At 36.1% G+C, this 109,173-nt stretch overlaps 1 protein-coding gene across 1 annotated transcript; it reads left to right on the top strand.

Annotated features, from left to right (window-relative positions):
• Positions 1-403: 403 nt before the first annotated feature.
• On the top strand, positions 404-106,965 carry LOC100544134 (thrombospondin type-1 domain-containing protein 7A). Its single transcript, XM_019616756.2, has 14 exons — positions 404-629; positions 24,339-25,170; positions 42,236-42,484; positions 44,055-44,236; positions 45,995-46,063; positions 49,500-49,655; positions 52,558-52,761; positions 77,395-77,586; positions 86,523-86,757; positions 89,765-89,880; positions 92,408-92,540; positions 93,655-93,758; positions 103,307-103,501; positions 106,668-106,965. The coding sequence occupies exons 1-14, from the start codon at positions 404-406 to the stop codon at positions 106,937-106,939; spliced, it is 3,165 nt and encodes a 1,054-aa protein (XP_019472301.1). The 3' UTR covers positions 106,940-106,965.
• The last annotated feature ends 2,208 nt before the right edge of the window (positions 106,966-109,173 follow it).

The following is a 109,173-nucleotide window of genomic DNA, read 5'->3' as shown; positions in this document are numbered from 1 at the left end:
AAAAAGAGAAAATTGCAGTTGTATAATATTGCTGTTCAAACTGTTCTGGATAAAAAAATAAAAAATTCTGCTTATGCTATCTGCTTGACTTGAATGTTCAGGGGCAATGTGTTCTGTTCTTTGGACCAAACAGATTCAACTGCATTTTTGTCCACACTGCATGTGCAGCCTCTTGGTCCTTGCCAGGCCACCGAGCCCTTGTGTGTGAAGTATGTGCATGGTAGTAATATCTGTGCTGATTACAAAAAGGAAGAAGCAAAAGTTATAGTTAAAATCATGGCACAAGTAGGCTTGGTTTCATATCTTGTTGCAGATACTCAACATGGGGTTTCATGCAAATTTTTTCTTATTTTAGAAATGATGAATGGTGACAAAAAATGCTTAAATACATTTTTTGTTGAATATGGGGAGATTGGCAAGAGAGGCAGGCTCTGATCTTCTAGGACTGCTAAGACTGAAGCTGGATTTCCCACTATGTCTTCTGATGCTGATTTCTACCATACCCACTCAGACATTATCAGAATCCAGATCCATCTATCTGGATCTTGAAGAAATTTGCTTCTTGAAGAAATTTGGACGCCATAGAGTCTCTGCGCATCAGAAAATCGTGGCCCAGGTGACCCCACGAGGCAACTCTTCCTGAAAGGAAGATTACATTGAGAATTACAGAGGGTACTGAAGGAGCTGATTCAATGCCATGGATTTGTTGCAAAGCCGTTCTCTGGCACATTTCCTCTTCTCTGTTCCCTCTGTGATCTCATCTGCTCAGTGACTTCAGTTGTCATGCACCATAGCTCTGCTGGATGCTGCCTCTCACTTCTGACCCTTCTCACTCAGTCCTGGTGTTTTCTGCATTTGTTCAGTTTTCTGAGAACAATTTAAGCTCATCCATTCACTGGCAAGCTGAGCCAGACACTACTCTGCCAACTGCAGGTTCTGATCCTTTCCTTGATCTTTGTATTGGTGCTTCATTACTTATCCACTTTCTCCATGCTGCCTCCTTGCTGGGTTGTATTTAAATTTATTGAATTGCATACAATAATTAAATTTTACACAAATTTACACTGCATAGGCAAAGAGTCATGAATGACTGAGAGGTCTTACTTGCCATGAAGAATGTTTTTGCCTTCACTTGTTTTTAAGGAGTACCTGCACTGATAATGTGTGAATGCTCCCTGAGCTGATGCATTCCAGTACCTCATTGGCTTGCCCTCTGGAATTTTATTTTTTTTTTTAGAATCTAAACTGTGTGATGCTGCACTTTGACCACACTCCCTCTGTTAATCACATAGCTTCTTTGCATTTAAGATAGCCTGCAAAGGTACTTTTTGCCTCCTATGTGGTCTGAAAACACCCTCTTAAAGCTGCAATAGCATAAGCAGTAAGTTAAGTGATTCTCTAAACCATTCCTTAATGTCAAGAAATAAAATTTATGTGGAATTATGTAGAAAAGGTTTATTTTTAATCCATTTTCATAATCAGAAATGTTACCATGAATGTTTTCTGTTGTGGTATTTCCTCATTATGTTTCATATGTTTAAAATGCTTAGTGTTTATATTTTAAGTATGCATAAGGGATATGGAAAAAATCACGTGTTTCTATATGTTTTTGTGGTTTCTGCAGTACAAAATTTTTGTGTAAATAGGCTTAAGTAATATAATGAAGAAACAGATTCAGCCAGGCTTAGCCTTTAAATTCTTCTTGCATAGATTAAATATCAAGATTTCTTTATGTTTGTGGCAAGCTGCTAATTAAGTAATAACCTAATAACTTCAAAAATCAGTTTTGTTGTTCCAACATTCTCTGACTGTTGCTAATTATAGTCCAATTAGTTCTTGTTTTACTGTCAAAACAAGTTCATGAAGTGTTTCTCCTTAATGCTGCTAATGTTTCTTAGTCATAGAGTGGAATTATGCTTTTCTTTCAGAAATCAAGTATATATTTTGCTCTATATTCTTAAGTGGAGTACAGAGGAACAGAGCTGTAATTCTTGGGTAGCAAACCTAGTATTGCAAAATAGTAAATGAACAAATATAAAGACAAAAGTGTTAATTACAAACAAAACCACTTCTTCAGATGCAATAATCTGCTAATTTATCCAACCTTCTTAATTTATTTAGAGACCAGTTTATTTTGTTCTCACAATTTTAAGCTTTTGTGTTTCCAACTTCACTTACTAACAAAAAGAAACACTGGGTAAATGAAATAGCCTTCTTATATGCAGAATGAAAATGGCATAGAAAAATGGCTGATCTGGGATTTACAAATACTTTTATTCATGTTTTTAAATAGAAGCTATATGCAAAAATCAGTATAAATTTGATGAGATCATAAAAGATCAAATGCAGTTACAGGCTTGCTGGCAAGTCAGGCAAATAATCATTATTCTGAGAAGGGAAACATGCATCAATCTAATCCCTTAAAATAATCTCCAAAATAACTCTAATCCCGAAAATAACTTTTTTTGAATTTGTACAAGAATAATAAAAAAACAAAAAAAAAACAAAAAACAAAACAAAAAAGAGGTATTATGTTAAATGCTTATAATACAAAATCAGAGCAGATAAAATACCCTAAAGCAGTGGGAGCAATACAATTTTGATTCTAAAACTGTGTTGGTGACTGATAAATATGCATATATATGTATATACGCATTGTTCTGTCTACCTAAATACCATAAACTGCTTGAAGCATTAAAAGCTTCTCTCCTTATAGAATGAAAAGGTAGTTAAAAAAATAAAATCTAAAATCCTTCTATAGCCGCCTTTCTTTTTATAGCCAATGCACTGACTGGGAGTTTCCCTGAATGCCATCCATACGGTGGCAGCGCCCAAGCAATGGACAGAGTATTTTAGTGGGACACATATTTTGAGTCTTAGTGAGTAATAATGAATAATTCATAAATTGAAAGATTCTATAAGCATTTTAGTAATGCCAAAAACTTATATATTTTTTTTCACTCCAGTTGCATAACTTTACTTTGCTAAGATTCATAGCACAAGTTTCATTCTGTGCCATATTTCAAGATTCTGAAGTTTGGGAAGCCTCTGAAATAGGAAGCAGGACCTAGAGTGGCTGCTAATGCTGATTTTTGAAATTTTAATTTCAGTTTCCTGAAATGGGGAGAGTCAATAAAAATATGGGTTATTTTATACTAAGTTAGCTGAACTGACTTAAAAAATAAACAATTAGGGACAAATTTAGATATAGTCATTTTGATTGTGGGATTTTGTTTGTGGTTTCATTTTTATTTAAAATGTATAGCTCATACTACTAGCTAGATTGACTATTAACAAAATTAGAATTTGTTCCCAAATATTTTTTGCCTGTTTGACAGAATGGGAATGTTGTGCGTGTTAGGCTGCATAGCTAGAGAAACAATGAATATTTCAGTATTTAACAAAACCGTTTTCTAGTATATGTTTTTCAGGAAGGTTGTATATAATGTATGTATTTTTGATTTCTGAGATGACTCTCAGTCAAAGAACGGTTAGCTCATTGCATTAGCTGAGTGATTCAATGCGTACAGACCTGATGCTATTTAAGTTGTGCTCAGGCTTCACATGAGTAGTTAGTCTAGCATTCCATGTTCTAAGGGACTTGGGACTGCGGCTTTTAGTTCTTTAGGGATTGGGAAGTGTTGTAATTAGTTATTTTTGATTAACATATTACAGTGGATACAGTCTAGCTCTATTATATTCCATTGGTGGTTCTGCAGTAGTTAGTAGATTGACAACACAATTGTGTCCATCCTGATTTTCTTCAGCTAGCTCCCTTTGCATCTTTCATGAGGACAGCTTGTGCAGCCTCTGTTAGCATATGAATATCTCTAAAATGTGCATTATATCCATGTTACTTTATTTATATATGGCGGGATAAACCTCTGCAAAAGCTATGACCTGTCGTAGGTGGTTTTTGCATTCCTAAAGCTTAAAAAGAATTCTCCATCATGAACAAATGAAAAGTGGGTTTCTTCTTCCTTTCTTTTAAAAGGCAGTAACTTTTTAATATGAAAGATGTAGCAAAAGGCATTCGTAAAGTGACAGTGACATTCAAACTGAAAAGTTTTGGTATTTCTACAGTATCTATCACCATTTTATATGAGGTGAATAATGACACTTTAGTGCATCACATTTGCTCAGTAGCATATGACAGGAATTTTGTGCTAATGCTGCTTATCAGAATGGATCTCAGTCACTTTGTGCTCATGCTGTAGTCGCTCATACAGAAATTCACAACAGGAACTGAATAATGTGATAACCTCACGCTACGGTGCAGTGCCAGGATTGAACTAAAAGGTGGAGAGCACTAAGCTTCCAGAGGGAGCAGCCAATTAGCACATTTTGCAATGTGGTTTTGCTGTCATAGGATGAGAGGTTTATTTTCACTAAATGGAAAATATTCAGGCTCCTTAAAGGCTTGGGTCTTCTGTGCTGCTCCATATTTCCTGAGAGGGGAACAATTAGGCAAAATGCTTGTCATTCTCTGGAGTCTTAAAATATTCCAATTCTAGGTAACGCCATGTGTTTTACTTTCCTATTCATCAATTAGAATGGTAATGGATAGAAAATTATTTTGTTATTTAGATCTGAGAGAGTTCTGCTTTCCTCCTACCTAATATTTGATTTTTTTGGGGGGGACATAAAATTAATAGAGCATATTAGAGCACTTTGTGTATTGTTTACATAATACTGAAATTTGTATGGTGTATGGGGCTGCTGAATCATGGCCTGAACCTCTGATTAACCACCTGAGGCGAGCAATGAGTCAGCCACAGGAGCACAGTTGAAGGCAATTCACCTGTGCTACTGGAAGGGCTGGAGCCTGGTTCCACCTCTCCTAGACCCATTTAAGAGCTGACTGCCAGTTGGAAAGCATTTCTCTAGAGATCCGCTCCACTGGAGTTCATCTTGCGAGCCCAGGATAGGGTGAGTGACTTTCTTTCCTTACTCCAATATAACAATTACATTAGCCAAGCTCCTGGATATACCATACCATCTGTATATATCCATTGATTATACAGTATGGTGAGAATTTTTTTTTTTTTTCCTTTAAAGACTTTCTCTGGACACTCAATAAGCAATTCCTTTCCATCTGATGTATCACCTTCCTTATACGACATGTCCTTTCCCTGTGTTAAGCCTAGTAGATCTGGTACGCAGTGGACATAATGGATTTTCCAGTATCTTATGAAAATATACAAGATGATTTGCAGAGAGAGGTAGAATTTTATTAATACACTATTTGAAAAGTAAATAATGGTTTTTAAAACTTTATGTAATACTGACTATTTTGAAATAGAAAGTGTTTAAAGTGGGAAAGTTGTTGACAATAAGAGCTTAGGAGATTTTCGAGAAGGAGGTATTTATATAGCTCATGAGACTGGCCACAGTTAGGCTGGTTATACCATGCCAACCTGACCAGTAATCCAGATTTTCCAGGAATGAAATAGCACCCTGACAGTGTCAGTTTAAGTACATGGGTTGTCCCTTTGCTTCTCCCTTCCCAAGTTACCTTCTTGTTTTTCTACAGCTTTAATATGTATTTGGCAGCCAATTTTTAGGATAATGATACAGTTTCACAGTTATGGAACAGATCGATTTACTGACTACTGTGTTGTTAGAGGCTTTCTCTAGGTGAAATTGCTGACCTTGTCCAGAGCATTGGAGCAGGCTTGAAATAACAAGGCTGCACAGCAGGAAGTCAAAGAACGGCCTGGGTTGAAAAAGGACCATAATGACCATCTAGTTTCAACACCCCTGCTATGTGCAGGGTCTTCAACCACCAGACCAGGCTGCCCAGAGCCTCATCCAGCCTGGCCTTGAATGCCTCCAGGGATGGGGTATCCACAACCTCCTTGGGCAACCTGTTCCAGTATATCACCACCCTCTGTGTGGAAAACTTCGTCCTAATATCTAACCTAAACCTCTCCTGTTTCAGTTTAAAACCATTCGTACTTGTTCCATCACTGTCCACTCTCGTAAACAGCTGTTCCATTTCCTGTTTATATGCTCCCTTCAAATACTGGAAGACCACAAAGGGATCTCCCCAGAGCCTTCTCTTCCCCAAGCTAAACAATCCCAGTTCCCTCAAACTTTCCTCATAGGAGAGGTGCCCCAGCCCTCTGATCATCTTAGTGGCTTTCCTTTGGACCTGCTCCAAGAGCTCTATGTCCTTCCCGTACTGGCAGCCCCAGTCCTTCTGGTGTCTTTGAAGAAGAACATCAGCAGGACAGATAGGGAAGCCTTACTGTCTGCACTGTTGTTTTTTTTTCGTTTTTTTTTTTTTAGGAAGACCTCTCATTATTGTTAGGTCATCAGCCTCTCATAGATCCTTGTCTGACAGGAGCAGTGTCTTTATCAGAAGATGCTCTTTAACTGTAGTTGTAGTCATCCAGCACTCCCTTAGGGACCTGGCCACCCTGCCTGCTCTAAGTAATAAAAGTGACAACATAATCTTGCAATTTTGGCTTGTAAGTTTCCCAAGTACTAGCTTATTATGTAGGTGCGGGCTGGAGATCTGCCTGTTTTGGGCCGAACTCTTCACGTGCAATGTGAAAGTGGACACTCAAAGATCTAAAGAGTGCAGGGGAGGACTGGGAAGGAAAAAGCACAGCTGCTTGCTTTACTTTGCACTGGGGACTGAAGATAGCTGTTTGCAGAGCTGTTTTTAATTCATTCCAAGAACTGTAATAAATAGTTGACTAGTGAAAGACTGTTTTCCAGGATGTTAAGAGATAAAGGAAAGTTTTCTTAATGAGACTGTATGTATGAGAGCAGAGAGCATGGCCTAACACCTCCTCTGTAATGGTAAGTTTTGAAGTGCATACTCTGTGTAGTGGTTTAAAGAAGGCATACAGCCCCTGGCTTTGAACAAGTTATTTCCACAGGATATACTTGTCAAATGATGGTACTGCGCACTTCCAATGAATCAAAAAATGCATAATGGTGGAATGAATTGGTTTTGTCCTTGATTCTTTGAATTTTGTGTGTGTTTAAGCAAATTTTCAGATACTTAGTTCAACACTGTTGAAAAGGGAATGGCCTTGATTCAAGTCCTAGTAATTAGGTTTATATGGGATGAAAATGAGTAAGTTTATCATACCTAAGTGTTTCAAACTAAAATCTGGACACTGGTCTTGGTTCTTGTAGCATTGCTGAAATACCACCATTCTCTGTTGGAGAAAGTGACATTTATACGCTGTTGTTTTCAAAACCCTATGTTTCATAGAAACAAAGAACAGTTGAAGAATAATACACTATCTTAATTAAGCCAGCTCAGATAATATCTATTATGTAAAGAAAGTGTAAGGTTCTTTTATAGAAAATCTCTTGCATTTCCATCCAGATTTGTTCTTATTTCTGCTCTGTAAGTTATGCAATATGGTTGACATTTTTAGTTGCTGACAGTGAAAAGCCTATTGATGGTAAAAACTATTTGAAGTGAAACATGCAATTAATATTGAATTTGCACAGATAATGTTCTATTTCTTACAGAAAAATTATGAAAGCTTCTGATATTATTCCCAGTAATAGAGGAAGGATTGTTAGCATTGGGATTGGTGACTGAAACCAAGATCTTAAAGGTCACCAAGGAAGTAGTAGAATCACTGTCTGAACTTCTGCTGTTAGATGTTAGCTATTAGTGTTTGAATTATTGAAAAAAGAGAACAGTAAAATAACAGATTTTTTTTCAAAGCTCTCACTGTAATGTGTGCATTTTATCTGCTTATTTAAAAAACTAAAACATACTTTTCAGTAAATGCTATTGCTTTAAATATTCAAATCTATTAATACGTGTAAGTATATTTAGTTCATAAAATAATGCACTCTGCAATTTTGAATTAGTAGTGATTTGTCAACACCACATATTTCATTTTTCTTGCCCTCAGAAGACAAGAAGACAAACATTCCCAGTAACATCTTTCACTAAGTTTTTCTGTGTCATATTTTACTGTTAGCATATATCGTGACAGGTTAGTTGGTAATAGTGAAACAATGCTCCAAAGGAAATCATGTTAGCCTAAAGTTTTCTGGCCCACTATCAGTGTTTTTACTTCTGCTTTAACACCTAACTTAAATGTAAGTGTAGATTTTCAGCTGTGTTTAATTTTTAATATATGGTTAGGTGCAAAAACAAACAAAAAACAACAACAAAAAAAACCCAAACTTGTGTGAATATCTTTGTGTGCTCTAAAACAAAGCATTGCATTAAAATTGTGTAAGTCATGCAGCTACTGCCCGTTTTGAAAATTATTTAGCATTCTTGCTCAACAGAGGTAAGATAACTTCAGTTTTGGAAACAACTGAAGACTCCCATCTCTGATATCAGTTGCAGTACTAGCTGAAGTAGGAGAATTTGTAGGCAAAATCCACTACTTTGAACTTTTATCCTTTTCTAATTGACTAGTTCAAACCTCTCTTCCTACGTTCCTCACGATCATTATACTTCAGCTGCACTCACACTTCTCATTGACTGAGTGGTTAAGAAAGGAGAAAGATGATCTTCTTGCTAATTTGAGTCCTTTTGTCTCTCACCCTCTTTAAGTTTTGGCTGTTTGAGTTACAGGAATGAGAATTTTTAGATATTCTGTAATAAACTGCTTTGATAAGACTAACGTGGACCTGTGATATTCTAAGGAAATTCTGTTTAACTGTCACGAGCACCCGGACACCTGAAGCTGGTAAAGAAGGAGAGGAAGAAAAAGGAACCCAAACTTCCCTCCTTTACGTTATCTTCCTCATAAAACTAACTTTTTTTTTCTAACTTTGGAGCCCTGATAAGCTTTTTGGTGAATAGTACTTATCCTAAACCAAGTGTCTGACATGCAAGCCCAGCCCACCTAAGAATGAAAACAAAGTCTCTCATCAGGTTACAAGTTTGTATTTATAGGATGCAAACAGCACTCTAAATAACCAGGCAAGAAAGAATTTACTGTAGTAAAACTAGTGCTGTAGTGATTACTGCACGTTTTTTATAATTTTTGACATTTACAATTTAAATGGTTAAAAAGCAGAGCCTCATTTACTGGATTTCATTGAAAAAAATCAAGTGATCTGAACATAGGGGAAATACTAGTCAATTGTTTATGGATCGCTAGCATTTTTTTTCCGATTTTGTCTGTACAATTTTTACATCATTTTGTGAAGCCTTCTGGGTTTCACTGAAAAAATTTGTGTCTTTCCACCGATAACTGAAAACCAGATAAGGTTGCCACTGTTACATATAATAACAGATATAATGTTATTTACTGATGTCTGACCAATATCCGTTCCAGTCTCAGAAATCAGATAAATATGGACTGAGCATAGGCCTGAGAGAGCTAGGGCTGTTCAGTCTGGGGAAGAGAAGTCTCTGGGGAAACCTGAGAGTGACCTTTCAGCATGTATAGGGGGCTGTAAAAAAGAACAGGAGAGACTCTCTAGCAGGGTCAGTTGTGACAGGAGAAGGGGAAAAGGTTTCAAATTTAAAGTGGAGAAATTTTGAATGAATATAAGGAAGAAATTTTTTACAATGGTGAGGCAGTGGAATAGGTTGCTTAGAGAAGTGATGGATGCTCTGCCCCTGGAGACAATCAAGGTCAGACTGTATAGGGCTCTGAGCACCTCATCTAGCTGTAGGTGTCCCTGTTACAGGGAAATTACAGGGGACTTGAATTTGAGTTCCAACTCAAACCATGTTGTGATTCTGTGAAATAAGGTTTCCTCCCGCTATAAATTCCTACTCTGGAATAAGTTCATTGCCTTTAAAAATCAGAGCTGGAAAGGAAAATGCAGAGTTCAGTAATTACTGATTAGTTATTTGCATATAATAAGCAGATGCACGTGATTTAAGAGAATATTTTATTCTCTTTGCTACCCAGATGATTTTTTTAGTTGTGCCGTACTGGGTTGGGATTTTTCTTACCTATGTTAACTTGCTGCCATACAAACACCTGAGCTCATTTTCTAGATGACTGTGACTGTTTTTCTCTCCAAGCAAGAGTTAGCTTAAATATTATCATAAAAGGGAGGGGGGAGGGGAAGACAATGGTATCAAGGATAAAGTAATGAAGATCAAATTACGTAAGATAAATTTAGCTCCTGCATTTAATTTATCATTAGTTTATGGAAAACAGTTTCTCCTTGAGATAAACCATAAATCTTATGTCTTAAGATGGAACAAGAGCTTCTTCGTTTCTCAAGTAAAATTGGAATTGAATCAAATTTTACATTATAATGGAGACGTAAGCCAAATCAATGTGTGTCCCCGCTTGGACAAAATTTGATCTTTCGTTGTGCATCTGAGAAGGATAAGAGACATTTTTATGGCTGCAGCCTGGATGGTTAATTACCTCTTACATATCCTCCAGGAAACAAAACAGAACAGTGGCCACAAGATCACTACAAACATCTTTTGAAACATTGAAATTCCCACAATAATTTTGGGGGTTTTTGTATTTATTTTTTTTTTCTTACCGAGCTCAGAGAACGTTTTCATGCTAATGAGTTTTTTAAAAATATTAGGGAAAACTTTTCAGTCGTTCTCACCTTTTTGTTGCCCTTTTGTAGGGAGTCTCCTTGAAACAAAATGACCTTTCTGTTTTTGTTGGAATTTTATTCAAAGCCTTTTCAAGATTTTTTTTTCCAGAGTAATTGAGGCTGATAGGGATCTTTACATCACCTATTTGGCAATAGGGTGACGGTTTCTTTGTCCAACACTAACTCTCCTTCTCTGTTCCTTATCTCTGGTGAGCGCTGCTTAATTCAAGTCATCCCTTCTGAAAGATATCTATAGCCCAGTTCTTTATTGATTTTTTTGAAAGGTTTGACCTGTTAAAATTTCCCTGCCAATGAGTTAACCTTCTTCCCTGAAGGTGAATTAGAATGGAAACTGACATTTCTAATTTCTTGAGTGATGTAGCCAAAGGAGCTGTGCTAAAGTGCTATGATGTTAAGTCAGTCTTTTAAGTTGATAAGATTTGTTATTTAGCACGATGAGCCTCCTTGGACTGTGTAGCAATAGATCTTTGTTCACTTGCAGTTGCTTTCTCAAACTGTTTTAAAGTGAATACTGTCATATCACACTGTCAGATTCGTCACTTTTTCTTGAAGTTCTCTTGTAAAGTTGCACCCATGTGAATCAAACAAACTGAGGCAAAGAGATTTAATAGCAGAAGTTTTATTACCATTAAGCAGGTGTTCTTATTGGCAGTGTTGAGGTAGCATTGGGATAACTCCAAAAATGTTCTACCAGTTGATTGTTCATGAACAAATTATATTTTTACATATGTTACATATTCATTACATTCCCCAAAACATTATCCTATGGTTGCCCAACAGATAGAGCCTTATTTAGTGGACACCGAGGCCATCTCATGATGGTCCGTTCATTGTTTCTTCAGTGTCACCTTCAACACAATGGTCTTCATCTTTAATCTGCTGACTCACCTTCCACATCTGGCTTATTTCCATGTGAGACACCATGCAAAGACTTCATTTGTCCCAAAGATTGCTGTGAAGTGGAGGGACAACCAGAGAAGTCTCTTCCTTATCTGTGTGTGCAGACAAAGGGGAAAGCCTTGACACCTGTCTCACATTCTAGGCATTTTCGGCCCTGCGTGAGGTCATGCAGGTCTTCAATTGTTCTGTATTTCATTTGTTAAAGTAGAACAGCCTTATAAGATGCCTCCCCATCTACAATACTACATTGGAGTTATTATCCACAATATCCAGTGGCTACTATAGTGTTGCAAGCAAGTATTACTCATATTATACAACAATTCAGTGGCTATCCTTATAAGGCTATATTAATAGAATATTTTGTGTAATTACATCTTCAAATCACAAGAATTCACGTCCAATCAATAAAAACAAAACTGATGGAAATGAAGTAAATTATTCAGTTACCTAAATGTTTGACCTAATATGACAGTATAATTTCAGTAGACTTGACAAATTAACCTGAGTTGTATTGCAAACAGCATTTTCCAAATACAATTTTGCTAATTCTGTCTGCATTGGTTTCTTAATAAGTGCTCAGTGTCCTAAAAGTTCTACTAAGGTGACTGATCAGATAACCATATCTCTCCCTATGTATGTCTTGTCCTTTAAATCAAACTTGTACATGGTCTATGTATATGTTCTAATGCCTTCTCTATCTTTCACCATCTCTTAACTGGGAGGTTTTTCTCCAAAACAGTTGACAAAATGTTTCCAAATCTACATAATATATAGAGTGGTAGTTTAAAAAATAAATAATGTATAAAAACATTTCTACCTACTATTTGGAGATGAGTCTGTCAAGATTTAAAAAAAAAGGTATTATTTCCTAGAAACATCTACTAAAATTCTGGTGTTAATTCTTATAAAATGACCTCAGTAATATATCTTCAGAAATCAAAGGTAGTTCTAGCAATGCAAACATAAGCATTTTTTGTGCTAGAACAGAATACAACAGCAGAGGTCAGCCCCTTTGTCCCTGTCTTCTGTTTCTTCAGTGTATGAGTGGAATTTTAAGAAATCCCCAGAAATTACTGACATTCTTGTCATACACTTATACAAATACCTGTATAATTTAAATTTTTTGCACTAGTGATCTGCTTCATTTTTAATAGCACATGTTGGATTCTTGTAATAGATCAGTGTGATAATGCCAGGTTACATCATGTATTTTTAAGCAGATGTCCCTGCTGTGATTAACAGGGAGTTCTCTTTAAAAGCCATAGTTATATCATGGTCTGAGATTCTAAAGTGACACATTAATATTTCATAGAAATTATTCTTTATTTCTAAAGCAAAAATTTTGACAAAAAATATATTTACATAGAAGAGTTTATTAGATATTGTCAACATCATAAAAATAGACAAAAGCTCTTTCTTTAATACTTTTGTGCAACACATTTGCCAGATGGAAATAAGTAATATTCACTTTTTAAAATTAATTATTTATCTCAGTTGTCTCTGGAATTAAAATGATCAGTTGTAAAGTGCTCAAATTGAAGCCATTATTTATTTTGCTTATGATGCAGTGACTATTTTCATACTGTCCTGACAAGACTTCCTTGAAACAAATATAAATCTACCCCCTCTCTGATCTGCACTGGCATCTGAACTTTGAATATATACTCATAGCTTAGTTGGTTTTCATTATATGGACCTATGGGAAGGAAAACACCACAATTTTAGGGGAAGGTTGCCGCTGAAAATGGGTTTCACAGGAATTCGGCAAACTGCAGATGATAATGAATAATAAATGAAGAAAGAATATGCTTGAGAGAATGTGTCTCAGCAAGACATAAAGTCTTAGTGCACTTCAAAAGATTTATGACTTGATTATTATTTCAGTCCAATACATAGGTAATTTAATAATGAAATATTAAGTTTATATATATATATATATATATATATAATTAAAATATTGTGTAATGTTCCGTACTTAGAAAAGGCAGTTTCATTAAACTGCTTTACTTGAATGAATTAGAAAAAAAACAACAATGAAGACAGATCAGAACGTTTTCTAAGCTGTATTCGTGAAGTTCAGGTCTTCTATTTTCTTTCATTACTAACAAAGAAAACAACTGTAAAGAATCTAGAGATATGAAAAATCTTTCTATATGATCTTTGAGTGTCTCTTAGCTCTCTTATGACCAGGGAGGTAGAGTGAAGATGCAGAGAAGTATGTACACTGTTCTCTATGAATAAGACTTCTGTGAAGAGCAAGAGAAAGGAGCAGTTCCCATCTGGAATTTTTGCTTTCTTACGAAAACCCAATCTGAACAGAACTAGGATTTAGAGTGAAATGCAAGGGAAAGATATTAAGTAAACCATGTGCCTGCAGAAAGAAAATGATGGAAAGTGTATTTACCTCATGCTTTACTGCTGCTTCATACTTTATGGCTATTTACTTCATGCACACTATATTTCATTGATATATCTAAATGAGTTCTAAAACTTGATATTGTTGTCCTTGCTTTATGCAGGGGAAAGTGTAGTACAATGAGACAAAAAAAATGGTGCATGTAGATCACCCAGCAGGCTCTGAGTTCAACCTAAATTTTTAGTTGACTTTATGCAACTCAATTAGAAACTGCCAGCTAGCTTTTCTAACGTTATATCACACAGCAAGTCTGGCCCTTTAAAGCAGTCAGTGCCTACAGATATTACATGTAATTTCTGATGTCTGTCTGTAGCATCCTAGTTGAATGCTCTGTGAAAAGCTGTTGCAGTACATTTCTTCATATCTCAGGGAGGTTTTTGGTTTGTTTGCCCTTGGCAGATGCAGGCAGAGTAGAACTGCACACTGAGTTCTGGCACCAGTGCCATGGCCTGTGCTGATGGATGTGCCCCGTGGTAGCAGCAGTCCTGCAACCAGCACTTCTGGCTATCAGCAGCACAGCAGGCGGTTGTGATGAGCAAGGGAAGGTAATAAAAGGACAGAAAATGAGACACTGGCATAAAAACAATGTTACTCGCTTGGTCTTGATGCAAACTGAAACAGAAATATTTGATCTTCACTTTTTAATGCATCAGCCTGCGTGTACTGAAGAAAATCACATTTAACAACCGAAATGGCAACATTATTCATGGACTGATTTAAAGTCCCTGTAAACTGTTCAATATACTAGATTGTCATGAGATTGCGTAGATCTCTGTATAAAAGTAAACTGCCCAATATTACCCAGCAATTAGTGCTACAACCTGGGCTGATGCATAAATGTCATCAAAGGGAGTATTGGTGGTTTTGCAGCTGATCTAATTGGGGTTCACTGTCATTGAAAGTGAGGAGGAAGGCTCAGTCTGAAGTAGTGTAAGAAATCTCAATTTCCGTGTATACTCACAATGACCATTACAGTATCAGTTAAATACACTGAATTTGCTTTGCAATTTGTGGCTGACTTGAAGGTAAAATGCTGACAGGGAAAACAGGGAGCCTTGGTTCGAAACAAAAGGGAAAACCTCAAATTAGTCTACACAAATTAAATTTTTATTATGCAGTGGAACCTGAATTGGTTTTCTCATTAATAATGTGTCCCTTTCAGGTAGATTGTAAGGCAGGGACACATGTAAGAATAATTTGTGGTGATAATTATAAAACTTTTGCTGTAAGATACTAATATTTACTCCTGACTGTAGTCTCTGTTAGTAAAGCTAACCTGTCTCACGACATTCTAAACCCAGCTCACATTCCCTACTAGTGGGTGAACAATCCAATGCTTGGTGAATTCTGCTTTACAATGATAGGAAGAGGATCAAAAAGCAACGTCTCTGTGAACGGAACGTCTACTCCTGGTTTACTCCTGATTGTAGACTCTACAACTGATTTCACAGGTTTTCTCATAATTGCCTTGGTGTTCATTGTTCATGGCATTGAATTGTTTTTTTGTTTTTTGGGTTTTTTTTGCCCAGTACGTAAGAAAGAATTAGGTGAATGTGGTGTATTTCCTAGTAGCTTTGTACAGGGGGAAAAAAAGGAACAACAACTGTAAGTTTCAATTATTTCTAAAATTTGTATCAATGTTTCTGTAGTGATGTGTGTGCTGAAAATGCTGGGAAGCTGTGTGAGTGCCAGGGAATACATCATATTCACCTATGCATTCTTCAGCCTTCTGCCCTTCATATCCATAGGACACAGGCACAGGGCTAGGAAGGTCTTTGGTCTGATCATGTATAGGCCTGTTACATCCTAGAGGAGATGCAGAGCAGCTTTCAAGTGTTAGTAATCAGAAAACAAACCAAAACAAAACAGACGTGAGAAAAATGCAAGCAAAGGTTAATGAAGCCTTTCATCTAATTTATGAAGCCTATGAGAGTGTTACTGTGTTTACTAATTGTGTTGCCAGAAGAGCATTATCTGGCATTTTAGCCAGCACTGAAACTAGACAGAAAACATGAAGAATACACTGGTCTGGTTTAACGCCACTTATAATGAATCTAAGAAATGTTCATGAATAAGCTTTATGTGTAAACAGTCTAAAAGAAACTTGGTGTTGGTATCTTACAGTATCAGAAGCATTTATTGCACTATGACTAGAGGCTCACAGCAATGTAATTGCTTTGTAGAACATAGCAGCTCTGTTTCTCCTTAGAGCATGCTGCTTCAATTAAATATTCCTTTCGTGTGTTCATTCAATATTCATTTTGTCTGCTACTGCTATACTATGTAAATGAGAAACGAATAGTTAGAAGAACTGATGATAAAAAGCTAAAAAATAAAAAAAAGTTTGGAGGAAGAACTGATTTCAAATCTGAATATTTTGAGAACTAGCTTAAGTTTACGGTAAGCGTAAAGAAAAGATTTTATTACAGGTTATGGCAGTAACAGAAAGCCAGATAGTTCTGCATTGTGAGCTGTAAGTCTTTCATATTTGCATGTATGCTAGAATATACTTCAGGTTATCATATTGCACCACTGCTGCAAGCTGGATGCTCTCAATACCTTTGATGCACATAATTATTTTCACGGTGCTAGGCTTGCATCCATTCACATTACTTTGAGAAAAACTGTGGTATGTGCTATGCAAAGTATGAGCTCCGTTGCAGTTTATTTAAAGATTCAAATTTGTACAGACTGAGCAAGAGAATAAATATTAAAGAGTGACAAACAGAAGGAAGTTTGTTTGTTCAAAGTGCTGAATTAAGTTTTCAGACCTGACTGTATAGTGAAGAAGAACAAACAAAGAAAATTACTGAAACTGTTTTGTTTCTTTATGTATTTGTTGTAGGAACTTTATTCTTTCCATCTTTATAACAGATGAAAAAATATTTCCTATCAGTGCTGAGAAAGCAATTTGAAACATAATTTATTTTTTTTCTTACGGAGAATATGACTTTGTTTTAGAGACACTAGTTTTCCTAATATACAAAAGGAGTACTTGCTGGATTAAAACAAGGAAAATTTCGTACGTAGAATCATAGAGATTGTAAGGCATATCTGGAGATCATTGAGTCCAACCCTCTTCTAAAGCAGGTTCTCTAGAGAAGCTTGAGAAGTAAAGCGTCCAGATGGATCTTGAATATTGCCAGAGAAGGAGACTTCTGCGCCTCTCTGGGCAGCCTGTTCCAGTGCATTGTCACCCTTAAAGAAGTTCTTTTGCATGTTCATATGGAATTTTCTGTATTCCATTTTTTCCCATTGCTCCTTGTCCTGTTTTGCACACCACTGAAATGAGCCTGGCCACGTCCATTTGACTCTCACTCTTTAGATGTTTATAGACATTGATGAGACCCCTTCTCAGTGTTCTCCAAGCTGAATAATCCCAGATCTCTCAGCCTACCCTCATACAGGCCCTGTAACAACTTTGTCGCTCTTCACCGGACACTCTCTAGGAGAACTCTGTCTGTTTTGAATAGGAGAGCCCAGAACTGAACACAGTAGTCCGGATGTGACCTCACCAAGACACAGTAGAAGGGGAGGATCACCTCCTTTGACCTGCTAGCCATACTCTTTTTAACGCACCCCAGGATACCATTGGCTTTCTTGGCAATAAGGGCATCCTGCTTGCTCATAGCTAACCTGTTGTCCACCAGGACACCCAGATTCTTCTCCTCCTTTCCAGCAGGTCAGCCCTAACCTGTACTGGTGCATGTGTTTCTTCATCCCCAGGTGCAAGATTTTTTACTTGCTCTTAATGAACCTCATCAGGTTCCTCTCTGCCCAGTTGTTCCAGGAATTTGTGAGGTTATAATACTAAACTGTCCAGTTAGGGAAACAGTAAGCGTAACACTTTTTGTGATTTTCGATGTCAGAATTTTGACTGGTATGGTTTCTCTTTAAGCTTATTTCTTATGTTCCGCATTCATGATTTTAAGTGACATTTCAAAACAAGGTTATGAATTATGTTATTTACTGTACTATTAATAGTCTCAGGAACATCATGTCTAGCTTCCTAATGGATTTTAATAGGAAAAAAACAAAAGTGCATAGACTTATAAAATACCTTAATAATTATATGAAAATGTGCACAGTTAGAAAGATTTCTAAATAGCTGATTTTTCAGACTTTGAAGTTTGCCTTTATCCCATTGTTTGAAAGTGTGCCTGGAAGGTTGGGGGAACAAAGAGAAATTTGCATTTTAGATTCATATATATTGCTGTATTTTTAATGTTAGTTTTTGTATTTTCTTGTTAACGTAGAGAATGGAAAGAACTTGCCCTTCAGATTCTGAAATTGAACTGCAGTGTCTTATACTCTCAGGAAATAAAAAATTTGACCTAGGTGTCATATCATTTGTAGGCATATTTGATTCTCCATTATCTTCCTCTGAATCTCAGACATTGCTGTGTTTTATTCTGTTAACCTCCTTTCCATTTTTATCTCCCCTCTATATTCTGAATCCATTTTCTTTGATGCAAACACTGCCTTGTGTGTTCTTTTCAACCTCAGACACATCTGGGAAAGACAAAAGCATTGGATAGAAACAACAGTCAAGGTGATCCATAGCACTCCAGTATGGGAGTTGCTGGCATGTGGAGCGTGCAGCAAGTCCTACAGATCCCAGGGAGCTCCCTGTGGGTGGGAATGATGTGAAAATAAAGGTTTTGTCTGTCAGTGTTCTGCTGCCTTGGTACTCCCGATAGTATAAGTTATCAAATCTGTGTTTGGAAACACTAACAGCTTGTCATGTTAGCAGCATCTCAGATTCTATATTAAAAAAAAAGTGTATCAGTAATTTATCTAGAATTACAGCATTTTGCTGTATTACCTGTCATTGTAATAGGCAGCGTATCTGTATTAGTGAGACCGACTTTCCTGTTTAGACTTGCATGATTAGCTACTGTTTGTGACAAAAATACCTTTTGCAGCAGTAGTTCTTTTTCCTATGTCGCCACAACTTCATAAAGCAAATGCAGATAATATAGGTGTGCTGTGTCAACTTGCACACGATTCTTGCATTTCTGTGTAACAGAGCAGATCTGCCAAGTGATTCTGGCTGCTATTCTGATCCGGTTCTATTCTCAGTGGCCTGCTGCTGTTCGTTCTGCTCCTTGATGGTTCTGCTATCAGTAGCTGCAGTTTGCATTTGTGGTCGTCTCCTGAGTCCTTCAAAGTCTCTTTGATCTGTGTCTTTCTGCTGCTTGCTCTTGAGCTGGATCTTGTAATACTTGTGTCCTTCTCCCTACCAGCCCTGTATCATCCACTTAACCTTCCTGACCCTCTTCACAGCCTTCTCATAATACAAAGAAAATTTGAGGTTTCTACTACTGTGTACTAGCTTGTTTCTAAACTTAAGGAAAGTAGATTTCTGCTAATCAGTCTCCCAGTAGTCTCTCTAAATACAATCCTCTCAAAATACTAAAAACTAATCTGCTCGTTGTCTTGTGCAGTCAGAGTCTCTCTGGCATTAAACTATTAATGCTACTTACAGACACCAAACTAGTAATACAAATGGGTCAAAACCAGTTCTTGCTAAAAGTACAGCAAAATTCAGCTGAAATCACATTTGTTAATAGTGAGAGTAACATCTTGTTTGATGCTTTTAAGACTTTCATCGTTGCAACTTTGGTGTCTTCGGGGCTTTATATTTTTATACTTGTATGGGGAAAAAAGCTTAAGGGATTTTCATATAGCCTTATTTGCCCAGGCTCAAAGCTCAAAATAATTTTTTTTTTCTTTCGTTCAAATAGTGATAATTTTAATATCTGAAATAATATATAAGATAACAAATACTATAATAGCTTTATTTCAACTCACTTAGCTGCAAGGTTATTGCTGTTTTAGTGAGATATTTGTCTTGATTTTTTGACTCCATCATGATCACTTCAAGAAATTTCAGTATAAACTTGTAGCAGTGGCTAATTCACTCCCTTCCCTGCTCCCTAACAAAAATAAATGTTAATCCTTCAGAAGCTTAGGAGGAATCTTAATATTGTATTCTACAGTAATCTCTTTAGAAGACAAAGAATTACAAATGGCATCTTAAACTCACTATGACTTCAGTGTCAACTCCCAACAGCAGAAAGGACACAAGCTTCCGATTTACTTCTGTATTTACCACTTGTCAAATGCCAGTTAAGCAACATGCAGATACATTGTGGTATTTTCTGGAGATGAGTGCAGCCTAGTCCAGGTAAAGTGTGACACATCCATCTAAATCTGTTTAAAACAAAATCCCAAGAAAGACTACTTCGTGTTCACAGCAGCAGTTATCTCCCTAGTGCCAAACATGTATCACATTGTCTGCTTGCAACTGGATCAGCGCACAGCAGGGAGAGCAAGTGTATGTGACGACTGCTGCTGTGGGAAGTAGAGAACCTAAGGAATATTCATATAGCAAATTAAAACATTATATGAGGCTTTGATTAAGCTCGACAGCTTTCCTAAAGAGTTTCTATTGTTGTTACTAGTGCTTAGCATCAGCTGAGGCTTTGTGAAAGAGCAGCTGCCCCCACCCGCCTGCAGCCTTCACGAGATGCTGGTGGTTGAAATCTATGTGGGATGTTTTGCTGTTCTTTCTCTTTCTTTGCAGAATTGCATATCTACGCTATAGGAGTTTCTGCTAGATTATTTTTTCCCAAAAATTCACGTATAAAAATGTCTGCAGCCCATGTTGACAAATTGACTTGCTCCTGGCTGTAAATCTGTACTCCTGTTCTCTTCAGTCTCGTGTATCAATTTCAATCTGCAGATCAGTTGTATACATAGGAAAGTGTGTAAGTACTGCCTATAGTAATCATTTATTACAAAAATATGATGCGGGTGTTCTGTACTTGATTATCTCATACCTCAAAATAATTTTGATCGTTCAAAATCTCTCTTTGCTATTTTTTTTCATCATATCTTGAGAATCTTCTGTGCTGTCTTGACCAGCAGCCAAAGGAATAGTGGAAGCGTGTGCTGGGTTTCTCTTCAGTCTATGGCAATGAAAACAAAAATGACAGTGGATTAGGATTACTTTGCAATGCATTTTTTTTTTTTGTTATTTGGATCAAATTGCAAAGCCACTTTACTCAGTTCAGAGACATTTATTTGCCTGCTTTTCTGTGATTATTTTCAAATGAGCTGTGTTTGGCATTGGCCCTAGCGATGTCTTTGAGCACACTTAAGATATGAATGAGTTTTGTAGGCTGTTTTTTTCATCAGGAGAGAGAAATGGGTATCTGTAAAGGGAACTGCAGATGATCCTATCTCTTTTTGCATGGTCCATATTGCAAATGTATGGCAACGTGAATCCTCTGGTAGTTGTGGTTAAGAAAAGTGACTCCTAGTTCTATAATCAGATGTGGAATAACTTAATGGAAGATTTTAAAGTTGTGTGCAGATGAAAGCTGACAGAACTTTTGATTAATTTGTGTTTCAGAAATTGCTTTCTAAAGGAAACGAAAAAGGATTTGCTATTTATCAGAATAATTTTGAGCAAAGTTTCTGTTCATATTGTTAGAAATGTTCACCTCCATTTGATTTTCCCTTTTTTAGAGAAAGTAACAAAATTGGAATTTCTCTTCCTGTCTCTTCCTTCCTTCCCCTCCTTCATTCATCGTTAAGACAACTAGGTATTCTGAAATGAATTCGCTGAAGGTTAGCTTAAAACTTGCTCTTATTTTGAATAAGCGCTAAATACGAAAGTGTTTCTTCTTCTTCTTATTATTATTATTATTTTATAAATATTTTCCAGAACCCCAAGGAGAATTGTGGCTAGTTGTGAAGAAGAGTACCTCTTTCAATTTTTTTTTGCTCCTTGGTGTGATATTCCTCAAAGAACTAGTTGGTAAAAACCATCTACGTAGGTAGGGGAACAGTGATCATACAAAGAAAAGGAAAGTTTGAGAGAGTGAGGGGTATGTCAGGGGGTAGATGGCCGAACTGTGGGAGAAGAGAGATTTCTGGGGACTGGAGGCCACAGGACAGAGTTTAATGCCTTTGGTCACTGTATAGGTTAGAAACATTGAGTCGCCTCTGAGGTTCAGCAAGCAGGAGAATTGTGTACAAGTCTTTCTTGCTTTTGCTTTCAGCTTTCTTTCCCTCCTCAAATTTACTTTTCTGCCCAAATGAAAATTGATTTGGTTTAGTGTGGAAACCATTTAGACCAGAAAGCTGACGAGAGAGATCCTAACCAAGTGGACCCAAAAAAGAAGGGCGTAGTAAAGTGAAAATTTAAGGTGCTAGAATATTTATAGCCTTATAGTCTAAACAGATTATTTTGAATGTAAAATTAGGTATCAATTTCTATGTAGATAAAGAGCAGGATCCAATACAATACTAATATAAGCGATGTGTTTATAAACCTACATAAACTTAGAGGTACTCCTTAGTTGTTTTCTCAGAGGACTGCATCAATGTTGTTAGCTGGTGCTCATTGACATGCTTTTATAAATTTGCATACTACTTCGTAACAAAAGCAGAATACAGACATTTAATCTGACATGCATCTCATTGTTATTTTGGATGGAAAAGCCTATTCTAAAAAGAACATTCTTTTATTTCTTTCCCAATTTCCACACTTGCAGTTTTTGATATTTATTTATTTTAAATATATTTACATCGCCAAAGGTAGTGAGTGGTTTGTGCATTAATGCTGATGTTTTTAGCATTTGTGTAAAAATAAGCATAGAATCATAGAATCACAAGGTTGGAAAGGACCTATAAAATCATTTCATCCAACTGTCCTCCCATTACCATTGCTACCACAAGCTGCTAAACCATATAGCTCCCTCTTTTAGTTTAAAGCCGTTACTCCTTGTCCTGTCGCTACACTGCCTGAGTCGCTCCCTATCTTTTCTGTAGGCTCCTTTAGGTTCTTGAGGATATCTTTAAGATCTCTCTGAAGCCTTTTCTTCTCCAGGCTGAACAGCTCTTTGTAGAAGAGGCGTTCCAGACCTTTGCTCATCATCATTGCCCCTCCTCTGGAGTCACTATGTCAGGCGCATGTACTTTGTATATTGAAGGTCCCAGAGCTGAACACAGTGCTCCACTTGGTGTCTTAGAACAGCAGAGGAGAAAGGGACGATCATCTCCTATGACCTGCTATCTGCACTTCTTTATATTCAGTCCAGGCTGTAATTGTCTTTTGGAGCTCCAATTGCTGATATCTGCATTAAAACTGGTGAGAGTTTTAAAGTTGATGTGAATCAGTACTAAGGCAGGACATCATATTTCCTTTCAGTAATTCAAAGACAAACTGCTTTAAATAATTTTTATCAGACATAATTAATTTAACTTACTGGTGTGCCGCACCAGAATTCTTCTGTTAGCCTGCTTTGAAAATAATGAAGTCTCCACTCTGCAATTCCCACAACTTTACTCACAAGTAGTCTTGGTACAGTCTCTGGGGTCATCTAGATGAATAAAGATTGAATGTCCTGACCTAGATTTTTCATGGAACAGTAGCACTCCGTACTCAGAGAAAATGTATTTGGGGCGGCCAGCTGTCTGCAAGTGGATGTTTTTCTTTGTCAAATTGTTTTGTTTTTTTTTTTCTCAACTACTCGTGCTTTTCTTTTTTTACAGTAAGTCAATGCACAATGTATAAATACCACTTTCCAGATTAGAACTTTATGAGGGGGACCTTAAAAAAAAAAAAAAAGAAAGATACAGTTATTTGTCATATGATTTGTGCATTTTTTGAGTAGAGCCTGGTGAATATTGCTGTTTTCAATAAAAGAAAAAGCAGTCTTGTGAGCTTTCAAGGATATAGATTTTTATTGATCTGGCTGTCACTAATTATAGAAATGTGTGGGGTATTTATCATAGACCTTAGAGATTTTAAAAAAAGCAATAACTTCTGTTCTTTGGAGAGTTGGTATGTCTCTGTCTTAAGCATTTCTTCCACATAACCATTTCAGAGCTTAACTTTCCTTTTTCTTTTCCTTTTATAATTATAATTCCTTTTATAATTATAATAGAGGAAAAATAGACATGGCCTACCTGAAATTATCTTTATTTTTTTTCCAAAATGTTTAGTTTTGTTCTAATTATTTAACACAGTACAGCAGAAGGAGAAACGCACAAAGAGTACGTTTCTATTTCTACAAAATAGAAACGTGAAGCAAAAGCTAAGACAGTCCAAAAAAGAGTTTTCATGTAAGTGAGAGAAAGTATTAAACTCATGCCTTGCAGGCAAAGACTTTGCCTCCTGTTTTCTCAGTCAAAGACACGCTTTGTGAGCTCAGTTCTTAGTTTTCTAATGAGATTAATTCCTTTGTATATTCTTGAAATTAAATGTTCAGTTTGGCTAGGATAAAAATTGAAATCTATCCATAATCATAAGAGATGAAGAATAACCCAGTATTTGTATTGTGTTTCTCCAAGCCTGAAATTCTTAGACATACTGGAAATACAAAACTGATTCTCTCAACTTGGCTTCGCACCTAGTCAAAGAACAACTAGGCATGCAACATCAGTGTCTTCTCTTCTTTTCCAGGTCCGTGGGGGAGATGCATGGGAGATGAATGTGGCCCAGGTGGCATCCAGACTCGAGCAGTGTGGTGTGCCCATGTGGAGGGCTGGACAACACTGCCCACCAACTGCAAGCAGCCAGAGCGGCCGGACAACCAGCAGAGCTGCTTCCGTGTCTGTGACTGGCACAAGGAGCTGTATGACTGGCAGATTGGCACGTGGGATCAGTGCCGGCCCGTCCTCTCCCGCAGCCATGAGAAGCCCCAGGAGTGCCTCAGAGGGGAGGATGGCATTCAGACTAGAGACATCACCTGCATCCAGAAGTCCAATGGGGTGCCTGCTGAGGATGTCATCTGCGAGTACTTCGAGCCCAAGCCCCGCCAGGAGCAGGCATGCCTCATCCCGTGCCGGCAGGACTGCATTGTGGCTGAGTTTGCCCCTTGGACAGAGTGCTCCAAGACCTGTGGCAGTGGGCTTCAGCACCGAACTCGGCACGTGGTGGCCCCACCACAGTTTGGTGGGTCTGCTTGCCCAAATCTCACTGAATTTCAGGTCTGTCAGTCTAGCCCATGTGCTGCTGAAGAAAGCCTGTATAGCCTAAGTGTGGGACCGTGGAGCGTGTGCTCAGTGCCCCATTCAAGACAAATACGGCAAGCAAGAAAACGAGGGAAGAGCAAGGACAGAGAAAAGGACAGAGAAAAGGCAGTTCGGGATCCGGAGGCTCGTGAATTAATTAAGAAGAAGAGGAATCGAAACAGACAAAATAGACAGGACAACAAATACTGGGACATACAAATTGGGTATCAAACCAGGCAGGTTACATGTACTCACAGAAATGGGAAAACTGCTGCTCTGAGGTAATCACTGTTTCTTCATTTGCAAATCATTATTTGTCTCTATTAACTCTAAGATAAAGCACATAAACATAAGTGCATGCTGATATTAGTTCACACAAGCCCAAGTCTCAATTTACCACATGCGCTATTTCCAGTATGAACATCCCTCATCAAGATCAAAACATTTCTGTGACAAGAAATGTTCAAGCTGTGCTGAGGATCATAGTAAGCATCGCATGAATGTGCACTATTAAACTGTGCTAACTTCATATTCTCTGTCTGTATACACGTTTTTCTTTCAAAAACTTGATGAAGTTTATCAAATGTCAGCTCTGTTTCTGTGGATTGAGGCAAGTTTTCACCTGCAGGTTTTAATGAGTCGTTCATGTTTGGAACAGATGATGTTATTGCCTTCAAGGCACAAAAGTTTCAGGAGAACGGTCAGGGAATGACATATGATAGAAGGAAGATGCTGCTTCAGAGTGAAGCGTTTTGTCCAATGTCTTCGTTATGAAAAAGAACATGCAGTACTTTTTGTCCTTCTTGCTTCTTAAGGTGAAATTTATGAGACTGTGAAACGTGTGTATGTACCTTTTTCCACTTATTTTCATTTGCTTCTGCACCTTTTTCTTTTATTTCTCAGTGGTAAACTTTTCATTATTGTCTGTTTTTGTGTTTTCATTTTATTTATTTATTGTTGTGCTTTTCAAGATAGTAGGTGGTTGCAGATGTTTCCGTAACTCTTTCCATAGGCTTCTGAGTGCTTTTCTGCAACCATATATTTTTCCACTTGCTTGTTTTGTTTGATGTTCTCTTGCTAGCTCATGTTTTCCCGCATACCACCCAGAACATCTTTGTCAAACTGGAAGTCTTCTTTCTGTCTCTTCTACCTTTTTTCTGACTGTGATGTGATTCTTTCTACTTTCTTCCCTCCAGTACAATACATGATCAATCAGTTTAACTTCATCTGTGAAATGAGTAAGATCCCTTGCTGAATCAGGTTAACATCCATTTCTGCTAGGTAGGCTTTTAATAGCTTTTTTTCAGGATATTTTTTTCTTTTTATGTCAGTTTAACATTCCGCCATAGAACTTGTGGTAGCTTCAAGCTTTCCTATCAAAAGCCACATTATAGCTTTTCAAGTATGATAAACATTATCTTTTTAAGTATATTTAATCACAGAACTTCAAATTAATATACAATTTTCATTTCTCCATGGCTAAACATCAGCGTGCAGCTACAGACTACACCCCCAAATACCTGTCAGTGTAAGTCCAGATGATTAATGCTACAGTACTGGAAAGTTTGAATTGTTTAGTTGGGAGGTAGTACAACTGCATGAGGATATGAGGTGTTCAATGGTATGTAAAATCTTGTCACAGCAAAGATTGGGATGAGTTAATCTCCATATATCATGGATGTAGAGAGAGAGTAAAAATGGTCTTAATCACAGTGGTACTGAATGAAACTATACTTCCTTATACCAGGCATAGAGAAGCTCTGGAAAGGACCACCTGAAGAATTTGTTGTGCTTCCATCTTTGAAGGTTTCTAAGAATAGGTTAGAACATCTGGAATGTTTAGGGAAGTAATCCTTGAATAACACTGAGTTAGGGTTGAATTAGTGTCCGTAGAAGGAATCTCAAAGCCAGAGTGCTCAGGCAATGTTAGATTTTCTCTGCAGCACAGTCTCCATGGTGGTACAGAAAGAAGTTGCTTTTATCTCTTCCCTTCCCAGCCTAACATTATGCAGCCCACGCTGTGCAGCAGCCCAAGAATGTCATTACTCTTTAAATACAAAGAATAATTTATTAAACACACCAATTGCTAGTAGCTAGCAGCCAGACATTCTGTTTGAAAGTCTCCAAGATTTTTTACATTTAAACAAATAATTCAGAACTACAATATTTAGAGGAAGAAAAAAAAAAAAAGGAAGTTGGTGGGGGAAACATTCCTACGCTGAGATTCTGATAAATGGCACAAGAAAGATAAGATAAAATTGGCAGTTTATGACATACATTTCTCATCATCTTTATACTTTCTCTTGAATTCATTCAGATCAGTAATGCTGGCTTAAGTGCAGACACCTCAGCATACCATATATGCACCATATATTCAGGCTGCAGCAGGGAAATGGATGAATTCTATTGCCTGAGGCAGAGAAACAATAGATGGTACAATGTAGGAACAATTCTTCATTGGAGAGAAAATAATATAAATGATGCAATGGATAGTTTCATGCCTAATGAATACAATTTTATGTTGTAAATGTAGAAGGGATTTATAATATAATAGTCTTCCTGTCAAGTTCAGCATATAATCTTTTTTCTTCCAGTTGCATAGTGAAAACAAGAAAAATTGGTTAAATGACTCTTGTGAGAAACACTAGCACTGATACCTTCACTTTTAAAGATCAAACTATGTGTCACCTATATATATATCAGTTTATTTTATTCTGTGTTCTCTACTCTGTAGTCAAACGCTTTATTCTATGGTTACCTTTCCAGAATCTCAAACAATAGAATTATTTTTCTGTGTAGGTTGTCAGTGCAGCCAGCAAAAATGATTTTATAATCTCCATCCATAGTAGGCATGCTACTAAATAATATGACAAGTAAGGTGACTGGATAACCTGCTGTGCTCATGTGGAATGCTCCTCAGCTTGAATAGTTCATTTTCAGTGAGTTTTGACTTTAGTAATCAGAAACAATCAGCCCCCTAGCAGCGTGACTGGAAGAAGAAAAACCCTCAGGCGAGTAATATTTTTTGCAGAGGTAGCAAAATTGATACAGTATAAAAAGGGTTACAAAAAACAAGTTTCAGAAGGATGCTCCAGAGAAAATGATTCTGTAAAGCTGTCAGCAAAACTTCAAAAAGGCAAATTCTCTAGACACATCAGCACACCAGTCATGGTAAAGAGAAGTGAAAAAAGAAAATCAAAGTGTAATTTATACACTTTATTGCCAAGTGAACAATACATAGTCTCCCGTGAAGGATGAAATATTGGATTTTGTATTGCTTGTTCTGCAACAAGGTGCGTGTTATACAGCCTGTATTTGCTTTTTGTTTCCTTCAGTCTGAAACTCTGATGCGTTGAAAGTATTTTAAAAATAGAATTAGTGGAGAAGAGAGAATTCAATAATTAAAGCTGTCTTCAAAATGACTGCCCTGGATATGTAACGGAACTAAAAAAGTGTCGCTCTTAGTGTAGAGGACTGATCCTCTGAAATGTTTTCTCTTTTTTCTGATGAAAGTGGAAGCTGTTAGAGGTCCCACAGAGAGCCATTAGACTAAAAACTGGCAATGCAGAGAAACACAGTGTCTGTGTAAAAATTGGAGTTGCAACTCTTTGCACTATTACAAGTTGTGATGTTTGTGCCTAATGTTAAGCCTGTTGTTTTCTATTAAAATTTATACTCTGTTTTCGTTTGCTTCTACTTCATCAGAATTTTAGAATTTAATCTCAAACATTCCCTCATAAATGTCTTCCTGAGCAGACTTGCAAAGAAAATATTAGCAAAGATGTTTTGGATGTTTTTATTCAAGCCTAGGAAAAAATACTTTGCTTTTACAATGTTTTGGTCATTCACATGACCATTTCACTGAGAGGCTTTGCTAAGTAAGATCTTTTTGGACTGGGGAAAGGGTATGAAATTTGGAATGATAGGAGCAGATTATGGACACAAGCATTTGTAACTATAGGAACATGGAACAGAACTAATGTTCCTTCTTGACCTGTATGTTTCTGTACTTCAGCAAAAATTTGGAAAATTCTCTGACAAAACGCATCAGGTTCCCCTCTAGTGGTTGGCTCATGTTCATGGTGACTGGCTGAGGCTGCCAGGCCAAAAGGCTGCAAGTGGGACTGTATGTAAAACAGTTCTGTTAAAGCTATGAGTAACTATTAAAAAACCCCACAACCATTCTGCACATTTATTTTTCGGTTGTTTGAATGTAGCTTACTATCTTGCTTAAGCTGGAAACAAGAAGCTCCTGTTTGCATGGGAAAAGAAATGGAGAAGTAGAAAACAGACCCTTGCAGCTCTTTGGCTGAGTGGTTACTGATCCCTTATAGCATCTCTGTAGCAGAGGTATATTTAAGAAGCTGAACAGTATTGATGGCTTGTAGTTGCAATGCAAGAAGCAACAGTAAAATTTTGGTTATACTCAGGATTTTTATTTCTTTGATGGGAAATCATATGCAGTGACAGTATTGGGTAATGGTGGTGGGAAATAGAAGCATTCAAAAATTAAAAAATTCTGAAGTCTTCCTAGGCAGCTTGGTTTAGCAGCTTTATAAATTTAATAGTACAATCATATTTCATTTGTTTTACCTCTCTTGGAATGATATCATTGCTATATTTTACTTAGTATTCTTTATATACTTCATACTTCAATTCTGGGTTTGGGAGAGACTGAGTTTTTGTTTCTTCCAATATTATATCTGAGAGAAGAGAGATGATAATGGGGTAACAGTTACTGATGTGCCCTGCTAGTTTTAGGCAGACAGTTTGAGTTATATCATGCCTGATTTACTTCACGTAGACCTGTATTTAGATAAAGTCCATTGTACTTGTTACTGACCATAAGTCTTAAGCTGGATACCCAGAGAATTAGAAAACGACTGTCTGATTTAGGCTGATGAGCAAGTGATACTCAGAAATCAAAAAATGGCTAAAAGAAAGACAATCTGGTCCTCTAGGGTGACATTTTAATTTCATTGGTCTTTCCGTCTTTCCCAGTCCTAACCCAGTGCTCATCTCGCGAATCATGCAACAAATGTCTCCTTCCACATTATGAGCTCTCACTGTCCTTTATTGTTTGTGTGAAGACTGTGAGTTACAAAAAATATAGCATAAACCTGTCACTTTCTTTATGCCATTAATCTGGAGAAGGAGAAAAGTCATCCTGAGTTATATGTTGTGAGACAGAAAACAGAGAACTTCAGACATACAATGCAGCAGCTTTGTCTGTTGTTCCCTGCCATATAATAATTGCTTAAAAACAACCTTTAAAAGATTATGTTCTCTGGGCTTCCCCATGAGACAGAAGGCAGAAAGGGCAGGATATGAAAGTGGCAGTGGTGATGGTGAAGAAGATTCAGGGAGGCACACTTCAGGAATCCAAAGGGATGGGTAGCAATGTAGAGAGGGCTAGCGGTAGAGGTGAAAGTGCATAAGCAAACTTCAGCTTGGTCAATAAGGACCTGTTGGAAAGCATGCATGCCTGCATGTCTGAGGGAGGTTTCTTGTGTGATTGGAAAGGTAACTCAGTAGCTATTCTTGTAGAGGAAGTCTCCGGGCTCACCAAATTGTGAGAATCTGTAGGGGGTTCAGTAGCAGAACACCTGTAAATATCTCATGTTTGGATAATGAGCTGTACACAGTAGTCTTAATAAATGAACTTGGAATTAGTCAGAGCACATGCTGTTAATAAATGCAGAAGAGAGAAGAAGACAATTATTGTGGAAGAAAAACCTCCTGATAACTAAAAACTGTAGAGCAATTGTCAGATGCGTTGAGATGTAGAATTGTAAAATATTATTAGAGAAACAGGATGCAAATGTAATTGCTTCCCTACCACTTTCCATTGTGTTTTTAGAATTTCCATGAATATGAAAGTCAGAAGCTTCCCATAGATGTTTAATGTGATTTTGTTTGAGGCAGTAGATGCTGCGGATATGCATAATATTATTCAATGGATGTTTCTTTTTATTCTAAGTATCTGCTCCATCATCTTACCGAGGTTGTTGTTTTGACAGTGTCTTGTCAGTGTTGCTCTACATCTGACACACTATGCCAAAATCTAGATTTAAGATGGAAATGTACACACTGTGCTGAGTAATTGAAACACCAGTAATGAACCATTTATTTATCCACTCTGTATTTTAACTCTTTTCATATAATGAACTGTTGTTTTGTTGTTCAGATGTATAGCATTCATATATTTTTTACAGGAATCATCAAGCTTGATACAAATAATTAGTCTTACATAGCAGAATAGAATAGTTCATAAAATAATTAAAGACAGAATAGATACTTTGATAATCTCTCCTGGCCATAAATTCTACAAATGAACAAATTAATTCTGTGTTTTCTAAGTAGAATTTCTACTCTTAATTTAGTTGGAGATCAAAGATCTCAGGACCTAGTTCCATTTATTACCGACCATCTTAATAATATGCTTCTCTACTGCATTTTTATGCCTCTTTTCTGCCTCATCATAAGAGAACAGGTATATTAATTGACTTTAACATTCCAAAATAAGTATGTAGGTTGCTCTGAAAGTAATGACTCCTATTTATTTTCATGGAAACTACAGTAGCTACAAAGAGCACAATTGCATGATTTGATAGAGCAAATCCTCGGCTACAAAACACTATTTTTTAACATAGTAACCACTTTTGCTATGCGTTTTTCCCAGAGATCAGCTAGAGCCTGCATGCCCCGCTCACAAGAATCTACACGAGCAAAAGTGACCCACTGTTGCTGTCACCACTGTTGAAAAGCACCACCCACCACCTCACTGTGTTCACATCCACTGTTTGTATCCATAAATGTTCAGCAAGTGTCAAATAATGCCAGTGGGTGCAATTTTTTCCTCATGAAGGAATTCAGTGAAACATTTTTGTTTCATGTGCACTTCCATGTCAGACACCATTTTGTCAGATTGCCCCTCTGCTGCCATCTGTCACATGGCAACAAAAGGTAACTGAGTATTGGTGTGGAGATTAAGCCTCTACTGCCATACCACCACTGTATGTCTCTGGCATTGTAAGCTGACATAGTAAAATAGAAGGCATTACTTTCAGAGTATTCCTCATGCATACTCATACAATACAAAACAAGCAATATTTAAAAAAAAAAAAAATTACTTATAGGGTCATAGCATCTTTTGAGTTGGAAGTGACTCTTAAAGGTCATGTTGTCCAATGCATCTGCCATGAACAGGGATGCCTACAGCTGGATCAGGTTGCTCAGAGCTCCATCCAGCCTGACCTTGAACTGTCATCCACTACCTCTCTGGGCAACCTGTTCCAGTGCCTCATCACCCTTATTGTGAAAAACATCTTCCTTATGTCCAATCAAAATCTCCCCTCTTTTAGTTTGAAACCATTTCACCTTGGTCTATTATAACAGACTCTGCTAAAGAGTATGTTGCCATTCTTTCTTACAGCCCCCTTTTTTTTACAGCAGATACTGAAATTCTGCTATCAGGTCTCCCTGAAGCCTTCTCTTCTCCAGGCTGAACAGCTCCAGCTCTCTGCCTGTCTTTGTAGGGGAGGTGTTTCATTCCTTGGATCATTTTTGTGGCCCTCCTCTGGATGCACTCCAGCAGGTCTGTGTCTCTCCTGTACTGAGGACTCCACATCTGGATGCTGCACTTCACGTGAGACCTCACCAGTGCAGAGCAGAGGGGCAGGGGCATCTCCCTTGCTTGGCTGACCACTTTTCTTTTGATGCAGCCCAGAATATGGTTGGCTTTCTGGGCTGCGAGAGCACACTGCTGGCTCATGTTCAGCTGTCATCCACTAGTACCCCCAAGTCCCCTTCAGCAGGGCTGTGCTCTATCTTTACATCCCCAGTTTGTATTGATAAGTGAGGTTTGCCTTGGACCCAGATGCAAGACTTCTCACCTGGCTTTGTTGAACCTCATGAAGTTCACCTGGGCAAACTGCTCAATATTTCTTGATATTGTTATCAGTCTTTGAACAATCCCTCAGTAGCACCATGAAATTTATTGTTTTATTCTTTGTATTATTTGATTGCCAAGCATCTGGGACATACAGTACTCTCTTGTTTTCTTCATAAGCTTTATAATGTTGTGGTTCAACATGCATGCAGAGCATCCTTTTAGATGGTGCTGATAGTAAAAAATCCAATCTGGCTCCTGATATTGACATTTTTGTCCAGATATCCAAACTGGAATTGCACACTGACATGGACAGAATTTAGGGAGCTAATCTAAAATATTAGAAGTAACTAATATTAATAATATATTTCATATTATTTTAACTTAAATATTTAATAATACTATTCACAAATTTTGGCTTTTTTCTTTCCATGAATCTAACTGCTAGGGACAAAGTAAATGCTAATTAATGCTCTGTTAGGAAAATTCTTCCTGGTAAATTTGACTTCGCCTTCTTCCCTCGTCCCTCTCCTCTTCCCCCTCCCCCCAAAAAATTAATTTTGTAAGTGCTTTCTCTATGCTATTGCCAAATAACCTCTTGTTATTTAAAGATTATTTGTAATGTGAGATATGCATACATGTCACTGTGTTATTGGACTGTGAAAAATATTACCTCTATCTAACCAATTCCACTTTCTTGTCTGCTCAGAATCTTGTGATATCTGCAACAGCACCACAGAAACTGTTGCCACTTGTTTGGGTGTAGTAGAATTTCTTCTTTTGCCTGTATTAACCAACATATTTTCCTTCCACGAAGTAATTGTATTTTATGTTTATTTTCTTCCATTGTGTCAGAAGCTGAAGTGGTTTTGTTTTTTTTCAAAACTATTTTGGCTGTACATATTTGTTGACAGGATTAATGAAACTGTGAAAGAAACATGGGGATAATGTTGTGAGAAGCACTTATCTGGACAGTATTTGGACTGTAAACAAATAAGAGAGGCCTTATTGTGTAATTGTAACAGACCATTGTACTTTGAGGTACTAACGTTTTCTCAGAACAATGTACAGTACAACCAATAACAAACAGTGCAGCTGTGGGAAAAATGAATCAGAACTATGTTATGAGGGATACTCATTACATTTGCCACCAGGAAAAAATGCAGATGCATTTTCAGTAACCTTTGAAGAAACAAGTGTATTCCAACCTTAAACTGAAACTCTGAAGGATGACTAGACTTTACATTTTTTATCTTCACAGTAACTCTTGGGAATTATCTGAATTATGGATTTAAATCAGCTTTCTACTATCCCTCCTGTCTAGCACCTGCTCATTCAACAGAATTATTCTTTTCATTTAATTTTATTTATGAGAAAATAAGCTGGGTTTTCTCTGTAGCAGAGTTTATAACAATCTATTTCAAAATCCAACTGTACCTTTCATGGAAGAATGGTAAAGAGTTCGTATTTGTGTTATTTTAGTGATTAATGCATCCAGCAGGCTGTGTGAACTCTTTGAGAAGAACATTGTGTAAAAAATATAATAGCTTCTTGTAATGCACTGGGACATTGTGTTTGTTTCTTGTTTCCATGTATTGACTCCAAAATCTTTATTACTTATACAGGGCATCTCTTAGGGTTCCATGGTGGTCAATAAAGAAGAAGGAATAGAAACTACTTCGGCAGTATCATAAGTTTAATCCCAAATAACACAACTGTCTAAATTCAGCATGATTGTTCTTGGATTTTCTAGTGCAATCTGATCAATGGAGTGATCATTCAAGGTTGCTGTAAAAAATTTTACATGATTATGTACATTAGCAACTAAAAGAGAGAAGACTTAGAGTAAATATTAAGAGAAAAGCAAAACGTTCTTGTATTTAAAGCCCATCTTCATATTCTTCATTATTTTAAGGATTCTTTGATGTTGGATCTATATTCATTTGTGGTTTTAGAATGTCTTGCAATAGTCCTGTGTGACCAGCTTAGAGTTTCTTTGTTTTTTAAGTATTGTTATTTTGGAGAAGAATAACAAATTGATCTTTTTTTGTTCAGAGACTTCCTATAGATTTAGTTTGCCCTTCAATCAAAGATATAGTCTCGTTAAGCCTGCTTGTGTGTGTGTGTACTGTGGTTTTCAAGTACGTATAGCGTTGGTGTTCTCTACGCCATTTGTTGTAACTTCAAGTCTTTCTGCAGACAGATTTGTTTGGTTTAACGATCCTATATGACAGTGGTTTTCATCCTGTGGCTGATGGAAAACATTGAACATCATTTGGCTAATGACACAATGTCTGATGAGATCAGTCAGGATTTAGGAGAGACTGTTAGTCTTCCTGATTATACCACTGGTTAGGAGAAATGCCTGATTGTGTGCAGGATGTGCAAGACTGGGATTGAGTCACATTATTCTGCTTTAAGGAGGTCCAGTGTGCTTTCTTCAGTGTGCTAAAAAAATCTTCACTTTTCTTCCTTAGTATAGATGAAGGCACGTTAAAAACTCTTAAAGGGTTCTAGATTTCTTAACCATGTTGGTTGTGCTTTGATCTGAAGCATTCGGAAGAAGTTCCCTTTTTCTGTTCAGTTGCTGAACTACCTTATCTCCCACTCATTATGAGTTTCTCATTGTCAGATAGCCCCAGGTCAGATAATTTTTAGTTGTCATTTTTGTTTCTCTTGAGTTTTTAATTCATTTATGTTGGTAGGGTTTCACTTTGGAATACAAGGAGAGTTTGTATTTTTTGATAAACATGGAGTAACCATTACAACGAATGAAGTTCCTTCGGATTCTGGGGCAGAACTGCTCAGCAAACAGGGGAGAGCTGGATCCACATCCATTCCTTAGACATCTCTAAAGGGGTATGATGTCTAATTCCCGTGTTGCTTTGGTGTGGTTTCTGACAACGTAGATGCCTATTTTGGATGAGTTTAATGATGTGCTGAGCTCTTCTGATAATGATTAGATGTAGATGTGTCTGTTTTCCACATCAGGAATGAGGGTAGGTCAGCCATGCCAGGACTGGAGCAGCGTGATTAAACCTATGGGTGCACCTACAGAGAACTCCAGAGCCAGAAGGGCAAAGTCTAGTGGATAAAGTCTACTACCACATCAAATACTGACCCATGGTTGAAAGATCAGTTTTCAATCTAAATGTAAAATTCTGCTTAAGTCCTTTTTCATTACAGCTCTAACCCCTGGCTTTTGTTTCCTGTGAATGAGAAAAGTTTATGTTGGCATCAGTTTCCTTGCTGAACCACAGCCATGTTCAGAAGTATAGAAGTCTCTGTATGTAATTAAGTGGGAAATCAAATAGAAAAATATATATATATCAGAATTACAGGAGAATGTATACGGTGTTGGAAAGTAAGGAGTAATAGCCCTGAAAATGTCATTAAAGAAAACCAACACTGAATGTTGATAAAGGTGAAGGACCGATGAAGACATGGTAAAGTAGTGCAGACAAGGAAAAAATGTTGAAGAGTTTATTTGGCTTACACTGACCTTGTCAATTGGGCTGTATTAACATTTTAGGTAAAAACAGTAAATAGCAGTTCTTGTTAAATTTCAGCAGTGGGTAAGTTAATCATATTTATTGTGAACAATGTTCTCTCGGCTGTACAATTTTAGATTTAAATTATGAATGATGCATTGAAGCTCTGTAGCATTTGAACATGAAGAACAGTTGCACTGGGAAAAACACCAAACTCATCTTCAGAATGATGTCCCCTTAAAACACTGGATGTGTGGACTCATGTTTCCACTAACTTTTGGATTTTTCACATTTCTTCTAATTTGAGATACTTTGGGGCATCCTCAGAATGAGTCTTGGAGAGCCCTCAAATCCAGGCCGGTTTTACGTATCAGAGTTGCCCAATTAGAAGGAAAGAACCCATGATTGTAGGGTATAACTGTGTTAAAACAAGGTGAGACTAAGTGGAAAAAAAACTTTTGGAAATAAGAAAGAGACATGTGAGGACAAGCTAATCAGTGCTAGGAAGAGAATGCATAGAGTATGGTTATGCAAGGCCTAATGCCAGGAAATGAAATTAACAGTGTGGCTTTAAATCAGAAATAGCCTATCTATGGTTATTGGTGAGTAAAAGTGATGTGTAACTCATGGTTTTCAAGATGAAATAGATGCTAGGACCAGGTTTAGATAGTAACTACATTAATTCGCAGAAGAAAAGGGTTATTCAGTGAAAAGATGTAACTTGTCCTTGGGAAGACTTTATGGTAGTTTGCTGGAAAATGGGAGTGTGTTGGAAAAGTGTGAACAAACACTTGTCCTCTTTCCATTTGTGCCTTCTTTTGGCTACTGCAAAGACAGATATTTGACTGTAGGAATCATTGGTTAGAACCATCATTTGTCTTTTCTCATTAACTCTTCTTTTCAGTTATCAGTCCATCAATGTATGGAGGAAAAAACTACAAAAGGGGAAAATCTCTCACCTGTGTAAGGAAATTATAAACTCATGGAATAAAATCAGTTAGATAACTTACAGAAAACTTATCATTCTGTATCAATGTAAAGATCAGTAAGGAATCCCATGGTAAGGCATTTAGCTTTGTCTACTGGGAATAATAATAATAATAAAACAAAGTATTATGATTCTATGAAAATAATAATAAAATCCCAATTGGATTTATAGACAAGATAATTACAATCATTTATTCCATAACTTTTCTATAAATGTTGAGACTAAGAGTACAGACACTTGAACAGGTCATTGGCATATAAAGCTAAATTGTTCTGATTTTTAAAATTTGTAAAAATATGATTCACTCTCTAACAGAAATTTGGGGTACTTTAGAAAGAATCGATTTATTGCTTGACTTGTGCAATTTTATCATATGTGTAAAACCTCAGTGAAAAGGCTACTTTCAGCTACCAGCTTGCTCATTAGTACACAGGCACTATGGTGCATTTGCTCCAGGTCTATGCCTTTGGCTTCATTCTCTCTGTGTCTGTAGCCTCAATTATCCCTGAAATTACTTTGAAATCCCCATGGGGAATCTTCTTATCTGAAACAATGTTTAGTTTTTATTTATTGCTGCAAAGAGTCAAAGTGAGGCTACAGAACGTGACTAAACACGAATTCCTAACCACACTCTCTAAAAGAAGTTGAGTAGCAATTATGGCCTATCTTTTGCCAACATCATATTTTCTTTATTTATCTAATACAAGTCTTTGAGGTTGGGAATAGTTTCAGCATTGGCTTAATAGCAGTTAGACTCATTCAATCCCTGTGACATTTACTTGGTTTTGCCTTTCTTTCCACACTGTCATATACCTAGCACAACCTTATTTCACATAGTATAGTACCCTGTACTCTGCCAAAAGACACTTAGGACACTGTATTTTGGCAGGACAGGTTTTCTTTTTGGTTGGCATGTATGCTTCTTGTTTATTTCTTTGTTATGTTATTGTTACTGTTTTGGAAAGAAACAAAAAATATATCACATACACATAGATCTGCACTAAAAGTAATGCCTCCTATTTTATTATATTGGAGGTAGATGTTGGTGTTATGGCAGTAGGGGTTGAATCTTCCCGCCAATATTCCATATTTTGTTGCCATGTAACAGGAGACAAGGGAAATCTGACAGAATGGCATCTGACATGGAAGTGCATGTGAAGCAAAGGTATGCCAATGAATTACTCCATGAGGAAAAAATTGCCCCCGCTGACATCATTCAACACTTGCTGAGCGTTTATGGAGACCAAACAGTGGATGTGAGCACAGTGAGGTAGTGGGTGGTGTGTTTCAGCAATGGTGACAGCAACAGAGGGTCATCTCCACTGGTACAGATTTTTATGAGCATGGCATGCAGGCTTTTGTTCATTGCTGACAAAAACACATAGTTAATAGTGGTTATTGTGTTAAAAATAGTGCTTTGTAGTTGAGAATTTGCTCTGTGAAATAGTATAATTGTGCTCTTTTCTCCGTGGAAATAAATAGGAGGCATTACTTTTGGAATGGCATATATGTCTATTATGCATGCAAAACAAGTGATGCACAAACAATTGCTCACCACTCACCGATGAATGTCTGACCAGTGTCCAAGCAGTGGCTGCCCCCTTGGCCTACTCCCCTCCATTTTTCAAGGTTTCTTTTGCATGATGCCACATGGTATAGAATATCCCTTCGGCCAGTTTAGGTTACCTGTCCTGGTACCTGCCCCCCTCCAGCCCCCTCTCTGTCAAGACAATATGAGAAGATGGGAAAATGAAATGTCCTTGACTCTGTACTGCACTGCTTAGCAAGAACTAAAACATCAGTGTGTTAACAACATTGTTTTTCTCCTAAAACCAAAACCAGCAAGGCACTATGGAGAAACAACTCTGTCCCAGCTGAAATTGGGACAGTATCACTGCTTATTCTCTTCCTATACAACCTCATCACCTTTCTTGCTTTTTATTTACACACAGATATTGTTCCTATAATCTGTGGGCCATCCATCTAAATTTTCCATGAAGTTGATTTAGTCCATGACTTCGGGCTCCCTCTGTCATAACAGTCTTTCAGGGCAGGAGAAATGATGCATGATTTTGGATTGTTGCACACTGAGTCTAATTCTAGTTCTGTTAGAATTCATTCTTCTTTAATCTGGGTGATTCTTACTCTAATACCATTATTAAGGTACATAAAAATCATCGTAGTGATGATACGCAGTATTATACAACTGCTAACTTCATACAATTCAAATTATTGGCTGTTGTCACCCAACAACAACTCAAATCTCCTTGAGTTACAAACCTGACTTTACCATCCTTCCACGTTACCCACCACATGCACCCAGGTCTTTGAACAAAAATGATCCTACGAATAGGCTTGATTTTGCCTGAAGCAGGAATAACCCATATTTTCCCAGCATATTTTTTCATGTTCACAACAGGTACTTAATTTCATTCTACAGTACATAAGAGGTATGATTGGGCAAGTCTAGCTCACTCAGCTAAGATACGCATTTGCTAAGTGTGTATCCTAGTATTTGAATATCCCAGCTCTGACTGCTTTCAGTGTAGTCTTTAGCAGTCCATTGTATTGTTCAGTTTTCCTAGAGGCTGGGTGGTTCATGATAGAGGATGTTATATCCACACTCAGTGCCATGCTCTTTGTCCCAAGTGGTTATTTTGGAAATGAATCCCATTTCCTGACTGACTTCCTTCTAGAGTGCCATGTTGCCATAAGATTTCTTTTTCAAGGTCCAGGATAATGTTTCAGGTGGTGGCATGGGATATATAATTCTGAGCTCAATTGCAGCTCAAGGTCTCATTTCTCGTATCCATCAATCTAACCAAAGAACTGGTACTTTGTGTTGCAGTGGAGGTTTCCCTTGTCACGGAAGGAAGCAGTCTCTGTATGAAGCCTTATAGGAATGACCAGAGACAACTTCAGGATTTCTGACAGTTTGCTTTAGTGAAGAAAGAGAATTACTATTATTTTTAGTAAAACAAAAACGAAAACAACTTCTGAGATTGAAAATTAGTCTTTCTCATGTAACACCTCTTCCAAAGAAAATTTGAAGTAGATGTGAAGCCCATAGCAGAAAATTATATATAAATAATCAATCTCTTTTCTTCTCACTAAAGCTCCTTTCCAGTGGCAATTTTATGTATCTTCACTGGCAAGTTGTATCTAAAATTAAATTCAGTCTCAGTCACAGTATGAGTAAAGAGATTGGTTTTATCTGCTCTCCTAGGAGTCACACTGGAAACAAACTTGGGAGGAGGCAATGATTTATCATCTATTCAACGATCTGCAAGTACTGTTCATTCTAGAATCCATAAGGAATAGATCCATCGTCCAATCATTAAAATGTGTTCCTTGGTGGGATAAATGAGTCTAATAGCAGAAGTTTAGTAATTTCTGTATTGACTTTGTCAATAGTTACTGTAGTCCTATGCCAGATGAGACTAGAAGAAAATGAAAAAATGGTCACTAGGCACTATCAAGGAACAATTTTCTCAACAGCTTTGAGTGTCTTTCACCCTAGATAGGGTATAGTTTTTGTACTACAGCATAATAAATGGTATATGTAATGTATATATTTTTTTTCTATTTTGTTTTCCAACTTTCACATAATGAGAACATGCAATTATTATCCTTCTGAAGAATAACATTTCATTGATCAAGCCTAGGAGTCTGCCAGAAGATACTGTTTAAATGCCAAGTATTTTGGCTACTTCTTTTTGTCTATTCGCTCAGTATTTCTCCATTATACAAAGTATGTGAGGGATGCACTAGGGATAGTGCCAAGTATATCTCTGTCTAGTATTTTCAGTATCCATATATTGACACAAATCTGTCCAGCTCCTTTCGGAACCTGCTGACCCTGACTTCAAAACCAAGGTTTTCTGCTAGCAAGATTCAGAAGTGCTTTTCAACTGTGTCGAGTATTTTTGTTTATCTTTTTAAATAGACCTCCTATTAGTCTCATCAAGAATCTCTACTTCTTGTATTATGAAATTCTGTTAATAGCAGTGCAACATGATCCTGGCTACGTGTATAGCAAATTTTTGCATAGCAACAGAGTTGTTGTTAGCATTAATTATTCTGTGTGATGCTGTGTGCTTGTTTGCTTTAATTAAAACAGTGAAAGTGTCACTTGTTCTGTTGATTATTGGAGTGATCATTTCATTGTGCCATCTGCAGATAAATCTTCTTCCTGTCTAGCTACTTTAGAAGCCAGAATTTTATTACAAAACAGACATAATATGTATACCTACATTGCAATTATAATGAAGAAGTTAAAGTTACGATCGGTTTAACTGTGTTTTAGCTTCAGTATTGCTCATTTTCCTGTTATGAATGAAGATGGAAAGTTAGAAATAGGTTAGTTAGAATATAACATTTGAAAATGCAGAGGCATTTAGAAGGAGAAAATTTTGCTGACAACCTATGTAATATGTGATTAAAGCAACTGGAGAATGGAAATGAAATGACAGACTTATGTGAACAGGAAATTAAGGCTAGGGTTTCACTGTACCAGAGAAGGCCCTATTTTAAGGGAGAGGTTTTGACCATGCAGTATTACTGTGGCAATACAGAAGCTGATAACAAAGCGAACAGTGTCCAAGTATTCAATATATATGACTTGATTCTGTTACTGGTCTTTCATATCTTTATTGTTCCAAGAAAAACAGAAAGTAAGTTGTGAAAAAAAGTTTATTTTCTCTTTTGTATTTCATACATACGTAGAAGATTTGTATTTTAATATAAGATATGACAATGCTAATCATTAATGTATCACTAGAATGATATAAATATGTCTATTTTGAATTGGTTTAACAAAAAGCACTTTTACTTGACTTTGTGAGATCGTATACCTGTGGATTGAAATCTAACAGCTTTATAAATATTGACTGACTTTGCTTGTTGCAACAGACAGCATTTTTCTGTAGGAGTTCGCATCTCTCTCTGCTGAATATTGTAATGTTCTTTTATTCCAGCTTTTGCAAGCAAGACAAGTTGCCAATTACATTCCAGTCCTGTGTGATCACTAAGGAGTGCCAGGTGTCAGAGTGGTCAGAATGGACCCCCTGCTCTAAAACCTGCTTTGACATGACAACCCCTAAAGGGAATCGTACAAGATCACGGACCATTAAGCAGCTCCCTATTGGCAGTGAAAGTGAATGCCCGCAATTAGAAGAAACAGAGCAGTGCATTACCCAAGGAGATGGTGTAGCACCATGCATTACGTAAGTTGGTTCATTTCAGTTCAGTTCTCCCTATAACAAAATGAAAAATTTCAATTAAGCATACATGGCCGGTAACATCAACTAAATCATTACTAAAGTAATACTGAAATAATAGGTTTGATTTTTATATCCTTTGCAAATTCAGTTCTTTCCTTAAAAGCCTGAAGTATGTAAATAGCAGCTATTACAGTGAAATCACTCCTTTCTCTAAATACAGGAACAAAAACCCCAAATACTTATTTTTTCCATTAGTGTTCACTTTTAAAAGAGAATATGTTTGTGTTCACACAGGCAGAGTCAAGATCATAATAAAGCAATTGTATTAATTTGTCACTAATCTTCCCCCATAGCATTTTTGCCAGTATTTTCTGAAGTATTCTGTTGGAAGAAATTCTGAACATAGGAAAAAGCTGAGAAATATCTCTTTAGATGCCAGACTTTTTAATGAGACTCTTTAGAGCACAATAAAAGAAAAGCTGGGCCCCAAATGGAAAGTGGGAGGGCCTAACATTAACAGTAAATAAATAACCCTGTTCAATGTTTAGGAGAAATGACAGCAAGCACCTTACATTCAAGAGATTTCTGTAATGCTTATCAAGACTACTATTAACGTCCCAACTGTGCTTTTTCTTTAGAAGACTAGCAGGAGGGGCTGGGGAAATGTCATTTGATGTTAAGCCATTTTACATCTCCATCTTTGACTGTGGTGCATATTTTTCATTTAAAGTTGAAATGTCATCTTTACACTTTTCCAAGTCACACTAGGAAGCAGTTTGCTTGATTTAGCCTTAAAGTGACTGCTGGATAAAGAATTCTGTGGCATTTCTTGTGGTTCATAATCCTGACTGGGATTTTAGCTCCAAGTCACAGAACTTCTTTCCTGTGCATTCACTGGTTAGAAAGCTCACAGCTCTCATCATTCATCAGTACCGAGCAAGGATGTTTCAGCACTGCAGAGAAACTGTCTTCTTCATAGTGAGAAAGGAACTTACTGAAATGGTACCTATCATAATAAAAACATATTGTTATTCTTTTACCTTGATATTCATGAGAAATTTCTGTGTCTCTTATCAAAGATGGACTCGAGACTTATACTTTTGTTTTGTTTTTTTGTGGGTTGTGTTTTTATTTCTTCCTCTCTTTTTCTGGTTCTTATGTTTCTCAGCATGCACATTTATTTGATATTTTGGTTTGTTTTGTATAGACTATCTAGTTCTAAATGATTACTAAGAGTCACTGTCAGTACAGTTAGCTTAGCTGAACATACTCTTGTATTTTTCTGCATATGAAGTTTTTCTTCCCTCCAAGAAAATATTTATATGTGCAGTATGTTTCAGAAATTGGACAGGACAGATCTCCCTGAATAGTAATGATTTCAAAGATAAAATAACACAGGAAATGCTTCCACCCATGTAGAATATCAATCTTAACGCACCTCTTTGTATGAGAAACTGTGTCTCAGGCCTTTTAGAAAACAGATAAAGATATAAAGGTGTTTTGGCCTGTATAACAGTGATGTGTAAAAGAGCTTCGTGATTTTTGAAAACCTAATTCATTCAATTTCATACAGGTATGGCTGGCGGACCACAGAATGGACAGAATGCCGCGTTGATCCTCTACTCAATCAACAGGATAAAAGACGAGGAAATCAGACAGCACTGTGTGGAGGTGGCATTCAAACCCGGGAAATGTACTGTGTGCAAGCTAATGAAAATCTCCTCTCCTATTTAAATACCCTCAAGGAAAAAGAAGGTAAATTTAATTTACTTGCAATTCAATTAGTATGAAATCAGAGTACTTCAGCATTCCACTGCTTCTGGACAGCCACTGTCTTCTATCACGATTGCCTTGTTACACCACAGGTTTCAGAAATTCAAAATTAAACAAAAAAACCAACAAAACTAGTTTGGATGAAAATATTTAATTGCAGGATAAGAGATTTCTTTATGCTGCAAATATTTGTTCCTAGCTGTGAATTCCTGTTTCTTAATAAGTACTGAAAAATTGTCTTATGAGGATATCTCTTAATTAGAAAACAAGTGAAAATGAAGGTCAGAAATATTAGATTTGTTCCTTCACCTACTGCAGTTCTCTTGTGTGTTCTTGAGCTACATGATGAACCTGTGAGGACTGAGATGCAGACATAATATGCCAATTCTGGAATGCAAACTCAATGTAGAAACGTGTGAAAATGTGATTATATTCTCAGGGAATTCACTTTTCTTTTTTTGATATGATCAGGTTTTTAAGACACTTTGAAGACTTAAGGCCAAAATAATTTCATGGTTTTTTTTTTTTTTACTGAACTAGAGATTACTCTTTGTCACTGTCACAGCCTGTAGAGCTTCATAGGAAAATAGAGAGTAGCTTAGGAGAAATATTCAGTAGTTAGTTTAGCAGTGTATTTACTGAGGAAAAAAACTCAAGTTTTCTATGCTATTTTTGAATGTTAATGCAACACTATAAATTTAGTTATGTCAGTGACTTAAGCTAACTGCATTTAGCTTTTAATTAATTTTTATCTATCCTCTTCTGTAGTTGTTTTGTAAAAACATACAAGAGCATTAAAATAAATAAAGAAATAAAGAAATACAGCCACATACTCCAGGAAAAGGGATATCCTTGTAAGAGCTATGTGTAATGCAGCACCTGGAGCTGAGCTAGCGGCAGGGTAGCGAGGTTTCTGCTCTAAAGGCACAGTTTATGGGGAGTGCTAGTGCCTAAATCTCTTTCAGCTTGAGTACTTGGACTAACAGAGTGTGACTTGTATGCTCAATGGGCTTCACATCTGTATTTATTAAAGAAGAAGTTTTCAAGCTGCTTCATCTAATGCAAATCAAAATGCCCTGGGGCTTTTAGTAAATCGCCTCTGTGGAACAAAGTTTTGACGCTCCTGCCAAAGACTAAAGAAGTAAGAACTCTCAGCTAAACAGAGGTAACAATGAAATCCGTGGCAGCTTACTGTTCAGTATGGTGATTAGGATTTGGGTAGGCTGTGAAGTCTCGCTGGCTTAGGCGGGTGTGAAATCGTCCCTTATCAGAGTGTGACAGGAAGGCGCAGAGCCCATCCAGAGGTAATCTCTGCAGGCCCCAGAAAGCTGATTAAAATGTAGCTAGTCTTTGGATGCATAAACATGAGAACAATTTTGCAAGAGCTCAAACTCAGGGTGAAGCAAATCTTTACTTACAAAGCAACTCTAGGATGTGTGGGAGCAGGCTTAAGAGGTGCTGTTTCTCCATTCCTCTTTCCTGCTCCCCTCACACCATGAATTCAAGAAGGCCAGAGCTCCAGCGCTCTGCAAAACAAGCAAACCAGTGTATACTACTTGAAAACTAGAGGTAGTTTGAGGATGGGGCAAAGCCAACAAGGCACCTACCAGTATTAGTTTTGGGGAAACGCCTTCATTTCAGTGCAGTTTGCTGTTGCTAGTAGTTAGTACTGTCTCAGTCAGGGATCTCTGAAGACATCCATTCTCTCATACTCATGGTGGCGTTTCCCTGTTATTTCAGAAAGTCAGTCACAGAGCAAGTCGAAGGCTAGTGCTGCACCTCTGCTATCCATCACTTTTGAAATAACAGGTAGGTAAATGAAGGCCTCTGACCTGGCCTTTCAGTCAGAAGTGCGCCAAGGAAGCAATGTCCCTTCTGGGGGAACTAAGTTGGCTGTATGTGTATAATTGACATGTTTATGTAGCTCAAAAAGGAGTTTAATGAATTTGTGAATTATCATAAAATTTAAGAACAGTTTGAAAATGTCAGGCTTGGACTTAAGGAAATGAGGTTCATTAGGCAGCTAGGAAGCTCAAACAATTCCATGTGCTCACTCCTGAAGAGTTTCATCCCCTGACATCCCCTCCAGTCTGAGTGCTGGGAATTACTTCATTGCCATTTCCTGACATTTTGTGGCTTTAAAACACCAAACTAGGGCTCCAGTAAGTATTTTAATTTATAAGACTTACCTGAACTAGTATTCCCCAGAGCACTCCAATTTGTATTGTCTCCTATCAGAATTTATAAATGTTGACTTGATGAAGAGGGAGTGCAGGATGTAGTAATTAGCTGACAATCAAGATTCCTGGAGGCCACTGTCATTCTGCCATCTACTTTAATTTCTCCATCTCTTCACCTGTCCATTTAACTGGCTTAGTCAGGAAGTTTCTCTTAGAATAAGCCTGAGAGATAGACTGTGTCATCTTTTTCCAGATACCATTAAAATTCATGGTGTAGAAAGAGGATGGGAAGAAAGTTACTTTATGGGCACAAATTTATTCTACATCTACAAGCACTCACTCCTTCTCCTGTAAAACACAAAGGAACTGCTTACATACATAGAGTTGAATGGTTGTTAAAAGGATCAGGTCCTGACTACTTGTTGTCATTTGATCACAGCATTTAACGTTATTGAAATATGTGCGAGGAACATCTACTACCTTGTTGCTGTTCATAATGTGTTCTGAGCTTGGATTTTTCTTGTTCTTCTTGGAGTGAGAGCACTTTAGCTGGAGAAAATTCCTTCCATTGATTGCTGTGAAAGCAAGTAACCGGGAAGGAAAATGAAGTTGTGTCAGCTTTTGCAGATGAAAGCATTTTTAATAATTTGGAAAATAACTTTTGTCTCCTAGTTTGAATTCATTTGTTTTAAAGGGAACACATAACAGACCTCGAGTTAAACTTTCAAACATCAATGACGTTCTTGAAACCAGTATTTTAGCATTTTGAGTGATTTATTGATACCACTTACAAGTCCCCAAAGGACTTACTGTTTACACTGCACTCTAATGAATTATGAAAAAGGCAGATATTTTCAGTATGTATTTTCATGAGTAGTTTACTTAATACTCTTTGCTGATAGAACTTAAAATTTGTACTGGACAAAAACCTTCAAAAAGTTAAAATGATATTCCTCTTGCTTAAGTTGATCTCTCTAAAGCCAAGCACTGTCACAGGTCCTTCTATTTTGGATTTTAATGTCCATCTCATGTTGGCTTGAATCCACCATGGCTTTGACAATGAATTATTACAGTAGCATGGTAGCACCTTCTCTTTGCAGACTCTTAGAAAATCTGGCTGAGATATGAAAATATGCTATTTTAAGCTCCCAAAGCTTAAAGATCTTTGTTACTTTTCTAAGTCCCATACAATTAACTAGTGTGATGATAAGTGCTTTATCCCAATGCAAGCTGGAGATGAAGAAAGGCATTATTATGAATGCTTTCCTTGTTCTCTGAGGCAAGACTGTCTCACGGGTGTAATTGACTCTTAATTTCAACTGTCTCACTTGGACAATTTCCTGATTAAATCGAAGTTTAAAAGTATGGTTAACATTTACTGTTTTGCTTTTTTTCTTTTTTATTAGAAACTATTCAATATAAATCCAATTGCTGCCAAATTATGTTTATTTAATTCCATGTTCTACAGTAGATATGCATGTTGTATTGATTATTATACATTTTAAGCGTGCATATAAAATTTATTGTAAAATTCAATTTTCTATCATAATATTAAGTTCCAATAGAGTGTTGTAAAAATGGTGGAATAATTTTTTCCTGTTATTTTGTCTTACGAGATTGGTAAGCTGGAGGCAGTAATCTTTAATGGCCACTTGCCATCTTCATGCCTTCTTTACACAGAAAAAGAAAGTAAAACTGTGCTAAAGGAGGCAAAATAGGAAACGAGATTAGAGAGGCTAATATTTTTCATTCTCTTTTCCCCTTAAAAAGTAAGAATTTAGTGCTTTTTCTTTAAAATGAAAGATCACGTGCTTTGAAAGTGTGAATGGAAAGGGGCACAATCTATAAATACTTAAACAATTTGATGTTTAATCTAAAATTTAATCTGTTGTTATTGATATCTTTTTTTCTGAAAGATATTTTGTCATCCTTTCTTCATTCAAGTAGCAAGTTATTTTAGAATATATTTTATTATATAAGTCTTTCCATCAAGAGAGAATATTTGTAGGGGTGATAGAAAATTAATGAGGTAACTTTCCCATGGAGAAGTCCAGAGGGAGTAGAATGAGAGTTTAAGTTTAGGAACTGCATGTTTCTTCAGCTGGAGAAAGGATGAACATGCATTCACTTTCATTCTAGCAGATATTCTCTGCTTAATCTAATATTTTGCCAAGTTTTGTATTTGGAGAAGGTTTAAAAATCTTGCTCATAATGAAGTGGTAAACTCTGAATTCTGTGATTTCATCTGGCTCCTTACAGATATGTTTGAATGTTTGTATAAAAAAGGAATTGAAAAGAGCGAGGCCTGTGAAGTTTGGAAGAAACAGGATGACTGGATCTATCTCAGAGCATTACAGACCATTAAAAAACAGAATAAACTGCCTTCACAGATGTCTTTATGGATTAATAATACTGTAATGAAAAGTCAGTTATCTTGGGCAAAGTGTCAATAATTATAAATACATTATATCTATATATATTATATGCAAACATTTATGAACTGGAACTGCTATTGCACAAATCTTATTGTTGAGCATGCACTTGGAGGTCAATGGAGTAAAAGAAAAACAAAATTTTGTCATCATTTTGATTATGTTTTAGGTTTTATCTTATAAATAACCTTCCAATTATTCATGAACCACACTTTTGAAATTATAGTATCATATAAAAGCAAAAGGATTTATACAGCTTTTTTTTCAGTTACTGCAGTGAAAACATAACTCAGTAAGACAGCAGGACATCAGTCTATGCAGACAGCAATGTGAACAGCCATTGTTACAACATAATCTGTCCATTAAATGAAAGATCTAGGTTCAAGAGGGTGCTGCAATATCTGCTGTCTTCCTGATTCCACTTAATTGGATTTGGCTCTGGTCATGCCTCTGTATGTTCTTGACTGAATTCTGTCTCCTTTTTTTCAATACAGGCATTTTACTTCATATCACTTCATCAGATGAGAATGATGAGATAGCAGCCTTTCTAAACGAAGGATGGTTTTGTCAGTTTAGAGCTGAGCATCATGACTGGTGACATATGAGAAATATGTTGTATTTTTTTTTTGACAGCTTCAAGGCCAGTGGACCGTAGACTGTGTACAGGACCTCTTCCCAGCACCTCACAGCTTTGCCATATCCCCTGTCCTACAGAGTGTGAGACCTCAGCATGGTCAGCCTGGGGACCATGCACCTATGAAAATTGTGATGACCCTCAGGCCAAGAAGGGTATGTAAATATTCAGTGGAGACTTTAATGGCAAGTATTTCATATTTCTAGATCATTTCTGTCTGTGCAGTCACCCTAATGTGTATAGTATATCCAGTGCCTCTCAGCATCAAAAAAAGTCATCGAATTGGGACAATATTTTGCCCTATTTCTCCAGGAAAGCTTGCAAAAATAATAACTGGACTCTCAAGGACAATTTGGGTTGTTACAGTTCAATTCCATTTTTAAACTTTATTCTCAAACAAAAATTAATAATAAGTAATAAAAAGTAAAAAATTTGAATATGTGTGCAAAGCACAGTTCTGGCACTGTCTTAGAAGGAGGGTAGAAGCAGCCTCTGAGGTAGATAGTGTTGAAGTCAGTGAAAGATTTTACAGTTCAGTGACAACTTAAGAATTCACTGATAGACTATGAAGCATGCACTGATAAAGAGCTGGGATCATTCACTGTTGATAAGAAGCACTTTTTTTTTTTTCTTTTTTTTTTTTTTCTTGGTAACAGTACATCTGTGCTGGTTTCTGCTTTCACATACATTTTACTGTTCATTCCTGTGCAGAACATATTGTAGTAGAGTAACATTAAAATACGAAGGCAAGAATGCAGTGACAAGGAACACATTTAAAAAGTCTTCGGGGTTTTTGGTCATAAATTAGAAAAACTGGCCAAGTCATTGTTGCAGTATGATTATCGGATACAAGCTGAGAATCCAGATTTTGTTCCTTGACTGAAAATGGTCGTAAGATAAGGACATTCTGTATTCATGTCCACCTGAAGGAGTAACTGTAATTACTATGCTAGCCTGGCTTCTATTTCTTGGTATGCTGCTAGCTACACATCTATCTGTATGGCAAATGCAAGTTTTATGATGCTGTTGCACAATATGTAATGTGATCCAATCTTGATCAACTGAAAAAGAAAAAGCAGTTCAGTGTGTAAACCCATTGGATTGAGTCTCTTCTGCATACAGTAGACAAGTAACCTGTTAATTTTAAACTCTGCCTAATGGAAATATATTAGGATGTACTTATGAAATTATCCTGCAACATGGGTTAGCTAAACAGTTACTCATTTATCTTACATTGAGATAGTCCCATTTCTATGTGACTGTACAAATGCGCATCATGCCTCCTTCCCCCACGTCTTGATTTCCTTTGCAAGGTAAATACAACTTTACATACAGATGCAGAACCGTACTGTGCTTTGTCAAGCTCTGAGTTGTACTCTGCTGTAAAGGGATATAAAGAGTTGGAACTTTCTTTTGGTTGCCTGTTTGTCCCCCACTATTTGAGATGCATTTTGGTTTCAAATGTGAACAGCAGTACTGCTGGCTAGTCACTTCTTGTTCAAATAAGAATGAATTAGAGATGGTTGTGTAAGATCATTTTACATGCTTAAGATGATCAATAAACATGAAGACGTTCAACAAGATCTTTCTGCTATGAAATCATATTCTGTACTAGGTATTTTTCAATATCCTAATTTATCTGTTTTACTGTAATTTATTGTATTCATTCCTTGTTTGATACGGCTGTTTTATAGTAATGATAGAGTTATCATCAGCATGCTGTATAATTTTCAAGCACATAATAACATAAAGTCAGCTTTTCATGTTATATTGTTTTTTCCTGGTCAACTTTCTGTGTTATTCCAGTTCTTCAAAAATGATACAGAAGTTGTACAGGCCCTCTCAGTCTTAGAAACTAAATTGTCTACATATTTCAGTAATGGTTCTTTACTGTATGTCACTTGCCTCCTTTGTTGTAGTAGACACTGGAGTGCTTCTTTGGGAATATCATTTTTTGGTGGCAAGCTCAGTAGGCCTTTACGACTTAATTTTATCAAATTCTTCAGATTTGAGAAAACAAAGATACGTAGCAATGTATTATTAAAATATTATTTGTTATAATATGTTGAGGCACATCTCCAAACAGAGAAATCAAACTCTTCCTCTTAATGTGTGAAAACTCTCTCCTGTTTATTTTGTGTCTTAGAAATAAAGGAGTTATACATAGCACTTTTTTTTTTTGAGTTTGATTTTGAGTATCATTAACCTGCCTCAATATTGAGACAAAAAAGGAACCTCTGAAAAGGTGTGGAACGCTGCCAATGTTAAATTAATCTGATCACATACATATCAGAAACTGTAGAAAATGAGATATTATTTACTGAATCTGTTCAGTCTGATTAGCATATTCTGGCTAAGTGATGGCTTTCTCAACATGCCATCCTGAAAGTGAGGGACAAGGTGGCCCTTAAAGACTGATATCAGCCTGATGCGTGTCACACTGCATAATGGCTTATCAATTTTTCCTATTCAAAATGAGTTCATACAGTCCGAAGAAAATTCTGTAAATGATTGGAAGGGAATATTTTATGTTAATTACCAACAAAATAGGAATTTATAGGACTTCATCCTTTTCTCCTTTTCTTTCCACAGTTTATCTGTTCTGGAAAGTTAGACTTTTGTTTGTTTGTAAGCTGATTTCATTTGATATTCTATTTCTACTTGAAAATTCTTAAGAAGAAAACCAGCAAAATCTTTGAGAAATGGCAAGCTAGAACCTAGTGAAGATTTGTTAAATGAGATGGATCCAGCAAGAGTGAATCACAGAAAAGAAATGCTGTCTTCTGGAAAATGTATACAACTAGGACAAACAAGAGTTGAAGGCAAAGCTTACCGAATAAGCTCAAAACTTTTAAAGAACTTGTTAAGCTTTGCTTCTTTCTGTAATGAGTTCTTCTACCAAATTATCTAAAAGGTTGTGTTGTATTGAGCATCTTGGTGTTTTTTCTTTTTGCACAGACAAACAGAACAGTTCACTCAAGAGAGAGAGAAAAATCTCTCCACTTTGCTTTTTATAACTGAATTATTTCACTGTTTGTATTCTCATGGATATTTCAGGATTTAAACTAAGGAAACGGCGTATCACTAACGAGCCTACGGGAGGAACAGGAAACTGCCCTCACCTGCTGGAAGCCATCCCATGTGAGGAACCCTCATGCTATGACTGGAGGATTGTGGGGCTGGAGGAGTGTGTTCCCGACAATGAGAAACCATGTGGCCCTGGTACTCAGGTGCCGATCGTCATCTGTGTCAACAGTGATGGTAAGATGCTTTTTCTCATGTTCCATACCAGCCCAGAGTGAATATGCTAACATGCAATCTGAAAGAGTAGCATTTTTTGCTTTTCTCAGATTTCTCAATCCTTGATAAGACAGCCCTCTAAAAGAGAAAAGTCCTTTAGTATTGGTGTAGTGGAAATGCTAAGTCACAGCTTGAACCAGTGATTGAGCACTTGGTAGGAAGGCAGGACCTCCCCAAGGGAGCCTGGAGTGATTGGAAGAGGTGGATCCTGGTTCCGCTCTTTTCAGAGGATCCACCCCTTCCCAGGGCTCATTTAAGGGTTGGCAGTGGAGACAAGGGTATTTTGCTGGAGATCTCTGTGTATTTGAGGCTTTCCAAAGGTAAGTAGCTTCTTTTCTTTATTTCTGTGTCTATGGCTGTTGCATTTGTGCAAATCCTCACTTCCTGAAGTTCAGGACCTTGCCGCTCTGCTGTCATTGCTGTACTTTCTGTCGTGTTACAATTGTTTAGCTAAGATGGGCCCAGTAGTTTCTTTAGAATTAAGCTTTTTCACAGCGATCAACCTACACAATGTAGGTTTTCTGAGATTCCTGAAGAGACCTTGAAAGAAGTATGTCAGGAACAGCTACTGTTTTTCAGTAGGTCAAATGTATGCCTGTACTGGCTTGACTGAGTTCCCTGATGTAATCCCACTAACAAATCTGATTTACTGAGGACAGTACTAAATAAAGTGTGAATAAAGTAATACATATTCTAGTAAGCACATTTGAAAGAAAAACAATAATGTGGTTTCTGAAAAGCATAGTTAGATGTGTGCTAAAAAGTTGATTTGATAGTCCAGGATGTCTTGCCTCTTCAAGAGGTCAAAAAGAATACTATTGTTATTCAGTCATCCTTCTGTGTGGAAAAACAGATTTTGCTTGACATAACTGTAAAAGCTAACTTTGAAAACTGCTTATGAAATAGTTCAAACTGTAGGAGACTCAAGATCTAGTGTTGGGAGAATATTCCTTATTCATTATTAGTATTATAGTCCGCTCAAACATAGCGTATGAATTACATTAATTGTACTGACTTAAGTAGTTACAGTAAGAGAATTTGAACTCCCTGTGGAGGATTAAATAAGGAGATGCCCCTGGTGTTTATTAACTGCATAAAATATTCTATAATTAGATCAGTCAGAAGTAGTAAGAGGTTATTATAGGGAGACTTAAATCTTGGGCTTTCATGCTCAAAAACTTGGGTTGCAAGTTTTTTGCTTTAGATTTCTGGATAATGTGATTTACCATTGGTTTTGAGTAGTGGTATTTATTCATATTTAATGTTTGATCAGGGTAACTTTTTAATAAATTGTGGTAAAGATTACATACATATTAACTACAATTAATTATAAACATAATACAGAGCATGCAATGAAGCTACTTTTATCTGTATTTTATGAATATAGTATTGCATTCTGATCCAGTCTTACAGGATTTGTTCTCTGCAGTGCATAGACTAAATTTGGCCAAATTTGTCTCAGAAGATTTGTAACTGCGTTTTTTTATTCCCAGTATTAATCTTTTTCTTTCTGAGTCCTTCTGAATTGTGTGGCAGTATATATTTCTGAAATTGTATAGGCATTGTCTATATCAGCAATCTGTTCTAGGAGCGAGAATTCTAGCTTTGGCTATGTGCCTGTCAGTCTTTGAGATTAAACAGTTGTGGGCACAGCTTCAGTGATAGCGTAAATCATATTGCAATTGCAAAGATCCAGTCGCTCACGAAGATATGTGGTCAATATCTTGTAACAGAATGCAAAAGCAGTGGAGGATAATGTAGTGGATTTTCTCATCTTTTCATCGTAATCCCTTACTTATCATAATAAAAGATGGAGTGTGATGTTCATCGGTAATATCAGGCAGATTTTGCTTAGGTCTCCCGAGAAAGAATAGCATGGTACAGGAAAAGCAAACAAAGTAAGGATCAACTAACCTTATCAGTCTGTCCCTTCAAGCTAACTCTGATCTAGTGTCTCTTTAATATGCCTCTGACAGTTCTCATTGAAAATCCTGTAGGCAACTCCCAAATATTCCTCTAAATGCATACCACCATCTCTTCCCAAGTAGCTTCCATCTAGTCCAACTCTGCCATATATATCTCTCTTCACCAAACACTGGTTGTGGGCATTCAGATTGCACTCTATAAAAACTGGGTGAGAAGTATCTTGCAATGAAGGCAGTTTTGCTGCAAGATAGTTTGCAGTAAAATAAAGTTTGGAGAATGCTACTCTTGCACTGTATAAACATCATGGTTTAAATCATCATACAAAATTTGGAATATTCTTTTTTTTTTTTTTTTTTTTTGAGCACTTCTTGAAAAGGACTACATTGGTTGAGTGGTGTGGTTGACACAATGGATGGAAGGGATGCCATTCAGAAGGACCTCAGCAGACTCAAAAGGTGGGCCTGGGTGAACCTAAAGAGGTTCAACACAGCAAAGTGCAAGGTTCTGCACTTGAGCCAGAGGAATCCCAGGTATATGTACAGATTGGGAGGAGCAATCCTTGTAGAGAAGGACCTGAGGGTCCTGGTGGATGAAAAACTTAACATGAGCCAGCAGTGTGCTCTTGCAGCTCATAAAACAAACGGTATTCTGGGCTCCATCAGAAGACGGGTGGATAGGGAGGTGACTGTCTCTCTCTACACTGCCCTTCTGAGGCCTCATCTGGAGTAGTGTGTCCAGGTTTGGGGCCTCCAGCACAAGAAAGACAGGGAGTTGTTGGGATAGGGCCACAAAGATGATTAGAGGGCTGGAGCACCTCCCCCAACAAAGACAGGCTGAGGTAGTTGGGCTTATTCAGCTTGGAGAACAGAAGGCTGCGGAGTGACCTAATTGCAGCCTTTCAGTACTTAAAGGGAGCCTATAAACAGGAGGGGAGTCAACTCTTCACACGGGTAGATAACAGCAGGACAAGGGGAAATGGTTTTAAGTTGAAGAAGGGAAGACTTAGGTTGGATTATCAGGGGAAAGTTCTTTACTATGAGAATAGTGAGGTGCTGGAACAGGCTGCCCAAGGAGGTTGTGGATTCACCCTCTCCAGAGATGTTCAAGGCCTGTTTGGATGGGGCCCTGGGCAGCCTAGTATTAAATGTGGAGGTTGGTGGGCCTGCATGTGGCAGCGGGATTGAAACTTAATGATCCTTGAGGTCCTTCCAACCTAAGCCATTCTATCAGTGACAGTTAAAGCTCATGGTCCAATCTGAATAAGCAATTTGGATTATAATCATATGTTACTCTAATTTTTATCTAAATACAAGGGAATTCATTCAGTTTTGTGAGTGAGAATGATTGTGAAGAAAAACAGTATGTAGAAAGCATTAATTATGAAGTAAGTTAGCAGTGTTAGTTAAATGGAAGCAGTCTTAAATTTGTGCCTGGATATGAGAGGCTGGATCAAAGGAACTAAAGTATATTTAAACAGAAGTGTATTTTTCCTTGGACTTCTTTTTCTTAAATTGAAAAAGGTTAGGGTTTTAATTTTCAGAATGTGGTGTTCTGTAAATGTACTGCTTTCGTGGAAGATAAACTCCATGCTGATGAGTATCTTCCCTTTCTGTTGATTGTTGCATTGTTGTATGTGTTTAAAGCATAATTAGTCGGGATAGCATGTCTTGACCTAGGTGTTTTATTTTACAATTAGAATCAAATGGCAGTGTTTGTGAGGTTGTTTTATGTAATTGGAATGAGCTTCTCTCTTCAATTTCTTGTAAAGATAGGAGTCATTACAGCCTTTGAGACAATACCGAACAATAGATTATCCTCCTCTGTTGTTGCTGGAAGCCTATGATTGTCATTCTCTTTCCACAGTGGATTGCAGTAATCAGGATTTTCATTCAGGCTAAAAAAAAAGGTGACAATCAGTACCCTGAGTTGTCATTCCTGAGGCTATAGTAAACTTAGATGTATTTTATTATATAAATGGAACTTCAACATGTACTGTGGAAAGAACCTTTTCATAATATTTATTCTTAATCAGCCTTTCAGGGCATTTTAATAAGGAAGTCATTAATTGAAAAGCTCCTTTCACTTGTGGAAACTCTAAGATTGGTTAGAAACTGATCAGTATTCCATCATATAGATTATTTTTATAATTAGAGAACTGTGGTAATGTTCCGTACTATAACCATACTACAGGTATGTACAAGGCTAGCTTCTGGTAGTGACAGCACTAGGAAGATTTTTTTAAAATTAACTTAATTTCTGCCATTTATGTACGTATACAAAATATGTAAGACTTACTTGCACCCATGCACACAGAAATACACATGCATTATTTATTATTAAATTATTTAATGCAGTTTAGAAAAATGATTTTACAGTAGATTGATTTGCTCTGTTTCTCTGTAGCTATGGAAATCTGTGAAAAAAGTTGTTTCAAAAATATTTGTGTGTTTTAAAGACTTAATCTATAGTGAGAGAGCTGGCCAATTCTCCACTGTGGCAGACACATTAGTGCTAATAGTATGTAAATGAAGCAAAATTCTGACAAAATTTCCTTCAAATCTGCAAAATTAACTGCTGGTGAAAACGTTTACAGAATGATGGCTTGCTCTCTGTTTTTTGCTTTGGGGCTGAAGTCTAGCAGAGGTACCAGCAGTGGCTGTGGTGTTAGTGTGTTTCTGATCTTCAGATACTAGCTTAAAATCACTTGCTCATTTTGTAGGAAGGTTTAAGTATATCCATTTACAATTTTTATAGCATAATGGGCTTTGTACCACTGCATATGTCTGTTGTTAAAATGGATCTTACTTCGAAGGGTAAATTTCCTCTGGGCCTCGTTCAAGCTCACTAATTGTTGGGTTACAGTTGGCTCCACAGGGAGGGGGAAGAACTCTACTGTTCTTCTGTCTCTCAGCCATGAGAGATGGCTGGCTTTGGGAGAGGGAGCCATGGCAACGGTAAGGCTCTTTGTGTATGTGCAAATGCCTGCAACTCTTTGAAATAGCAAAATTGTTTTTAAAAATTATCTAGGCAAAAGACATATAGATGTCTGTTCATGTTCCTGAGGGCCACAAGTTCTTTTACAGTATCTGGTCATATATGGGTCACGTGAATCTGGCCTTTGTTAGGCTGGAGTACAAGTTCAGAGCCCCATTAACATCAGTGTATGCTGATGTAACACAGGTGAGCAGTACACTTTTTGTAATGGTGGCTAAATAACAGTGTTAGTAGTTTATTAAAACATGCAGAAGGGGAATGAACCTGTTTTGCTTAAATTAGATATAAAAACTTGGAACAGATTAGATTAAGTACTTTGCATGGAGTAGCTCCAATGCTGCAATCCGAAAAAGAGCAGTGTGAATTTCCTATTGATCGAGTAGAAGACTATAAGATGGTCCTATAGGAATTTATCACTTTATTTTTCTCTAGACTCAAAACCACTGATTTCTGGAATATTTGTTGTTTCTTTTATTGAATTTAATTTTGCAGAAAACATACATCTTCATATATTTTAAATTCTCTTCCATAGATTCCTGATTAACATCTATATTTTGTTGAATAATTTCCAACTTGTGGTTTTACACAAGTCTGCAAGTCTTTTTTATGATAGATATCTATTTAAATATATGGAATAATTTTCAGCAAAGAAACTGATCTGCTGGTGCAACTATTTTTACTTAAAATATTTTGGATGGTTTAAAATATGGTACTTCCTCTATACTTGAGTTTGATTCATATATCTGCTAAATGAGTAGCTGTTAGTCTTCATTCAGTTTCATAAAGGGAAAATGCTAAGAGACTGAATGGAAGTCTATAGGAGTGCCTATGTTTAAAGACACTATTTCTTTTGCTGTTTCTGTTACGTGGCTGTGCGGATTGAAAGAGGAAACCATCAGTCTAGTTGGATTTTTGATGATTATTTAATAATAAAATACCCACTTTGTGCCACTTTATGACATAGTTCTTTAAGAAGAATAAGAGCCAAATTCAAAACCTAATTACATTGAATTATTGAAGTAATTCTGCAAGAGAAACAAGAACAGATTCTGGCCAATGCTCAGCAGTCAATTAGTCAAAAAATATGGTGGCTAATGACAGTTTTTTTTCAGCACATACTGCCATACACTTACAGGAACCTGGTTATATGTGCATTAGTCATCATTTCTCAATATTAATTTCCCAGCTAATGTCATTATGGAATTGATTGAAACAGATCTTTTCTGCCTGGCAGCTTTTTTGGCAGACTATCGTGGACATTTAAAAGAAATGTATGATGTGATGGATGCTTTGTTCTTAACTGTAAACATACAAGATATATAACATATCATGTGCTTGCTTTGTTTTGGCTTGCTTGACAACATAAAAAATGAGTGTTTTTATTGGATGCAAACATCAGATTTTGTTACTGATGGTAAAATACGTTTTTTAAAGTTTTTAAAATTGATATTCTTAGAGTACTGGAATGTTTCATAGCATTGGATGTTTAAGACTTAACGGGATTAAATAATAGAACACAAGGAGAATTTAGAACACAGTGCTGCTGAAAGTATATGGAATTACTGTTTTATAAACAGTAATTCTTCTGTTGATGAAAGGTTACATTTAATATATCATACCAATTCCTTTTCTGTCTCTCATCCTGACATTAGGGAAGTGAACATACCCCTATTAAATTCCACATCACAACGGATGCTTTTAGTGTTCATACAACATTATGTAATTTCATTATGTGAGATGACTTAAATACCTCACTTACTACAACAGGTACTGAAAAAGTTAGCCTGTTGTGATGTGATGATTTCAATTAAAGCAATAAGAGTTTCATCTAGGTAGTGCAGTCAACTACATCTGATGTCACTACAATAGACTTTTTTTTTCCAGTTCATCAAATGTATTTGAATACAGAGTTGCAGCTTATGTGAACAATGCTTATAGTGATGTTAATGCCTATAATGAATATGGTTAAGTTAAAAATATTTTTAAATTAAGCTGATTTTTATTATGTCATAGACAACAATTTGACTGTTTAGTCAGATTTTGCTTTGTTTTACGTTGTTACTATAAATAACTATACTATATATAAAGTATACTATAACATCTTTGTGGAGAATTATGTACTTGTGTACTTAAAACTCATTGGACATCCAGGAATAGAGACTATTGTAGTAGAAAACACAAATATTTCCAAAATATAACACAAAGAGTACAGCTACGTGTTTCCTATGATGCACACTTCTAGTAATCTGCTTTTGGTTTTGATGGCACATCTGGGTGGAAAAGCAGGCAGTTACAGTAACTGCTTGCAATAACAGTAGGCAAACTAGGAGGGGGGATTTTGATCAATAAGTTTTCATTTTCATAGCAACCTGCATAGCAGAAACTCTGTCCTGATTAGACTTTAAGCTTTGTCATAGTAAATGTACAGGACTGGCAATTGTGGATGCATTTTTGAACTATTTGGGTTTGGGGGAAGTCAGTTTTATGCTTTATGTTCTTTCCCTGTGCCATTTCACATTTTGCTGCAACTATGTTAGGTAAAAAAAGGTATTTATGGACTTCTGGATGGATTATAAAACTGATTTTGAATTTTGGTCTCAGATTTGTGTCATGGATTAATTGCTTAGAACCAGACTCAGAAAATACGTTGTTTTTTAATACGTATACACATGTAACATCTTCTTAGGGTGTATATATGTGTATATTAGTGTATGTACTAATTTTATTAGTATTATATCTATAAAATAAATGCAATTTTATTGGGAGATATTACACAATACTGATCAGTAATAAGTATGATTAAATGTTCTAGTACAGTATAATCTCATTAGATACAATAGGAGTCAATTTTTCATCCAATGGAAAACAGGGGTTTCATAGGCCTAATTATTTTTTTCTCATTTCCTGCAAACTAATACTATATTTTCTTAAGTGTTGAAACTAATATGTTGATAAATGATCACATTGAGACAGAATAAAGAATAGAAATTTACTCTCTGTTCTTAAAGCCTTGAGTTGCTCATTACCTTTCTTTCAGATTTTAATTTGTGTTGAGCACTGATTAATATAAAAATCCTCTTACCAGCTAAGAAGTATTTGATTTCATAAAATGAGTATTTTTGAGGTAATTCAAAGAGCCTGAAGATAATGTGTAAATGCCTTCACTTAAATTATTTAAACCACTTCAAACTAAGAGTAAAACATAGCTGCAATGATTATTCCAAATCAGAACAACTGGGAAGCACTCTCCTGTGTTCCCACTGATCTATTCCTATTCTGTGGGATTGGTAGCTTTTGACAGAATTTCAGCTATGTACATCCACAAAAGTGTTGCAGAGGGAAAGGAATAATTTTATACACTGGATCTGATGAAACAGGGAGTGGAAAACAAGAAGGAGAGACTGGTACTGACTAAGCAGTGTGATTAAGAGCTGGGGAAAGTTTTGTCCCTAGTTTTTTCCAGGACTTACTGAAATCAAGTGAGAGAAGCGAAAACATAAAATACCTGGATACAATCAAGACTAGAAGTAAATTTGGAAACAAATTCAGCCTGGTGACAGTTAGCCCAAGGAAGGATTTGACAAGAAGATGGAGAGAACTTCATGGGGCTGGGTGAAAGGGGCAGTAGGTAGTGCACTGGAGTTAGTGTCTGGAGAATGAAGCTGGATAAGAAGCATAGGAGAAAAAAATTAATCCTGGAATGCAGTGTGTTGGTCTACTCCAGCTTTAATCTCATGAGATCTCTGGGCAGAGCAGTACATGTCCAGGATCAGTGCAATACCTATGGCAGAATTACTGTTTTTCTTTTGGCTTCTGTTTTAAACTAGAAAATTTGGAACAAGCATTAAGTCAAAATTAAGAAATGTAGCTTGCAAAGAGAAGACCTTAAACAGTAGGAAATCTAGGTTGTTTGTCTGATCCTTAGGAGAATGTAGCAGATGAAGTTTTTAATTATTTAATTGTGCTTACGTGATGTTTTCCCCACAGAACCTGCTACTAATTTGTGAAACAGATATATCTCCTTTGGGGATTAAGTAGGCATTTTGTAGTAATGAATGCTTTATCTTTTAGACAACTAGCAACTAGCTTTGGTTGTATCGTTCTTCAGGGTTTAATTTTGTTCTTTTTCTTAAACATGAACAAAATATAAATATTACTGACCTGTTGCACATAAAGTGTTTGGAAAATAAATGTAGAACTCGACATCTGGTAGCCATCATAGAAGGATCTTAGGAAAACCAATTCTGTTTTAATAATACTTTTAATTAATGTATTGCAAATAAAACATAGGCTCAGGCTTTGAACAAAGACAGCAGAACTGAAAATACCAAATAGATAGTTGTTAAGGAGCTTCTAGTCTGTGAGCTGAAGGAGGAAGTAACCCAGCAGAAAAATAAAAAGCATGTGATTACACTATTTAAAAATAAGAAAAAAGCCTAATACAGTGGCGCGCGCGCACACAGAGTAAAAAAAGAATAGTGCTAACTAGAAGCTTCTTAAATGTTGTGGAAGGCTTCTAGAAAACCAATGAGACCTTTCTAGTAGAGGAAAGGAGCCTAATTTATCGCCAGGTTGCAAGTGATTTATCAAGCAGATGTAAATCTGTCAGATTTCTGAGACTCTTTAGTGTTGCATAATTTACTAAAACTTAAAAGTTGTGACATCCCTAGATTCTCAAATGTGTTCCTCTTACTTTTCATTTTCCTGCACGGCAATCATATTTCCTTAATTTAGCATATCTTTATAAGGTGTAGTGGTATTTACCTCTTGTTGCTTTACTGAGAGCTCTTTCTCTGAATACATATGCTGAGAGGCTGGGAAAAAGAAAAACAGTGGAAGTGCAGGTTAGTCTTAGTCTTCTACAGAGGAATTGGTTATGAAAATATTTCCAAAAGACAAGATTAATTCACAGTCTGAGCAGCCTAAGGGCATGCTGTGCCTTCCGCTTGTAATGATGAGAAGTTATTCATTGCAGGATGGATAAAAAGATGTTCTCCAAAGACTGCATTTAATCTGGCAGTAGTGGGACGCTGACAGAAGCATCCATGAAATTAATTATGAAACTACTCCTCAGAAATGTGTAAACATGACAGTGGCAGTGATCCCCTTTACACGTCTTGAGTCCTCTGTTTTAACTGTGATTGAATTGAGCTGTCATATCACATTCAGAGTGACAAGTCTCTAGAGTGACTAGCTACAGCTGAATGAATAACACAAAGAAATGTTTATAATAATGTTTTACTGCATAAAATATTTTTCCTTGTTCTTGTAAACTCCTTTTTAGGTTACATGTATGAGTTGCAAGAAGCATCACACATTGATGAATTTGCCACTTTATAGCAGTGTGATACTAGATAATTGACAAACTGAAAACTTTAATATTCTGTCAACTGTATGTCATTAGTCATTCTCATAATCTGTGGGTTATGCTTTTGCATGACAGAGAAGAATAATATTTAAATGTTGAAGGAAAATATTTGGTGAAACTGCTATGCTGGAGTATTTATTAATAAGTTTGTGATGCAATATTGTGAATTACTGAGCTTAAATTTTTGAAAGTATCCTCCAAAATTCATATTTATGCAGAATATTAGAAGCTTGAAGATCATAAGTTATAGATATTTAGTGTTTCTTCAAAAATAGGCATTTTTAGGTAATTGTCTAAAATATTAAGATTTGCATCTCAATGTAGAGACAGTTGAAAGGATTGACTGGCAAGCATTGTCTTTCTATGGATATTAAGGTAGCTGTCACATTTTTTTCATGCTACAGTTTTGTAGTCTTGCCTGTTGTTTCCTTCTCATGCTTCTGTTTGTAGCTTAGATCCCTGAACGTTAATCAAATTTAGAAGAAGATCAGAATTAAGTTGTTTTTGATTGAAAACACTGACATTCCTTAGCTTTTCTCAAGCTTGTTCTCCATTCAGTCATTGGAGGGAAGAGTGAAATGTCTATAATAATACAAAATGCTACAATTTTCAAAACTGTATAGCTCTCTACTTGTCCATTTCTGAAGCATTTAAAAATCTGATGATACCCGTGGGGAAATAATTCCAGTTCATTTTATAAACAAACAGATATAATGCTATTCTGAAATAGATTAATTTTGTGTTTTCAAATCAGTACATCTTAAATCCATTACCGGTGTTCAAAATTGCACTGCAAATATTTCTAGAATCAAAGACATTTTTTTTTTCCACTATTAAGCACAGTAAAATTTCTGTAACACTTTACAAACAAATTGAGTGATTTATTTATTAAACCCATACTTTTTAAATCTTTTTCTTGCTTTATAAATTGTGGTTGGGTATGGTGAAATCTACATAATCTTGAGATTGCCTTTATCTGTTTATGGTGAATTGGTGTTGTTGTCAAGTGTTCTTAGAAATACGCTATAAATTTTAAAGAGATCTGATCTTCCAGATTTGCACTTTCTTATTTCCTTACAGCTTTTTCAGCAGTTTTCCTCTCTTCTCTACTCTGCTTCAAATGGTCTATTGGTCTGACGTATTGATTTCGTTTGGTCCCAAGACTAATATTGATTTTATTCTCAATAGCACCATAGCCTGTCATCAAACTTACTTTTTCTTTCATATCAAGATTGCATGATTGGCTTATCTGATGCTAGAAGGCAACTGCATTTGGTTATGATCAATATGCTTGCATTCTCTGTTCTTTATCATATTTAGTAAAATTACAGTAACAAATGAACTATGAAAATGCTTCAAGTACCAATCAAGAGGTAGGAAAATCTTACTTCTCTTGTTACGAAATGTGCAGATACTCTGCTGGGCTCTTTATTGAAAATACTGAACTGTATTCTTGGGTTAAGGGCGTGCTGAACTAAAAAGTGCCGCTGATTTTCTGCTAAAAGCATGTCATCTTTGTATCCTTGGTAGTGAGTGCACCCGAGGGTGCTGTTGGAGCTGGCAGTTACAGTTGCAAGGGTACTCTAATGTTTGTTCAATCATGTTAATTCAGTGAAGTGCTTGAAAACTGGAGGAAATGTCACTTTTATCTTTATGAACAGCAAGAAAGAAGACCCAGGCTGCGAGCCAGTGAGCTTCACTTTGATCCATTGGAAGGTAATGGGACAGCTAATTCTGGAAACCATTTCTGACTACAGGAAGAAGGCAACAGGAGTAGTCAGCATGGATTCACCAAGGGGAAGTGATGCTTGACCAACTTGATAAGCTAATATAATGAAATGACTGGTCTAATGGGTCAGGGGGAACAGTGAATATAGTCTTCCTAAACTTCAGAAAGGCCTTGGACACCATTCACTCTAAGACTGTCGTAGAGAACCTGTTGAAGTGTGAACTGAATGAGGAGAAAGTGTGGTGTATCAAAAACTGGATGAGCAGCCAGGCCCATAGGATACTGGTCAGTGGCACAGTCTATTCAGAAGCCAGCAGTGGGTCCAGTCCTGTTTAATATCCTCATTAATGATCTAGATGATGTAGTAGAATGCACCCTCAGTCAATTTGCAAGAGGGGAGTGGTTAATATGCCCCATGGTCATGCTGTCACCCCAAAGAACCTGACCCTAGGAAGAAACAAGCATTGGCATTGAGTACATGCTGGGAATTACCAGTTGGAAAGCAGCTCAGCAGGAAAGTGCCTATGAGCCCTGGGTGACATCAACTTGAACATGAGTTAGTAATGTGCCCTGGCGGCTAAGGCAGCTAACAGTATTCTTGGCTGCATTATTACCAGCAGGTCAAGACAGGTGATTTCTTCTCTACTGAGCACTGGTGAGACCACATCTGGAGTACTGCATCTATTTCTGGGCCCCTCAGTACAAAACAGACATGGACATACTGGAGTTCTGTGGAGGGCTACCCAGATGATCAAGGGGCTGAAGCACTTCTGCTGTGAGATGCAAAGGTGCAGATGTCAGAACAGGTGCAAAGAGGTCAGAACAGGCTTTTTGTCCACTGCCAGGAGAAGTGGAAATGAGCACAAACTATAAGACAAGAAGTTCCCCATGACCCTTAGGAAGCGCTTCTATATTGTGCAAGTGATGGAGAACTGGCACAAGGTGCCCAGAGAGGAAGTGTAGTCTGCTCCTTGGAGAACTTCAGAAGCCACTGGACATGAGCCTGGGTATCATGCTGTGTGTGGTCCTGCCTGAACTGAGAAGTTGGATAAGAGATCTCCAGTTGTCCCTTCGAACCTCAACTATTTTGTGATGCTGTGATTCTTCAGATTTTTTTTTTACTTTGCCTTCTTTACTTGGAGACTTTGGAAAGTATGTGAATTAGGTACAAAAATAAATTATATTAAATGCAATTAAAATATTAATATTAATGTGAATTCTCTTATTCAAAATTAAAGTGGCCTAAACTCTGTTTATTAAGATGTTTTACTTTCGTTCTGAACAAGGATAGCCATGCAAAATGTTAATATAGTTCAACTAATCTCCTTTGAAGTCGTATTTTAGTTTGGATTGATTTTCAGTATTTCTATTTAGATGTCTTTTTTTTTTTTTTTAAGTCAGACTCATAGTATTACCAATAGCCTATTCAAATGCAGCCCTTTGATGGTATTAGAACAAGTGAAAAATTTAAAGTTATTGTCTACATTAGTAAAGATAATCTTTGACAGTGTGCATAATACAAAATATGTACTGTATTTTCTCAGTAACTTACCATGCTGTATGGAAGATAAAAGGGCTACGTTACATATTAAGGCGCTGTTAGCACTGGAGGTCAGCCTCGTTTTGCCTCCACCTGTACAGTAGAGGAACTGAACTCATTTATAAAAATGATATAATTATATTTCCTTTTTATTGGAAACTTCATGTGTAGCAAAGTGTATGATTTGTGGAATTGAAACTGACACACACCTCTCACAACCAGTTAAAAAATTCTGTATATAAATATATGCAGAACTGGAAGACTCCACATTTTTGGATGAAACATATATAATTTAGTACAACCTGACTAACTCTAGAAAAGAATAGTGGAAAAAAATAAGGTAAAGAAATAAGTAAAACTTGAATATATGGCTGCCACAATGTTCTCCTTTTTAAGATGACAAGAAGTTTCTTCTCCATTCTTATTTTAATCTTCTTTGAGTAAAGAATTCAAGGGTAAATAAGTTTGCATTTTTGTGGTGAAAGGACAAATCATGGCTTTCTTTTCCCAGTCAAGTATCTCAGGTTAATGTATTTTTAAATATCTGAGTTAATGTAGTTATAGAATATTGTTTTTTTTCATATTGCTGTTTGGTCTGACCTTCCTACATATGTGACAGACATCACTGCATTTTACACTGGAAACATATTATTTGAATAAAGAAATACTATTCCTTTCCCTCATTTTATTTCTCTCTGTCAAATTTAGACTGCATCTACATGACTAATCTTGATAGATGACTCTAATATAAAGAGAATTACATATGTTTTTCTGTTACCAGACGTGAAAATGGGATTACTGGAGGCATTAATAATGCAGATGAATGTGCAAGTTCATTATTTTTATCACTTATGCCCAAGTGCATCTGAAGATGTTTTCTATCTGAAACAATTTAAGAAAAAAGTATACACATTCTTGCTTTGCTTCAGAGTAGTCCTTTTGTGACTTTCATTATGGCAAAGTAAGGAACGTTAACTCTGAGTTTGACTGTGGAAGTAACAGCTGTGTATACGATCAATACCTTACCTTTACCTGATATGTTAAGGAATACTAAACTTGATTTCTTAGCAAAGGATCACTTTTCTTGAAAACTGTGTGAGACTGAAAGTTTGGATGAACTAAAGGACAGGAAAGATTTTTTTTGGAACAAGAACGTCAGCAGCAGAATGGTTTTCAAATATTTCAGCTTTTCTATTAATCACCTGTGTTTTACAAGCGTCTTACCTGTATCTGCATTCTTTCTACATATCTGCTAATACGTTGTATTGTGAGGAAGGATATCAAACATGATAGCATTTAAAACTAGAGCTGAGGAACAGTGGTTGAATGTACTAGTCTACTTACATAGAAGCAACAGAAGTGTTTGCATACTTACTTGGAACTAGACTTTCCTATCTCTGTGTGGATTCTTAAAGTCACTACCTTTACACTACTCAGAATTCTTTTTTGCTTAAGGTGAATACTCAATTAAGATTGTACATAGTCATTCATCATCAAGAAGTTAATAATGCTTGTAAAATTAGTGTTCTACATTTACATGCCTGGAAAATGTGATGTTTGTTTAAGAAATGAAAATCTCAGATTTTTTTTTTCCCTCAAGATGTTTGCATGCTATAATCCTTCTTTTAAGAAATGTGATATGGTGGGTTTCCAAACTCCCAGCTATTTTCCTTTTGGGTTGCTTTTGTTCCTGCCATGATAGTTTTTTTTTTCCATTGCAATTGTTTGCTTTATAAAAGTCTAAAACATTTTAAATTTTAACTGTATTTTTGAAGGTCTTTGCATTTCCTAATATTTGCACAGTGAAGGAGGAATCAATGGCCTTCCCTGTGTGTTGCAGTTCTAAATATGCAGTCACAATTAGTGTAAATGATATGAAGGTTTATGTACTTGTGCTGACACATAATTTTTAAAAAAATCCCTCTGTTTATGAAATTCATGATGATTTTTTTTAATAATGGGCTCAACTGCGCTTTTCTTTTAGTAAGGAGTACTGATATTTCTTGATATTTCTTGAAATTCTTCACTGAAACCAAAATGACAGTATATTTTCACGCACACAACTGTTTACAGTTCAACAGTATGTTCATATCATTAAACTGTTAGAGCAACTTTCTTACATTTTTGCATAACCAACAGATGTGAGAAACATTGGAGTATTTGTCTTCATCAAAATCAGTGCCATTTCTATTTAGGCTTCATAGAAGAAAATGACTTCAAGAATATTAACTATCAACTAATTAAGACATACTTAATTAAATGCAAATTCTACTTAGCAAAAGCAATTGCAAGAAAGACGTGATTAGGGAATTACCAAGTGATTTAATACTTAGAACTACCAGCTAGCTACCTAAGCAATAGAACTGAAAGCAGTAATCTTTGCTTTATAAGAATCACGGAATGGCAGGGGTTGGAAGGGACCACTGGAGATCATCTAATCCAACTCCTTGATAAAGCAGGTTCCCTAGAGTAGGTAGGTTACATGTGAATGTGTCCAGGTGGGTTTTAAATATTTCCTGAGAACTAGTTCCACAGCCTCTCTGGGCAGTTTGCTCTGGTGCTTTGTCACCCTCAAAAGTAAAGAATTTCCTTCTCAAGTTCGTATGGAACTGCCTATGTTGCAATTTGTGTTTATTGCTATTTGTTCTGTTGCTGGACACCACTGAAAACAGCCTGGCCCTATCCACTTGATTCCTGTTTGATATTTATATGCATTGGTACGATTCCTTCCTCAGACAGTTCTTTTAAAGGCTGAACAGTTCCAGGTCTCTCAGCCTTTCTTCATAAAGGAGATTACCAGGACACCCACCTCATTCAGCAGTGGACACAAATTTTCTCTGGTTTTCTTTTTGCTATTGACATGCTTAAAGAAGCCTTTCTTGCTGTCCTTTACCTCTGTCCCCACACTTAATTCCAGCTGGGTCTTAGCATTCCTTGTCCTTCCCAGAGACTGTTCCTATATTCCTTCCGTGGAGCCTGACCTATTCCATACGCTTTTTTCCATTTGAATTTTTCCATGAATTCCTTTTTCATCCATGCAGGTATTCTGCCATCTCTGCTTGATTTCTTACTCCTAGGGATGCACAGAAGTGGCGCTTGAATGTCAGCCAGTTCTCTTGGGCCCCTTTACCTTCCAGTGCTCTCACTCATGGGATGTCTCCAAGTAAGTCTTTGAAGAGGTCAGAATTGGCTTTCGTGAAGTCCAGGGTTGGAAACCATACTTACTGCCTTGTTTCTTCCCTGTAAGATCATGAACTCCATTGTTTCATGGTTACTGAATCCTAGGCTGCCGCCAGCCTTCAGATTTCTGCTTGTTTGTAACAATATGGTGAGCAGCAACTCTCCTTATTGGCTCCTCTACCACCTCAGTCAGAAGGTCATCTTCCAAGCACTGAAGAAGTCTCCTGGATGATGTGTGCTTGGCAGCGTTGCTTTTCCAGTAAATATCAGGGTGGTTGAAGTCCCCCATGAGAACCAGTGCCTGTGATCACGAGACTAATTCCAGCTATCTCTAGGCCTCATTAACATTCTCCCTCTAATCAGGCAGCCTGTAATAAGCACCCCAGCAGGGTTATCCATATTAGCATGCCCCTTAATTCTCACCTGTAAGCTCTCCACTCATTCATCATTCATCCCTAGGTAGAGCTCAATACGTTCCAATTGTTCTCTCACATAAAGAGCAACTCCTCTACATCACCTTGCTGGTCTTAGTGAATTGTTCCTCCCCATCTCTGTGATCACAGAGATTGTGGCCCTCTGACAACACCCAGATGTATAATTCTTCCAGTTTGTTCCTTATGCTGCATTAATTGGTAGACAGGCACTTTGGGGAAGAAAAGAGACAGAGGATGTAGGTATCACTTGATGGATGCAAGAGGATCCCTCATAGCTATACACGCCCTTGAGGTGGTTGGTCTTTTGGATCATGTCACAGCAGGTAGCTAAGGGACGTTTGTCACTGTTCTGTTTGGCCTGGCATATTCCTTTGGTGGATGCAATGGCATGAGAGTTTCCCCTTTTGTACCCAACCCCCCAAGTCCTTCAGTTTAAAGCTCACCTCACTAGGCTGGACATCTTGTTGCCACAGATTGCCCTGCCTGTTCTAGATAAGAGGATCCCATCTCTCCCTAACAGTTTATAATCTCCACGTAGAGTCCCACTGTCATAAAAAACAAAATCCTGGTGCTGGTACCAGCTACGCTGCCAGGAATTTATGTGCATTGTTTGTCTATTTCTGGCTTCCTTCTTTCCTTCAACTGACAAAATTGAAGGGAAGATAATTTGGGCACCAGTTTTCTTCACTTGCACTGCCACAGCCTTATAGTCTTTGATTTTGCCATATTCCACCTTCCAGTGTCATTCATGCCATGTGAAAGAGCAATAGTGGATAGTAGTCTGTGTTCTTGACAAGATGCTGCACTTCTCTTGGCAGTGTGCCAGATCTTGGCTCCCAGAAGGCAGCAAACCCCTTCAGACTCTGTGTCAGCCTGGCAGAAGGGGACCTCAGTGCCTTTTGACAGGGAGAAAATAAAAATAAAGAAGGGACCCGTCTTTTCACTTTGAGTTTATTGAAATACTTTGAAACTAATTAAGTGGAATATATTGACAACGTAATTTAAATGTTTACATTGCTTGATGTCCAATAATTAGAGAGGTTTAAAAATGTTCAAGTTGCTGACAATTTGTCAACCTATCTTGTGCAGAGAGATGGTTTTTTTGACAGCTGGTCATCCTGCCACTAGAATAGAAAAGAATTAAATAGGCGAATGTGGTGTTGCTATTTTTTTATGGATGCTGTTGTTTTACTAGCACTAAAGCTTACGTTGACATGCTTTATCTTTGGAGTAGATATGAATAAACACTGTCAGGATATTATGAATACTGTTGGGATTAATAAAACATTTAAGAATTTCATTATGCCTATCAAAGTATGGTAGTATATATAAAGTATTGAACTGAAAAAAATTGGTATGTCATTCTGGTACCATTGTGTGTGCAATTTTTTTTTTCCTTTAAATACTCTCATTTAAGATTCCTGCACCTAACAAGGCAGTAAATTATGAATTTCATGTAAATATTGTTTCCCTTTTCAGGGCTTATTTGATTAGGTTTGCAGGGATTAAATTCTAAATTCTCCCTGCAGGAAAATCTGGGTCAGCCTTTTTCAGTAGTGTATATGTTTTAATTAGAGACATGTGCTGTGAGAAAGACAGTTTTCCTCGGATGGTTTCTCCTGTGTAAGAAAAAAAAAACAAAAAAAAGAAATGCTAAAAAAATTCTGATCAATATAAACAAAAAAAAAATTGGAGAACTGCAGCTTTTTGGCTTAGAAGGAAAGGCTAAATTGCTCTGATGTTTCGTGTGAGGCAGATAGGGATTTTCCTTTATTGAGAACTGGTTATTACTTAAATATTTGAGTTATTTGAAACAAATACAGTCATACTAGAAGTTAAAATGATGTTAGTTTATTTGGGTGTTTAACTACCATCTGAAAAATTATTATTTTTAATGATGATTTTAACAGCTTTTCTGTAGTTGTGAAGAATTGCCCATTTTGTATTAGACTAGTCTGCCAACATGCAGGCAAGGTTATTGATAATGGAAGTCTTACATAGAACTTCAGTTTTGTACAAGTTTCAATGTGTTCTCTTATTTTAGTGATTTGCCTGATTTTTTTCTCATATTTACTTTTGAATAACGTCAGCTAAAAAAAGTTCCTTATTAATGCTTTTTCTGATTGATGCTATTTTAATGTATTTATGATGTACTTGTAATTTCAAGGCAGTTGATATTTTCTTGCTTATTTTCTCTCCAGAGTTGTAACTAAAAGAGATGTATTAGACACTTCATAACTGTAAGAAACTTTAACATATATATATATTTCCCCCTCTTATAGTCAAATTATCTTTGTAAATAATTAATAATGCAATAAATCATAAAACTGTAGAGTACACAAACTCTTTAGTGGAGAATTATGCTCAAATTGGAGTTGAGAGCTGGGGAAAAAGAAGGAGGAAAGAAAGCTCTGGGAAGATTTTACAGTGGCCTTCCAGTACTTAAAAGAGAAAAGATGAAGAGGGTCTCTGTCAGGAAGTATAGTGCAGGAACAAAGGGTAATGGATTTAAAGTATAAGAGGGTAGGTTTTGATTAGATAAAAGGAATAATTTCTTTATGCAGAAGGTGGTGAGACATGGATATGGGCTGCTCAGAGAAGCTGTAGATTCTCCATCCCTGGAGGCATTTGAGACTGTGTTGGCTGGGACCCCAGGCAGCCTGATTTGATGGATGTAGTGTCCCTGAATGTTGTGGGGGAGCAGGACCTAGATAGTCGTTAAGGTCCCTTCCAACTCTGATTCTATTAGTTCAGTATGAAAAACAGAGCATACTGCAGACCACCTGTTACTGAGTTTTGAATAGTCAGCATAGAGTCACATATTAGTCCTCATCTGAGAGAAATGCATACTTTGTGAAAATTCAAGATAAAGAACAGTCTTATTGGTTTTTTTTCAACCTTTTAAAGCCATAAAAGAGGCAGAGAAAAAAATTTCATGTTGATTCCTTTTCTAAACAGAGAAGGAAGGAAAATCATAAATTTTAATATTGTATGATCTAGTTGCACATTTTCTTGCTGAAAAAAAGGAAGCCTCCTTGCTGAGAGGCATTACCAAAGTAATCTGAGCAGTGACAAGGCCTTCTTCACCCCCAAAAGTGGAGCTTAAATCTCTGGGATAACCTTACCAAGAATTCTAGGCACCCAGAAATTTTCCTGTGGATTACATCTTTTTCATTGTTAATGTCAAGGCAGGAAAACTTGTAATGGAGGCATCAGCTGAGAGAGTTACAGGTATCGTTACATATATACAATACAATATATTCCCTAATGTTTGTATAAACAGTACATTCAGATCGTACTCTGCTTTGAACTGCTTATCCTTTTTATATTTTACATTCTCATTTCCAATGTGTAGATTTAAAAACAAAAGTAACACTAAGTTCCTGTGATCCGTTGTATTTAAAAACAGACTATCACTTATGACTACTAGAAACCATGAAAACAAGATATTGCCCTTTTTATTTTCTTAGGGAAGCATTAGCAAATTTGGACACACTTGACTATGCAGTGCAGATGCTGAAGTCTGCAGTTTTAGCATTAAGGTTCCGTTGCTGTCATTAATTGTTTCACAAACTTTAGAGTATAACTACATGAAAATAAATACATTGTATTACCACTGTGTGATATTCTTTTCCTTTACTGATTATACATCACTTACAGTACTAATGTTCAAAGCTTTTCTGTTGGTTTTATCCCATTTATTGTGATTTTATTATCGTTGTTTTTGACTTTATTACAGTTTGGCCTTTCAGAGACTATAGTTGATGGTAGAGGACTGAGACCAAAATAAGTACCTTACAGTGTAGGCCCCCAACAACATTTTTATGTTGATTTTCTTTTTCCCGGTTGTACTCCATGCCTCACTGAATCCAGCAGTGATTTTACTGTTCGTTTTAAGGCTTTAAAATAATTTTGCCCTCTGTTAAGCACTTACCTTTCCATTTACTACAAGTCAGAATCTGACAGCAGTTTTTTTTCTGTGCACTGGAGCATGCATCATGTTAAAAGATACACAAGAATCGAGGTTTCCTGCTATGTCTCTCAAGTGTTACTAGCTCGAAGAATGCTTCACAGTGAAAAGATCTTAAAGTATATTACAAGAAACATAAATATAAGGCACATTTGACAGATGAACAGGATAAAAAATAAAAGAATGATGTTATTTGATTGCATGGAACATTCTGTTCACACTGAAGCCCAAGTTTTAGCATCTAAACCAAATTTTTGCATACGGTATCTTCTTAGTGAATGTAATAAAACAAGAACTGTGATACAAATAGTGTGATACTTACAAACAGCCAGTTCCTCTTGTCTGCTAATCACAACCTATGTGTCTTTAATCACTAAGAATTTGCTTATCTGGAAGTCTAGATTTTTTCTTTTTTTTTTTAATTAATCAAATAGTAGTTTACTCATGGCTCTGGTGCATGCACACAAATTAGAAGATCTTTATAAAAAAAGTCTGTAAGGAGTGTTTTTAGTTTTTTGTCTAGTTGGAACCAGTGTAGTAGTTCAAGGAAGCAATTGGCAGTCCTTACTGATGGTACAAATATGTAAAAATCCCAGTTAAGTTTTAAATAGTTTTTGACATTTAATATCCTTGAATATAGCCTCTTTTGCCTCCTGCCATTTCTGCATGCAGTTAGTGCAGCTTGGAGAATTTAGCCCAAAATATGTTTGTTACATGAGAAGAATACCATTCAGCTACATAAACGCTGTTTCTAAAGATGGATTGCTTCTAACTTCGAAATTTTAATGAATAAATCAACTACTCAGTGGTGAACAGTTTCCTTATTTCATATTCCGTTTTCCTCATTCTGGATTTTAGTGTTTTTTTGCCATTCTGTTGCTTAAAACACAAGTAATTCAGGGCAGCAACCTTTGACTCATGTTTATGAAGTTTTTTTGTCTCTTTTGCAACATAAATGTATATGCATAAGGTTCAAATAAAACATTAGACAGTAGATGAAATTTTTTTCCAAATAGGACTTCTTCCACATGTCTTTAGCCTTTACACTGGTGTTGCTCCAGCATATGGTTGAGTGGCTCCTAGTAGTTGACTACACTATGTACTTTATAAGAAAGTTAATAAAGGTCAAATTGTTCGTAAAATCATTAGTGAAATGTCAGAAACAATTTAATCTAAATACCATATTTCCTTGAAGAAATACCCATTATAAAATATTCCTTCCAGCTGCATTTCTGTGCTGTTGCCTTTGTCAGATAAGAATTGGATTGCTGACAAAAAATAAATGCTCATATGCAAGTTATATATTTCTAGAACATTTTCCCTGTAAAAGAAAAAGATAAGAACTTTGATTTGGGAGGGAGTGAAGGATTTTTCATTTTAAACATTCAGTCAGGCTGAAACTAATGTTTACTCAATTTCTCATTTTGACCCAAAATTCAGCTTGATTTTTGTACTAACGCTATCTTAGATGGTGGGTGATAAATAAGCTTGATATTGTAATAGTAGTGTTTCTTGCAAGATGTGAAGGTGAATGTAGCATTTACTTTCTTAAATATTACCTCAAGATGGAACAGTCTGAGAGTAAAGTTCATCCTTTTTCTAGCTTCATTCTTTGGAAAAGAAATTTGCTGTTTGCTCCTGGCTCTCGTACTTCACTCTAAACAGCGTGTCATTCTCATTTTCTAGGCAGGAAACCCTCCTTTGTTGAAAATTAAGGCTGTCAGAGATTCTTATCTGAGAGGTTTTAAGACTCTGTAAATCTTGCAGATTCTGTTTAGATTACTGTTTTATGAATTTATTACTTTGTTAAGAAATAAAAGGCTAATTTGAAGCTTTGGTAAAGTAGTATTTATAGATCTTTGACTTTGCTCACATATTCCAATTAGCTGTTCAGAATCCTGGTGGTTGCTTTTGTCACTGGCTGATATATTTAACATTAAAGAATAGAGTAGTTATTGATTATTTCCAACAAATGTTCAGTTGTATCAAAGATGTATTTCCATTGCAAATCTTGATGAGTTTTTTTGTTGACATTAGTATTAAAACAAAAATTCTAACATAATGTATCATTACAAATACTATGCTATACAGTCCTGTTCAGTTCCATTGAGATCACTTACCCTTCAGTAACATTTCTATAGACAATCATATCTCAATATAACATTTTTTGCTCTAAGTGTGACAAAGATCATGTAACGCAAATGACTTTTAGATGCTTTTGAAATGGTATATTTTTCAGAAAACTTAAGGGAAAGAAAAACATTTCCTATTTATAAGTGAGACTATCTCTTTCCATGCTCAGCTTGTATGTGATTAAAAGGGCTTCAGAAATCTATGTGCTCTCAGATGACATTTTTTCAAAGTTCTCCTTGTAACTGACATTATCTGTTGGATTTATTCAGTTCCCAGTGCTTCTAGTTGCCAGTGATTTCTGTAATTGGTTTGTATGATAACAAAGTGATAACTCTAAAACAGTGGATCCAAAGATCTCTCTTCTTAATTCAGTGTTTCTCTCATCTGCTCCAAAATGAAGATTTATCCTGAGCCTTTTGTCACTGTCAGTGAGACATTTTGACTTCTGAATACATGGTTGTTCCTTTATTGCTCACTTAATGCATATTAGCTGATTTGATCAGGAAGTGATATTACACTTTACAAAACTAAGTACTTTGTGATTAGGATGCTATGCAGAGAGATCTCATACGGTTTTCCTGCAGTTTCTTTCTTGAAAATAAAAGCAGTACTTGTACTTAAACGCTAAGGAGTATTTCATTAAACAATTTATACTAGTCTGGATTTCTTTATTACAATGAAATATGTACATTGATGTGACAGAATATAAATGCTGAAATCTTTTTATAGTTCTGTGACAGTGACTTGCCTAATGAAAGGTATTTATAACCAAGCAACAGTCTCTGATTGCAGTTCACTGCAACTCCCGGTATTTATCCTTTAAATTGCACATTCACATCTATCTATCTATCTATCTATGAATATATTTATATATTTAAGTATAAATAATATATAAATAGACATAGGTCTGATTCAAATTATAGATTGTAGTTTATAAAATTGGTTGATCTGTAAGTTATGATACTTTTCCCCTTCTCTCACAAATGTAGATGAAGACGAGGTGATATATGCAGTTATAGACCTGCTATTTTCTGTAGGTATACTACATACTCTGTTTTTCACATGTGGATTTTCTTCAAATCAAATATATAATAACAAAGCTAAAGCCTAAAGACCACCCAGGCTTCAGCAGAATATCAAATTAAGCTAGATTAGAATATGTTCAAGGGAGAGGAGACAAGTCATTGTAATAAGAAATCTATTTATCTTGTTTATATAGAAGAACAGAATCTAATTTATTTGTGTGCCCATCTGGGCTACATTGCTCATTTTAAGTTAATTTAACAAATGATAGACTGCTACTGGCCTTTTCTTTCCCAGGAGAAGAGGTTGACAGGCAGCTGTGCAGAGATGCTATCTACCCAATCCCTGTTGTCTGTGAAGCTCCATGCCCAAAGGACTGTGTGCTCAGCATGTGGTCCGTGTGGTCCTCCTGCTCACACACCTGCTCCGGCAAAACCACAGAAGGAAAGCAGATGCGTGCCCGTTCAATTCTGGCATATGCAGGTGAAGGTAAGGTCACATACTTTTGCAGACTATTGTCTGATTGTGAATATTTGTCCATTATTGTAATGCCGAAGTAATAACTTGGTCAACAGAAACAAATTATTATGTGAAACTGTTGTTGTTGTTGCTTTTTAAACAGTAAGAATATTATTTCAATGTTTATTCTAAACTCAATCATGATAGCTAGAAGTATTTTAAAGAAGAAACTTATTTTGTCAGTTAATGTTACTTATTATTCATTGTTATTGCTTTACACATAATTACTACTTTGATTTCAAATATTTGTTTTTCCTATTTTCTATTAACAATGCAAATGATTTACTCTATGTGAATTGCAATGAAAAATATTTATATATGACTGTTGAGAATCAGGTGATAGGTCCAATTTTGCAAAAAGGCAAATATAAATGCTGAAGGGATGAAAGTTTTAATGGTTTCGGTTGCTAGCAAATGGCTCTTGTAGATTAGCATGAACAGGTAACTGCTGTCACCACATTAACATTTTTATACATAGCAAAATTTCATTGTGTGTCTCACTTGGTAGGTTTCTAGGGAGGTGAATCTTTTTCTATCTCCTGAGTCACGCCTCCCCTAGTCAGCAAGGGCTTGCTACTGAGATGGAGTCATCCAATACTCAGATTAATAATACACATCAATTATCATTTATTAAGAGCTTTGTTAACTAATACTCTAATTGGAGATATAGTTGGCTAATTCGATAATTACGATTAATAGGCATTACAGGTAAGACAATGGCTACTACAAAGAATGAAAAAATAAAAGAAGATAAAGAGAAAAGATAGAAAATGGAGAAAGAGACAGACTGGTGTACAAACACAGCAAAGCAAAGCACTCCTCAATCCAGTAGTGTCTTGGTGTCAGGTGTTGATCTTCAGTAGTGTCAGGTCATCCGAGGTAGTGTTAATCAGTTGATGACTAACAACAACAGTACAAACTCTTATAGTCCAGAGCAGTTGAGCCTCCTCTTTTGGAATGACAGCTTCTGACTTCGGGATCTCAGCAGGAACTTCTTGGTTCCCAATTTTCCAGACCTTGTAAATTTAAGTCAGCATGTAACAGGAAGCAGGGAGATGCCATCTTGTATCTTGCTTTCACAGAATACAATGGTATATCTCTCAGTTTCCTATATCAATCTGGAATCACTTGCTCACAGACCAAGTCTTCATCCAACAAACAGTCCTTGGCACTTCCATTTGGAGGCAAGCACCTCCAAAGAAATGCCTTCAAATGTAAAACTGCCATAAAATGACGTTGATTGCCTCATGTTCATTTGAGACATTCCTTATCAGTCTCAGACATTTGGTTTTATTCTACGAATCCTCACTTGTGTATAGTTTCCATTCATGCACAAGATCCTTATTCTGCATCTGAAGCAAATTGCAAAGAGAAGAATATAGCTAGATTATGAAAGAGAAGAATGACAAGGTTTTGGGTAGAGGTTCATATATATTCTTTGATAATTTTTCATACTTCCAACAACTTTTATTGAAGATATGGAAATAGTGAAGAACCTTTCTGACAAATGGAGAAGGAATGGAATAAGCGTCATACATTGAAACACCTCTCTCTTTGCAAATGCAGCTAATTTAATTGCCAAGAGTATACTGTATATTTGACAGAATTCAGGTAATTTCAAAAAGGCTATACCAGAGTAAGCATTTTCAAATTTTTCTCTGAAAGGGACCTTTGTTAAGGGGCAATGAGAATTACACTCATTTTAGTAGGCGATACAAATAATAAATTATTTGAATGAATGTAAGCAACAAAGTAAAACTGCTCTTAAAATTACAAAGTAAAATGCATTTATGTTTTCTCTCTCTTTTTTAAATTTTCATACTGTGTCAAATAGACTCATTTTGAGGGAGATACAAAGCTGCATTTTCAGAGTGTAGCGTAAACAGAAATATGACTACATGCTCTTCGCTTTTCCGTATAGGGCAGGAAAATAGATTTTCCATATGCTTATGCAGTCTTACTGGAAATAAAAATTTAACATCCTGAATACCATGCCACACAAGTGGAAATGTGAATTAATCCAGAAAATGATTCTGTGTTCTTATGCTTCTTTTTTAAAACAAGTACTCTTTTTATTCTGATTTTGATACTTAACGCATCTCAGGATAATAGAAAAGACAACAAATGCAGCAAAGCACTGAAGCGTAGGCTGAATTATGTTCTCATAAGCGGGCTCCCATTTTTCCCCTTTCCCAACTTTTATTGCTGAACATGATGTCAAATGATAAGAATGTTGGTTTGGGTCAACTGCTTCATCTCTTGCTCATCCTGACTTAGGGGAGGTTGGGAGTTAGCCTTGCTGAAGTGCAAGTACTGCTCAGCAGCTGCCAAAACAGTAGCTCTAGCCACATGTGCAGAGCACAGCATTGTATAAGCTGCTGTACAGAAAGTCAGCTTCATCCCAGCCAGAGCCAGTACACCTCTTTTTTTCCATAAGTCTCTTACATCTTTTAGTCATTTGCTGAATAAGAACTAATGGAATGACTTTTAACCTCCAAAACTTCATAAGATATCAGCCATGTTTCCAAAACATAAAACACTGATTGCATTGCTGATGCTGGCAGGTCATTTTATGCTCTGTGGCATAGAATATATTCATGTTTCTGAAAGTCTGTATCCTGCTGTTATAAAAAGGAAGCTTAACTTGCGCTTTTTTTTTTTTAAAGTGCAATTCTTGGTTCTATTCAGAGCTTATAAAAAATGCACATTACTGGTGCTGAAAATGCTCTAAATGTCTTGTGCAATTGTGAATCATGAGTCAAGACTTGTCATATATAAGACTAATAATGCCGCTTACGTGCTAAAATTGAGTCCTGAAACAATTAGTTCTATTCAGGCAAACAGTCCCAAATGTATTCTCTTCTAGATTTTTGGACTTTCTCTTGAATGGCTGGTAGAAGAGTAAGACCAGTCTAGAGAAGATTTTTTACAGTAATTTGTGTACAGTATAGCCATGATTTTGGGAGTTCTAATTCAGAACACTATGGGACAATTAAAAAGTATAATTAAATTGTGTACAAATATACAATCCCTATGACATCAGGATTGTACATTAATTAATGAAAGAATGTGCAAGTCTACTGCCAACCTATAAATAGTCTAAATGTATCTCTAAGATGGCATATGGAGTCCAGGTTTTTCTCTGAGTCCTTGATTGTACTCATTCTACTGCTAGTCATGGATAATTCAGTCTACAAACCTAGCAAGTTCAAAGCGTACAGAATGACTAAACTCATTTTTCTACTGACTGCCTCTCCAGCCCCATGCTGCCTATTCCACCAGCCAGAAACTAACTTCTGCTGTATGTGCTCTTATGAGTGTTTTTTTATCCAGAACAATTTCTCTTCTATGTGGTCAAACCATGCACTACTGAGCATCAAACGCATCATGCTGATGCCCATCTGGAATGGGATTATTTACATGCACCCACAGGGAAAGGGGAAGAGGGAGTAGTCTCCTCATGAGAACATTTTATATAGTTTGTGAGATGAATCCATGTGGAAACTGGTGTCAAAACAACAATTTTGATATCTCTTCTGAGATCATTGTCCTCAACCTGAAGGTTTGAAGGGTGAAACTATTTATAAATTTCTCTCTCTGTGAGCGTACCCATGGTAATAACTCATTTGTGTCACTGTTCTCAGTGTTATCTGAATATATTCTCCAGAGGTGCTAGATATACATAGGTCACTCTGAAAGTAATGTCTCCTATCTATTTCCATGGAAACTACAGCAGATACAATGAACACAATAGCACTATCAAATAGAGAAGATGACCTACTAAACACTGGTTTTTAACGTAGTCACAACCATTAGTGATTTCTGTGGATAAGCTGATTGAGATTCTCTTCATTTCATGGTATGACAGCTGTACATGGCTGGTCTTTCACAGTCCTGTTTGCACTGCTTAACTGCACTGCTCACTGCCTCACTGTGCTCACGTCTGCTGTTCAGTCTTCATAAGCATTTAACAAGCATTGGTGAATGTCAATGGGTGCCATTTTTTCCACAAGGAGGAATTCAGTTCCTTGCCTTTGCTTCATACATACTTCCACGTCAGACACCATTCTGTTAGACTGCCTCTCTGCTGCTGTCTGCCACACAGCAACAACATGTAATGGTGGGAAGGTTTGGCCTCTATTGCCACACCACCAACATCCAATTCTGACAGTGTGGACCAACGTAATAAAACAGAGCCATTACTTCTAGAGCAGCCCTCCTACATCTTCATGGCAGGATAAGAAACTCAGGGAAATCATTGTCTCCAAATTTAAAATAATAGCAAAGGTAATGATGTTACCTGGTACATCACATTGTTCTGCATACGTAGTCTAGTAATGGTATCTTAGCCTACCTTGTTCAAATATAGTGTCTGTCTATTTTTGTTCAGCTTTCTACATATATTTTATTTTAAATTTTCTTTTCTTGCTACAGGTAGTATTATATAATTAGTAATATGCTCTACGACTAATTTGTGCAAGCCATGTCCTCAGACTAAAAACTACTAAATGGGTTCTAAATTTTTTTTGAAAGGTTAGTTATGCTAACTAACATATGTTTGTTCAATATAGAACATTCAGTATGTTCTATATTGGATCTACATTGATTGTATATTGAATTAGCATAAAATGAATGTGGATACTTTCCAAGTTTTTATCAGTAGTGAAAATATGAAACTGATTTTGGAAAATAAAGATTAAAAAAAATCAAAAGCAAAGAATAAAGGAATCTAAATAAAAAATCTTAATTCACTTAAACTGTTCTTCATTCCGTTTTTGTTTGAAACATTCTTAAAGCAGTTATACGTGTGCCCTATGCATTACAGCCTGCATGCCACTGTCTTACTGTGGCTAGTGTATGTTCATAGATTGCCAGAGTATAATGCCAGAAAGGCTACTCAGGATGACCTCATATGTCACGGACTATTATACATCTCTGAGTTAGGTAGCATAAAATGTCCGTCATATATCTAATCAGGTATTCTGTCCGATAGGCCAGTAGCTCATACATTTCATATATCTACAAGATTGATTTACTGAACCTGTAAGGAATAGCTGGGTCAAAGGAGTTTCTTCTCAACTCTAGGCAAATTCTGATTGACGTGCTTTAAAATTTTATTACTGTTAAAATTCCTGTGCTTTAACTTCATAGCTGTAAAAGAAGTTATACTTAGGGCTTTTGAAATTGTTTATTCTTCTTGTACTTCTTGGATTTGTTTTTCATTTTTGTATTTGTCTGTCTTGAAATAACAGCATTTTGTAGTTAAATCTGAAAACAGAGAATTCAGTAATGATTTTCCTAACAAATTCCCTATTCATCCAAGGATCAGTTTTGGATAAGCCAAGGATACTTTGAATTTTAACTGATTTCAACTGAAATGTGAATACATTAAATACATAATTTTAGAAATGGGTGGGAAGCATGATTTGTCAAGCGAGACTTGCAAAGTCAGTTGATACCTGTGTGTGAAGGAAAGCTAGGGAGAGGATCTTACTGTGCTTCCTTTTACTCAGAATATTACCCAGGTAATATTCCTGCCTAGTGTTGGAGATTTGGGATTCAAGTCATCTGCAAGGAAAGACTTGAGGACAAACTTCTTGTTTTCCATAGATGCACCCAAACTTCTGTCCTGTTATGAATTACAGGAGAGGTCTCTCAGAGTTGTTCTTAAAGTTCATCTTGATTTGCATATTTAATATGTGACATGCAAGAACGTGTGAATATCTGCAGGACTGGAACAAGTGTTATGTACCAACATCGACATTTTATATAGAAGTAGTCTTCACACAATGACCACGTCAGTCTTCAGGAAGCATTACTATTTCAAGGAGCGCCTACCTTATTCCTGTGGCAAAAAAATCACTCTCTAAATTACAAGAGAAATGTCATTCACATCTCTTTTCTCAAACTTTGACTTCATTCTAGCTGTTTTGAAATGCATGTATACAATGACATGCATTTGTAAAATGAGGGATAGCAAAACGATTAATAAGAATGATCCTTAAATGCTTTAAAAAGTGTTAGACATTTTAAAATTTATAAGTTATCAAGACAGTTTCACACTGGATTATAAAATCCAATCCTTGAATATTCTGGAGCAACATGTCTTTCTGATGAGCTTTTAATCAGGCAGAAAAGCAAGCTATGCTTCTGACAAGTCTTTTAAAGCATTCCAAGAAGCTACCATCTTAACTGTACTATTTTATAAGTAAAACTCTGTAAAAACTAGCCTTTCATTTCCAAATGTGCTTTGCCAAAGTATTCAAATCAATAAAGAAATGCTTCAACTCCAACTGTTTTTTATACCTCAAAATGATCATTTTTAATACGGCAAAGGAGTAGTTTACAGTCTATTTATTTATTTATATAAAATGTATTTAGTGTCACTTGTCCCTTTTTCTCATAACCATTTTTTTCCTGCAATATTCATTGTTTTTTATATTCCTATCAAACCTGTCTTCATTTGATTCTTGAAGTTGAGCAGCACTGATCTTCTTCCCCTATGCAGAAGTTATAAAGGATATTTCTAAGTGCCAGTTTTCCATGCTATTCTTCTTTTAGTGTACTTAATTTGAGGGTGCACAAGGAAATGCTGTATTTCTGGAGAGAACGACACACTTATTCATACTTAAATACTATGTTTTTGGTATTAATAATATTTATTCCTGCTGATAATTATATCATCTTTCAGCAATTGTATTTCCACATTTTGTTCATTTGTTACAGTTTTTTTCAATATTATTTTTATGTGAATGGAATTGGATTCCCACTGAGCTGCAGACATTCACACTCCCATTTTTTTATTTACAAATCAGCGTCACTCTTTTTTTTGCATGAATATACTGTCTTGCATAGCTGTCAAAATTGATTCTAAGTTTTCAATTTATGCTCTTAGGAACTGGTGATTATGAAATCCATTCCTGAATAAACAATTCTTGCCCATCTATAAACCTTTAATTTAACAAATTTTCCTGAATTTATGAATTTCCCATGTGTTTGTTCTGCGGTAACATTGGATGTCAGTAAACAGTGTAGCTACTTTAAAAAAAATCCCTTCTATATTCTTGTTTCTTTACTCATTGTACTAGAGAAACATGCTTAGTCTCCTTCTTCTGTGGATCAGTCTTCTCACCTATACAAAATATTTGGGGACTGTACTATCTTTCTTGTTTTTCTCAAAATATATTTCATTTCCATTTCCTTGCTTGTATTCTTATCTGCTGGTGATAATTGGAAGGATATTTATTTCCTGAAGGAAGCTACTTCAATGACTTTTTGGAACTTTCTATGTAATGATAATTTTGTTTTACCATTTCTTTTTCTATTTCCCTTTTTTGGCCAAAGTTAAATAATAGTTTTTTTTTCTTGGTTTTATGTGTATTAAAATATATTTAAAGCAATTCTGTAGACATAAGTTACATCCATTTTGAGCCAAAACCAACTTAATTTTAGTTGTTTTTCAGTCACATTCACATGTTGTAAGGTGTTTCTAATCCCCTTTTACAAAACTTGATAGTCCTTTTTGTGACTTCTCAAATAATGTGATATTTACAGTTTCTTAGTTGCATTACTGTTTTTCAGCCTTAATTCAGAAATTTAAAATATTCCCATGGAAAAAAATTGAGAATTTGGATTTTATCCTGTGATCTCATTAGATAATCCTTTTCCTCATGTTTGCTGCAAAACTAAAAGTTCCACAAAAGTAACTTAGAGTATAAAGCATTTTCACGTCTTGTGATAGTGGTGTTGGAGTACTTGAAGGAGTTGTTTCTTGTGGTATACTTATTTATTTGTTTAATCACTCCCAGTGATAAGTGCTTAAAACCCCTTGCATGTCTGTAGGGCAACCTAAATTTCAGTGACAGGACATAAAAGCTAATGTGCTTCCTGACATGTGCTTGGTGTGAGGATGTGTTTTTCTTCTCCAAGAAAATAAATGTATATTTCATCCTCAGGAGCTTATAAAAAGCTCCTCTTTCAGTTGTCTTTCCTTTCTAAAGGCTGTTCTTGTCCTTTAGGGAAGAAATCTTTAAGTAGATTTTCCAGGGTATAGGAGTTCTGTTCTTGAATGTTTAAGTAAATTCGCAAACCTAGATTCTGTGTGTGTAGTAGCACCAGAGATCTAGCAAACATGGTTTGTACTCACAGTGCTAGATATCGTAGAACCTATTTAGTTTCCTAGGTCAAGTCTGGTAAGAAGGTCCTCTTCTTGGCTTATCCAGGATTGGGAGGCTAAATTAGCTTTCAGTTGTTTGAATGTAAGAAACTGAACTCATCTAAAATTGGGTGCAACAAAGATAGCATTATCTGAGCTTTTCTTCACAATTATGAACACATGAATGCATTTTAATCTTAACCTGCAACAGCCTTTGTTATCTCATTCTGGACCTGAAATTGCCAGCTGTGCCATCCACTTTGGTAATTACGTAACGTGGATGAATATCCACTGGGAACTAGGACAAGAGCTTCAAAAATCTTTTTAATTGATCCATGAATTAGACATAAACAGTGGTCTCTAGACATACATAACTAGCACATTTAACCATTTCTTCTGCCTAGAGCCTTCCTGTGTTCTCTCTTACAACCACAAAATAAAAATGCTGTAGAGTAACCCAAAAATATTAGGTAAAATAGTGTGTCATACTATTTATGATTATTTTATCATCCTCATAATCTGAATTTACATTTACTGTCCAAATATGTTTGTTCTGTGTGGTCTACAAACTTAAGTTTGCCAGAGTGAAGATTGGGCAGATGAGGAAGAAAGAACAACACTTAATTCATGTGATTGAAATGATGAGATTTCATAAATTTTTGTTTATTTGTTTGTATCTTCGTAAATCACTTTACTTTTTTTTTTTTTTTTTTCCTATTGCATGAACTTATGCCCTGTTTTATTGTTCCAGGAGGAGTACAGTGTCCAAATAGTAGTGCACTACAGGAAACACGCAGCTGTAACGAACACTCTTGCACTGTGTATCATTGGCAGACAGGCCCATGGGGACAGTGCATAGAGGATGCATCTGTGTCTGCTTTCAACTCCTCTGCCAGCTGGAATGGGGAGGCCACCTGTTCTGTGGGGATGCAGACAAGAAAAGTCATCTGTGTGAGGGTCAACGTGGGACAAGTGGGCCCCAAAAAGTAAAGATCTTAAAAAATTATCCTTTCATACTTTAATTTGGATTTTGCTGGTCTAGATGTGTACATTGAATACATGTGAAGACAAATGGCCCTCTCAATCTTTGTGCTCTTACAAAGGAACAATTTGTACTTTAAAAATACAAAGCTAACGCTATGAAAGGTCTGCAAAGTACTTTTAACACTATTGATTTTTATGGGTGATGTTTAGAGTAGTGACTGTGTTGACATCTGACTGCATAACCCAGTTGGCTGCTTACCATCATCAGGCTGAGTCAGGATGAAAGTCCTGAGGTGTGTGTGTGGTGTGTAGGCAGTATAGCACAATTTGTGATATAGTTCAGTAATTCAAAACAAGCAGTGTGCTATAAGGATTAGAGTAGTTCCCTATGTAAGCATTTTTTGGGGGTCTAATTACAGTGTAACCTACTGAATAGCGAATTCTTGGAAGCAAACTGAGGTCAAGCACAGTAAAGCTCTAACACAACATTAGTTTGACAGCTTTCCTTTCAGATATTTTCCCCATATAATTTTTTTTTTCTAAGAGATTGCTTTAGCCCAGTGGTTTAATTTTTCAGCATTATTTATGACCAGGGTTAAGTACAGATTAGCTGCTAGTTAAGTACATTTGATGATATCTCCATGCAGTTTGTCAATCTGAAAATAGATCCTACTCAGGAGAGATTTAGGGCTGGAAGAGCTGAGAGCAGAGGTTTTTTAGAAAGTTCATGAAGCAGCTGTTCTCACACAAAATACTTGCACAGTGCTAGCCATTCCTTGCGTTATTCAGAAGTGGACTTATTTAATCTACAATCTGCTTTAAATGGAAGTATGGGAAATAATACCAGCCCATTCAATAACCTAAATTGTTATATATCTGCATTAAATTGTGTTCTATTCAGTCATAATATCATTATATCTTTTATTTAAAAAAACAAAACAAAACAAAAACAAAACTCTAATGATTTATCTTCCTTTTTTAAGTGTTATCATCTCTGCCTTTAGCCTGACCTTAGATTTTTGAGGACTGTTTTATTTCATAAATGAATCAAGTGAAATGAGAAAAAAAATCTTGGTTTATCCTTCAGATTGTCACATTAAAATCACCAAATCATTTTTAAAAGAACCAGACATTTTACATGAAAATGTAAATAGGAACCTTGCTTTAAACTCCCCTTAATAAAAAAAGATTACTATGGTATGATAGAATCAATATTATTGGCTTCATCTACCTCACAAGTTACGGACTTCAGCTTGTATCTATTCTGTTTAATTTGACCTTGAGTAAGAAATGCCAAAAAATCAATACGTTGCTGTTAGCCGCATATAGTAAATACAAACAATATAAAAGATAGAAATGATGTTCTAATTGAACTAATTGCCTTGCCCAAGGATCTGAAGAGAAATGACGTTCTTTTCTGAAAGATGAAATTGTAAGTGAAACAGTGAATGTATATAATGCCAATTTTTCTGTATGCTTATAATTTCTGTTGTTCCTTAAGCAAAAAGCTATTAGTAAGCCTCTTCAGAATCATTTTGAATTTCCACCCTAGAGAAAAATTTTGGAAGTGTAGTCGCTGTATGTGATTGCTGACAGATCATTTTGATTATATATAATACAGTCACACATACGTCATCTGGTTTTATGAATTTCATGCAAACCAAAAGGTAAAATTTAACTTAAAGAAGCAGAGTTTATGAAGAGGTGATGATCCTTCATGCTGGAATTTTAGGGGAGAAGAAAGGAGGATTGGAGATGTTGTTATAAGAGGGCCTTATTACAGCCGAGAAGTTGGTGCTGGTTTGCAATAAATCATCGTATTTTAAGAATGGAAAATGAATTACTCAGAGACAGACAACTAGCAAATGTTATTGCCAAAGACCATTTTCCTGTGAGGCGGCAACAGCCATTTCCTTCTCTTTTTCCCTATTCTTCCCCTACTGACACAGGTGTAATTCTATACTGGCAACAGAGGCCTCATTTTCTTCTCAGGTTTTCATTTGACTTGCTAGCTTTCCCTCCAGCCTGGCAGAAAAGATGCCTCATGCTAGCTAACCATTCCAAGCTGATTCAATCCAATACAAAATTAGTATCTTATCTTTCTGGTCCAAAATGCCTGCCAGCCAACAAGAGGAAAAATGATAGTAATGTGTTTTTCTAATGAGCCAAAAGCTTCAAAGTGTAGAAGTGATGTTTTTTCTACATCTTTATGTAATCTTCTGTCAGTCCGCACTGTGTGCTTTTAGGGCAATACCCATTTTGAAATTATTTTAAAGATTTGCAGTACTTCTGCAAAAGCTATTGCATCTTTTTGAAGACATAACACAGTGTAGAGCGTTGATTCCTCTTAATGAAAGAATGGGAACATTGAACTCAGGAAACGCCCTGGGTTAATGAGCCCTGTATGTGGCAGTTTAATAATACCTTTTATATCCTGATCAAGCCTCTTTTTAAAACAAGCAAGGTTTTCTGTTTCTTCTGACATTCTTTCACAGTGTCATTGATCAGACCTGTTTCAAACCCTTTCTAGCTTCTGTCATAAGACCATGGTCAGCTTATACCTAAATGTGAGCTTACAGTGGTGCTAATGTCAGAGATGTCTCCTGACAGAATTCTGGTGAATTTATGAAGAGCTATATATTTATTTTGCTAAGCTAAGCAAGATGGCTTTTCCTTACAATAATTTAGAAGCTTGAAAATAACACTCAAAATGCAAAAGTCTGGAATGATGAAAGAGGAACAACATTGTTGAGGTTGGTTTTTTGTTTTTTTTTTAAATTTCAGTCTGTAGGTATAGAATGTGCCAGTTTTGACTTGCTTCCACCAGATGTATTTAATTTCTAACAGCTTTTGTTTCTGAGCTCTGTCTGGTGAGTTCTTGGCAACTAGCTCTCCCCTCGTGGGTCTGCAGGCATCCAAGTATCTCTTGTGATTCATCACTTCACTGCAGAATTACCATTTATCTGATAACGTATCTTTTTCTTTTTCTTTTCCTTTTTTTTTTTTCAGATGCCCTGAAAACCTCCGACCAGAAACAGTGAGGCCTTGTCTGCTTCCCTGTAGAAGGGACTGTATTGTGACTCCATTCAGTGACTGGACATTGTGTCCCTCTTCCTGTCAGGAAGGTAATTTTATCCATTGTGTCCGAGTGGACAGATTTTAAGTAATCAGACTAACAGTCAGTTTTGGCAGAATACTTATACAGACCTCTTCCTGACAGAAGATACAACTGACAGAGCTGATATTGCAACTGCTGGGAAAAAAGTAGTGTTTCTGTTAATGAAACAGTATAGAACCATTATTTCAGTAGCTTCCAAAGCTCTTTATAACTTCTAGTTACAGACTCTTGTCTGAAAAACCTGTTCAAGAATGTCTTCTATTTTCTCTTCTATTTATTTTGTTACTAAACTCTCTCTTACATTTTCACCTGATAAGTAGTCACACGGTAAACACCTACCTCTCTGTGTATCACCAACAGAGATACTTCTACGACTGCAGAATTATATTTGAATGTATTTGAATGTATTATAAAACACTCGGATTTTGTCTTTGAAATTACATGTGCTGCTTGTTCATCAGAAAACCTGAAACTGTATATCCCAAGATGCATATGCGTATAATTTTTCAAAACTCTCTGACTTTTGTCTGTCCTTACGCCCAAAGAAAAATGAAGGAAAATGAAGAAATAGGCTAATTTTTAATTGATGTCAGTGTTCTGATTTAAACAGACATTGGAATACCATTTTAATACACTTGACAAAGCCCTTGACAACAGTGGAGGTCTCACTTGAATTTTTATTACACCGTAATTGTATACAAAGTGATAACTGGCTTTATATTGCCTGCATTGTTCTGTCTTATCTCTTTCTCTTTTTTAAGTTAAAGAGGAGTTATTTTACTAATATGTACCATTAAAGACAAAGTCTGTAATAACTCCTGTTCCATGGGATGCTAATCCCTGTGTGATGTGATGATTTCTCACAGCTATCACATTATCAGAATGTAAGATGACATAAGATGTAAGACATCAAATATACATATTTCAAGTATTACAGTCAGTTCTTTATGCTTTACGAAGTGCAGAAGCGTAAGTTGTTTTCACAGTAATTCATAGTACCTCACAGTCCATTCTGAGAAGTGAAATGTTACAAAGATTAAATTTATATCCTTTGACAAAGAATAGATAATTAATAATATTGAATCTGAATCTATGAAATATTTGTTCATTGTCAAATACTTTGTTCTTTCACAGCAATACTAATGAATTAATTGTTCTTTCTACAGTGTTTTTGTTGGAGCTGATTGTCTTAGACAAGTGTTGTCCTGTTCTCATTTCTGTGAATTTTAAGAGAATTTATTATGGAATGTGTATATCTTCATGAATATTCACTACAAACTAGGATGCATTCTGCTGTAAAGTAGTGCATTTTTTAACCAACATGGGCATTTTGTCTACTCTATGAGTCAAACAATATTTCCATACTTCTACACAATTTTTATTTCATGGGCTTTACCCATTTGTGTCATCACTCCAGTCAGCAGCTATGGGCTGCACGTCTGTCTTGTCCATGTGCCAGCCCCTGGCTTCTCCTGGAGCTGGCTGACTCAGGACCAGAGACTTTCCTCTGCGTTGAAAAGCAGCCAAGTGATGGAGAACCACTGCTGGGGTTCTCCTACTGCTTGCTCCTAAATATGATTGCTTGGCTGTGGTCCAGTACGCTTCTGTGTTCAGACAATCTGCAACTGCTATAGTAACTCACAAAAGCCAATATCAACACAGTCAGTCAAATGTCTGTACTACAGCTCTAATAGAAAAAAATAAAAAGTAGAAAAGAAAAAAGAAAACCCAAGATTTTTACATAGTAATATTTGTGCGTTACATATCACTATAAAATTAATATACATTTCAAGGATTTCTCTTCGTATTCTGACATCTGCAGCTGATTAAAATAAAAATTTATACAGGTATCATTTGCTGTTTATCATTAATAGTGAATTATTATAATATTTAAAAACTATAAACCATAAATTTATTATAAAATTGGAAAATAAAACTTCATGTTTATATGTAATGTGCGCTCTTTTGAAATATTTTTTGTATACCTAGCTAGGGTAATGCTAGTCCCAGGTGGAAAACAAGAGTATAAGGAGAACTAAAGCCCAGCATGGGGAGAACCAAGAGTGTAAATTAAATTTGTTATGTTTCTGACTATGGAGATTAAGAAAAGACAATTAGATTTTCTGATTTAATCAATTAGTAAATGAAAAAATAACAAAATATAATAATTTATCCTTTTTAATTTCTGTTTCTAGTTCTTCATATCAATAATTAAAGCAAATTTATGCTTTTAAACTGAAGTGCATCAGCAAACTTAGATGGTTAGTTTTGTTCTCTTAAGTGTGATTAGAATATTCATTTGTATATTATAACTATTGTTTCTTTCTTTTCAGCTCTGCTTCTTAGTCTTTAGCTCAGATTAAATTTTTTTTTTATCTTTTCTATCTGTTACGATAATTTTCTGCTTATGACAAACTGGTATGTCACTATTGTGGTGATTGACTCAAATACCTGTTACATTAAAACCTATTTTTCCCTAACTATTGCCATTCTTGTATAATAGCAGGAAAAATAATCTCTGCTGTTCTTTTCAGGAGATGTCATAGTAAAGAAACAATCCCGTCACCGAGTCATTATCCAGCTCCCTGCTAATGGTGGTCGTGAGTGCCCGGACACTTTATTTGAGGAAAAGGAATGTGAAGCTTCTCCCATCTGCTATAGCTACAGGTAGCGTTATTCAGCATATTACAGCTTATGCATGATTTTTCAGCCTCTACTGTCTGCTAAACTTCGTTGAATTCCACTTCCTATGAAAATTAGGATACACTGTTAAATCAAGATTTTTAAATGGATACCAGTTGGGCCCACGGAATATGGGGCCCACTGTTTATTTGTTTCTTTTTCTTAGAAAATGATATTTTTTTCAGTTCATTTGCAAAAACATTGCAACTAATGAGAATTACATTTCAAGATAAATCTTTCCTGGCAATTATTTTGAAATTCTATATGATAAAAAACCCTTCCTTTTTAAACTTTCCGAACCAGTGAAATGCAGCTTCTGTTCAGGAGAACTGAGTTGTACTGCCATGCAGCAGGACTGTATTTTTCATTTTCCACCCCCATTAAACCTGTGATAATCTGCCTATTGATACATCCTCTAACATGCAGAATTCTTCATCTTGACTTAATATTCACCAGACAAAGCTAGTGGTTCATAATTTCTTGACAAAACTTTTGGAGCAATTTTGTCGTGTCTGTATGAATAGCACAGGAAAGCCTAGATGTTCTTGACAAAGTAGTAAAGATGAGCATTTTTTATGCTTTAATTTGTTTGAATCAGTAGCCAGTGTTCAGTTTCTCCACCTGATAGAGAAGGGCCCTTGCTAATTCCCATGAAAGAACTTGTTTCAGAGGTACAAATTGAATTTAATTTTATTTTAGCCCCAACAGATTGAGATTAAAGAAATATGTTGCTTTCATTATCTGGTAAAAATTGTCCCTGCAAATTCATTGGGAGGCAATACTGTATGTAACTAAAAGGTATGAAAATGTGTGAAACAACAATGCGAAGCCACCATAGCGAGGATTCCAGACATCAGAGAAGTGAATTTGAAACCTTTTATTTGTCAGTACCAGAGTCAGAGTAATATCTTTTAAAATACTGTCTGTTCTTCATCTGCTTAGTATTTTCAATACCAAATTTTACCTGGGATAGTTCATAATTATTTGCTAATTAGAAGAAAAGTTGCTTGTGAGTGATAGATGATGTAATTTAATGACATGACCTCATGCCAAACATTTCTTCTCTGTATTTCCTTTTTTATATTTCCATTTATTTTAGGTGGAAGACCCACAAGTGGCGCAGATGCCAGCTAGTGCCATGGTATGTGCGCCAAGACAGTCCAGGAGCACATGAGACTTGTGGACCTGGGTTGCAAGCAAGAGGTTAGAACCTGTCATTTATTCCTCAGAAGTCTGAAGCTTTACTGGTGTGGAAAATGCCATTTTCATCATTCGCTGTAGATTAACAATAATTAAATTTCTGGGGATCAGCAGAGGAAAATACTGAATGCTGATATAGTAGGGTGCATCCTAACTGGCATTTGGCAAATGCTTTATTCATAAAGTATCATTACAGATACTGTACCAATGAATAATTCATGCTATTATTTATTAAGTTTATTTCAACATGTTTACCTGAAACAAGTTTTGCAGGAGTGTATGTGGAAAGTATTTTCTCAAGAAGAATTTAAGAAGAAAGAGAGTTCATTTTAAATTTTTCTTTTTATGAAAAAGATTGTGCAAGTTCACCTATGAAAATGTGACATTTTTCAAGTAACGATGTTGTGAAGACATGATTATGAGTATATCCATAAGACCAAATGTAAGACTTTGTTTTTTGCAAGCGTTTTTCAAGGATGGGAGGGGTGGGAGAACCCAACAGTAATTTTGGACTGGAAGACCAAAATTTTGGATCCCTCAGAGCAGGGTCAGTTTTAAAGTTAGCTCTCACCCTGGCTGGACCAGATTGCGAAGAATCATGTCCCATTGAGTTTTGAGTATCTCCAAGGATGGAGATCACACAATTTCTCTAGGTACTTGCTACATTTCTTGTTTGCTTATGGGCTCTTTTTCCTAATATCTAATCTGAAATTTCCCCTTCCGCAATTCGTGTCTGTGGCTCCTTATTCTTTCACTTTATACCCCTGAGAAGAGTCTGAATCTCTGTTTTTTAATGTAGAGGGCAATGAGATCACAAGAGGTGAAGGACTTAACTCCATTAAAGTTCATGAGGTTTCTGCCATCCCATTTCTCAAGGTGGTCAAGGTCTTCTGAACAGTAGCCTAACTCTTCGTTTAGGTGGTGACTGCTTCTCTCAAACCATTGTCCTCAAATTTTCTAATGGTGTTTTCTGTGTAGATTGTTAAATATATTAAATAGAATTGGCCCTGGAATGTGTAGCTCTCTTGTACAGCTGCCAGTTGGATTTCAAATCTACTGATCCTTTCAGTCCAGTGACCCTGACATTTTTTCTACCATTTGCATTTAATTCAAAATTTTAACAGCCAAAACCAGCCTTATGGTCACCTATCTTCACAGAGGAAAATGTGGATTTATCAGAATTGTATATGTGTGACTCTTTATAGTTAGGAGATGTTTTTAGGTGTATTTAATAGACTTAGTTTGAAAGTCTATTCCAGTTCCCACTTACTGTGTTACAGTAATTGAATTGCTTTGAACTACTAGTCAACCCTGAATTTCAGGAATGATTTTTCTTTTGCCTTTGCTGAGTGCAAACTTCTACCTGTTAAAACAACATTGGCTCAGCAGATTGTAGAATTCCTGATCAAGGACAGTGTTAACTGCAGAACTGAAATATAATGGTCATTAATTTCCTTGAAGTACTGAAGGAAGTTATGGTATAGTAAAGAAAGTCAGAGAGTGGATCTTAAGCTAGTAACTTCTAGTGATTACTCCGAAGGTGTTATTATTGGAGATCAATTTAGAGCTTACCACAAAACAAAACCTGAATGTTTTGCCTATATTGCCAAGATGAATGCCTTCTGATTCTAGTAATTCTTTCAGAAATCTGTAACTAATGTAGTCTGTGAGGGCTGCTCTGGCAGTGTATAGTTGTGTTGTAGTGCCTAAATCTGACCACTTGGACTCAAACTTGTTAGTAACAAAGGGTAGCTAATTGTATTCTATTATTCTTACATGTCTTGAGTTTCATTTTTTCATTGTTGTTGTTGATATTGTGTAGTTGGTGGTTGTTTTCATTGTTTATTTGCTTGTTTTTATGCTACAGTTCATTCATGTACAGAACACACATACAGAACAATTTTGGAATTAATGGGCAGTTTCTAAAGCTGCTGAAACAGGTTGGCAGTATTTCCATCTGGTATTCCGTCAAGTTGCTAGAATTTGATCTTAAAAAGTATAACACATTGAAGCAGGTGTCTTATTCCTACAAGGAGATATAATGGGATAGCTCTCTAGTATTATAGGATGGAGTGTAGGATGAACAATCCTTAAGTAAGAAACTTCGGAGCAGCTAAGCCTGAAGAAATTTGATGTCTTTTGTAGAATTCTGTAATTGTTCCTGAGGTTAAGAGGAAATATTTTTCTTTACTTCTGCTGCTGCTTCTTCTTCTTATTTTAAGTCTATGAAGCATGCAACAGTTATTATAAAATTTATGAAGGAAGTTTAGTTCATTTATCAATGATTCTTTGTTTATCAATGATAGCAATGATAATCAATGATTTATCAATGATTCTGTGCCTCAGTCCAAGTATTTAAATATCTTCTGGACTGTTGTGGTGGTTAAATATACAAGCATTAAAGTCAGAGCCTTTTTTGACCCAGTATTTTTCCCATTGATATAAATGATAATATTATTATAAATGTTAAATTTAGAAAACATTTGTGTTATCTGTATCTCAGTGTTTTAATACCAACCAATGTGCTGAATAGTCTAAATTGATATTCTGTAACAGCTAAATAAAACTAGTTCAGTTTTTATTTTGGTTGAGATAGGTAAGATATATCATGATTTATTCAACAGCTTTACAATGGATATGACTTGGAAGTAAAAGCTGAGGTTTTGCACCAAATAACATTAACTTTGGAAAATATAATTCTGCAGTTCTCTATAATACTGATGTATTTAGTTTGCACTTCAGAAAATTTGCTTTTGGAATGTGGACATTATGTTTGAGCAGTTTTATATAGATCTTCTCTAACACTGGGTATTAATATATACTCTCTTCCCTCTTACTAATTTCTGCCATGAAAATAGCCGTGTGAATTTTTAGTGGTGCCCATTACTCTGTTTTTTCCCCCCATGCAAGAGAGGGTTTAATGCAGTGTGCTCACAGAAGGGAGGCTGACCTGAATGTAGTGCTGATTGAGTTCTGACCCAGATAGCATTAGAAAGATGTCACCAGAATCTGAAGGAAGACTCTGGAAGAAGTTTTGTCTCCTCTGCCTGCTTATTCTTCCTGAATACTTGGCTTCTTATAAATAAAGTTTCTATAAGCTATGGAAAACTTTACATGATATCATGTTAAAAATTCTGTATTATACATCATTTTTTTAAAGATTATTTTTTTGATATAGATACAGAAAAAGATGTGGAAGACTCTTTATCCACCCCAGAATTAGGAAATGCTAAACATTGAAATATGAAATCTGTTTGGCATAATATTTTGATACTTCATTTAAAGTATAATACTAGAATATGGATTTTTTAAGCATTTTTTGCTGATTTCTGTACAAATATTTACTATATTTTGAGTATGTAGACATAGCAGAATTTCTTTTTCAATTGAAAAAGAGTTCTCTGAAATTTCTGATGCTTGTAAATTACACTTTCATTTCTAGGGTGTAGATTGCTCCAAAAGTAGTGCCTCCTATTTCTTTCCATGGAAACTCCAACAGATACAAAGAGCTCAATAACACTGTTTGTTAAAGCAGATTGTCAGCTACAAAACATTATTTTTCAAAATAAGCACCACTATTAGCTGATCCATGCAGATAACCTGAGAAGATGCTCTTCATTTTGTGACATGACAGCTGTGCATGGCTTTCTGGATCCTGATTTGGCTTTTACATTGCTGTCACCACTGCTGAAATACACCACTCACCACTGCACTTTGTTCACATCTGCTGTTTGATCTTCAGAGTTGTTCAGCAAGCATTGATGAATGTCAATGGGTGCCACTTTGTCTATCCTTTTTCTGATTTGATTGTCTACACAGGAATGCTGTAACATGTATGGGAACAAGAAATGTGTTAAATAAGAAAATAATATGAAGGTATATATGCTTTCATTAGTACTTTATTTTCAACAAAATACTGTACTAGTTGTATTTTAGTTACAAAGATAATTACATCTGAAGGAAAAACTAAAAGTTGGAAATCATTAAAAACAACTGCTTGTGTCTAAACATAAGTCTGAATAAAGCTATAGCATATGCATGCCTTGCTTTATGTCACAGCTTTGCTATTCACATTTCCGTTCTTCAACCTTTTTGTCACATTGGTCTTACTTGGCAGAACAGATACTTGATCAAATCATAAAATTGAGATTTGTGATTCATTGTTAAAGACAGCTCTGTGTCTAGCTGTCTTGTATAATGAAGGTTTTGTTACAAGTCATGTCAGTATAAATGAACATGTCACAAAATTAGAAGCTTGATCAATGCAGAGGAATGAGAAAAAAAAAAGAATTTGATTATTTTTTAAAAAATCTAAATTCCATTTAGAAATGTTATGCAAATTATGGGAAACTATTTCTAGACATAAGCATAGTAACATAGCACTTAATACCTGAGAAATAAATTCATTGTTACAGTCATGAACGTACTTGAACAAGGTGGATAGGCATGATAATTGTCTTTAATTTTTATGATGAATGAAGATTTGCAGTCATATCACAGTTAAATGTCCTTTAAGAGTGAATAAGTAGAGCAAGAATGTATTTCATAATCATAGTAACTTAAGACTTCAACTTTCTCTTGTTCAAAACACTCATGAGTGGGTGATATGAAGGCATCAACAATGAGTCTGAGAGTTCCTCTTCCCTGCTGATGACCACAAAAAAAAAGCCATATTTTACTGCAGCAGCATTTATGTTATGTTTATTATCATGTGCTGTTTCTAATTTAACAATAATAAACTAATCAGATGTCTTGATGGGTCATCTGAAACAAATTAAAAATATAGAAGCTGAAACACTAGACCAAATGCTTTATGAAGTCAGGCTTCTAGTATTTTATGGTGCTACAAGCTATAAAACTTACTGTGGAACAGAGGAGAAATCTAGTTAGGATGTGCTAAGGAGACTGCTCTGTAATTCTTATGGCTGACATTTATTAGCACACAGATAACTTCAAAGCAGAGGTCTATTCAGTTTGCTTGATTATCATATAAAGTTTGAAATTATGAACAACTTAAGCAGTTTTACATTATTTTATATTTGTAGCTTAAGATGCTGGCAAACCTCAGCTCTGAAGGAACTTAGAAATATAGTTCAAATCCCTTTTGAATTGTATAGGAAAGTCCAAGGAACTTGCTTGCTAAAAAAGGACTGTTTTGCCCATAGCCTTTGCAGATTTAAGCAGGGCTTGTTGGATCACATTCTAAGCTCGTGAAGAGGACACATAGCAGATACAGCCCTTATGCCCAAACTGTGGTAGCATAATCGCATCATGATGTATATGGATGGATGCACAGGAAAGGGCTACCCCAGTGACCGAAAAGAGATTTGAAAAAGGATGTGCAGCCTGCAGTCCTTGCCACCATAAATCTTCCTCAGAGTTTTGTAGGAGAAATGGGATGAAAATTGTGAAATCTGTCAGCAGATTCTCCAATAGCAAGAAGAAGGTTATTTATAAAACTTAAGCAGAAGCTTTGGTAAGCTTGCTGTCAGACAAAATATCTCTGAATGGCTGTGCTTGATGTCACCGGGAATTGGCCATTATTAAAGGTCTGATCCTGAGGTCTTACCATTCTTCATTCATAGCATGTAACTAATTATTTGAAAGACCGTGGAGTGGGGGAATTGGAGGAAACTTCCCAGGATTGCTATGAGCACATAAGCGGCCTTACAGGCTTGTTTGAGCCATGAGGAAGCTCAGAGGTAGAATTGGTGGTCAAAACCATTTTCTTCTCAGTGTAGATAAGCAGCAACAGCAGTCTCTCTCTCTGGGCATTGCTTACTTGGAGGGAGCATTTGCTCTTGTGCCTATTCTGTACCCTTATTGAAAGCACAGTAAAAGTGACAAAATGACAATGGACTGCTGCTCTTTCATGGAGTTACGAACTATTATATTTACTTCAGTGAGATTTATCAGATAGCAGTGGCCTATTGTCTAGTTCATGACTGAAAAGTCAGTGCAGGTAATAATGGGCAACTTCAGTTTTCATACAGGGAGAACTTGGACAGTCATGCTCAAAGCTATTATTGCTGTGAGAAATTAATAGTGTATTGCCAAAACAAGACCTCAGATCTCCAGACAATCTCCTGAAAAGATTCAGCAGTAACACATTGTTACTCTTTGTCACATGAAGTACTCTTGCACTTGCATTTTCCCAATATTATTGACACATACTCCTGCTTAATATTTGTCATGATAGAAATATTTCATCATGCAGTGTCTAGTCTGACATATGCTGCAGAAGTTGAAACAAAGAATGATGAAGTCATAGCCCAGGCAACATTGATAGTAGGTATAAGAAAAGTTAGTATTTGCTGGAATAATTTTTTGCTTTTCTAAAAACAATGATTCTACTACTAAGTATTTAACAAATTAAAAAATAGTACCACAACTGTAGTGTAAAGCAGATGATATTAGAGCATTTTCATTCATAAAGCAGTGTAATTTCTAGGAATGTTTGAGGTCAATAAATCTCAAACCTCATTGAAATTTTGATGATAGGAGCAATGCTGGAAAGATTCTTATATAAATCCACTCTTAGGAAGACTTGTTCAAATACAGTCTTAGTGTTTGATTATGCCACCAACAAATGTATTAGCCTGTCATCTCCCATGGCTTACTAGAAACAGTGCTATCAAATAAAGTTTTAATTACATCAAAATTCCTTGTCTAGAAACTTTAAACTGCTGCTTATTTCACACCTTTGTTTTCTCAGAGATTATAATTGTTAAATGCCAAAACAATTTCCTAAGTCAATAGTTTCCTTGTTAAATTTGATTTTTCTATTAGCCGAACTCCTGCTTTATGCTTTCACTTAACAATTACTTGTGCTTAATTCAGTAATAGAAGAGTCACACTCTTTCCACTTACTGCTAATGTCAGTAATAAATGTGACATGGTTGTATAGGCCAAATAATTAGTTTGACACTGCATAGCTTTATAGAAGTTGAAGATATTGCCCTGTATAGTAAGTTAACCATTGATCTCAGTGACATTTCCTCAATATAATTAAAGAACCATGCATTTGTTCAAAGATGGCTGAATTAGCCTGTGTGTTGAAAAAGCAGATTGTACTCTTAACATCTATATTAGAAATAAGGGCATTACTGATGTCTGGCCAAAATAATGTATTAATGGTATGTATACAGTTGTCAAAATCCCTACTTTAAATAATGGAAAAATACCCACTCTTCTAACTGTCACAAGGAGTTATAAACCTTTCAAGTAGATACCTGAATCTGTAAAATGTATCCAAGTCCTGTCAAATAGAAGTAATATGAATTGTTATGGACAGGCTCTCTGAAAATTAAGATTCAGGATTTGATTTGGAATGCCAAGCTGTCCTTTAATTTGTGTTGTTATTAAGGTGAAATATTTGGGTCTCAAGAATGAAGAGTTTTCCTCTTTTGATTGGTACAGTACAACTGACAGTTAATCTGAAAAAAAACAAAAACAACAAAACCAGCTTGGAGTGAATCCCCAGTGGATCTTCTCACCTGGGTCTGCTTGTTGTAAATTAGATGCACTAATATTTTTCTGAAGAAAATTTATAGCAGACTGAACACTTACCCCTGAGTAATTATTAATAATCAAGAAAATTGGAATGAATATTGGCTTTAAAAATACTCAGTTTGCTTGTAAGGAAGTATGTTCTTCAATTGACAGTGTTTATGGCCTATCAAAGAATAAGATGCAGAGGCAGTATCTAATGTGGCTATCAAACTTTTGCAGTTGATTATTAAAATTTATTGAATTAATCAGTGAAGTATATTTTAGTTCCTTGGTAAGTATAGTTTTCATAGCTAAAAATGTTGGCTGTGTCTCTCTGAAAATGAAGTGGTTAGTTTTGCTCATGTGCATGCATTCCAAGTTATCCTTGGAATAAACACAAGACAGGATTTAGGTTTGACCTCAGTGAAGTTCCACATAGTAGAGCTTGTCTAAATTATGTTTTTACCTTGGGATACCTGCTGTATACTATCTCACAAGAATCTAAAACCATAGTCCAGGCCTGCATTAGAAGATGCTGATTTGATCTGTGATTTTCCATAATATTTGTATAACTATAGAAATCCTATGGTGTGTACCGTTCACACATCATTAAAATAGTTGTCTGGATTTTCAATTTTTAGATACTTACTTTTTCTCTTTGAACCATTACATCTGGGGAAAAAAAAATAAGAAAAAGGTGGAGGTTTCTGTGTATAAATCCACCAATAATAATAGAATTTTTCAGATTAATTGTATTAGACAATATACGGCTGGTCAATCCCGCACTAAGCACAACTTAATGCCATACTGACCCTATAGCAAACAGTACTGGCAGCGCTGAACCAAAGGGCAGTCAAGGTTCAGGGAAATAGTTTGCTTAGGTCTCTGGAAAAACAAACCTCCCTTTCTCAGTGTTTTATCACAAAAGTGTGGCAAAAGCAATTCACTCAGGACCTTTGGATATTTTAGTAGGCACATGGGTTTGGAAGAGACCGTTTGCATCATCATGTTCAGCTTACTATAGTCATCAAGAAGGTCAAGAAGTAAAAATTTAGTATAGAACTATCAATAAAAAAAGCTGTTTTGTCATGAAATAAAATGGCAGGGAGGTTTGCACGTCACAAAACCTTTGAAATTACCTTGCAACAGTCTTTAAAAAAACAAACAAACAAATAAATAGAAAAAAAAACCTTGCTTCTTCAAGTATTCTTCCTTCTCTTCTTTAAAAAAGAAGAAATAATTTATAGCCAGTTTTGTTTTATTTTGAAAACTTGCTTTCAAAGGCATTTTTTCTCCAACAGTTGAACATGATTATACCATAGTACTTGAGATGCAGAAATTTACTTTTTTTTTTTTTAATTCACATATCAATTACTGACAGTACAATTGAAGTACTATGTTTAAATTATGGAGCAGTGTGTAAAGTAAAGCATGATATTCCTTCGTATGTTTAGAGAATGATATATTGTGTTTGGATGCAATGTTGCTGCAGCAATTGGTGATCCAAATTACTTTCACAGACATTATGAGATACTGCGTATGCTGTGGGCTGTGAAATGTGAAGAAGCATAAATGTGATTCTGTTGTGTGAACAAACAACTGGAAGTTTTCAATCTTACTGCAAAATAACTTTTATGTTGTTTGGGGCTAGGAAGTAAGATTTACATAGGCTTAGGTTAGAGTAATAGATAAACAACCATGTTTAAAAAAAAACCAACAACAAAACAAAAAAACCAACAAAAACAATTTATTCACAAGGAGCAACAATAGAACATTGTTAAAGACTGTGTGGATGGGACAGCCCCGTTCTTTTTAAATCCTTATATTCTACTACTTCCTTTAGTGTCATCTGTAGTTTTTTAAGAATGTCTTTTTTTTTTCCTGTCAAAAGCTATGATCAAATGTATTCATTTAAGATATAATTGATTACTAATGTTTGTTTGTTGTGTAGATATTCTGGGCTTTCAGTGTGATTTTTTGGTAGTGTGCTGTAGACTTAGTAAATTATAGATGTTCGTGAAAAATTGCCAAATTAAATCCAATTCCTTTTTTGCTTCCAGCAATTACTTGTCGCAGACAAGATGGAGGACAGGCTGACATCAGCGAGTGCCTTAAGTATGCTGGCCCCTTACCATCCTTAACGCAGACATGTCAGATTCCCTGTCAAGATGATTGTCAGTTTACAAACTGGTCGAAGTTTTCTTCCTGCAATGGGGACTGTGGAGGAGTTAGAACAAGAAAACGCACTCTTATTGGTAAGAGAAACAAGGAAGATAATACATCTTTTATTAACTGTTTTGATTAAAGCGTGCACTGCTGTGAGGTTCCCTTACAATGAACACAGGGAAGAGGCTAGAGAGGAGTAAGGATAATACAGGAAGGAGGCATTTCTTCTTTATGGAGTCCAGATAGTAAAGTGCAAAGCAGACCATTTATTTTTCTGAAAGGTAAGTCAGCATTACCTGTAGAGAGGTGAAAAATAATAATAAACCGACATGATCCAGAGTCCAAAGAAATAAAAAACTCTTGGCCTGCATTTTTGATGAGCCCTCTTTACCAAAAGAGACATAACTGTCTGTTATTTAACAAGTTTTTATACTTCGTTTATTCTGCACTCTGATTCTGCAGCCTGCCTCTTTGCACAGAGATCAAGAAGATTCAAGGAACTGCAGAATGGTTGTAGGTGGAAGGGGTCCCTTCTCCAACCCTCTTGCCATTTAGAACTGCTTGCCCAGGGCAACATCCAGACAACTTCTGAATATCTCCAAGGAGGATGATTCCACAGCCTCTCTATGCAACCCGCACCAGTGCTTCACCCCCTGCACTGTACAGAAGTGCTTCCTGATGGCCAAGTTCCCTCTTGTGTTCCAGTTTGTATCCATTGCCTCTTGTCCTAGCACTGAGCATCACTGATGTTCAGGTATTTATAGACACTGATAATACTCCCACTTAGCTTTATCTTCCGTAGACTTGAACAGTTCCAGCTCTCTCAGCGTTTTCTCACTGAAGAAACTCTGATAATGAAAAACAGAGTGGCAGTAGACCTTTTCAGTTGTTTGCACTTGATTTACATGCATTGTGTAAGCTAAGAGTTCAGGGAGCAGGTTTGCAATTTGCTTTCATTCTTCAGCATCCATAATTATATAAGCAAGCTATATCTTGAAAGCATTGTTTAATCAGGTTGAATTTTTACTAGTTTGAATTATGTCTGCTTTTTGGGGTTTTGTTTCTTCTTGCAGAACTGTACATGGAAAAGTAAAACATTTGTTCAAATTTTCCTGGATCTTCTCTTAGAAAATCTTGTGCAAGCCCAGATTTGACTTTTTTTTACTATATATTTCAGATTGGTGAGAGAACAATAATTTATCTTTAACGTGATCAAGTACTCTTTTTCCTTCTTGTATTGGCTACACCAAGAATCCCCTCTTGAATGATGTTTTTTTGCCATAGAATTGCTGCAGCAGTTGAATTCTTTTTAGCCTCTTGATACAGAGTCGCATTTTTATTCTTAAGCTTTAGTTTACCTCTTTCTGACTTCTTATCTGCGTTGAATATTATATTTATGATTAAGCCAGTCCTTCCCCTAGCTGAATATTTTTTTTTTAGAGTTCTTTATTTTTTCACTTCTTCTGTTTCCTTCTGCTTAATTTTCTGCCTTATTTTTGCCACTACTGAGAATACTCTTTTTTGGATGATTTTTCTTTTTATTGCAGACACTCTGTCTTGTGATGCTCTATGTGTTTGAGACAGTGGTGTCCCTTGAAATTTCTTGAGGTTGTACTTAATAGAATAAAAAGTTTTCCAATAACAGTTAATCCTTTTCCAGAAACTTTTACTTGCTCCATGTGATAGACACATTGCCATTTTGAAAAACACTTTTTCTTTAATTTCTTTCTTTAAATCTGCTCTTTTACTTCTCCATGAAATGAAGGAGAAAAAAAAAAGCAACACAAAACTGTTCTATTTTCAAGTTGTAACTGAAACCTGAAGTGCAAGACTCGGCCTGTGGCACAGCACTATTTGCCAATTAGTCTGTGTTGTCTGTGGAGGAGGAAAGCTAGCTAAGGGGGGTGCCCATTAGCAGTTTCAGAAAGAATATGATAGCATAAAATCCCTATCAGTCACTTCATCCTGCTGTAAATCAGAAGATCTGTAAACAGTGAATAATTCATGATCTTCAAGAAGGTTCATTGTGACTGTCTTGTAACTCCAGTGAACTTTTGCCGGATTTGCTTCTGCACGAGGAGAAAAAATAGATTATTTTTTTTTCTTTACTTTTAATTTTAAAAACAAAGCAAGAAATAATCAATTATCCTACCACACTGTCTACACTGTGAAGTACTTCCCTGTCCTGAGTTACCTCTTCAGACTTGTTAAAGCAGCGATATGGTGTTACATCTATTGCAGTGTGCTACATAGCTGCCATAAAGGTTATCTGGGTGTGCATTCATAATTATCCAAGGGAAGATGAGGGTTTCAAAGAGAGGGGTATTTTTAATAAAAAGTTGTGTTGTCAGAAGAAGAAATTTTTTTCTAGAAGTACCTTGTTATTTTAAACAAAAGCGATAGTAAATATAATCATTGAAGGTGCTGCAAAGTTCTGTCCCATACTTTTGAAAAGCAAGCAGAATATTGCAGAATGTTAATTTATAGTATAATCTAAGTAACAAGAGTCTTTAAAACTGTTCTGCAAAAACTTTTGAATTTATTTCATAAGCTGTTTTATATGGAAAGGAAAATAGACCAAACTTTACTGTGGAGGAGATTAAAAGTAAATTTAATGGGGTTTGGAGATGGGTGGATGGATACACTGAGTTAAACAAGGAAAATCAGATTAGGAGAAAACATGAGTTCATAGAAGGAGCTTTTTACATTCATAGGAATAGTAATTATTAACAAATGTATGACAACAGGTAGTGAAATGAAAGTGTTTTCACATTTTGAAAAAAGTACTACTGTGACAAAGCTGTATGTTACTTCCTCTTGCAATTTTCTTCCACTTGAGAAAGTTTTATCCAGAGATAATTTTTTTAATTGAACTGCACATTGCTTTTTTTCCTTTAGTAGAGCAAAAATCATGTATTTGTTTAATTATTAACTTTTTTAAAATATACCCCACAAGAACATTTATCCAAAGTAAACACAAATATATGACTTCATCTTTAAAGAGCATTACCTATGTACCTAAAGTGTACAGAATTTATGCATTAATTCCTTAGGAAAAAAAAGTCATTAACCTAAAGAGAAATAATTAATCTAACTAATTTTGGGAATGCGTATTTGATTTAATGCACTTAAGTTTGCTGACTTTAGCTTGAGGTTTATCTTTGCTGGAGGAATTGTCTTAAGGATGGATAAATGAAATTTTTTGGAGATGTAAACTGAGACAAACTTTCTAAAATATTTTTTTCTTCTTTCCAGGAAAAAGTAAGAAAAAAGATAAATGCAGAAATTCTCAGTTATATCCTCTGATTGAGAATCAGTTTTGTCCATGTGATAAATACAGCGCTCAGCCTGTGGGAAATTGGTCAGACTGTATTTTACCAGAGGGCAAAGTGGAAGTATTGCTGGGAATGAAGGTGCAAGGAGACATTAAGGAATGTGGACAAGGCTATCGTTACCAGGCCATGGCATGCTATGATCAGAACAGCAGACTTGTGGAAACATCGCGATGCAACAGTCATGGTATTTAAAGATCTCTGTTTTCATCTGTTTACATATCTGTTCCATCTATATTTGTACAGGTAGAATTAGCAGATTGATATTTATTGCTTAGGCAGATTTTTGTCGCAAGATATCTTCAAACAGAGTGCACAGTTGGTATGTTTCTAAAAAGACATTTCAGTGATGATTCTCAAAACAATAAACTTTGTACTGATTGCTACAGTGTAGTATTTAAAATTAAATAATAGTAAATTAGTAACTAGGTATTTTAAGAAATGAAGGGAAAATCTTATCATTTTTCCTGATAACTGTTCTTCCAAATTTGAGAATACTTAGGAGAGTCAAATTCTTAAAAAATAAACAGGGACAGCACAGGACTGTTTTGAGAAAGATGAAAATTATTTCCATAATTTGAATAAACACGGAATCTTTAGATAACTCTAATCTCCTTAAATAGCCTTTTCTCTAGCCTTTCTACCCTCCTCAGCTCATTAATAGATATACTTTGGTCTGAGAACAACAGCGCATAACACTATTTCTGTGTAGTTCTGTCATGTGGAAATGCAGGTTGCTTAAAGACTTTATAGTCCTTGTATTCATGTTGCTCCTGGAGGGAACACTCACCTTCCTGAAACGGACGCATCTGTAGTGTAAGGATCAAAATTGGCACTTTCTGATTTTCACTGAGCCAGAAATGTGCTAATTTTCATCACTGGAGTTTCTGTGTTCATCTGTTCTCCTGCTTGCAGTGCAGAAGTGTATCTGAACTATTGGTTTGAAGAGCTGGGTGCCATTCAGAGGTCAATGTAAGTTTAGTTTGTTTATACGTATATTGTAATAATGTTAAATTAAGGTATCAGAAATTTTCTTTTTTACCTGAATGAAGCTAAAGTAGTTAATAACAAAATACTCAAATTTCTTAAGGGGATCTTATGAATTAATGCTATTAATTCCCGTACAGAGCAAGGGTACAGTACAATCTCCTGACTATGAAGCTAAGCTGAGACATCTTTGTGGTTAGATAGAAAAGTAAACATACACTTAATATCTTAATGTCTCAAAGCAAAGCTGGAAGATAATTTTGTAAAGAATTTTCTCTTTTTGCTCTAAATAAATTTTACTTTTATTTTTGGTGCTGTTAATGTATACCAAAGGGAAAAAAACCTAATTTTTTTAATATAGATCCAAAATTTGAATTTGGCTTACTTTTTTCCAGTGTCTTATTTTATGTATGTCTCATTTTGGAATCGCTGAAAAAAAATACCTAAATCTTAAACTCTCATGGGAAAGAAAATATCTCTGAGTACATATCATATTGTTTAGTTAAATTCTCAGCTGTTTGCTCTGTGTGTTGAGGTCAACAAGGAATTAAGCTCAATTTTGTCCTTTTATATAGATTTAAAAGCACATCCGACATACTCTCGTTCTGACTGGGACTATTTGCATTCTTTGTGGGACCAGAAGACAGCCATCTGTAATGATCTGCAGCTGTATGAGCACAGATCTGCCTGTGTTTGGTGGTTATCCTGAGGGAATCAGGATCAAAAGATTGGTAGGGAAGGCTGAAAGAAGTGCTGTGAAACAATCTGAACTGTTCAGAAGTCACCAAAATACAATTTCTTTGTTGATTGTCTTTAACTAAATGTGACCCCATGTGGGATAGTAGTATTCTTTTAGCATTGAGTCCAGAGCGTCCTTGGTCAGTGAAAAGTAGAAAGAATGGAAGTCTATGGGAATACAGAGGGTCTGATGGCCTAATGTCTGTTATCATTGTTGACTTGAAGAATGTGGGCTATCAGGTTTTGTCACAGCAGCCCAGACAAGAAGTAAGGAAAATAGAAGTTGTCTGTTCAAGATCAAATTGTAGATGCTATGCACAGTAAGTAATGTGTTGCTTTAGGTAATTTGCAAACAGAGGTGGAAGTTGTTCTTTTATGTAGAACAGGCACAGACTTAGCTGCTTTGAAACCCTGGCAGTGCACATTCAGTATCTGACCACAGTGGTATGGAATGGGAATTGAATATCTGCTTTCTGTTTTGCACTACACTCATAAACCCAAAGAGAAGTAAAAACACTTGAAGGAGTGGTGGTGAGAAGTTTGGCTAATACATACACCAAACCACTTTCCTGTGAAATGAAGAATTTTCTCAGGATGTTACAGACTCAGGTTTTGCACTACATAACTTGAGCTCACTGTATTTCTATTTTTCAATAACCTTAATAGCAGCAAATAGCTTAAAACAGAGCTTAAAATAAAATAAT

The sequence above is a fragment of the Meleagris gallopavo genome, chromosome 6 (genome assembly GCF_000146605.3).
Source record: "Meleagris gallopavo isolate NT-WF06-2002-E0010 breed Aviagen turkey brand Nicholas breeding stock chromosome 6, Turkey_5.1, whole genome shotgun sequence".
Lineage (NCBI taxonomy): Eukaryota > Metazoa > Chordata > Aves > Galliformes > Phasianidae > Meleagris > Meleagris gallopavo.
Note: the sequence above shows the minus strand (reverse complement) of the source record. Positions and strands in the feature narration are given on the sequence as shown.

Excerpts from the sequence above, each read along its gene's own strand:
- LOC100544134 (XM_019616756.2), top strand. The coding sequence starts at position 404 with ATGGGGAGATTGGCAAGAGAGGCAGGCTCTGATCTTCTAGGACTGCTA. Across the intron at positions 42,485-44,054 it reads GGTGTAGCACCATGCATTAC|GTATGGCTGGCGGACCACAG; the intron begins GTAAGTTGGTTC and ends AATTTCATACAG. Across the intron at positions 93,759-103,306 it reads ACCTGGGTTGCAAGCAAGAG|CAATTACTTGTCGCAGACAA; the intron begins GTTAGAACCTGT and ends TTTTGCTTCCAG.